This window comes from Vigna umbellata, chromosome 1, assembly GCF_029865625.1.
Source record: "Vigna umbellata cultivar VRB3 chromosome 1, Vumbellata_1.0, whole genome shotgun sequence".
In the NCBI taxonomy this organism is placed as follows: domain Eukaryota; kingdom Viridiplantae; phylum Streptophyta; class Magnoliopsida; order Fabales; family Fabaceae; genus Vigna; species Vigna umbellata.
In genome coordinates this window covers 4288471-4402705 of record NC_142165.1, presented here as the reverse complement: position 1 = coordinate 4402705, position 114235 = coordinate 4288471, and the positions used below count along the sequence as shown (strand labels likewise).

Sequence of the window (114235 nt, the reverse complement as noted above, 5' to 3'; positions counted from 1 at the left end):
TTTGAAAAAACTCTCTTGTAACATTAACAATTCTAAAATAATTAGAATATTTAAAAGGTCTTATGAAAAAGGAAGAAAAGAAATACTATTTTATTTAAAGAATTTGTTACTGTCTTATGAAAAAAAAAACTGAATTATAATTAAAATTAAATATGGAAATTTCTTACCATTTTAGTTTTGGTTTGTTTGGTGATAAGGTGATTTTGGTAAATATGAAATCTGTGTTTCATTTCTGTTTTATAGGAATTGACTTGAATTGAGCAATTGGAGAATTGAAGTCTCTGCTTCGTCTTCATCTGCTCTGCAATTTTGCAGACTGAATTGAAGAGAAGGGAACACAAATCTTCAGATAAACCCTCAAACTAAGTGTTCAGGTTCCGACAAACAGATACGTATATTTGAAGAAACAAACGACCGGCCGTTTTGTTCCTTAAAAAATTGTGGGTCTGCAACACAAACAGGGACGAGGTTGGTGTGAACCTTAGATCTTGGTTTGGGAATGGCGAGGGGTAGTAGATCAGTGACGAGTAGCAAGTGGAGGTACTGCCACCCTTCCTATTATCTGAAGCGCCCGAAGCGTCTAGCTTTGCTCTTCATCGGTTTCGTTTGCGTTTCTTTTGTTGTGTGGGACCGTCAAACCCTGGTCAGAGAGCACCAGGTACGTGCTTTCAGATTTCGATCTTGTTATTTTTCCATGATCTTTGCCAACACCTGTGTGTTGATTCTGTTTGTGTTGTTGGTTTTTCGTGATCGCCGTCTTGAACTTGTATGCAGCAAAGAAATCTGTGTGGGACAGTGTCGTTGGATGGATTGTTTTATGGGGGAGGGAAGTTCATATTTATAGAATTGAATGGTTGGGGTGGGTGTGGCGAAGATTATATTCCTTGATGAGTTCCTTTTTAATATCATTTCTGCAATATATTATGGGTATGTTTGGAAATCATTGGAAGTGTTTTTGAGAGATTCTCTTATGGAAATATTGAACTTTTTTGTAGTAGAGAAACTCCTAAAACTCTCAAATGCACTTCTGTTGTATCAAAACAGCTCTAAGTAGATGTGATGTGAGATTTCATATTTAATTCCTGCGAACTACCAGAATTAGAAGTACCGTTAGTCAGACAGAATACTGTAATGATAGATGGTGATTATCTGGTTTAACTAGGACGTGCTATTTTTTACTTGATTTACAACTTTGTTTTCAATATATCTCTGTGAAGGGAGAATGAAATGTTTTTTTGGATTTTCGGTGTATAACGCATCTGCTGAATACAGGTTGAAGTTTCTGAGCTGCGGAAAGAAGTTACTGATTTGGCACATTTGGTAAGAGAATCAAATTTTGGGTGTGTTGACTGACTCTTCTGCTACATTTAGCCCTGTCTGTTGTTCCCAAGAAGCATTTCATTTTTGTTTTGGAAAGAATAAGCGCAAGCAATGAGATGGGCTTTACATATATTGCATGTCCTGCATGAATACTGGTTTAATCTGATTTAAATCTGATAGAACCTTTGGAATACCTCACTGCAAAAGCTATCTGCTTGTAATTCGAGAGCCCAAGGCCTTGTAAACCCCACACTAGAATCCCATACTTCCTAATAAAATCCTCCTGTGTGAATTCTCATTTTTCATTCAATCTTGCATAAAACTATTATTAGCTTGTAAAATACTTTTGTTATAGCTCTTTCTACAGCCTAGGATTCTTATTTGATGAATTTGATATTCTGTTACGAAACTTTTTTTCTTTTAATCTTCTTGGGAGCTAAGCATGTAGACTTATTGCAGCTGAGTGAGTTAAATAACAAACAAGGTACTTCTGGGAAGATTGACCTGAGTACTAAAGTTACCAGGTCCAGCAAAGAGGTGCTAGATGATCCCATTGATATCCAGAGGAGGGAAAAAGTAAAAGAAGCAATGCTTCATGCTTGGGGATCTTATGAAAAGTATGCATGGGGCCAGGATGAACTTCAGGTTTGTGATTCTCTATTAGGAACTCATCAACCTTTCACTCTTTATTTAATGATAGTTTTTATAAGTATTTTCCATTTTGGGTTCTTTCAATATGCCTAAAGTTTCTGTTGCAAGACTTCAAGTTCAGTTTCTTTCCCTAGACGTAAATATTATGGAGGTCTTGCCATATGAGGCTTTAGTTCTCTTGTATTTTTGCTTCAGTTCTAAAACATGTAACAGTTTAGGATTGATGTGAAAAAAAAAAATAAGGATGATGCATTTATGCCTCAAAGCCATTAGTGAGTCAATAGATGGCTCACTTTTTCTTTCAATGCATAATCATCTAAAATATAATTATTTTATCCATTCTCTAAATTATTTTTTTTTTGTTCCACTAGCCACAATCAAAGAGTGGTGTCAATAGCTTCGGAGGTCTTGGAGCAACATTAATAGATTCTCTTGATACGCTATATATTATGGGTCTCAATGAGCAGTTTCAGAAGGCACGAGAGTGAGTGCACTTTGTGACTCTATAAGATGAACTTATAATCTTGTTATTTTTACTTCACTCATATGTCTCGCTTTATGTTTGGAATCAATAGTAGGGAGGTTTCTAAAGTTATATTTGCAATGATACTTGCATGCCGAGTAGAAAATTCAGTTTATATTATTTTCTAAGTTTCTCTTTCAATTTTTAATGCTCTGCCCATCATATAGTTCAACTCCTAAGATTTCTGATATGTATTTATTTGCCCTACTCACTCTTCACTGCTGAATTTTCTTTTTCTGAATGGAGACATAGTAGTTATCTGTATATATTTTAGTCGCTTGCTATATTCATCTGTTTAATGTTTTATTGAAATACTCTTGGTTATGCTTTGTTGCATTCTTGGTCATAATAAGAAATTGCTCTGACAGATGGGTTGCAAACACTTTGGATTTTAACAAGGATTACGAAGCAAGTGTTTTTGAGACAACCATAAGGTTACTTTATAAGGTTTACTTTGCAGTTGAAGTCCCTTCCCCATTTACAAAATTATATTTTTTAACTCAAGTGTTAGACGACTAATATTTTTTTATTACTTTACTTTGTTGGTCTATTTCCACCAAAATCCAGAGTAGTAGGTGGTCTTCTTAGTGCATATGATCTTTCGGGGGACAAAGTTTTTCTTGACAAAGCTAGAGAAATTGCAGACAGATTGCTGCCTGCATGGAATACGCCTACAGGAATTCCTTACAACATCATTAATTTGTCACATGGACGAGCACACAACCCTAGTTGGACTGGGGTAAATTTTAGAATTCTGTTTATGCATTTCAGTCTTACTGAACACCAGGAGATTTGAAATATTCTTCAATGGATTGTAGTCCTTGATTTTAACTACTTGGAATTGTTTACATTTTCATTATCCTCAGGGGGCGTTAGCTACAAGGAATTATTTTTCATCCCCAAGAATCATTCATGGGGATAATTAATTGGAAATTATGATACCTAGGAATGGCTAAATTTTGTTTGGTTGGTGAAAAATATTGCTGTAATTATTTATACAAGTTTTTTTTGAAATGAGGAGGCAGTGTGTAATTTTTATCACGATCTTTAACTTGTTACTATGTTAAATGATTTAATAAAAGTAGGGTGATTTTTTTTAGTAAATTTTTGTTTTTAATTGGGAAAGTTAATTTCTGACCTTCTCCCAAGGGAATGATTTTGTGAGAAACTTGGCTAAAACCCACTCTCAAAAAACTGTCTCCTGGGAATGTTATTTGATGAAAAATTAAACAAAATATGGGTAACATACTTTCCCAACTTCATACTCTCAGGAAACTAAATATTTCCTTTTACCAAAACACCCTCTTAGAGCCAGAGATGTGACTTTGACGGGTTATATAATCTCTGGTCTTATTTCTCAAGCTTTGCTTCAAATTGGTTTTCAAACAATTAATGAAAATACATCTCTTATTCAAGGCAGTTTTGGATGAGCTTTTAATGGAAAACAAAATTTATTTTGAATGCATCTCATATAAGCCCTTTTTCCTTTCAAGTGCTTCTTATTCAAGGCACATATTTTTTGCTTTAACACAGTGCTCAAGAAGTTCCTTTTTTGTTTTTGAGCAGCCTATCCTTTCAAAATTAGGTTTAGCTAGGTCTTTTTTCTAAGCATCATGAATTGTATATTTCCAGTCTTATAATTTGGGATTATGCCTAAATCAACCATACAAAACCTACTTCTAAGTTGAAGGTTGTCCCTACTTATACATTATATTTTGGTCATATTTTAGACAATGTGTGATCTTCAACACACCCATCTTATGCCCTTAACTGGACTCTCAGGTGTGAAGTTTATGACTTGACATCTGCTAGTGGTCCAATGATAAGAGCTCAATTATGAGAGGGTCCATAGGTCCAACGACTAAAGTTAGTGTTGACTCTAATACTATTTTTATAATTTGAGTTTTGATCTACCTTAATCATACAAAACTAGTTTCTAAGGTGACAATCATCTACCACTTATATATTTTGACCAGATCTTTAGATGTTGTGAGATATCCAACTAATATAACTTTATGTGCATAGCAAAAGCATACCTGTGGGATCTTTTTCATTGTAGAAAAACAGTATTTCATCCCTCTTTATATATTTACAGGCATGAATTTTGGCTGCTTGATACTGGAAGTATCATTGACACCCTCATCATAGTCTCTAATTCCTTTTTGTTTATATTTTGTTAAGGGTGAGAGTATCTTGGCAGATTCTGGCACTGAACAACTGGAATTCATTGTTCTATCTCAAAGGACTGGAGACCCAAAGTATCAGCAGAAGGTTTTTAGCTTTCATTCTATATGTTGTACTTTTTAAGGGACTAGATTAGAGTGATGGTTTACATTTATGTTGGTTGAAAACAGATATAGTTACGGGCAGGCATTGCACTGGTGGTAAACTTTAGTGTTAAAATGTGCTAAATTGATGCCACACTGTTTGTAGCACTACTGCCATACTTGTACTTAGTTGGAGCTATTTTAGCTAAGGGCAGTTACTTGCTTATGCCAGTATGCCTTTCATTTGTATATTGCATGTCCGAGCCATTTTTCTAGCAGTGCACTGATTGGTTTGCACCATGCTTTTTCAGGTGGAAAACGTAATTATCCAGCTAAATAAAACATTTCCTGGTGATGGATTACTTCCCATCTACATTAATCCTCATAGTGGGGCAGCAGGCTACTCTCCTATCACATTTGGGGCCATGGGTGATAGGTATTAATACAATTTTGAGCATCGATATTTTGTTGATATGATCATAACAAACTTCTGAATTTATTAATATGATCTGGATTTTGTTGAATTTTAATAATTTTATCTGTATTTTTTAATTTGGTCTATTGGTGATTGGCACAATATTGTTGCAGTTTTTATGAGTACTTGCTCAAAGTTTGGATACAAGGGAATAAGACATCGGTCGTAAAACATTATAGGTGAGAATAATGCATGAAGATATGTTAATTGATGAATTCCTAATTGAATCCATGTCATTTTAATAGACAATATTAGCTAAAATATAATTTGATTTCCTTGGACTGATGAGATAATTTATATGTTAATCTTTAGAATTTAATGGCCAAATCATTTCACTTCTTCTTTCGCATAAATATTGATTAAGTGTAAGTATTCTTTAACTCGTTTTTTTGTCCATTTCTTCCGGGAATTATGAAAGCAGAGATATGTGGGAGAAATCAATGAAAGGTCTGTTAAGTTTGATTCGGAGATCAACGCCATCTTCTTTTGCTTATATATGTGAAAAGAATGGAGGATCTCTCACAGACAAAGTATGATATCACACTTACAGTACTTACCGCATGATGTTCTGGTTTTGGTATAATTTCTCATTCAACTGAGTACCTACAGATGGATGAACTAGCATGCTTTGCTCCGGGGATGATTGCATTGGGATCATTTGGTTACAGTGCTGCTGAGGATTCACAGAAGTTTCTGTCACTAGCAGAAGAGGTATATTTTGATAGCCTATTTAATTTAATAAACCCTTATGTACTTGTTCTGTTGACTGACAGAGTTTTGGTCTTGATCTGTCAATTTACATATGGTCTTCACACCTATACAAGCTTAATTTTTTTCTGCTTAGGATTTTCTAAGCTGATATGAAAACAGCTGTTTGGAATCAAATCATGAAGTTATAATTTTCATTTATAATTATGATCTCGGGCAAATTAGCATGCATTTTCAAATCCTTTTTTAAAGGGTTGGATGTTTCTATCTATGTTTACTCTTAGGAAATCCGTTTTGCCTTTCTCTATGCACAGAGTTTATCATTGGTTTAAAACAGAAAATTGGTTGAGCTATAACTAAGAATTTTGTTGTCATTCATATAATTATAGAATGTGAGTGGAAGTAGTGGCTGTGTGTGATGTTTTAATATGAGATGACCTGTATGGAATCAGACGAGGCATTACTTCTTCAGTGCATGTGCATATTTTATTGTGCAATGGTATCGATATTATGAAGTAATCACTGATGATATGTACCTTTCTTTGCAGCTTGCTTGGACATGTTATAACTTCTACCAATCAACTCCAACGAAATTGGCTGGAGAGAACTATTTCTTTCATTCTGGGCAGGTTAGTTATTAGCTTATTTGTGCCATGAAATTTGATGTGTGTGATCTGAAATTTATTTTTGAATTTAAAGGACATGAGTGTGGGCACATCATGGAACATACTGAGGCCAGAGACAGTTGAGTCCCTCTTTTACCTTTGGCGTCTAACTGGCAACAAAACATACCAAGAATGGGGTTGGAATATATTTCAAGCTTTTGAGAAGAACTCCCGCATAGAGTCAGGCTATGTTGGACTGAAGGATGTAAGCGCACCTCTATTTGACATCTAATAATGTGTCTCTGTATTCAATACGTCCTATCAAAACTTTGAATTCTTTGGTCTGGCTCATCATTGAAAGCATTTATTGAACTAGGCACTTTGATAGATGAGATAGAGACATTCTATGTGTTTTTCTCAATTGAATGCTTAACTTATTTTCATAGGCAATAGGTGTTGAAAATTATGTTTTTAGGTTTTTGCAGTTATAGTGTTCTGTTTGGACAAATCTCTCCATAAACACTTCAAATAGAGAAAATTAGGAAGGAAAGAAAATGAAATTTTTTTCTCTATAAACTAAAATTAACTGATACATAAATTAGAAAACAATAATTTAGAAATTTTTCATGACAAGTTTTTCAAATTATGCATAAACTAAAAATAAAAAACAAATTTTAGCTTATGAACAAACTCATTTAATTTTTTCTTCTAAAGGACTGTTTAGATAATTTCTAAGACAGAAAAATAAGTAGAAAAAAAGGAAATGAGTGTCCAGAAGTTAAAATTAGTTTATGCATAAGCTAATTTGTAGAAGTTTTCTCTTTTTGACTTCCCTGAATTTTTAATTTTTAACTTTTAACTTGTACATAAGTTAATTATAACTTATAAATAATTTTATTTATGTATTTATTTATTCTTATCTTTCTGTCCTAGTAGAATTGTTGGCATGGGTCATTGCTTCTTACTCTAATGATTTCTGCTAATTTTCTTTCTTGCTTCCTTTGATGTTTGTCTAATGCTTGACAACCATTTAATATCCCTGGCAACTATTTTGCTTACTCATTTGGCATAACTTGTTCAAATTTCTCAGGTTAATAGTGGGGTCAAAGACAACATGATGCAAAGCTTCTTTCTTGCAGAGACCCTGAAATATTTTTATCTTCTCTTCTCGCCTTCTTCAGTCATCCCATTAGATGAATGGGTATTCAACACAGAAGCCCACCCTCTGAGGATTGTGACCAGAAATGAAGGGGGACTAGATAAGAATTTAAATGAGAAGCAAAAACCTTTTTCTAGAATAGGTGGCAGAAAAGAAGGTCGATCAGGTTAGATATCCATTCTTCTCTAATCATTGCTGATTGAACCCCTTTTACCAAAACTGTAGAACAGCAGTTTGTTCTATTATGGTGGCTTGAAAGATGTCAGAATTTTCTCATTGGGAGGAGGTTGAGGCTGGGAGGAGTAATAAGGGTTCATTCAGCCACAAAACACCATCTAATATAGGAAATAGTTCCTCATTGATGTTCTTAAAATGGGTTTATTCAAGGTGAAACTGAACTTTGATTGATGAATGACCCTTCTGAAATTCACTGCTAGGAGCTTGTTGCCCTTTATTTTTTATTATATTTTTCTGGAACCAAATTTTCAGGGTTCTATTGAGGCAATATATCTACGAAATACAAGATAATCCTTGCATGTTTACCATTTTCTTTATATTGCATTACTTGTTACTGAATTTTGTGAACAGCTAGTTATGGTATTATAAGTGGTTCTGTCTTCAACCATTTTCTAGGTTTTCTTTTCGACAAGAAAGAAAACCTTCATTTTTTGTTGTCTGTGAACATGGTTGATATCACTTTGATGTCTGTCCATTAATATTAATATTTGGAAGAATTAACCATACAGTTATTTCTTGGGGATCACTTTTGCCAAGAAAATTAAATATAGGAACAAAATCTCCTGCAACTGTCAAGAAAATACATTTAACTGTATAAAAAGAAAAGTAAATTACACTTTTGAATAGCTTCAATCTACTTTACTTTCAGAATTATATACCACTCCCTCCTAAGTAATTCTCAGTTCCTTTTAATCTGTTTCTGAAGAGTTCTAGGTGAAGTTAAAGAATTTAATATAGTAGTTGCGAACTTTGTTATTATTTATTTTGCTTCTACTCCATAGTAAATGCATAATATAATTAATGAAGAATTAGATTCAAATTTTAGACATCCAAAAATAACTGATAATTAAAAGTGTTTTAAAACCTTAAAAGTAGAATAAAAAAAGAGAAGTGCCATGATTTTAAATGTTTCAATACATACAAAATGGTTTATTGTCTCACTCTACTGTCTGTTGTTATTTGCTTTGTCAAATATTAGTTTTAAGTTTCTAATATAGATTTTGGAATATTACAAAATTAAATTATTTTGAGATTTATTCTCTTAAGTGTAGAAAATGAAATGCTATGAGATATATACCCATGATTTAAAACGAGTTTAGCTTATGAGGCGTTTTAATTTAAATCTAAGTATAACGTAATTTTACTTTAATTTGGTTACTTTCGAGAAGAATAATTTAAGATTTTGAGTGAAGTTTTTAAGTGAATAGAAAAATTGTTTAAAAATTGTTTAAAAATTGAGCTTAACCAAAGAGTGAAAACTTATAAAGAAATTACTTGTGTATTTTTTACATGACTGTAGTTCTCTTAATGCAAAATTTTCGATGCTGATAAAGCTACTGTTATATTGGTCTTTGGAGTTTATCGATCTCATTCTAAATTTAGCTGTTACTTTTACATTAATTCGGAAATTGATAAATATTTTTGAAGCATGCTACTTAAAATTTCAAAATAAATTTACAGTGTTTTTGTATAAGGAACTTTAAAAGGATAATTAATTTTTTAGAAGATTTTAAATGTTTAATATGAAATATATTGATTGGATAAAAATTTTAAAAAATTAAAATTCTAAAATTTCATTAGTTATGGGATTACTTTAAATAGTTTTAAGGTTTACCTAAATAATAACAATTTAAAATTTATCTTCTTTTCTAATTCATGTTCCTTTTTTCCAATTTTCTTCTTAACTCGGTTTTGTTTGGAGTATTATTGTTTTTATTATAATTGAGACATTGTCAAAATGATTATTATTTTCAATTGATCTGGATTAAGGATTTTTTAATTGGTGATAATAAAAGTTATCTTGTGATTTAAATTGTTATAATTTTTTTAATCAGTTTTATAAATCATTATTATTATTTTGTTTGTAATTAGTTAGTGTTTTCACCGTTAATATTGACGATTTTTTTTTGTAGAATTTGTTTCTTCAATTCATTTGTGTTCTCAATATTAATTTTTTCAATGTATGTAGTAATTTTTTAAAAGTTTTAATTAGTAACTTAATATCTATATTTAATTATATAATTCATTTTGATTTTATATTTTATTAATTAAGTTTTAATAGATTTAAATAAAAAGAATCTCGTTACTGATTAAATTAGCATTAATGTAATTAAAAATGTGTCATATATATATATATATATATTTGATTCTAAAATTTGATACATGTCACATTTTAAAAACACCAATTTAGCATTAAAAAGGAAAGAAAACTCAATCCACTTTATTTTAAAAGTTAGAAATTGAAAAAAAAAATCAAATTATTAATTAAACATCTTGATAAAATTAATATCATAAAATTACTTACATCAATGTCAACTTAAGTAACGTGATCAACTTTAACATGAAAGCAAGATCAATTGTGAGCATAATCCTAAAAAGTATAAATATTAATATTTTTACTTTTTAATGATTATTGAATATTTCAATTATTTGTTATATTAGTTACTGTATTTTATTCCATTAAAAACTATTAATTTTACTTTCTCCAATTCTAATAAAAATAAATAATATTGAGTAGATACGAAAATGTCATGTCAAAAGAAAAGATAAAACTAAAATAGTAATAGTAAGTAACTAAATTTAAGTACAGAAAAATTACATTGTTTTTGAATTCTCATAACCTAATGCACTACATTTTCCAAACCTTTCCCAAAAAAACTTGTTAAGAAGAAAATACTGATTTGGGTATGATGGTGTGTGCGTTTCAGAGTTGCAGCAGTAGTTGATGACAGAGAGAAGAAGAAGAGCTATTATTGGCGCATTAACGTTTTTGTTCCTTCTTCTTCTCCTTCACTTCACTGTGCTAATTCACTTCTCATTCACACGCAACGACACTGGATAATCATACAGTAGCTTAAAGCCCTAGTTTCCTTTCATTTTCATTTTCATTTTCATTTTTTCATAACTCAGTTTTGAAATTCGATCGTCGTTTACTTCCACTGCGCTGGGTTCCATCAATAATTGTGAATTAATGCGAACATCATACAATCTCCTTCGCTCCCGCTTCCGCCGCTGCCACTACCACGCCGCCGCCTACCGTTCCCTCTCCGTCGTATTCGTGAAACCGGACCACCATCCGCCGCCTGTCGTTCCCTCATTTCCGCATCCTTCGAAACCAAAACAGTTTGTTCTTCTCGCCTTCAATGATCATCGCTTCCCCTGTCATCGCAGTATGTCTACTTCTCTTGTCATTCTACTTTTCATACTTTCATTATCTTATCTTATATGGATTATTTCGTTCGTTCACTTTTTTCTGCTTTTCTAGGTTTCTTCACCAGAGCCAAGCCTGCTCAGAACATCGAATTCAACGACCGGCACAGGTTCCTTTGATTTGTTTAATTATTTTTATTTTAATTTAGTTTGTCACGATAATGCTTCCCTAATTTGGCTGCGCTTGATTCTGTTCGTTGTGTTACTGTAGTCAGCGAGCTGTTAAAACTGCATTGTGGTGTAACTTTCTTGTTTTTTCACTCAAGTTTGGAGTATGGTTAGCTTCCTCTAGTCATGTTATGTTAGCTGAAGTCGTCCACTCAGTTGCCGATTTTGCAAACCAGGTATATTTTATGTTATAAACTTAATTTTTGCTTATTTGTCTATGGATGATTATTAGAAAAACTTGTTCAATTTTTTTTCTTCATATTGAGAATTTTTTTGAAACATAGCTAAGGGAGTTCACATTGGAGTGTGATTCTTAAAAAAGCGACAATCTGATGTGTTCTTAATAACTTATTTTGTAGGCGCTACTTGCTTATGGTCTAAGTAGCTCAAGACGTGCACCAGATGCTATTCATCCGTGAGTTAAATACTGTTGATTATATTTGTCGCCAGTGGCTCCTAATTTGTTTGTTTTGTACTCAATATGGAGATTATTTCTGATATTGAGTATGCATTGCCTTCACTTGCTCTATGATTCAGGAACTATTGTGCATGTAATTGATGAAGTATATTGGTTAGGAGTTGGATATGGTTTCTGTGAACAGTCCTTCAATCACTAATTGTGCAAAAGTTAACTAGACTCAAAATATAATAGTTTACTGTGCCATTCATTTGTATTTCGTGGGCATGGATTTGGAATTTTATCGGTGTGTTAATGTTTCTCTCCTCTATTCCTGTAGTTATGGCTATTCCAAGGAAAGATTTGTTTGGTCCTTGATATCTGCTGTCGGAATATTTTGTCTTGGTTCCGGGGCTACAGTTGTTAATGGAGTTCAGAACTTGTGGATTGCACAGGTATTTAGCCAAATTGGATATTTGAAATAAAAAATTCAACTTTCATTATACGTATTTGTCAGTTTGCTTGTTTTATTCTTCTGTGAATTCTCTCTGATTTAAGTTATTGACTTTTGTGGACTTTCTTTTTCAGCCCCCTGAGAATATGCATTATGCAGCTTTGGTTATATGTGGTTCATTTGTCATTGAAGGTACTGCTGTCTGCAATTCAATCTGGGTGAAGTCTATTCTCCTTTGTCTATTTTAGTCCTTTTCTTTTTCAATGGGCATTTTCTGTTAGGTGCTTCTCTTGTTGTTGCCATACAAGCTGTTAAGAAAGGTGCAGCCTCAGAGGGAATGAAATTAAGAGACTATATTTGGCGTGGCCATGATCCTACATCTGTAGCTGTGATGACAGAGGTGATAACTTGTTGCACTTACTCAAATTTAGTTCCCAAGCATGTTCAGGTGTATTTGGTTTAACAAGAATGGTTGATGGATCTTGTTTTAAGGGAGGCAGGGCTAACTTTTAGAAATAAGATTTCGGGATAGATTGCATTGCTTTTTTCTTTACATATTTGGCTGCATTTGTGCTCAGAAACAGCTATTTTGAAACTTGGTATGTTTTTGTAGTTATTTATTAAATGGGACTTCAACTTTTATGCGCCCCAAGGGCCATGTTAAAGAGTATGTATCTTTGTTGTCTTTTTGCACCAGAAAAAGAAGCTGGAAGGAGCGACTTATATTTTGTATTCCTGAAAGGAGTTGCATATTTCTCTCTTTAATGGACTCTGGGATATGAATTTATGTTTATATTTAGTTTTTAAACCCCTCTATCAAGAAATTGAAATTTTGTCTGGTTTTTAATTCTCATATATGGTGGCAAAATATGCAGGATGGTGCAGCGGTAGCTGGCCTTTTAATTGCTGGGGCATCATTGGTTGCAGTTAATGTTACTGGAAATGCCATTTATGATCCCATAGGTTCCATTGTAGTTGGCAACTTACTTGGAATGGTAAAAGGGGCTCAGAAGTCAGCAAAAATACCCCAGGCATTTGGAGTGGTATCTGTTTTATTTTAATTCCATGCTGAATTAACCATGCAGGTAGCCATATTTCTTATCCAGAGAAACCGACATGCTTTGATTGGTAGAGCTATGGATGACCATGATATGGAGAAAGTACTTCATTTCTTGAAAAATGACCCGGTATAAGCTTTTTGCTAGTTTCTATTGGAATCACATAATAACTTCATATCATTCATTTCACTAAGTTAACTTTTGTGCTTCAGGTTGTGGATTCCCTCTATGATTGCAAAAGTGAAGTTATTGGACCTGGTTTCTTCAGATTTAAAGCAGAAATAGGTTACCTTTCTCAACTTTGTTGCTACTTTTTGTGGTTTAGGTTGTGATTATTGCATAAAAAAATAGTTGTAGGATATAATTCTAAAAATCCTATGTTTAAAATATGGCCCATTTGTTTGTGTTTTTTTGTAAAAAGCAAAAGGAACTTTTTAATTGAATGATATGTTAAAATAATTATTATATTTATTTAACTTTGCAAAGAAAATTTACCGGGCATGGTCCGACTCAACAGCTATTGACATGAAGGCTATGTTTGGGTTGATGGAAAGGAGGTTAATGAAATATAGTGGCATTATGTTCCTTTATTTGGGTTGGTAAAATGACAATGGAATACAATAGAAATTAGTGTGGACTTTATCCCGATGTTTACCTTCCTTTTTCTCCTTAATTTGGGAGGAATGAGATGCAATGGAAATTTTGTTTCATTCCATCGTAAGATATCATAAGTCCCGACAATGCAATGGATTTTTCATTCCATTATGCTCTATTCTACTCTATTTCATCTCAACTCTCTGTATCAATTCAAAGACAGCGGAAACTCCTACTTTATTTCAATAATCTCCCTTATCCTATATATATATATATATATATATATATATATATATATATATATATATATATATTTATAAATCCTACTGTCTTACGGTTTTTTATATTTTTCGTTGCAATTTTCTGGTTATTTGAATCATATGCTTATCCTTCTCGGGTTCAACGTATATATCCTGCTATTTATGTGCTCTCGATGTTTCTATTGTTGCTATCAATTTGAATTAGTGCTAAGAAGTCAAAACTGCAGGATAAGATTACACTTTGATGGGGAAAAAAGCTTTTATGGTATAGTTTTTTCGAAAGCTACTCTTTATAATTTATGACAAAGGCATTAAAACTGCCAGAGGATTTTTTTTTTCTTTACTTCCAAAACAAATTTAATCAAGTATTTATCTATTTATAATTAAAAAATGTTGTTACTTTTTAAATTAATAGCACAAACAAACAGAATTAAAATTGGAGATTTCTATATAATGAATTCAAATTTCATAAGCATGTCAATTCATTTAATAATAATAATTAAGAATGATGTTAAATCTGATCATTCTTGTTAAAACAGATTTTAATGGAGAGATGGTGGTGCAAAATTATCTTGAACGGACTGGACGTGGAGAGTGGGCAAGACAGGTAGATATGCTTTTATAATGATCATATAAAACCTCTGAGAATATACTACTATGTTCTGCTGCTTTTTATTACAAGCTAGCAAAACAGGAATGCATTTGCTCTTTAGCCTACATGGAAAGAAAACTATCCTAGGGCATTAGTTCACATTTAAACAATTATGTATTCTGGCTCTTTGGGCATGACTAGTTAGGTTACCTCCCCCTTTCAGCTGTCTGAATCTTTCAACAATAGTTCTATCGTGCGGCTTCCCTGTCGTTGTGTGGTTTATAATCTTTAGATAAGTTTCATAACAGCCAAGTTTATTGACAGTTTCGTGAAGCTGCAAAGAAGAAGGATGACACTGCCCTGATGAATATTATGTCAAATTATGGTATGCACCAGTAAACTTGATATTTATAGTCTTACTAATAAGTAATTGCATGCTTACAGTTGTAAGATGTGACAGGTGAGGAAGTAGTTACAGCTTTAGGAAGTGAAGTAGATAGGTTAGAAAAGGAGATCCAGAACCTTGTGCCTGGTATTCGGCATGTTGATATCGAGGCCCACAATCCTCCAACAGAGATTCAATAAATTCGACACCCTATTCTTATTCATCTATATCATCAAAGCATTTATGAAAAATTGTTTTTGCTCTATCAAGTCTCGTTAGTTCGGAAGGACGTTCGAAGCTGTTACATGCCTCAAGTTGGACAACTCTCGATAATTAGTGCACAAGTACTCATGTTTTCCTCTTCGCCGAGAGGTGACATCTGAGCAACCTCTGGTGTGAAAAACCATAAGGCATGTAATATATATTAAACAATGCTATGTTCAATGAGTAAGTAGAAACGACAACTTTTTTGTGTTCCGCAGTTCCTGTCACTCGCAGCAAGTATCATAGTTCATAAGTAATTGAGGTATTATATTAACGCATTCTTTAATATATTATTTTTGACCCTATATTATTAGTTAAAATTTATTCTGGCTTACAAAATCATAATTATATATGCCACTGTTTAATCAATTAGTGTTATATGGTGAGTCTTTAGTTAATTAAAATGTAGAAAGAAAGATGGTGGACAAAGTTGCTTGCATGAAATTTCATTTGAAGGTTAGCATAGCCTTTCCCTTAGACAGACAACCATGAGTTTTCCTATTACTACATCGAGGTATTGTGATGATCGTTCTGGCAGCTTGACTCTTGGCTGGCCTGGTAAGAGTAGTTTAGTATGAAATTATTATTTTGCTTGCTTAGGATAAATACAAAAGAATAGAATACAACTGTCGTCCCGATAGCACATGTTCAGGTCCAAACTGAACGGTCTTTGATGTATGTCTTGGTTATGAGATTATTAGGCAGTTCACGACCATTATCGATTTATGATCTCAATCAATCACCTTTATTATGGACTGCTGTAGTGGTGAAAGATAATAATCATGCCTGCCCCTAATGAGCATGGAATGTTTCTAAACACTACCATAACTTCATAAATTAACACACTAGAGACCTAGAGATTTGTTTTTGGTTAAACTGTTGACAATTTAGAGCGTGATTGACAAAACTAACTATAAGATAACTAGAAGTTGAAAATTGACATGTTAGTTCACAAGTAAGATTTGCTTATATAAAATGACAAGACTGAATTATTACGAGACCGGCACGATAACAATGAAATAAGTTTCTGAATAATCTATAGGTCCAACTTAAAGGTGAACCAGAGTTTTTAAAACTTCGATTAATCTTACTTGAGCTCTTACAAGGCACTTACTATCTTTACGAAAATAATGTCCCTAAAACCCTAGAATGTACACAAATTTTAGAAAGAATAAAACAGAATTTGCAAATTTGGACAATAAAGCTATTCTGTTAGTCAGATCAGACAGCCATTCTTGACATGCAAGTCACAGGAAGATCAACAAATAAACCCAACTCTACATGTTCACATCGTCACTCTCTGCATTGGACCTGAATGAGAACTTCTAACAACTCATAATTGCTCTTAACGTACGGTAGCAAAATCGCAGTTTACAACTTTTATTTTTATACTATTAACTATCAAAGCATCCTCGGGCACTTTCACTGATTTTGTTTTTTTTTTCTAGATTGCACTTGTGGATATACACTGTTATAATAACGGTAGTCATTTTCCGTTGGGCTCAGATTGTAGATATTCTAGGATTCCAAAAACATTTGAACAAGGTTTTATCAATAATTGTTAGAGTCATCATCTTAGGATACCACGATGCTTGTGATACAGATTTTGATTTTGATGTCTTCATCTTAGGCATCATAATAAAACTTACAATAATAAAAAAGAAAGTCTTCAAAATATTAATTACTAACATCAACATTAACTACAAAATATAAAAATATTAGTATGCAATTTACTACAAAGTCTAACTTGTCAATATTTGGTGATAAGTGATTTTAGGTAACATGTTAATACATTCATCGCTCAATTTACGACAAGTAGACAGATTACTTTCACCTTTTAGGTATCACACAATGGATAAAATTTAAGGGACTACTAGTTCTTATTTGACATAAACACCGCGCAATGATAAAACTAAAGTCCTTGCACCATTATTAAATTAAGTAAAATTTCCAACTCGCTGTAAATAAAATAAGAAAAACTACTCCCTAGAAGTTGTCATTCAAAATTTGAAGTTACATAATGACCGATTAAAAATCATTTCAAATTACAATAAAAAACGATAAAAAGAGAATACCAAGTAAAAACTAAAAGGTTCAGTAAAATAAAAAAACGTTGAAAAGAACTAATCATGTTTAGTTACGTATATTTCAAGGGTTGAGTAACGAGTATACACTAAAAATATACAGAATGAGGAGCTTATCTATAGTATCTCAAATTCAAACTCGTTCTTTCATAGATATCGCAGAACAGAAATCTCTAGTGAGCATGTGCATATATGAATAGCAATATTATAAATTAAAAATACCAAGCATACTTATAAAACGAAAAACATTCAAACTTATAAAAAAGGTTTTCCAAAGTCACAAATGTGCTATTCTCAAAATTTCAGATACGAAAATTGTCTTGATCTAAGCCAACAAGAAAATAGTGAATCGACTAGTCAACATTGAACGGTGCCACAGCTTAATTCATTCTCCTGATTAGCTCATTGATGTAATTCTCCCGGTTTCCAGCATCTCCTCCCTCAACATAGTGGTTTCTCTTCTTCTTCAAACCACCCAAAGGAGCCTTCAGTTTAAATGGCCACAGGAAGTTGTTAGCCTCCTTAAAGTGAGGTCCGACTGTTATGATCTCGTGGATTAGATCCTCAGCTGAAATGATTCCATATTTGCCCAGTGCCTGTCATCCGAACAAGTCAGCAGCAAGTAATTAATCAATACAAATCACTAACGACGAAAGTGTAAATTAACACACCTGCTCAATGATGGCGTTGTCAGTTAGAGCAGTCCTTCGCTTGTTGAGCTTTCCATACCCTCTCTTGTAAATAAGTTCCTTCACACTCTTAAGATTTGGGTATCTACAACAAGGGCAGAAGTCTCTTCAGTTAGTACAAAAGCAATCTTAATATTCAAAGTATAAAAAGGTAATCCACATACCCATAAGTCACATAAGGTTCAACTCTGTGAAGCATGTTCATGGTGGCTTTGTTAACCTTGAGAAATACACCATTGAAGATCTGTTCACATTAGGCTAAATATTAGTATCACCCAATTTCATTTATAACAATGAGAATGAAGATGAGGTATAAGTCATTGAGAACGCTCTATTATGGGTCATATATAATTCATGCAGCTACAGGTTTGGATTAACAAACACAAACAATAATAAAAAACACTTGACGGTCCAACAGTTTTCTGGCCCTCAAAAGAAATTCACTTCATGACAATCCAATATTAAATAAAGCAAAATCTCATACAACTACCAAATTCCAATAATCAAACATAAAACCTTTGTGTGGGGAACATAATAAATCTGCAAATTACACGATTTCCATAACTAGAACTAATTTCAATTGCTCTAGGTCATTTATTTCTCCAAGAAAACAAACATAAAACCTCTACGTAAAAATATCATACCACACGTATCAAGTTAAAGTAAGAAACCAGCAGCAGGGCATGGAAAGGAACAAAACATCAAACATACATAGATGCAATATGTAACTACAAATACACAAATAATACCTGTCTCAATCGCAACAGCTGCAGGATCTTCCTTGACTTGGGGTCCATTGCATTGATACTGAGAAAATGCAATTACATAAATTAGACCAACCTAAACATTCTAAAATATTAGATAAAAAATAAACAAAAAAAATACACACCCACGAATGCGAATGATAAACAAGAGCTTCGCCTCTGGATCCACATAAAATCCACCTTTCAGTTTTGCCTCACGCTTCAACCGAATCAAATCCTTCTCCTTTTAAAAAGGACCGCAAACACAACATGTTCAAAACCAAAGCAGAACAAAAACCAAAACGCAATAATCCAAAAAAATTAGAGCATAAGAGTCGAGAGAAGATCAGCTGAGTGTACCTGCTGATCGTACTCCTTTGCGTACTGTTGGGCTCTGTTATAGATGAGTTTGCGGCTCTCGGCTCTCTTTTTTTTCTCAGCTTCGAGCGCTTGCTTCTTTGCCAAAGCCCATTCCTCCTCCCTCTTACGCTTCTTCAGAACGGACTCTGGAACAATTGTCTTGGCTTCTTCACCCATCTCTGTTATTTACAAAGCGAAATTGAACATATGAGACTAAAATTTGTAAAACAACTAAGTCATGTATATGGAAGAATCAACAATGGAAGATCGAAAACGGAATGAGAACCAAGGTACCTCAGATTTCGCTCTGTGACTGCGAATTAGGGTTTTCTCCGAGAGGCTGAGAACTATGTGAAATGAGAAGAAGTAGGGTTTTGTAGTAGTTCAGTCCTGGGCTTCTCACATGAAAATGAGTCTACTGTTGGGTCAGGCCCGAAATCCTTTAGACACCCCAATAGGCCCAAACATCTGTTTTTAATTTTTGTCCTTGAGGCTTTTTTTTCTTATTATTTTTTTAATACATGTTCTAAATAGCTAGTTTTCTTATTTTTCAATTCCGTTATTTATTTTAAATTTTGTATTCTCCTAGTTTTAAAAATATTCAATTTATTATCTACATTTGTTTACCAATGTGTTTATTATACGAAAAATATGTATACTTCTTTATGAACTACTTTTTATATATTTGTAATCAAATAATATCATTTAGTAAACATAAATAATTTTGTTATTTTATGAAAATATAAATTGATAAAACTCCCAACGTAAAAAAAAAACTTATATTTGAAGAATTTATTTTTATTTTTATTTCTAGCAATCTAAAATAATTTTTATTTAATTCAATCTTTCCTATTTGTATGCTAAGCTAAATTTTATTAATAGGCAATAGGTAATAGGAATTTTCTTTTTGGTGTTCACATTTGTCTTCAGTTTTATTTTTTGAATAAAAGGTTTTAAATTATTTTTGTTTTATCAATTTTACCGTTTAAGTGATTGTTTATTTAAAATTTAACCGTTTTTTCTATTTTACTATTTTTTAAACTAAACTATTCTTTAATTGGACAATTACTTAGAAAATAAATAAAAAATAGTTTCAATAAAATTATAAAAATTATTTATATTTAATTTATAGTTATAATAGTAATAACAATAATAATTTATTATTTTTTATTATCATATAAAAAAAACTCACATACGCAATGTGTTTTCATTAGTCTGATTATAATAATTCTATTTCCTTTAACAACAAAATTTTTATTTTCTAAAAAGTATATTTAACCATATTTGTTGATGTACATATTTCATTTCCAATTTTATCCTTTTAAGTATTTTCTTAAATTAAAATAATTATTTTATCAGTTTTATTTTTTAAGTGACTTTTATTTTTTTTAGTTTAACGGATTTTCTTTTTAAATTTAACTGTTTTTCTTTTTAAATTTAAGTATTATTTGAAACCAAAATAACTATTTATAATAAAAGAGTAATCTACAAAAAAAATACAAATAATAAAATTGTAAAGTTTATTTAAATTTATTTCTATAATTATAATGATAATGTATATTTTTATTATCATAAAAAAATAAACACTGTCACACGTGTTTTCACAAATCTATATATAAACAAATTATATCTTTATATGTTAGTTTTTTTTAACTATTCCTTTACAATTTAAGAAGTGAATATTTAATATTTAATACAAAAAAAAATAAAATATTGGAATAAAAAAAATTAGGGTTAAATATGTTTTTAGTCCCTAAACCTGGTTTTCGTCCCTCTTCCAAAGTAAGGTACAATTTAGTCCTCAATCTTTAAAAAACGTTCGTTTTAGTCGAAAAAACGAACGTTTTGAGGACTAAAACGAGGACTAAAAACAAAATTTTGAGGACTAAAACGAACGTTTTTCTAAAGAATGAGGACCAAATTGTACCTTACTTTGGAAGAGGGACGAAAACCAAAAACGGCCAATAGTTTAGGGACTAAAAACATATTTAACCCAAAAAATTATATTCCTAAATTTTAAACCTGGAAGAGTTTCTTTTATAATTTTGACACAATAAAACTAAAATAATATATACACAGGATATTGACTGAAGATGGACTTAAAAACCCTGACTGGAAGTATTAAATTTATGGGCAAACCCAACATATAAAAAGGGTTTCATGATCATGCATTTTTTAATTCAATAAGATCATAAATAATTCAAGTACAATGAATAAAGATTTTTAAAAAAAATTAATAATTATCTTTTTTAAAATAAAAATATAAATTATTGTAGCAGAATTAATAATAGAGAACATAACAAAAACATGTTTGGTGAATATTAGTGTACCTCCACTACCACCATATGTTGGGAAGTTTCCAGGAAATTTCCAGACCTCACAAGTCTTCTGTCTATCAGGTCAATCTTCTTATCTCTCTTTTTCATTTTCATTTTCCATGAAAGCAATCTTGTCACCTTCCTCACACTTCATAAGCTGATTTAATGGGAATGGGATCTAAATCTTCTCTGCAGATTTCACATCCATTGTTGAATCTGCTTTCATGCACAACAGTACATCATCTTCTTTCTCTTCTGCATCATACACTTTCTTACTATTTTCTTTCCTGTTATCGTTTTAGATGTTCTTCAACACATTTTCCTTTACAGCAGAATCATCAGTTTCCCATGCCAAGACAGTGATAATATATACACAGAAGGTGTATATGAACTCCTTGTCTTATCCAGATTCATCATCATTCTCACTCGTCGGGTAATTAACTGTTTTAGAATTTCAACATCTATATTTGTTTTTTGCTTTGGTAGATTCTGTATATATTATAAGCAATGTTAGGTCCTAGTTTCGTAAGCCTTTCTAAAATGTGTAGGAATAGGAATACAGAACTCAGTTAGAAGATTAAAGTAGTGAATTATAGAGAGAGAAAAACAAAAATAGTTATCTGAAGTAAATAGAATTATGACTTAATATTCTTTAATTTAATTTAAATTACGAGTTTAGATTAGTTAACAATAATGGGTATATTGAATTTTTCTCTTGAGAAAATAACATTTGATTAATGTGAGAGATGAAATGTGTGTATCACTAATATTATAGAGAGAGAGGGAGAGAGATATTAATTATAATTCAATTTTCTCTTTTCTTCTCATACAAAATATATTGAAAATAAATAAATATGGAAGACATCCTAACATACAAAGTTAGGACATAAATAAGAATATCCTGCATTTATCACACTTCACATTAAAATATAATATAGCAGGGTTTGTTTTTTTGAGTGGATTTGAGAGGATTTGAAGATAAATTTTTTGGTTGTTTATTTGAGTGAATTTGGAAGTAAATGAGAGTCAATTTAGAAATAAAATTTGTGAGAATTAGTATAAAATTGTATTGACATGACAAATTAAATAAATTTATTTTCAAATTGACTCTCATTTACCTCCAAATTCACTCAAATAAACTACAAAAAAATTTATCTTCAAATTCTCTCAAATCCACTCAAAAGAACAAGGCCTAAAAGTTGAGTGTAATCTGCATTGAAACAAGTGAAGAATCACATTGAATTTTTTTAAATTTAGGTATATCACAAAGAAAAATGGAATTTAAGTTGTTATTTAAAATAAATTTTGAGTGTAAGTTATGTTAAAATGAAATTTAAGTTGTTATTTAAAATTAAAAAAAATTAAAATGATAAAATTATATTGAAATAAAATGGGTTTGGTAGAAATTAAGTTTAAATATATTGTGAGTGATTAGTTTAAATACAAATATTATTGTTATTATTATTATTATTATTATTATTAAATGTGAGTTATTATTTAAAATGATAAAATTAAAATTCACAAAATTATATTAAACATGGACCCATGAAAGTTCATCCTAAACAAACAAGTTCTCCACCTCCTTTTATTTCCTGTTACAAATACGTCATCCTAAACAAACATAACCTAAATTTGGAATATCACTTAATAAAAAAAACACGAAAAATATGTCATGAATGTGAAAAATACGGTCACAAGCATTAGTGCAGTCAAGGGAAACGGCATCAGTTATTTTCGTCCATAGGCATCGGTTTCTCAACCGAGGCATATATAGTCGAAATAAAAAGTATTTTCCTTTTTGTCTCGGTTTTGAATCGAGTTAGTATCTCGTACTCTATTACCTCGGTTGGGACCTGAACCGAGGTAGTAGAGTGATTTTTACTTTTTTTTTCTGGCCACACTTTGTTCAGCTTATTGTCATAAGAAACTAGTTCAAGGCAAATTCTTCCTACCCGGTGATCTTGAGCACAAACACGTCCAACATAGCTTACTATTTGGTCCTCTCCAAGAACCCACTTGGCAATAACTCTAATGGGTCTGCATCTTTTTCTCCACCGAGATAACCTGTGTTGGCCTCACCGCTTGGCGCTCTCACAACCCACAAGAACTTGTGCTTGCTCAATTCCAAACCATGTGTCAGCTCGTTCACTTGCTCTTGTGAGAGTGTTCCATCACTCCCAAAACAAACATACAAAATCGAACCATCTTGTTGCTTCTCCAACCATGTCAGACACTCCAACCTTGTTGTACAACCAGTTGTAGCTATCCCCTGTCCCAGTTTGAACAATTGGTCTAACAGGATACAAAGAAGGGTAACCCCTTTCCTCATCTTTGAATGCTTTGATCGGACCTGTTTTTAGTAAAAAAAATCAGAAATAGTTTGCAATTTACCATTGTGTTTCGATCTTGTGCTTGAGTATAGATATCCCTACCATGAAAGGGCACACACCTTGGTACTGTGATGGGGTGGGGCAGATCCTTGTGGAGCATGGGGAAGTATAAATGTGTGCAAAGATTGGTTACAGAGAACCTAAATCACCAAAAACCACAGCCTCTTGCGAGCACAGAGAACCTAAAAGTCCCCTAACGAAACCTTCGCTGCCAAACGCAGAAGCCCTCGCCGCGCCACCGCCACACCATCATCGCTCCCTTGTCGCTCCATCGCCGCCGCCAACGAAGGCGAGATCATGCCTGAGTCGCGCCTCCCACAGTGTCGCCAAGCCCCAAATCGAATCGCTAGAGCCGCTGCTGCCACCTCCACGAACAGGGACCGTCACGCCGCGGAGACGAAGTCGGGTCGGCCGCCCCTCCCTACGCGAAACCGCGTCCGAACCTGAAAAGAAAGAAGGGAAGAAGAGAACCCAAAGACAAACCCAAAATGGAAAAGAAGAAGAAGAAGAACGACCCATGCGCCACCGCGAGCCATCACGAACGTCGTCTGGTCGCGCCATCTCCACACTTTTGTCTCCTCCACCCCGAGTCTACTGCCCTTGCACGAGCTAAAGATAACATCCGCGAGAAGAAGAAGAACCAATAATGAAGGCCAAGGGTTTTGAAAATGAAATTTGATTACCCCTTTCGGACCGAAAGTAGACTGACACTAGAAAATTACATAACCTTTTTGGACAGGGTATACTGCCTTGGGTCCCTAGTGAACCGAGACAATGGAACAGGATTCAACAAGCTGGTCAAATAAGCAGGAATTTCTCATGGTGTTAGGCATCGGTTGGGGTTTGAACCGATGTCATATTGCGTATATGCCTCGGTTCCCCTTGAACCGAGTCAGAAAAGTTAGCTTAAACTACAAAAATGCCACCGCTTTTTTATAGGTTTCAGTTGTGCCTCAACTGAAGCCTATTGTGCGATTTCAAATCCAGTATTTTTACTAGTGAGGACTTAAAAAAATATTGTTTATATGGATAATATATAGTTTATGTATGTGATATATATAGAAAAAAATCTTAATTCAGGAAATTTGGTAAGTTTAAATGTTTGTTATATATATAAATATATATTACATGTTAGTGGAAAACGGCAAGTGCATTGATAACAAGTAATAGATGTTGTTCTATCTTAAGGGACTTGTACAATACTAAACAACTTTTACACGTTATAACTCAATTAGATCACAAAGCTTAAAAAAACACAAAAGAAACTATTTTCGTATTTTTATCAAACAGTTGTTGTGCAACAATAAATTTAACATAAAGAATTTACAATTGTCAAAACTATATTTCATTTACGTCATTCTCATGTATTACAAAATATCTTAATTTCACATTCAAATCAAAACAAACTAATTAAATTATTCAAACCATATTCGTAGTGACTTTGAGCCTATGATAACTCATCGAGTTTTAAAAAATCCAAACATCTCATAACTAAAGAAAGAGATAGAAATTTATCGAATGAATTGCACTCCTTTGTATACGTCCATTGATGAGAAGTTGGGGAAAGCTTGAACCCAATTCCAACTAGTACTATCAAAATGGGTTGTAACCCGCGAGCAAACCCGCGGGTTTGAATCGGGTTAGGTTTGAAAAAAATGTAAATTTTTTATGCAGGCTAGTTTTCAATCCGGCTCATGGGTTGAACCTATGGTGAACTGGGTTGACTCATAAACCCACATAATTTAATTTAATTATTTATTATTTTGTGTTTCAATATTATTAGTTAACATTTTTTTATTATATTGTAGATAGTGATAAAAAAGAAGATGTTTCAAGAGACAAAAATATTATAGATTTATCTATTCAAGACTCTAATATTATAAATGGACAAGTGATATAAAAATTATCAATATTTAAAACTTATTTGTTTGCCTTTTGTACATTTTTTTGGATTACGCTTAGATTGTATGATACTTTTTTTTTTATTTTGAATTGTTTTTTGAATTTAACATCATTTTAGTGTGACGTTTATTTAGATTTGAATTAAAAAAAATTATAATTTTTTTATTTAAAAACAACTTATAATTAAATGAGCTACTGAGTCAACCCGTTTAACCCACTAACCCGTGGTGGGTCGGACCAGGTTTGAATTTTTTCAGCTTGCTAATAAGTGAGTCGGGTTAGGTTGACTCACTAAGTGACCAACCCGTGGTGAGCCGGGTCGGGTCGAGCCAGGTTATCCGTTTTGATAGCTCTAATTCCAACAATGATGAATAAAAGTGCAATGAAAATTCATAGGGAGTTTATCTATTCACTATTTCTTGAAGCTCAATCTCTCTCCCTTAGATGGAACCATATAGCCAAGAGAAACCATGAACCAAAATAGAAGAGCTTTGCTCCACCTATGAGTAAATATTTCATAGTAGCATTATTAAACTGTACATCTTTCTTGATATATCCATATAGTAGATAGGAACATAAAATTAAACATTCTAGAGTACAAAGATAATTATTAAATTGTTAGTGTTGGAACAATCGGCACCGTTATAGAGTCGCGCAGCGGAATAAAATATTCGGAAAGCGTGTTACGGTCACAAATCAAGTTTAATGGTCCATTTTAGAAAAACAATTTTCTTAGAGAAAATTTATCAAACAGTTGATATGCGTAAAAGATAAAGAGTGTAGGGAATAGAAAATCACACAAGCAATTTTTATCCTGGTTCGATTCAAAAGAATCTACGTCCAGTCGTTAATCACTATAAATAGTGATTAACCTTTTTCACTAAAAAGTTATTTAACAGATTACAAGAAATAGTGAATAAAGCAGATAAATAAACCTTCCTTCGACGAACGAACCGGAAGAAGAACACTCTGCCAACTCGAAGAGAACCGCTCCGACTATCGACAAACGAAACACGAGCTTCTCCTATTCACGAGACCAGGCAGAGCACCTTGCTAACTCGAAGAGAGCTTGCTCCGACTATCAACACACGACACGCGAGCCTCTCCTGTTCACGAGACCAAGCAAGGGAACTTGAACTATAGCTTCTGAGAACTTCCTCTGACAAACAGTATTCTGCAAGAGCTTCTGTTCAACAACGTTACCTTCTGATTTCTCCAAATCAAAATATATAGCCAAGTACACTGAATGCCAAAGGACAGCTCCCAACTGCCATGAATAATCGATTATTGTAAGTGATAATCGATTATTCAAGTCCGTTACAGGTTTTCAAAAATGTGATAATCGATTATATGACGTGATAATCGATTATTCAAGTATGACTTGTGATAATCGATTATTGCTTAATCATAATCGATTATTGCAGGTTAAAAATGCAAGTTTTACAAGGTTTACAAGAATTTCCTACTACATTTAATTTCTACAACTTTTAACTAATTCTAATATCTTCTTCAACTAAAACTTCTTGTAGCATCATCAAAACAAATTTCTTCAAGATTTACCAATACTCCTTATTGGTAACAATCTCCCCCTTTTTGATGATGATCAAAAATTCAAATTTTAAAAGCAAGTTTGGCTTACCTGCGAAACATACAAGCTAACAAACAACAATAAGGTTAGCAATACCTGTAATAATTTATACTTCTCCCCTTGTATTATTCTTCTCCCCCTTTTTGATCAGAAGCAAAAAGATCTGATGTTAAAGGCTCCCCCTAAATATGATCTCCCCCTCAATTAATCAAAAGATGCAATTCAAAACATAAATAAAATTGAAATTTCATAACATGAAAGAGCATAATACCTCATATATCTTCCCCTGAATGTAATAATCCCCTTTTAGAAACAGACTCCAAATAAAAAATATAAAAAAAGTTTTTTTTTTTTTTTTTTTTTTTTTTTTTTTTTTTTTTTTTACGAAAACTTAAGATAATCGATTATTACTTTAAATAATCGATTATGTGCAAGCCAAATTGTCAAAATCCAAATTTTTGAGGACGAGATAATCGATTATTACTTTTGGTAATCGATTATTTACGTTAATTTCCGAAAAACACAAATTTGGGCCAAATTTTCAACTTTAAGACACATCTAACATTCATAAATTATTTCAAGGCTCTTAAAAAATACCAGGATACCATAGAGTCTTCTTTTCCTTTTGAAAAATTAACCTGCAAAGCAAAACAATAGAGTTTTGGTCCCCATAATCTCATTTGGGTCCTTTGAGGTTAGAGACAATTTACTTTATAACAGGAATCCAAGCATATTTTCCATTTGGAACATCAAAATGTTTAATTCTACATTTGTTAGAAGTGTGCCCCTTTTTCATACAATAAAAGCATGTGACAACATTTGGATTTCTATAAGACACAGTTCCTTTTTCAACCCATACCCTACGGGTTCTTTTAATTTGGTTCTTACTTTTAAAAACACTTTTGTTTTTATAAACCTTTCTAACAGTTATAGGCATTTCAACATTATTATTTCCAGTTGCAACTTCAAGAAGGTTTTCAAGAATATCAATATCAAGCATATGATTCTTACATGAAAGACATTCAACAGGATGTTCAACATTTGAAGACTCTTTCATTTCCAAGTTGCAAATTTTATTTCTCAAACTTACTTCCTCATCTAATGCCTTCTCATATTTAATTCGCAATTCTTTAAATTCCTTTTTCAAATTTTTATGAGCAACATTCAATTTTTCAGATTCATCAAGCAATTCAAGAAAAGCTTTTTGCAAATCAAATTCACTAGATTCAGAATTAGAACAACTTACTTGGCTTGCAGTGTCATCAACATTAGCTGTCAAACATAAGTTTACTTCTTCAACTGAATCACTTGAACTAGAGGTGGTTGATGCATTATCCTCCGACGCAATGTGAACCTTTTTCTTCTTGTGAATTTTCTTTTCTTTTCTTTCTTTACTTCTTTTGTTGCTTGAACAATAAGCTTTCACATGGCCTCTTTCACCACATCCATAACATTTGAAACTTGAAGAGGAACCTTGATAGTCCTTCTTTTCCTTCAAGATTTTGCTTTCAGATAATTTATCATTGGCCATCAAGCATAGATTTTCTTGCTCATTAGAATCGCTTGAGCTTGAGGAGTTTGATGTAGAGCATGAATTCGAACAAGTCAACTTAGCCACATTCGATACTTCATCATGAGTGACTTTTAAAAATTCCCACATTTCCTGAGCACTTTCATAAACAGAAACTTTGAAAAAATCATCAATGGTTAGTGCAGAAAAAATTATATTCCGAGCCTTAATATCAAATTGGGCTCTTCTATTTTCCTCAACAGTCCAGTTAAAGTATGGTTTTTCTACTTCTACACCATCAATAGTTCTTTTTGGAATATAGGGACCATTTAGTACAGCTTCCCAGATGCCTCTGTCAATAGACTCCAAAAATATTTGCATTCTTATTTTCCAAAACGCATAATTTTCCCCTGTAAACAAAGGAGGTCTATCAATAGAAGCACCCTCAGCATAAACTTGGTTATCACCGCCCATTTTCGAAAAATTTGAAAAACTATCAAAGCAAGCTCTGATACCAATTGTTGGAACAATCGGCACCGTTATAGAGTCGCGCAGCGGAATAAAATATTCGGAAAGCGTGTTACGGTCACAAATCAAGTTTAATGGTCCATTTTAGAAAAACAATTTTCTTAGAGAAAATTTATCAAACAGTTGATATGCGTAAAAGATAAAGAGTGTAGGGAATAGAAAATCACACAAGCAATTTTTATCCTGGTTCGATTCAAAAGAATCTACGTCCAGTCGTTAATCACTATAAATAGTGATTAACCTTTTTCACTAAAAAGTTATTTAACAGATTACAAGAAATAGTGAATAAAGCAGATAAATAAACCTTCCTTCGACGAACGAACCGGAAGAAGAACACTCTGCCAACTCGAAGAGAACCGCTCCGACTATCGACAAACGAAACACGAGCTTCTCCTATTCACGAGACCAGGCAGAGCACCTTGCTAACTCGAAGAGAGCTTGCTCCGACTATCGACACACGACACGCGAGCCTCTCCTGTTCACGAGACCAAGCAAGGGAACTTGAACTATAGCTTCTGAGAACTTCCTCTGACAAACAGTATTCTGCAAGAGCTTCTGTTCAACAACGTTACCTTCTGATTTCTCCAAATCAAAATATATAGCCAAGTACACTGAATGCCAAAGGACAGCTCCCAACTGCCATGAATAATCGATTATTGTAAGTGATAATCGATTATTCAAGTCCGTTACAGGTTTTCAAAAATGTGATAATCGATTATATGAAGTGATAATCGATTATTCAAGTATGACTTGTGATAATCGATTATTGCTTAATCATAATCGATTATTGCAGGTTAAAAATGCAAGTTTTACAAGGTTTACAAGAATTTCCTACTACATTTAATTTCTACAACTTGCTTTTAACTAATTCTAATATCTTCTTCAACTAAAACTTCTTGTAGCATCATCAAAACAAATTTCTTCAAGATTTACCAATACTCCTTATTGGTAACAGTTAGTGCCACATAAAAACATTTCTCCTATAGTAGTCGTTAATATGAAGAAGAGAAACTCTGTTATAGTCATTTTTGTACATTTAAAAGTTCTAATCCCTTGAATTCTCAATCAACAATAATGTATTAAGTTCAGGAGTCTTAAGTTACTAATGAATCATGTTTTATCCATAAATACAAACTCCATTAGGTATTCAATTTCAATGATAGGTTTAAAAGACACTTTCAAACACCTCGAAAACCAATAATTAAACTATGGATTATCAAGCCATAACAAGCATTAAGCATAAAGATCAAATACTAACTTTGAAATAGAAAAGCATATGCATTAACATAACAAAATACACAATATTGTGTTTATTACATCTAATCTAACAAATAGGGTTAGCTCTCCATGCTCGAGAACTCAGGGTTTACAAATTGAAGTGATAAGGAAGAAATTAAAAACAAAGAGAGATGCATGTCCTTCCCGAAGGTTCTTTGTTTTTACTCCATGCTCCAATCACACTTCCCAACATCCTAAACAATCTAAGGACCCCTCTCAATCGCTTTATAAATGTGGTGTTCAGCCCCATGCAGTTTGACATCACTTGCAATTAAAGCACTAAGCATGATCCTAATGGCGCCTAACAAGGATATTTGCTTCAAATAATTATTTTCTAGTCCAAAACACGCTCCCATGAGTTTTTGCTTGTTTTCCTTCACTTGAATTGCTACTTATTCATTTATTTCACACATTCAAACAAAGATATTAGAGATAAAATAAACATAAAACAAATAAAATACAAAACACAATAAACTTGAGGTTGAAACAATATTAAAACTACGAAAAAGTTGATTTAGTTATAACAATAGTCACACAAAAGTTGATAAAAATGGACGTTATTAGTTCATATGCTTGCACTGAATCCCAAATTAATGTGCACATTCTTACACAAGTATTTAAAGATAAAAAAACGACAACTTGAGAGCATAGGCATAAAGTGTTTAAGATTTTATAAATAAAATTATAGCTTGTACAAAACTCCAAAAATTATGTTTTTACATTCAAAATAAAGATAATAAGTTTAAGAATACAAAGTAAAAGGAATAAACTCAATTGAGTAACTATAGAAAAATTTATACACCAAATAAGAAACAAAAGTCAAAGTTGTCAACTACCTAACTTACAAGAACCTTACGCGATGAGAAAAGTAAAGAATTATGTATCTAGAACTAACTATTGAAGTTTAAACTCAATATGACGTTAACAAAGTAGGAATCCACTTTTCCTGAGATCAATCAAATTAGGAAAACTCAAATTTTATTAACATCATTCACTTTTCACAACATTAATATCAATATCTTAAACATGAAATAGTATTATTTTAAACTTTTATTAACTTCCATTAATTTAAATAACTTTTCCCAATGCTAAAACTCCATATCTCAACAAATTAAGTTATTCCCAACTAAAAACTTAGTACAAAATGTCCAAACAAAACAAAGTTTCACTATATAATATTAGGCTTAGAGATTTACTTCGATCATGACGACCTTTGTCAACTAGTAAAAAAGTATTTTATAAGATAAATAAATACTTATTTTAAAATTAAATTTAAGATGTTTCTTAACTCTTTAATTTCCATATAGTGATTAGATTTTGAAATACATTAAAATTGAGAAAAAGCAGTTGAAAAAAAAATAGATAAGGAGAAATGTGCTAGTGCACTTACGTTGTGTTCAGTTTGGTGGATAACACTGTTCAAGAGAAATAGTAATGACTGATTTGCGAATAAATGCGTGTTCGTTTCCCGTGATTTGAGACGATGAAATTGGAGGGATTTGTGAGATACATGGGTTTTCAAATCTTCGCTAAAGTGCTAAGATTTGTGATGATTTCAATTAAAATGTCATGTTTGTCCTCCTTCGTTTGTGGAATACCATGTATAAAATAACATGTACAAGAAGAATGATGGGTGAAGACGAAGATATCAGTGGTGAAGAGGGAAGAATGAAATTAATTTTATCATGGTGTATTTGGTTATAGAAGATGAGTATTCGGTTCCCCTTGAACAAGGAAAATTGAACGCTGGTGTATTCGATTCCAAGATTGGGTATTCGGCTCCCCTTGGTGTGCGTATCCGGTTTCGCACCTGGTGTAGCTCCCTCCCCTTCCTCGTCCTGCACCTGCTTAATGAAACATCACCACAATGCTGTCTGGTTTCAAGATCGCACTCATGGACGAGTTCCTTACGCTAGCAGTGAAACATGGCGCATATCGTGTGCAAAGAGAACTGGTAAACCCACGCAAAAAAAGACCACAACGATACACATCACACCCTTTATATCCTTTCTTTCTCTCTCAACACAATTGGTTTTTCCTCCTCACAGCCACTTTCCTAAGCACGCAGTATTTTTATTTGCTCTCTCTATCTCTATTTCCTCGGTGCAACAACAACACTATTGCTGTCATAGGGATCGAGGCGGTAGTATCTGACTGACGATCAAATTGATGAGAAGCGAAATTTGAGCTGAAGATTTTGTGTTCAAGTTTTAGATTTGTGAGGATGAAGTCTTGGTCAGTTGATAAGTGGAGGGACTCTTTGTGTCTGCGAATTCAAATATTTTTGAGATAATTGAAAACGCCATAATCGTGACAGCTACGAATTATCCGAAGGAGTTTAGACTGAGGAGGGATGCGATTACAGAGAGGTTGTTCTGTTCCAGGTTGACTCACTGTGCGGGTTGTGACCGTGTGGAGTTGGCTGCAAGGGGAGTTGGTAAAGAGAGTGACGATGAAGGCTGCAAGAATGGGGTTGAAAGAAATGGGGATGAGTTCGCAGGAGCGAACAAAGAGAGCAAGGTCAATGAAGGTGGAGATGAGGATGCAGAGATTGATAATTATATTACAAAAAAATATTAAATTTAAAAATAATTTTATTTTACTAAATTATAATTTTTTTACATTTTTAAAATTAATTTTAATAATTAATGTTAATTGTTTACTCTTTATAAACATTTTTATAATTAAATATAACATTAACAATTATCATTTTATATTACTTTAATAACTAGGGTATTTTGGTAATCTTCAATTTCTACCAATTAAATTTTTTTTATTTGTCACATCAATCATATTCTACACTAATTCTCACAAATTTTACTTCCAAATTCACTCTCATTTACCTTCAAATCCACTCAAATAAAAAAAAAAATAAGGTTTAAACCCTCGGATCGTCCTCATATTTGTTGGGAAATCTCAAGTAGGTCATCGTTTTTTAAACTGTCAAAATTGGGTCCATATACTTGTAAAATTGAGCCAATTTTGTCCTCTCCGTTAATTTTTGATAGATGTGATGACGTGGTGCACATTTAAAATGTTGATGTAGCAGTGTTATATTACGTGAATTTTTTTTGGTGAACAATTTATGAGATGTATGAGATGGCACGACATTTTATTGGAAATGTTAGGGATTCAGAGTTTTCATCATCCTACATTGTCTTCATCTTGCAGCACCGTCTCTATGAGGTCGCCGACGGTGTATTTCGGGTCGATGTGGATTCCGGCGTCATCAGCACCTGACGGGGAGAAGCTTCTCGGCACGACTACCTTCAGCAGCATCTATGGCGGCTGTCTCGAAGGACAATCTGGCATTGTTGGAAAACAGCTTCCGCTGCATCTCCGATGTCTGCCATAGAAGAAATTATTTCACTGGCCCAAGATGCATGCGTGTTGGACCAACTCTCTGTCATCAACTGTGCCGGAATCACCAACTTTATCCTCCCTTCCCACCTCGAAACCTGTTTCCTCAACCTCAAATCCTTCCCATCAACCAAAACTCGCACATTTCTCACCCCCACTTCAAGAAACGAGGCAGATCCAACGAAAGAAAATAAAGATTTAACCACATCTCCATTTTAAAATCTTGCTAAAATTTTTTTGAGATTGCAAATCCAACAAATTTAGCTAATCAGGGTACATTTCGGTAGGAAAAAAAATGGTACTTTTCGATGTTTCATAATTCAAAAAGTAAACCATCTCAAAATGCAAGTTTTAGACTTTAAGAGGGGGAAATAACAAGAATTACCATCCTTCCGTCACTGTTTCACAATCTCAAGCAGTACTTTAGTAAAAAAATCCCGAGTACATAGCCTAATCATTCGTGCAGTTATTTTATTTCCCCTAAGCATGTTCCAGACAAGGGAAAAAAAATCTGAGAAGGGGTAAATGGGAGTCAAAATACACATTGCATGGATGGCAACAGAAACTTTTGTACGAGAAAAATATAACAGAAAAATTGCTGCTAGTTTAATGAGGTGAATGGCGATAATCCTTACCAATCTCTAGCTGCCCATTTATGCTTTTATTGGTAGATTCTTGTGCTTATAGGTGATCCCTCGATCACCATTTACAACATGCCCGCTTCCTCTCAATATCGTGCATCATAGTGCATGATTTAGTCTAGCTTAATTTAATTCAGTAGAAAATTAACGAAAAAATTATCTTGAAAGAGTACAGTTTTAAAACTTAGAAATGTGTACATACAAAAAATGTTCAAGAATAATTTCTGGCAAATTCATGAATAATTGAAGATGTTTGTACAGTTGACGTGAACTCTCAGTTGCCAAACCCATTGCAAAATTTTATAAAAAAAAAAAAAACTATGGAGAGAGAAAGGAAAAACACATCGAAAGTTTATAAGGAGAAAGCCTAGGATCCAAAAAACACTCTCCTTTGTGTTCCCGCTCCCCTTCTCCTTCGTCTCTTCCTCCTCTAGGAACAGTTGTTTGTGGTGCTCTCCCAAGAAAAAGAAGAAGAAAAGTAAGGAGAATTATTCACTTAAAAAAAATTCCACGTAATATAACAGTGTTACATTTTATGGATCTAATTTTGATAATTTAAAAAACGATGACTCACTTGAGATTTTCAACAAATATGAGAATCATCCGAGAGTTTAAACCAAAAAATTATCATCAAATCTATCCAATCACTCTTTTCTAAATTATCTCCTAAAAAAAAGGAAGGATGAACTTTCCATATTTGTTTTCTAATCCTTAACACTAGTATTATTGTATTATATTATTAAAATTTTGACCATGTTACGGACAATGTCTTGTTTTACCACTACTCCAGGATGATTATTAAAAAATAAAAAATTTAAAACAGCACGAAGTTTAATAAAAAAAAAAGGAAAAATTGACAGTGAAATTTCATAATTTAATTTTTTAGGAAACTGTAAACATAATTTATTCTTTATCCCTTGTTTATTTAGGAGAAACAAACTCAGGAATTTATTGTTTTTGAATAGAAACTTAATGAAAAAAAAGTGTCTAAACTTTAATATTTGAAAATTTTTCCTCAGTTTTTATTTAACAAAAATAACACATCCTTTAATTCAAATAAAGCATAAATTCACATGTATGATAAAACAACATAAAAATATGAAATTAATATGTGTTTTTATTTTGTGAAAAAATTCAAATAAAAATAAAAACTCAAAAATTAAGTGATTAGTAGTTTATAAGCTAATTACAAATTTATTTGGCTACCTTATAAATTAGTTAGTTTGACCAACATAAAAATATTTTATATTTTAAAGTAGTTTATTTTAAAGGTTTTTAACTTGCAAACTACTTGTAATTTATTTAATTATCTTTCCTATTATTTTCTTAATATTTATAAAATTAATTTTAATTTTTATGTAATTCAAATTAAAAAAGTCATCAGTACAAATTAAAGTTAATATTTTTTATTTATTACACACAATGAAAACTATAATAAAAAAAATTAATTTGGTTTGAAAACTAAAAAATATAAATTTAAAAAACATAAATAAAAATTTAATTTGATTAATATTTTTTACATCAATTTAATTAAATAAACTTATTTGTCCAAAAAAATATAATTCCTAAAACATAACTAAAAATATTAAAAAGTTTAATAAAAATTTAACTATTTAAAAAATCTAAAACTATAATTATATAATAATAATATACTTTTGTTTATAAATATAACTTTTATTTATACTATAAAACTTATATAACTATATCTTTTATGTCCTTTCATTTATTAATTATTTTAATAACTAATTTATCAAATTATTTTAATCCAAATTTATGATCAACTGGCTAATTTTACGGAAACATATCCTTAATGTCTTTAATTGTAAGTATGAAGTTTCTGATTTTCTTAACTCATTTGTTTTATTAGTGTATTTTACATGTAGAGTTGTTATTTAAGTCCTAGTTCATGGACTTATTATTCTGATTCTCTTTAAAACTAGTTCTTATTTTTCTGATTAACCCGATAGGAAGTTTTTTAAATACTCCAACCCTTACAATCTTACGTATCGTGGGTTTGGATTAGGATTGAATTAATCTTTTAAAACTAAATTAATTTATTTTTAATATACTTTTAATTACTTTTTTTTTTATTTTTTTTAATACCTGTCTAATATTTTTTAAATTTCGAATGATATTTTTATAATATATTTTTTTAAATATCTATATATAAATTTTTGTAGTTTTATTTTATTATTTTAAACGGTTAAAAGTGTAATATAGGTTAAGTTTATTTAAGTTTAGAAATAAGATAATTTTAAAAAAGAAAAACATTTAAAATAAATCATTTTTTATAAGTTTAGAAATTATTTATATTTAGATTTGTAAAAGCACATTATTTTAATTCTTTTTTTTTGAAAACTTTTATGAATTTATTTTTATAGACTATTTAAAAAAATTATATATAAATAAGTTTGTAACTTATTTTTAATTTTGATATTTAAAATATAATAAACCTGTTTCAGTTTAAAAAAAATGAATTTTTCTAATAAAACATTTATAAAAAATATTAAATAAGTTATTATTTTTATAAAATCATGTTTATATAAGTATATTAAAATTGAATAAAATACACAAATTTTTTAAAATTAAAAAATAAAATAAAATGTTAATATAATGATATTATTTGATTCAGAAAATGATGACCACTTGTTAGGACATAGGGTATGTGGATATAATGGGAAGGGGACTAGGATAGGAGGCAAAGGAATAAATAGTTATTTGTTTAGTGGAGGGGGACTTTTGACGGTTAGATTGTTGACAGGTTTTGTCTTGTGGAGGGGTTAAGCCCTTTGTATGTGTAGTTGTAAGGACATTTTTTTTATGAATAATACTCAGTTTAATATTTGTGTGTGTATTGTGTGCTACTTGTGGTTAGGTTTCTCTTTCGGAAACCTACTGGATAGATTAAATTATAATATATATTAATACGTTAAATTAATTAGATTTTTTTTAAATATTATTAAAAATATATTATCAACAATAAAATAGATGCTTTATGAATATTTGAAAACTTTTTCAATAAATGATTTTTTTAGTTCTGTGACTTTTTTGGGATTGCGGCTAGGACCAAATTATAAGAAATGTAATTTGACAATTATTGACATCTCAGTTACAGAGTGAACATATGCCTGTGGCGATTAATCTGTTTGGAACTTGATATTTTTAGAAAAAATAACAAGAGCAAGGAAGGGTATTATTATTGTCCATAAAAAGATAACAAACTCTAGCGACACTGTAGCATGGCCACACAATAGCACTGGGCGCAGAATGCATTCATAATTTTGTTATTTTGACCAATAATATATTTTTCTTTTGAATTATTTTATTATTATTACTGATTATTATTTTCTTTTTGTTGACGTTTTGGTTGGAATTGATGCGTGTCTGTGGTCCAGCCCTTTGCATTTCCCACGCAGTGAGCATTTGAAATCGCTGTTGTGGTTTGGAGGACGCAAAGGCAGCAACCATGACCATGAACGGCCACGGCCACCATACCGTAAACATCGGTAACAGCAACAACAACCCTAACGACGACGACGACGAGACCAACGTCTTCCATCCTTCCTCCTCTTCCGCTGACGGCGACAACAACAGCAACCACCGTGAAGATGACGACGAAGAACTCGTGGATCCCGACGATCCTTTCGACATTACTCATACGAAGAACGCCTCGCACGACACGCTTCGCCGTTGGAGAGTAATCATTCTCTTTCTATATCATAATCTCTGTTATTCTGCTCTGCATTTTCACCTATGTTTTCCCACGCATCAATCAGTTCAATCGTGCGCGTTTATTCACATCATAAATCAACGCTCATTTATGTTTATATAAGTTAATATAGTAGTACGTGTAAATGTATAGATATACGTCAAGTCGAGAATGAGAAATTTGTATGATTGGCGTAGTTGAAGTGTGTTCCACACACGTTTGTGTTTGAATAGTAGGATGCACGGCTTTCGATGCATCTCAATGTGACTGAATGGAATTTGTGGATTGGTGTGGAATGTGGTTTTTAACGGGGATACAGACGGAGATTGATGTCAATTTTGAATTCAGAAAAGAAGGAAGGACATGTTCCTTTTTAGAATAAAGTACTTTCAAAGTCTTTTAACTGAAATCTAAACAGGACTCGTCGGGACTCTTCTCAAATCAAACTCAATATTGTAATGTATGTTTTGTTCAAAAATTAAAATAAGGAAAAAATCCAAACAAAATGTGTACTAATAATTATTATTTTGATTATTATTAAAATAAAAAATTGAAAGAATGAAAACTCTAGGATTCTTCTTTGGTGCAAGCTGAAGGGTTAGCTTTCAGATTTAATTGATCATATTCAAAACGGCTAATTGAGATATTCTTTAAGCAATTGTGGACAGCATCAAACTATTCTCTTGTCATATTTAAATGAACGTAGAAATTGCTGTTTTTTTTTTCCTAATCGTATTTGTGGAGAATTTACCAATTGGTGCCAGCTATGCAACTATTTTCAAATCTGGATTGTGGTTTAAGCTAGTCTAATTTTGACGAGGAGGATTAGTGTGGCAGTGTATCTACTTTTGCCAGGCATCTAACTGAAGTGTCATCCGTTTACAGCAAGCAGCGCTCGTGCTCAATGCGTCCAGGCGTTTTAGATATACTTTGGACTTGAAAAAGGAAGAAGAGAAAGAGCAAAAGAAACACTTGATTAGAGCCCATGCACAAGTCATAAGAGTAATATTCGAGACGACAAACTTGAACTAGTTAATTACTTCTATGTATCTTTTACTTTTCTAATCTGTGTTATTGTTTATTAGGCAGCTCTGCTTTTCAGATTGGCCGGGGAACGTGAACTAGGTAAACTTACTAATTCTTTCCTCTTCATTTTATAATGATTCTGATGACTGTCATCATTGCTTAACATAAACTTTAGGAAATAAAGTTTTTGATTTGACATTATCCTACCACCACTAACACAGAATTAACATATCACATATTTGTGGCAATGGTAAGTTTGTAATGTAAATGTAGATATCAATAGAAAGTAATCAGAGTGGTAAACTATTGCACAAAATCTGAAAAAGAGAAACAGTTTGGCATTGATGCTGTCGGTTTTCAGTAAGGTACTACACAAGAATCTAGTGTCAAACTATTGATAATGGTTGGAAAATCATTAAATATTTGTTTTTGTCCATTTAAATTTTCTGATGTATCTGCTAAGCTTACACAGAAAATTTAACCGGCGAAAGTAATACTTTCGGCTATAACTGTTCCAACGTGAATTGCCTTTCAATATCTAGTCCAACTTGGATTTCGTTATTCATTATTTTTAAATTAATCTGTATTTTGTAGCGTGAATCCTGATTGAAGCCTTCGATTAATAATCGGCTTTTGGAATGTTCAAGCTTTGTTTTTTGTGAACTATAATAACAAATGCGCAAACTTCACGTGCTCAAAGATGATTACATTTCGACTTGCAAACTTCATTTTTAGTTACTTATTATGGTCTTTCAATTTATATTTTGAATCATCCAGTGATAAGTACAGCAGTGTCACCCCCAACTCCAGCTGGTGATTATGATATCGGGCTCGAACAACTTGTTTCCATGTCTAAGGATCAGAATACTTCTGCTTTTCAGCAATATGGAGGGGCAAGTCAAAAACATTTTGTTTGGTTGCTTATAGAAATGTTGAAGTTATGTGCTTTGCTAACACAATCTAGTGATATCTTATCCAGATTGGAGGCTTATCAAATTTAATAAAATCTAATCCGGATAAAGGTATTAGTGGAGATGATGCTGATCTGTTAAAAAGGAAAAATGCATTTGGAACTAATACATATCCTCGAAAAAAAGGAAGAAGTTTCTGGGTATGTTCTTGATGACCTTATCACTCTACACATATTTTTCTAAAACTATAATTGATGAGTTAATTGTGATACTAGCATTAATTCTCTGTGATTGTTTCAGAGGTTTTTATGGGAAGCTTGGCAAGATCTGACTCTCATAATATTGATAATAGCTGCTGCGGTGTCATTGGTACTCGGAATAAAAACAGAGGTGCAATCATCTCTCATAATTGCTAATATATTTCATACTTATGTTTACCGAACCGCTGGGCTTTTGCCTTTCTTTGTAGAAGATATATTTCAAAAAATACTAAGATGAACCAACGGGGTTGAATTTGATTTGAATAATTTCTTTGATATGGGGAATTAAAATAAATGTGATGTTTTAATCCAAAATTAAAATAAAAGTGTAATGCTAGGTTTTTCTGGAAATATATATTTCGGAGTTATCGTTGGCCTGCATCATTAACTTTTATATTATTAATACTTGAGTACATCATACAGGATAAAATAAAATAAAATCACCATGTCCCATTTACATACAGTTAATATTCACTTCATGATGCCTTATGGTGTTTTCTGACATTGCTAAATTTTAACAGTTTACCCTTTGCGTTTTATTTTGGGACCCCTCTGTTCTATTTATATGCCTGTTGATACATGGTGCCTGGTAGTGAATCTTGTGATTATTCATGTTAGTTGAATATATTTGTTTGCTATTTTCTATGAATTGACAAAGGCACCTTTCTCGAAAGTTTATCCTTCCCATTATTTGTAATTGATAGGGTTTGGCTGAAGGATGGTATGATGGGGGAAGCATTGCTTTTGCAGTTTTGCTTGTCATTGTAGTTACAGGTATTGCATATATTATATAAGTTTTTTATATAAATAATCAGTGAAATTTCCTTCCATCAAAATATCTATCCATGTTTATAGGGGAGATATGTCGAGATTTGGCGCGTGATCAAAGTTATATGTTTCCTTTGGACTATTTATACTTTTTCTGGAATATTAGTCACTCTACTACAAGCTGTATCAATTTATTTCGAATACTGACTTTATGCTAATGCTTTTCCTTTTTGTCTATCAGCTGTCAGCGATTATAGGCAATCTCTGCAGTTTCAGAATTTGAATTCAGAAAAACAAAACATACAATTGGAGGTGTGTAACATTGTATTAGTTGAACGTAATGTGTAAGATTCTATTATTCGAACTTAACACTGGGCAACTAAATTTTATTGTTTCGAACTTGTTACAGGTTATTAGAGGTGGGAGAACAATTAAAATGTCGATATTTGATATTGTTGTTGGTGATGTCGTACCCCTTAAAATAGGAGATCAGGTGAGTTTGTATGGTAGTTGAGTTTTTCTGGACATTGAGTAGTTTTCTTTGTTCACTGATTATGCTGTATGCCATACTCAGGTTCCTGCTGATGGAGTATTAATCACGGGCCATTCACTTTCAATTGATGAATCCAGTATGACTGGTGAAAGCAAGATTGTATGTTTTATTTACTTTAATTGATCAGATTTTTGGTTATTAATTCTTATGACTTTTAATGAAATTAGTGTTGTGTAGGTTCATAAGGATCACAAATCACCATTTTTGATGTCTGGTTGCAAAGTAGCGGATGGAGTTGGTGTTATGCTGGTATGGCATGATATTTTATTATCTTATGCTTTTGTTAATATGAAAAATGCTATATGGTGAAACAACTCACAGAAAGAAAAATTAAAACAGTTAGTTGCATTTTCGAACATTTACCTTTCAATCTTGCTTCACTCTCTCTCTCTCCCCCCATGATTGGTTCACTGTTTTTCACAAGAAATTTCTTAATAAAATATATAGCATTGTTGACAAAAAATTATTTAGGGTTCTGAATTCTTTTAGTGCATAAAGCTCTCTGGCTTATGAAGTTTGTTATATCATGCTTCTAGGCACAAAATTAGATGTTCATGTACATAGGGGATCCATTCCCATGTACTATATTCTTGATTGTTTATACATTCAATCAATTAAAATATTTTGAACTGGATCACTTAATGCTATCTCTTTCATATTGGAAATGTGAAATTATTTTTTCATTTGTAATAATAAACTGTCTTTACTATACTAATTTTTTGATGAATTATTCTTTTTAATTATTAATTATAATAATAATTACACGTGTCTTTCTAATGCTATGAATTTGATTCTTTGAACCATTATTTTTGTTGAATTTTTATTATCATTCTGGTCTTCATTGCCGTGAACTGGCGTTCTTCTTCTCCATGCACAAGTGCCCAAAATACTCCTGTGTTGTTATGCTTGTTGTGATCTTTAAGGAAATAAATCAATTATACAGAATGCCACCACCAGAAGTCACATTTTAGACTGACATTCGTTGTAGGTTACTGGCGTTGGTATTAATACCGAATGGGGATTGTTGATGGCAAGTATCTCAGAGGACAATGGAGAAGAAACTCCGTTACAGGTTCCCCCTATTCCATCCAAACCAAAAAAGGAAGGCTGTTACTTTAGCTGTAGCTTAATGGAAACATAGATGTTAAAAGTGTGATTACTTTATTTGATATGTAATAGGTACGCTTGAATGGAGTAGCAACCTTTATTGGTGTAGTTGGGCTTAGTGTAGCTGTTTTAGTGCTTGCCGTCCTCTTGGGCAGGTAATCTAGAATTGCTCTATATTTTTTTTTCTTTTTTTATGTTGTAACTCATCTAACCGTTTTTATACCTTTTTGAAATGCTATATTTTGACTTTGAAATTGTAGATACTTTTCCGGCCATACCAAAGATGTAGATGGACAAGTTGAATTTGTCGCCGGAAAGACTAGTGCCAGCAATGTAGTAGATGCGGTCATCAAAATTTTTACCATTGCAGTAAGTGCGAGTTTTGAAATATTTTACATATTTTTTATTTTTTTATTTTTAGTAGTTTATCACCAAATGCATGCCGTGCAGGTCACAATTGTGGTTGTTGCAGTGCCTGAAGGTCTACCTTTGGCTGTTACCTTAACGTAAGTACAGGTGCCAAGGTTATTTCATATTTTCATTATGCAACACAGATATGGCCAAAACTGGGCCACTGATATTGTTTGCTTCTAATCTGGGTAACTCCTGTGCCACTTTCACACTAGCTTGGCATACTCAATGCGGAAAATGATGGCTGACAAGGCCTTGGTAAGTACCTTTTTCCTCATCAGTCTTTTATGTTATTTTTAGTTCTAAATAACATCTCTGACGACCAAAAATTGTGCAGGTTAGGCGGCTATCCGCCTGTGAAACTATGGGCTCTGCCACAACAATTTGCAGTGATAAGACAGGAACATTGACCTTAAATCAGGTGAGTTTCATTATGAGGCTTGGACAATCTAGAGGGAATTATGACTACAGCTTTTAATTTATGTATAATCTATAACAATAATAAAGACGATATCCCATTTTGATTTGCACATTTGTTTTAGCCTATTATTTTATGCTTTAACCGTAGAGTATAAATCCGCATTTTCTCAATTTCTGTTCAATCTCATCCCTCTTCTGTTTTATGTTGTATTGAAAAGAATGTTATTCTAAAGACCAAAAATGCTGACAAAGGTAGGTCATGACTCGTCATTTTGCTAGTTTACAATTCTGCAAATGAATAAAAGCTTATTGAGTTATCAAGCTATTTAATTTCCCTTCCCTTAATGTAGGCAGTTTTGGGCTCACACAACAAATTAGAAATTACCCTTAATTTGCTTGTCACTCTATTGTTGAATAAAATTTTGGTAGTTTTCAGTATAACTTCATAAAGATGAATACCCAATGATGCTTTCGAGTTGATGAAGCAAAATGGCTTCATTTCCATTTTCGTTCTCAAATAATCGGCTTCTGTATGGATGGGAGAAAGATACCTCGTATTTTAAGGATAATGAGGAGACGTATAGAAAATAAACTCGGAACAAATGTCGCTTAATGACTGGATTTAGTAGTTTGATAGACCCGTTGTGTATCTGTTCATATTTTTATAGTAGTCATAGACATTGTCTATTTAGTAAGTTTTACAATTTGTTAAAAACCTTCTATCTTGCCCATTATGCTATCTCCAATTCATCTTACTTTTCTTCATTTAATTTAAATACTTGAATTACTATGATGTTTACTTTATGACTTTACAGATGACTGTAGTGGAGGCATATGTTGGGAGCACAAAAGTAAATCCACCAGACGACTCATCAAAGTTGAATCCAAAAGCTTTGTCTCTGATAAATGAGGGCATTGCACAGAATACAACCGGAAATGTTTTTTTTCCCAAGGTTTTCCTTTTGTTCATGATTTTAACAATTGTAGCTAGAATCCCCTTTTATGAGTTGCTGTGCTAAATTAACTCAAGGGTTTGTTCATGGTCTTGATTGGATTTTTATTTAGGAGGAAGAGTACTTTGTTAATTGGTTTTCTATTTACGGGTATGAGATTACGTTGGTCTTGTTGTCGATGTTAGTAGCATAAAAACTAATAGAAAAATCTTTATTAACCTATTATCTTCCTCTTTAAATGTCACTACCATCGTTCTAACTTTATGAACATTTCGGATTACTATTTCTTGTGCCCAAAGAATTAAATTTGTTGCTGTATTTCATTTGGTAGGACGGTGGAGAGACAGAGGTGTCTGGATCTCCTACAGAAAAGGCAATTCTTTCATGGGCATTAAAGGTAGTGCCCGTACTGATTTTTTTTTTTGTGTATTATTTTTTTCTTGGTCACTCCCCCCACCCTCCTTCTAATCTGTTGATTTTGAAGATGATCTAATTTGAATTTGGCAGCTGGGAATGAATTTTGATGTTACCAGATCAAATTCAAAAGTTCTCCATGTGTTCCCCTTCAATTCTGAGAAAAAGCGAGGTGGTGTTGCTTTGAAGCTGGTAATCATTTGACAAAAATATTTACTGATGCACCTTCTCATTTGGAGCAATCTTTGAACTAGCTCAAGATATTTATTCATCCATGTGTTTCAATTCGTAACATGCATGGTTGCATTTTTTATTCATTTACATTAATTTTCTATCGTATTTTCTATGCCAATCAGATATACTTATGCAATTTTCTTGTTAGGGGGGTTCTGAAGTACATATACATTGGAAAGGAGCTGCAGAGATAGTTCTAGGAGCATGCACTCAATATCTTGATTCAGATGGTCAAATGCAATCCATTGAAGAGAAGAAGGTTAGTAAATGTAGTTTGAAGTCCTAGAGAGTTTACTTTTCTCCAAAAAAAAAGTCCTAGAGAGTTTTCCCGATGGAATGAACTTCATTTAGTTAAACATTTGAGATGTAATTTCTTTTGGTTTTTAAACTATCAGAAATGAAGGAAAAATGCATGGACTAAGGTTACCACCATATCTCTTTTTTCTTATCAATGTGATTATAGTGTCATTTGAAATTACTCTGATGTAGAATAAAGCAATTATATAATATGGTAATATAGCCCCTGACCATTTCTGCAAAATTATCACAACTGAGAGCAGGTGACCATTTTTTGGCAATTTCCTAACTATTTTGTATCTATTTTAAAATCCCTTTGCAGGCTTTTTTCAGGCAATCTATTGATGACATGGCTGCTCGCAGCTTGCGTTGTGTAGCTATTGCATACAGGTCATATGAACTAGACAAAGTTCCATCTAGTGAGCAGGACTTAGACCAATGGTCCTTACCGGAACATGAGCTTGTTTTGCTTGCTATTGTTGGAATAAAGGTAAACTGCAAGGGTAGATTTCTTGGTTCATTGTCGTAACTTTTGACACGTCTCATTACTGCCATTTTATGTACAATTGAGTCTTTCATTCTGGCATATTCATTCATATTCTTAAACCCCAAACCCTATTATTTGTTGCTGAGGTTAGAGATTGCTTGGTCCTTATCCCGTTCAAATTACCCTGCAATCCTTTATTCTTTATTGTTATGTTAAAACTAATCTGTATCTCCAGGATCCTTGTCGCCCTGGTGTCAAAGATGCTGTAAAACTGTGCTCTGATGCCGGTGTTAAGGTAATGAGTTTTACGTTTGTTGGTTATGGTTTAGGCGTGCTGTCATATTGTTTGTAATTTTTGGCTTTACTATGGCAAGGGTGTTACCCCAAAATGTAACATGGGAACCCAACACATTCTGTCGTTTCAAATTTACAGGTACGCATGGTTACCGGGGACAACCTCCAAACAGCTAAGGCAATAGCTTTAGAGTGTGGAATACTGGCTTCAAGTGAAGAAGCCGTTGAGCCAACTATAATTGAAGGAAAGAAATTCCGTGAACTATCTGAAAAGGAAAGAGAAGATTGTGCCAAGAAAATAACTGTATGTTTCTTTCTTTATGATTTCTACTTCTATTTTTGGTGTATTCACTTTTTTGGGTGGATGTTGTGATTTTTTTGTTATATGCATTATCTGATATTGATAGATGGATTTTTTTGTCGTCCATTTTTAATCTTGTACAAGGAAATGCTGTTCATGTTAAGAACTCTAGCCACAGATTACATCCGACTTAGTTATGTAATTTTTTTCTGACTATTAAAACGAATAATTATAGGTCATGGGGAGGTCTTCTCCTAATGACAAGCTTTTGCTTGTGCAAGCCCTACGTAAAGGAGGGGAAGTTGTTGCTGTCACAGGAGACGGCACCAATGATGCTCCTGCACTTCATGAGGTCTGTCAAATTCTTTGGATGCATCCCTTTGACTGAAAATCATATTTATTTCAATGTGAACACATTTGAACATTATGTCATGGAGCATCCGTATATGATTGGCATGACTTACATAAACTTTTCTCATTAAAATAGATAGACATGAAGTTCTGCGTACTTCGTTCTTTAGTAGGGAGTTGTTCTAATGTATTCACGTAGGATTGTAGAGGCAGTTGAATGCCAAAAGCCTGGTGAATGTCAAAAGTTTACTGCGATCAACACCATTCCGGATGTAACAATAATTACTAACTTTTGGAATACAAATGCAATCAGTGGTGATTTTAGATATTCTTTCTATGAACAAAAACCTTTTTCTATCATGATGCCAATAGCTGTTGCCTTCTAATAGTACATTCTAAAAATAAACCAGCTTAATGTGTTTGAATAACATTTGAAAAGTTGAAGTGGGGAGGAAGAAATGAAGAGAGACGGAGAAAAAGCCAGTCTCATTGTGTGCTTTTTAAGGAAATATTAAGGGCTGTTTAGTTTAATAAAATGTTTTCTTCTTTCATTTCTTGATTTCACAAATAGTTTTTTGCATATATTTGATAACAAAATTAACTACTAAGTGAAAAAGAGTTGACCTCTTCTGTAATTTTTTATGAAAAAGGAAGTAAAAACAGAAAATGTTTTCTAAAACTGAAAGAATGCCATTATTTGTCAGCAAAGTGTTTTTCTCCGCAAGACCAGTAAATTGAATGTATTTCTTTCTCTTTTTTTGGCCTTAAATTTAATGCATTTCTAGCAACAGATTTGTTGCAATTAACATAGAGATGCCTTGGGTAATTCCTGTGTAATAGTTTTCTTCGTGCTTGCTGTGCCTCCGTTTCTTATTATTAAAATAATTCCTGTTAACTAAAAAAAAACCTTTTTATAGTTAATCTCGTGCTTTACTATTTTGTATTTTTAGGCAGACATTGGTCTTTCTATGGGCATCCAAGGAACTGAAGTTGCAAAAGAAAGTTCAGATATTATAATCCTAGATGATAACTTTGCATCAGTAGTAAAGGTTGGTGTTCTCTTTAATATATTCACAGGCTTCGTTATGGTACTGTCTTATTTTTCCCGCGACTTTGCCTAGTAATTACTTAATAGATTCTAGAGAAAGTTATTTCTTTTTCGTTTGCCTTTATTTTGTTTTGTTAGGCTTTTATTTTGAAGTTTTCCTTTTTGACTCTTCCGACTTAAACCAAGTGGCTATGAATTTAGCATGGCTGAGAAGCAAGCAATTTTGTTACTTAAGGAGTGGTTTTTTTCACCATGATACTGGTGTCCAATAGATTGGTCAACCTATAATTGTGTATGAGTCTATATCATTCTTTGTGCAGGTTGTCCGCTGGGGGCGCTCTGTATATGCAAATATTCAAAAATTTATTCAGTTCCAGCTTACAGTTAATGTTGCTGCTCTTGTAATAAATGTTGTGGCAGCCATAACTTCTGGTGATGTTCCTCTAAATGCAGTACAAGTACGTATCTCCTCATCTCTCTTTTTTAGTCACCTACATTTACACCCTAATACTCTGCTTGGATGAGGTGTCAAATAGAGAGGGAAAGAAAAAGAAAATAATACAGGTGTATAAATTGAAGGAAAATCAAACAGAAAAGAGATGTTGTTTGGACAAAATAAAAATCAGAAGAAATGAAGAAAATTTTCTGTGCTTGTTTGAATGAAAGATAAAGTGTGAAAAAGTAGAGGCATGGTATAAAAAATTCTTTTACACTAATTAAAATAATTAAATATTACTTAAAAATGTAAATTTTAATTATAGAATTTTTTCTTAATATAAGATTATTCATTGCTTTTTGTCAAAAAAAAATATTTAAAAAAAAATGCGGACCTATTAAAGCGGAAAGAAGGTGAAAAATAATAGGCAATCCAATCAGATTTCGACCGCAGCCTAAATCTTGAGGCAATGAAATTGTGGGCCCTTCTTTATCTTGTCAATTATAAACAAGCTTTCCTGATTTTCTTTAATTTATTGTAATCTAATATTTGTAAGATGTACTACCAAGCGGATTGAGCTTGCTTCAAAGGTATTGTTTTGGATGGGCTGCCAAACCGCGATGATGAGTAGAAGTAGCTTATTCCTTTTTGTTTAGTTCAGCACTCACCTTTGTGAATTATATTTCTCATGGGTTTAGTGTTTGTCATTAAGAAATAAGATTGAGAATTACGTACAAAAGCAGATTAGATGCATGTTTAAATTAAACTTTGAAAATATAAGTTTGCTTTAAAGTATGTCGATAAAATATTTAATTGGATACTAACAATCGAAAATACTTTTACTTATCTTTTTTTTTTGTAAGTATACAAACTAAAAGTATTTTTACTTTAAAAAAAGCAACTCATTTGTTGTCTCTGACCGAAAGTTTTGCTCCAAATGTACGTTTGACGTTCCCTAAGCAGATCCCAAATATCCTAAAATCGTTGTCAATGAAAAATGGTGTAATTTTGGTTTTGATGTACATGCTCTTGGGTGCAGCTTTTGTGGGTCAACCTTATCATGGATACACTTGGGGCGCTTGCACTGGCTACTGAACCGCCAACAGACAGCCTAATGCGCAGATCACCAGTTGGCCGAAGGTTTGGAATGATTGGCTTTCTCATTCAGCAGTTTAATATTTTTAGTACTCTATAACTGCGCAGATCTGGCATATAAACGCCCATGCACATATACATGTCTATCACTTGATGCTGGCACGGTCTATAGGAACAGGTTGTCTGATTTTCTGATGCATAATTTCAACGAGAACGGCATAACGTACTGTTGGTTTTGAGTCACGCTCTACAATTGTTTTTACGATGATGTTTTCATTTTTCAATTTAATTTAAATTTCATGTAAAAATCTATTTTCTGCTGTAACATAAGGATACAATGGAAGAGGACAAAGTACGGCGTAGCACTTCAGAGGATAAAGTGCACTTCTAATTAATTAGAATTGCCATAAATTAAATTAAATACATAAATGACGAGAATGATATAGATTAACTCAACAGAACTGGAAAGTGTGGCAATAATTTAATAAAACTTGTGGCATTGTTGAAGTTTGAGGCCCTTGCGTGCTGTTGTAGATGGATCTATTTGGTTTGAAGTTAAAATACACGTTTTGACTATGATCTTACGTTTGGCTTTCAGAGAACCTCTTATAACAAATATCATGTGGAGAAACCTGATTGTACAGGTAAATTAGATCAGTTTATTCTATGTAGAGACTTATTAATTTAGGTCCTATTATCTAATGGCTATTATTTATTATCGTAGGCTGTCTATCAAATCACAGTTCTTCTCGTTCTTAACTTCCATGGTGAAAGTATTCTACCCAAACAAGATACTAGAGCTGATTCCTTTCAAGTAAAGAATACTTTAATTTTCAACGCGTTCGTCCTGTGCCAAGTAAGTGATTTGAAATATGTAAATTTGATATATTACGCTAGTCTTTGTCTCTGAATAATCACTGTTTTACCCCTTTCTTTTCCTTTTATATATTTTATCCTTTGCTTGTTGATTTTTTCCGTTGTTGATGGACTGAACCCCTTTATTCTCGTTAGTTAATCTGCGATCTTTTGTAATTTCACTTTCAAAGAAAAGGATTGTTTTTATTTGTGATTTTAGAATTTCAAGATGGTATTAAATACTATTTTTTCAATTATATCCTTATAGAAAAAAGAGAAAAATATTATGTAAAATTTCAAAGCTATAAACAAGAGAGATAGATAACATACCATAAGATTACAAATAATTTTAGTTAAACCGAAGAGACGAATTACTTGTTGAATTTGTTATAATCTCAAATGTCCGATAGTGAAAAGAAGGGTGTACTAGAAAACTATTGATGTTCTAGTATTTTTTTCTTTTCAAAAGATTAATGTTTTACAAAATTCAAGTTTCATAATTTTTTTTCACGCATACCCTTAATTAAAATAATTAGATTAAACTGGACTTCCAATCTTTTTGAAAAGCAATTCAATAATGATTTTAGATAAATATGTTAAACTTTCAGTTCGTTTGCAGAAAGAAACCAAGTGTCATGTTCAATTATTGAATGTGTAGAACAGTGGAGTGATGTGTTTAAATCCACTTTACCCTTCATCGCATTTTGAAAGCGAATTGCAACTATAAATGTACTATACTGATGGGAAGATTTTTTAATTTACTAATTCGGCCAATTCTTATGAAACAATTTTAATTGTTTCAAATTACAGTTATTCAATGAATTCAATGCTCGGAAACCCGAGGAAATGAATGTTTTCCGTGGGGTGACAAAGAACAAACTTTTCATGGGAATTGTTGGAGCAACCTTTATACTTCAGGTGAATAATCATCTCCGCTCTATTGTGTTCTTAATTATGATTATTATTATTTCTTAACATTTGTTTGCCTTCTCACTCTACTTCAAATTGTTAGATAATCATCATCGAGTTCCTTGGAAAGTTCACCTCAACAGTGAGGCTTGATTGGAAGCTGTGGCTTGCTTCTCTTGTTATTGGCTTTGTCAGGTTAGTTAACTCATCTGCATTGGCATTTGATAACAACGGTTCTTGGAGTGCCAATGAATCATGCATTCTCGCTCTTTGGTCATTGCTCACATCTCAAGACCTCTGTGTGCTTCATTTTACAACACTACCACTATTATTGAATTCCTTCTGTAAACATATTTTAGCTTCGCTGTATGTATGATTCAAACAGAAGCTTCTGCATTTTGCAACAAATCTTATCTCATAGTTATTGCTTTTGCCATCTTCCAGCTGGCCCCTTGCTATAGCTGGAAAATTCATTCCAGTTCCAAAAACACCATTGGCTCGTTACTTCAAGAAGCCACTAAGGAGATTAAGAAGGTCTAGATCTCGTGCTGCATAATAGGCACCGGTTCCTGCAAGGGATAACTAGCAATTCATATTAAGCTAACTTCACAACAACTACAATATACAGTATATTATAACTACATATTGCTGAATCAACCTTCTACAATTCCAATGTAATGTATATTTACTAATAAATCCCAAAGGGGTTTAAGCATAAAGCAATCATTACGTTATTCCTTTTACTTCTAACTTCATTTCACTTTTTTAAGTTTTTGGTTCAAATGTACATTGTAACATCTCTAGATACTGTTAGAGTTGCCTCTATAAACAATATCAAACTGACTTTATAGCAATGGAGACATTCGATTCCGCAGACACAAAGTAAATAATAGCTTATTTTGGGCTTTTAGCCAGTTCATATACGTTTTGTTGTTTAGATCTTCTATACAAATTTTTACAATGCGAAAAATGACTGACTAATCGAGTTAATGTTCCTCCAATTATTACCATTCCTTTACAGGACTGTCATAATATTAGTTTTTTTTTGTTTCATCTACTAGTTGTACTGTCATGCAACGGACGGGATTTAATGAAGTGCAATAGACGTGTTTTTAGAGATAAATAGTGAATAAATTTCTTTATATAAGATTTGTGACCAATTTATTGAGGAAAAGGTTAATTATTAGAAACTTATAAATGAAGACATGATATGATATAAAAATGTAAGAACTTACCGTTTCATGAAATTTAGTACACTGTCTATATATATAATATATGAAGATCATAATGAGGTCAAGCCATATGCATTTCAATATTTAAAGATTGGAATCAAATATATATGATAAATGGAAGAACAAAAGTTGAATAAATGATTATGACAAAAATATATGCACATGGTCCCTTCTAAAGGTTTTCAAATATTTCTTTATAAACAACATTTGTAGTTGTACTCTTGACCTTGTTATTATCATCCAAAATGAGTATCCTTAAATTTTTTTTCACTCTTGATACTCATACATATAATTGTCCATGTGTAAAAATTGGATGTGGAAAATAAAGTTCAACTTTACATGGAGATTATCCTTGACTCTTGTTTATTGTCATTGCAAAACAAACATATAAGGAATTGCCTTCGTTGAAACTTGAAAGGTAATATTGAATTAGAAGATATAAAATCCATTATTGAGATGAAAACTTTATCACCAATGTTTTTGCCAGTGATTACCATAACAAATATGACAATTTTATCCAAATCAGTTACTTGCAACCTTGTATCACCACACAAACAATTTCCATGGTCAATATTTCTAAAGAGTATAAGCGATACACCTACTTTCAACTTAAGTGTATGATTAGAAATTCCTGAGCATTTAATATCATTCAAGAATTATGTTGTAAATCATTTAGCCTGTACCTTTTCATTTTCATTAGATTGACAAGGTGTATCATCACTTAATAAGTTTCTTATTAATCAGGTATAAGAGATAGAATGAAATTATTGGCTTTTTCTACATACTCAACTGTAGGACATAGTATTGCAAGATCATCAAAGAAATTAGGATTGATCATATCATTCAATAACTTTGAATGAACAAAATCCACTAAAGACTGCAATCATGAACCATTATTTTTAATTAGTAAATCTTTTGGTATTTCAATATTGTCTTCACCATTTTCATTCAAATCCATCTTTTCATTATCAATTTGTAAACTCCAGTAAGCAAATTCTTTTATATCATTGACATGGCCAATTGTAATTCTAGTCCTTAATCTCATGTTTTATGAGAGCTTAAGAATTTTCCAGTGTCTCCATAATTCAAAATAGTTTATTGCACTTTTCACAATGTCATATCTTGAAGTTTTCTTAACCACAGGCGAAATTTGTCTTAAATCACCTCCCAAAACAACAACTTTTCAACCAAATGGTTTATGAGCATTTTCTTCCTTTTTGGCTCTCACAATATCTCTCAAAGTTTTATCAAATGCTTCAAAACACAATCGATTTATCATTGGGGCTTCATCCTATATAAACACATACCCACTCCCACACACACTCTCTCCCCCTCTCCCCCCCTCCTCTCCTCTCTGTCTTTCTCTCTACTTGACCTTTAACACAAATCATACATTTTCATCTCAATTTATTTTCAAATACCACCATTTATCACGTAAAAAGCATTCAATCCCAATTATTTATTGAAAAATAACAATATAGTGAAAACCAACAATTTTTAACCGCTAAAATAATTTAAAATAGAATTTTCAAAATTTTGAAACATTGCTTAGCCTAGACTTGGGTCTTGCTTGCCTAGCTAGAGGTCATGCTCCCAATGAGAAACCTCTAAAAGTCTTATCATAACAACTCGTCAAGCGAGAAAATCGTCTTGTCTAATGATCCAATCACTAGAAGAGGCTTGCCCCAAAACTTCATTCACCTAATGATCAATCCTTTCTGAGCTCTCATGATTTCCACAAAGTTAATTTTTGTGGACTGAGATATTGCTCACCTAACAAACTAAAACATTAGGAGTGTTATTTAAAGGCTCACCCAATGATTTATTTTGGTTTGTCTAGTGAGAAATGAGATATGAACTCTCGGTATTTTCAAATAATTTATTTCACTCAACAAGAGGATGGCTCGCCCAACGAGTATGCATAAATAAAAATGCTTAGCAAATATATTAGAGCTTCAAAGTGACACCAATTGAACTCTTTAAAATTTTTCCTCATCCCAAATTGGTATATTTATTAAAAAAAACTCTCAATGAACCTATTTGACTAGTTTAATATATCAATTTAGTTCACTACTCACATAAACAAATACATTTCACGAGTATCAAATCACTCTCACATTTAAAAACTCAACAACATTACCACTATTCATCACCATAAATTTCATTGTTCCAAAATAAATAAGAATACCACATCATTCTCATAACAAAATCATTTAGCCTAGTGTATTATCAACAAAAATAAGTTAGCTTCTCTTAGCTAGACTAACCCTAAGACTTAACTACGTTCTAAGAACTCTAACATTCACATAAAACTCTACCTAAACATAAAAAATTCAAATACAATCTAAACATATATTAGTAGAGATTCATTTTGAACCTCTTTCACTCATATGTCTGCAAAATTTTTAATAATTGACTAAAAAATGAGTAAAAGAACTTACTCAATAAAATTATGATGAGGTAAAATTATAGTATTTTTTATGAAATAAAACTCAATTAACTTATTTTTCTATTTACAAGTCAAGCTTTTAATAGTAAAATAATCAAACATTATATTAAGCATATTAGGAAAATTCATGGAAGAAAAGTAAAACAAAATTTCCAAAAAAAAGACCATTACAAGTATGCCCGGAAATAAAATTCTACAATCGCCGTCTGTGGGAATCGAACCCACGACCACATGGTTAAAAGCCATGCGCTCTACCAGCTGAGCTAAGACGGCCAGTTGAATAATTGCGTCACATTTTATTAATTAAACTTTAATAAGAAATAATATATGACGACAAAGGAGGAACTCTATTCCATTAAGGCTCAATCATCCCGTTAAGTTGTCACAAACCGATGTTAAAAATGTGATGAGAATATGACGAGGTAGATATTTTATTATGTGAAAATAATTAAATTATGACAAAGAATTTAATAAAGTAAAAAAAAATAAAAATAAAAAGATCATGGAAACTGCATTCTTGAGAATGTTTCCAAAAAAATTCTTATTCAAAAAAAACCCTAAAAGCTTCGTTCCTTGTTACCCACACATCTCATCCTTCTTTAACTTCATCAACCATCACTAGTAGTGATCAACCTCTCTATGCAAACAACACCGTGAACAATCTACCTATTGATATTAAAATAAAAAAAACCCAATTAAAACTCAAAAATTCACGAGATATAAAAAACATTGCTACCTTTGAAGAAAAAATTGAAATTGGAATTGAATTGTTAAAGGGACATACCTTGGTGATTGCTCCTAAGGCGAATCAAAGAGGCATAAACAAAGAAAAAAGGAAAAGACTTTTTGAAAACCCGATTATTGATTGGAAATCTATGAAAAGGGGATTTGGGGCACCGTTGTTGGAGAGAGACACCACCGTTGCGACACGAAAAGTCGCAGGCTTGTCGTGAATACCGTATGGAGCTATTGCAGAACGAAAAACAGATCCTCCACGCCGTGAGCCAGGACTGAACCAGATCGCGTGACAGAGGCCACCCATTGCAACGAGAAATCATCGCGTATCCCGCGGCCACCGCTGCGCTTGCGAGAACTTCATCACAGACGACGCTTGCAGAAAGGGGATTTCAAATCTTGAATATACTTGTTTGATCGACAATTTCGTTTCCTATAAAAACAAGCACAAGTTTCTTTTCTTTTCTGTAATTTGCTTTAGTACAAGAAGCAAACTGAAACCTTTGAAGATTCTACGAGTTCTTGGTACAATCTGTTGGCTTGAAAGAGACAACTTTTGCTTCTAGAACAAACCCAATCAGATAATTTGACTGAACAAAGTTACCATAAATTTCCCCATTACTACTGGTGTTGGTGAACCCCAAGCAGAAAACAAAATCTTTTGGTGAAACGAAGGTTTGAAATGGTTCCAGTTTTACATTTACACCTTCAAAATGAGCAGTTAGCACAGGACCAAGAAGATTATTCTTTGTTCGATAGCAAAGTTGGATACCCAAATCAGGATCGTCCCCGACAGGTTCCATGGAAACTTGGTTCTTCACTTCAGCCACCACACGATCATAAAACTGTGTCGGTAAGATAGTTGGAGGTGTTCCAGAATCAAGAAACATGTTACCTTTCTCAACATTTTCTGAAGAACCATCATAGTGTATATACTTGTTTCCGACACTGATACCTAGTAAGGTCACAAAATAAGGTGTTTTGTCTTCCTTTGTAACCAAAGGTGTCGAAACCACACCACTCCCAGATACCTTACTCCCTCTGCCAAAACTCATTCTGCTCGAAACACTCACATCAGTGTGGAAAGGGGATTTCAATTTTTTAAGGTATCTGGGTTGGCGATTGGGGTTCGAAACCCACCAAGAAAAAAAATAACAGAATTGGGGAAAGGTTCAGTGAAGAGCTGAACGTGATGATTGATTGGAGGGAAGAAGCACCGTCGCCTAATGATACGTCTTTCAAAATTACAGTTCAACATTACTTAACGTGGTATGTGACAACTTAATATATAAAAGGTAAAATTTACTCAATTTTTCAAATATTTAAATTAAATTAAGACCATTTTAAATACGAGGATCACTTAAGATTCTGAATAAATTCGCGAATCATCCCAGAATTTAAACCAAAAATCAATTAAATTCACAATCAGTTATTATATAAATATCCAAAAACGTTAAATAAGTAGGAAATAGATTTAGCATTTAACAATGACGACTGTGAAATTAAAAGAAGTTAAGAAGTGTAAGAAACATAAAGTTTTTTTTTAAAAAAAAGAACTCAAAACTTGTGGTCTTCACAACCATTTTCGTTAAATTTAAATCAATAAAAAACGATACATCTAAAGGTTGTATTTCTAGCATTATTAAGAAAGAAATGAATGCATATTAAAAAGAGTTATCATTACTTTTCTTTTTATAAAATTAAGTGATTATATATTCATGAATAACTTTAAAAGAACAAAATAGGATTTATTCTAACAAAACAGTTTAAATGTCAAATTTTGAGCATACAAGTCAAAATAACAAAACTTTGTTTGCTATAATGTTTTATAGGTGCACATTTTGGGTTATCTTGGGGAAAACTAAGTAAGAAAAAAAAAAGAATAATAGTATATTAAATTCAACAGGATTAAAATAAAGAAATAGTGATACCAGGAGAAGACCTGATTAAGGTAGATAGAAACACTTACAAGATTTTATGAAATATAAGATAAAATGATTAATAAAATCCTCCCGAAACATTTCAAATTATAAATAAACAAATAGGTTTGTTATTAATTATATATATATATATATATATATATATATATATATATATATATATAACATCTTATTTTAATAGAATATTATTATTAAAATAAATATCACAATCAATATTTAAGAACAAATAATTTAAACTGGAATGAATTATTATCATCATCCCAAAAATAATTATAACAATATGAGGTCAAAATATAAAGCTCTATGACTCGATGTATAACTTGAACTAAAATATTTATTAAAAATATTAAAAAGAATTAACTAATTGAATTAGGGATTCCATCATTACTTTCTTTAGGCATATCCACTTTTTCATATATCAGAAATGAAATTAACCTTACATACAATTTATTCATAAAAACAAACATATCACAAGTAAAAATTTAAACAAGATTTAATTATCTGGATATATGCATTGATATAAGACTTTGACAAATTATATATTTGTGGTGACTTCTATTTATTTGTAAAGTCGTTGTTAATGAATTTTACCTTATCTAATACAATGTTAATCCGTTAATATTTTTCGTCAAGCTAAAGTTTCTAGACTATGATCTATTGCTCCTCTCATCGCATACATCATCCTTCTCTACATGAGACTGATTATTATTATAATGCTAAAAAAAGTTTGGATTCTTATATTAATACATACATTAATAAACTCATTCCTAATCATCCTTGAATTAGTACCAACCATCCGTGTACAAATCACTTATACATATAGTTTCATAATGTCCTTAACAACTTATAAGATTACTTTAAACATACAAAATAGTGAATATGGAAGACTAAATAATCCTGCTAATTTCTATCAGCGAGATCATCAACTCGCTTAGCGAGTAGTGCTTGAAGGCCCACTCACCCAACAACTAGATGTATCGCCTAATGACACAAGCAGTAGAACTCACAAAGATTAAATCACTCATAATTCGCCCAACAAAGAATTGTCATGCATAATGACAACCAAGTTAGTGAACTCTCTCACTTTGAAGTCACTCAGCAAGAATATTCTCACCCAACAACTACCAAGTCAATGACTCTTTGGCCTTGGTCTCGCCCAACGACACAGTTCCTCACTCAACAAGTCTATATAATTTTTCAAAGGTTTAATTGCTTCCTTTGTCCCTAGTTTGGTTGAATTGTGTCAAATTCATCCTCATTTTTAAAAAAGTTTCATTGTCATCCTCACGTGGTGTAAAAGTTTCATTGTCGTCCTCACGTGGTGTAAAAGTGTCAATTGAATCCAAACATAGAAAAAATTTGTGTCAAAGTAGTCATTTTTCCTATATATCTGTGTCTTCCTTTCATACAATCAAGTACAGATATTCATTTTACCTTATCCAATTTAAGGCTTTTCATAGCTCTAGAGAAGTGACATATGAAAGGAAGACACAGAGATATAGGAAAAATGACTACTTTGACACAAATTTTTTCTATGTTTGGATTCAATTGACACTTTTATACCACGTGAGGACGACAATGAAACTTTTTTAAAAATGAGGATGAATTTGACACAATTCAACCAAACTGGGGACAAAGGAAGCAATTAAACCTTTTTCAAATTTATGTTAGTCTAGACTTACCAGTTCAAGTCAATACCACATACACTTCAAGACACACTAATTACGAATCAAACAACATACCTAACTCAATTCATCACCATTGCGATACAATTCATACAACATCCTCACATTTCACCATACAAATAATTCATGAAATCTAGGAACCTAACCTCAATTCAATAGGTTATACTCAGCAAATAACTCAATCATTCAGTCAAATCATACTAGAATTATACAATTAATAATTTTAACATATCTAAAATTTAGAAACAATGCAATTAACTTTTTTTATCTATGAGCTAAAACAACTCAAAAATCCTAAAATATTATCAAACGTATAAGTTTTAACCACTTCTAAAATAACAAATATAATCAAAGTACGTCATTATAACCCTTGATTAATATAAACTTTTATAAAAAAACCCAAATACCATAATACAAAAAAAACATAAAAATTAAAGAAAAAGAAATAATTAATTTATTCTAAAAAAACCTGATCCAACAATATTAAAGATTCGTCACAAAATCACTCCATTGTAATTTATTATTCAATTACTTAACTTTAAAAATGCAAATATATATAAAGTGTGTATGACAATATATTAAAGAGAGCCTCGATATTTATTTCTTCACAAGAAATCATGAAGATTCAAATTTAAAAGAGATAAATTTATGTTTTTGTAAATTATTGTTGCTGGATTTGATCGCATTTCGATAATTTGACAAAGAGTCAGTCACCTTTTTTATAACTTAAATTTATTCATATATTTTTAAATAATTTAATTTAATTTTTATATTTTGGTCTTTCAATGGAAATGCTCTCTCTCTCTCACTACCGTCTATCAAAGAAACACACCCTTTTGAATTTAAGTTTTTTTTTCTTTATCAACATACTCATCTTTAGTTTTATTTTATTGAATAATTATTTTCTATAATTCAATTTTTTTTAAAATATATATTTAAAATGTTTCTTAATCAAAACTTATATTTGAACGACTTAAAATTATATTTTGTCTTTAATATTATTTGAATACTTGTAATGTTATTTTTGAGACATTTAACAATAAAATTGAAATTAATCTTATTTTTAATCTCTAAATTAAGTAAAAATTTATGATTACTAAGCAATTATAGTTGTACATTAAATATATTTTTTCGTTGGTTTTTATATTTGTATTTATGTAAGACATAATATTGTTTTCCTTGGTGTGACCATATATTATAATTTTTTATGACATTTTAGTAATTTGTTAGGCAGCTTCTATAATATTTGTGCATTTTTTTACAGTATATTATAGTTAATTATGTCATCATTTATTCTTTCGAAATCTGTTTTATTGATATTTGAACTGATGAAAAAAAAATACTATTCTTATTTTTCAAATAGGATGTATTATATTCTGAATGTAGATCTACAGTTTTTTTGTGTCATAAATGTTATGTTACAAATAGCTTTAATTTTTGGTTGTACATATCTAGAAATAATTACATTATATAAATAAACATAATAAATAATACAAATAATTTTGTGCATGTAGCTTTAATGAAAGATTATAAACACCATAAAAACCTACCTATATCCTTTCATTTAAGAGGTCTTAAACTGATATTGTCATATTGATTGTTGACTTTATATATAAGTAATTAATGGATTCTTCACATCATGAAGACTCCAAAATTATTCGTGAAATCAAATTTCAATGACCTAAATGCTGATGCAATATGTGGTTTTGTCTTCTCTGTCATACTCTTCCTTAAAAAGGGATAGTTTAAAGTCAAAGAAATCTTGAAACTGAAAATTTTGGTTTTATTAATACAATGAATCATTTGAATTGAGTTTTATATAAAGTGAGTCTTTCTCCAACATAAACATATCTAAATTTCTCAACCTGAATTTATAGAAGGAAAACAAACTAAGAACATAAAATGTTACCCTATATCAGTTATCATTATAAAACCTATCCTTTCATATCAGTATCAGTTATAAGTAAATGGTAAAGAAATGTAGTAACTTTCAACAGAATACCACAATAGATATTTTTCTTCTATTTTTTTTACAAGAAAACAGAATGACATCTTAGCACATGCCAGAACAAAAATACTCTTGTTTCTCTCTTTTTGGTACTGAACAAGTTAATTTGCAGTGAATATCCAACAAAACAATATATTATATGCTGTGCCTAAAACATCCAATGAATGGAATACCAATTGTTTGAGCAGCTACGAAAATCAAATATGGGGGCAGCCATAATTTTACAAACTAAATACCAGTTCAGAGAAAGCCCTGTGTACATGTGAAATGAGAGTAACTCAAGTAAAAAAGCCTTAGGCCATAACACTGAAATTCCCCAAAAGGGTAAATTTTGCAAAGCATCATTCAGGACAATTGGTACACAACATTTGCTACATGATACTAAGAATGTCTTCCCTTGAAACTAACAGTAACAAGAATAGGCAAAGTGATTTTTCTTGGAGACATAATGGGACAAGAAACTGGAGGCAGAAGCAGATGAATCTGGAATATTAGCAGGAACCAGTATCTGGGATTTACCAGACCCAATTCTCTTACCAGCTACATTTGCATAAAATAGACCTGAAATTGCTGGTACAAAAACATCACTCTCAGAACTAATGTAAAAGTCAATCACTTTCTCCAACTCAGAATCTTCAGATTCTAGGAACTTTTTCTTCTTATCTGCAGGTATGATAGATTCCTGAAACAATTTGACAGAAAGTATGAAATTTATATCTGAACATTTAATAAACAAAGTTTGTGAATGTGAAGGTAAAGTAAGAACAAATATCTCACCTTTGTATATGTTTTAGGGAACAAATCCTTAAGAGAATCAAGGCTCTCGTCCCACCTTGATTGTGTCACATAGATAGTAGTATCCTTCTCAAAACCAATCTTCCTCAGAAACATTGCAACTTCTTGTGCATTGAAGCAACTCTTCTCTTTACCATCACTTCCTTGGCATCCCTTCTTATCCAACATCTCAACCCTCAAATCTACAGCTATAAATTGGCCATCTGATTTTCGGCTTAAAGTTTTAAGTCTTTCCACCATCGAGTCAACAAGGTCATGTGTTTCTTGCTGCAACTCTAAGCTTTCATACATTGCTAAGCATGCAACAGAATCGGCATCGCTTTTTTCCCCTCCCTTCTTCATGTTTATTGAAGGAAAGTAAGTGGCAAGCCTCACACTCCCCGTTGATCTATAAATAGGTTCAACATGTTTGGCAATGTAGTCTTCTGTAACCCGATTTGGAACCTTCACGGCAGCGATTTTATGCTTTGATACATGAGAAGGAAGATCCTTTACCACTCTGACCACTCCTTCCATGCTTTTCATGAACACATCGACATCATAAATGTCCTCAAAGTTCCTGAGACATCTTATATTAGTTACATGCAAATGCTTTGTAAGCACAGTTTAGACTTATTTCAAAAACAGTATGGTATTTAACAATGTTATGATTACTCTTAAAAAAGATGCAAAATTTACTCACACCCCACCACACCCCTTTCACTCACTAATTTCTCCAACAATAGTAGAAATTGAAATAGGAGAAGCAATTTGCATTAACATTTTTTCCCTCAGCACTAACCTCTTGTCACCAGGTTGGCTTCCTCTGATGTCAGGGATCACAAGTGTTGCCCCAAGACTACGAGCAACAAGCACTGCATCTGCTATCTGAACAAGGAATTACCAGAAAGTTACATATATAATGTGGGAAGAAATAATTGAAATATTGGATTAAGAGGGGGACATACATTTCTCATGATCAAACTTCATTAAGAGTTATGAGACAATAATACAGAACTAACGACTAACAATCAAAATTCTGAAAACTGACAGAGCAGCAAGCAAGACGGTTGATCGTAAGAAAATTCAAAATCAAGAATATTAGTTAGTCTGTTTTTAGTTTTAGTTAGTTTTGTTTTCTGTCATTCATTTTGTTCAGTTTCTCTTTCTGTAGCCGCTATATCATAGGCTATATAGCTCCCTGCTTCTCTGTAAAAAACAACTTTTTAGCAACTCATCTTTTCAATATAGAACCATTCACATGACTCTAATACCATATTAAAAAATGAACTTTAAACTTACCCTACCTTGTGAGATGAGGTTTGCATCCACACTTATATATTGAAAACTTATTATTAGTCAATCTGAGATTTCTAACAAATAATAGAAATCAATATTAGGCATTAAGGTAAAAGTTATAGATGAGAAGTATATTAAACAACATATTGAGAGCATTGATCAATTAAAGACAGCAAGTAGGCCAAAAGAAAAAGGAAAGGATCATCAATAGGAATGGTTTGATCCATTTTCGTAAGGAGAGGAGCTGATGTTTGAAAAATAGCTGCAACTATCTTTACATAACTTATACATACGCAACTCTTCAATGAGACGAGCAATTGTTGAATGTTACCTGAGATATATGGTACTCCGGGCCATTGGTTAATGAAAAGGTAACAAACCCATCAGTCTGCTCCACGTTGCTGTCTGAAAGTCATTGCCAAAATATTCATTAAAACCGACAAAAAAATGGAACACGGGTATCACTTTCTAGTATACGTCATAGGTTCCTCGAATATTTGCAAGGCCTTAAAATCAAATTTTACCTTCAGATGGCTTAACCCAACAAGGCTTTAACTCATCAGCATCTCCCTTCCAAATCCCTATGTTCTTTCTAACATGAGTAGTCTCAAAGTTTGTACTGTCAAAGCTGAAATCGTCTGCTCCAGGTTGTTTATCCTACAGAGGAAAAGGTCATTGAAATAAGTTCGTTATAATTATATTGACAAATCACAAGAGGAATAATTAGTCATAAGAAATATGCATTAGAAAATAACTAGAACATGTACTGAACTGAAATCGCTCTTTTTTCTTTCACACATAAACTTTGTGAGGGAAGTCTGGCATTGAGGTACAAAAAATGGGCCAGAGCCTGATTAATTTATGAATTGTGACAATTAAGGATCTATCGTCTCTACAAAACCAATCACAACATGGGTTTCACCTGATCCTTGAGTTTCATTCAGTTCATTGTGATACCAACCCAGATCCCTGGCTACTTGTTTGACAGTAACAATTGAGAGTACCCAATGAAATGAAGTGGTGTGTGTAATGCTAGAGACAGCAATGAAAAAGAAGGAGCAAGAATTTCTTACATCAACAGCATCAAAATGGTCCCTTTTGATCATGTGTATGAGCATGACGAACATTGTAAGGGTGAGCACACCCGCCACCACTTGCCTTAAATCCACTCCCATGATCTGAGCCTGCTCTTTTGCTGCAAAGGGTGTCTTTCAATGAATCTGGAAAAAATATCTAAATGGGGAAGGATCAGAATTGAGAATGAGTAGTGAACTTAAAGTAGCAGTGAAACATGAAGACCCGGAAGAAAGGAAGCAGCTTTAGCAGCACATGGAGGTGGGGAACACAGTGTATGATACTGAGACAAAAACCCAAGTTGATGCAGTAACTATATGTATTATAATAATTAGGGAGGAAAGAGAGAAAGAGTGAGAGTCTGTGTTTCCCTTACTTCATCACCGACACTATTACTGACAATGATGTTCTTCCTAAGATCTTACGTGTGTTTTCCTATATTTTTGTGTAAACTGCGATAAATGTTTTCACTTATTTTTTCACAGATTTCACAGAGAAAAAATATAATTTATAATTTAGTGTCATAAGTTAAAATATTTTAGTGTTATTTGAATAATATCAAATCGAGTTAGATTTACTCACTAATCCATCAGATCAACTTTTCAGAACATAGACATTTATGAGAAATGTCCATCAATTAATTGATGGAGAAATACTCAATAAATTCTATTAAATGCTTTTAATTATTTAGAAGTAACGTTTATTCTTAATACCATAATTAAATAATAAACTATATAGCTGTTAATTATATGTAATTAGATTTTATGCAAAAAAATATAATTATTTAGAAAATTGTGTTAAATTGTTTCAATATTTACCTATGGTATGTGGTTCAATTAATATCTTAAGACAAGTAATTACTATTCACTAAAAATCAATGGAAGCACGTTTTTACTTACCAATGTACAAAATATTGTATTTTATTATTAATTCACACCCTTTTTATGCACTGAAATATGAAATTTAGGAAAATACGATTATCTTTAAGTTTATTGTAATTTTGGTTCTCTTCATTTGGGGTATGAATTTTTGAGAATTTTACTTTTTGCTAATAATTAATTTTTAATAGGGTTTACCGTATTTAAAAAAAAAAAACTGTTGAAAAAACTTCAGCCTGAGACTTTATTTAAAAGATTGATTTTGAACTATTTGTTGTAGTTAATCAAGTTTCTCTATTTTAAAATTAAATTATTCCATTCATTTATTTATAACAAAAAAAAAAACTTAAAGTTCTTTGTTTCTATTCACAACGTTCACGAATTCAATTAATTAAATGGTTTGAAACTTTTTATTCTAAAAAATTTCCAATCAAAACATAAAAAAATTAAATAAAAAAAAAACAAATTATCTTATCTTTTAGCCTTGAATTTTGCATCATTTGAAGTTTACTGGTTTACTTCTATTTACTAAAACTTATGACCTCTAAAATTTAAAAATTAACCCATGTTATAAAGTTCACATAAGTTTACATTTTTTAGAAGAAAGAATGAGACTTTAAAATGTTTTAGATATGAAAAGATGTAATGAATTTAAAAGGTTAGGAAGAAATTAAATATAATGTTTGCTTTAATGTTTATTAGATGCAATAATTTTGATATATATAAGATGTGGGAGCATAAAAGAATATGCATTATTAAGATCCTTGGCATGGTGGTAGTTTAAGAAGATAGGTGTTTAAAAAATGACATGTATTTTAAAATGTGAATGATAATTGATGCCAACGCAGAGATGGTGAAGTAGTTTGATTGGAATCTGGTATTTGGCATAGCATGGTGAGGAAAGAGCCGTTAATAACAACAAATGAGTAATTAATTCTATATTGTTGTTCGGTCTCAGCTCCAGATCCGAAGCCATTGGCCACACATTGTAAAATATCAACTTTGAAAACTACTTATCGTTCCAATAAAAATATGTTACCCTGTCAAAATTAACTTTCTTTTTTCCTTTTCTTATAAATGTCAAACATTTTCTAAGATTAATTCTGTCAGAAAAACTTGGCTGCTCGTTTTTCTATTAAGGAATTCTTCTTATTCTATTTTTTATTCACAATGGAAATATTATATATATATATATATATATATTTATTTATTTATTTATTGTTGTTAGAAAAATATGTAATAATCTTAAAAATTAAATTTTGAGTTTATTTTTGTAACATCCTACTTTAATACAATATATCTACATGAGTAGATTCATTTACCAATTCATCTATTTCGCTCTCACCTCTTGTTAGAACAACTGAAAATACTGTATCTCTAAGCTCACATCATTTAGGTGATCATCGCAAAAGAAAAACAACACACAATAGATAACACAAAAAAGTATGGGTAAACTAGACTACAAACAATTAATGATATATATAAACATTTAAACATTATACAATGATACACATTTCACACCAAATGAACAAACATTTTATGCATAACAATACTTTCAGTGGCTGTCCAAACTCAGAATGAATGTTGAGTTATGGAAGGTTATGCATTTGTGGTGATCATTACTACTTTACAAAGTCTTGCTAATTGGGTTTCACCCTACCACACATTACAAGGTTAATTTGTATCGCGTCATAAGTCATATTGGAAGCACCTAGACTAAGACCTCTTGCTACTCTCACCACATGCGTCAAATTTATCTATAAAAAAATGTATAACAATTAGAGTGTCAGGATAATCCTTAAAACTATTATATATTTCCATATATCTCTATATGAAAATATTATATATATATATATATATATATATATATATATATATATATTATTGTTAGAAATATATGTAATAATCTTAAAAATTAAATTTTAAGTTTAGTTTCGTAATTAAATTTAAAAACTAAATATTTAACATTTAAATATATCTTATCTTCCATGTAAAATTTCTACCACATTTCATATCAAATATTTGTATATTGAATCTGTGATAGATATTTAAATTGGTCTAATAGTAAATAATACTATAGTCTCACCATATAACAAATCATTATAAGATGAGTTTTTAAATAACTATATGATATCATAGGAGTAAAGTAAGTTTTCTAATATAATATAAATTTATCTAATTCTTATTCTTATATATATATATATATATATATATATATATATATATATATATATATATATATATATATATATATATATATAATAAATTACATAATTTAAAATAAAATTTCAATTTTATTTAATTGAAAAGAAAAAAATTATTATTTTACAAACTTTAAAGAAAAATAGAAACATAAGATTAAAATATTATCTAAAACATCTAAAGATGTTGACTTTTTTAATGTTCTGCATCTTTTTCAACACATATATTATTATTTATTTTCGTATCAAACTATCATTGCATGTGAAAATTAGAATTACCAAAATAAAATGGTCAGCCAACATATCAACACCAAAACATCATAAGCAAACTAACCATCATATAAATTCATGTATTCACTTACACAAAGATCTCAGAGTGATTACTATATCAATAAAAAGAAATTTACAAATGACAAATGTATTTATCTAATATTTTATTTTATACCAATGAGTTTCATACCAAAACAATTTCTTAATTATAAAAATGTTAATGGTAGTTTCACTGTGAGGTGAATGTCACAAACTCTTTCTTTTTTACTTTTGAAAAATCAGTACCATTTCTACCACACTTGATAATTTTACATTGTTTAAAAATAAATGTTTAAGGCAATTTAAATACTCTTTTTTTTCTTTAATTTTAAAGATATCTTTTAAAAACAAAACTGTAATAGAGTATTAGGAATGATAATCATTCCCTTTAAACTATATTTATGTTTCTATCACACTAAATAATCCTAAAAAATCTTTAAAATTGACAACGTATCTGATGGAAACAAATATAAAAGCATTTTAAAATTAAATTGGAATTTACTTTAATTATATTTTGTTAAACATGTTTAATTTCAAAAATTAAATCTAAAAATATATGTATAAGCACTTAATCAGCACCCTAAATAAATAGATTCTAATGAAAATTTCTAATTTTCTTTTTCAAAAAGCCACACTGATCCTGTTCCCGAGATATACGCATAAAAAACAGTTAAACATTAACTCCCAAATTTTCAAAACGGATTCAATTAGTACAAAGAAGTTTTATACTAATCGTTTTAATCAGCGCAGTAGCCATATTATAAAATATTTATCCACCTGAACTCAATTTTATCCACTACAGTATACCATTATGCTAAAAATAAAAATAAAAAAACTAGTTCATTTCTGAAGAGAATAAATTGTAATTAAATTATCTGCGAAACATTTTAAGCATTATCTGTTAATCAAAATAAGAAAATTGTTAATTAATTATTTATTGTACAACGTAAGTAGAATTTTAGAATGGGTTATGGTTTTGAGAGGTCAACCAAAGCTGCATAGAGTATTAGTTATGTGTCTTTTTCATAAATCTTTTGAATGTGATTAAAAACGACCTCGTTTGATATGTGAAGTCAAATTAAATGAATGAGAGGAATTAGATATTCCAAATCCCTACTAATCCGCCTCAAACCATGGCTTTAAAATCTCCCGCTAAATCCTCCTTTCTGTTTCTAATTATTATTATTATTATTATTATTATTATTTCTAAAAATTAGTTTAATTTATATTTTGCATGTAGTTTTCTTAATTTTAATTCAACTCATTTTTAGAATTCAATTTATTGAAAACTAAAATAAGAGACTAAATATATATAAAGATAACAGAACAAAAAATTACTGATTCAACCTCGAATAAATTAAAAAGAAATCAAACGTGGAACTTGTCGTATAATATAAATATATCTTCTTCTTGCTCTACTTCACTCATTTAATTAATGCTATTTATTTTGTACACATGATTGTGTAAGTTGTGATGATTCTTAATGGAGAGAGCAGTTTTTATATTTATGGGAAAAGAATATAAAAGTAATGACTCGAGATTTACTGTTTTTTATTTCTAGATATCTGATTTATAGAGAAATTGCTTCTAACAACTACTCTGCTTTTTGGAAAAAATTTCTTGGCCTTTTGAATGTGGGAATACTTATAAATTTATTATAAAATTAAGAAAAAAAATAGTATATAAATGAATATTTTAAAATAAATTGTGAATTAACTGTATTAAAATACATAACTTTAAAGTAATAGTCTATAATTAAATTTACATTAAGGCTTTCAAGTTAATTTTTTTCAAGGGTTAAATATGTTTTTAGTCCCTAAACTATTCGTCGTTTCTGGTTTTCGTCCCTATTTCAAAGTAAGGTACAATTTGATCATCATTCTTTTCGAAACGTTCGTTTTAGTCCTCGAAAACTAAACACTGTTTAAAAATTTAGTCCTCATGTAGCAACAAATAAGGACTAAAACCAAAATTCGGAGGACTAAAACGAACGTTTCGAAAAGAATGATGACCAAATTGTACCTTACTTTGAAAGACGGACGAAAACTAAAAACGGCCAATAGTTTAGGGACTAACAACATATTTAACCCTTTTTTCAATGTATACTGTCAAGTAGGGATGGCAACGGATCGGGTCGGGCACGGATAGTGCCTACCCGCAACCCGACCCGACAAAAAAAAATCCACCCGCTACCCGACCCGCTACCCGCACGGATATCCGCTTAAAAAATATCCGCGGATATTTTAAAACCCGCGGATATCCGTGGATACCCGTGGATATCCCATAAATATTTAAAAAAATATATTTTTATAAAATATTATAATAAAATTTAAATAAAATTACAAAAAATATATAAAATATAATATATATTAAATTAAATATAAATTAAAATTTAATTTTAATTATATTTAACTTTATAAAATATAAATCAATGTTAATTTTAATTAAATTTAACTTAATAAAATATAAATTAAATTTTTATTTTTATTTTTTGCGGGTAGCGGATATCCGTGGATACGGATAGTATAATACCCGCACCCGACCCGTTTATAAGCGGGTATTAAAAAACCCGCTACCCGCAACCCGCGGATAGTAAATATCCGCGGGTACCAACTATCCGTCGCGGATTTTATCCGCGGATATCCGCGGGCGCGGATTTTTTTGCCATCCCTACTGTCAAGTATGTAAGGTGTAAATGAGAATAAAATAATTTTTGTAAGATAACATAAAATCTTACTTATTAAAACAAAATGGATAAAATAAATACAACAAATATCTATTAAATGTAACTAACTTACCACAATACTTTAAATCTATCTATATCTATAGATTTCAGGAACTTAAATTAACACCGACCTAATTATAACTAAATTGGTAATGATCATCCGTTTATTTAGTTTTTTCACTAATTGGTTCTTTAAATATTTATGACTGGTGGAATTATCCGATCTTAAGCTATAAAACAATTATACTATATGCAAGAAAGTTATATTTTATTTAATTATAATTAAGTACATTTATAAGTCATTTAAGTATACACATTTATTAACTTGATTGTGTGCGTTGTATTATATGGTTAAATGCTTTTCAAATTCAATGCATTAAATTAAATGCATATTTAACTGCAAACAAACAATACAAATACAAATTATTGTCTTTTCATGATTAATATAGAAATTATTCTTTCCTTACAACTAACATAGAAATCGAATTTCCTTAAAACAAACATGGAAATCAAATTTCCCAAAAGCAAACCATTACATTTAAAAAGTAATATTTTTTTTCTATGGATACATCTAATTATTTCTCTTTGCAATATTTCCATCAAAATAAGAATTTTCAACTACTAAAATTTCAAAAATCTTAAACGCATTATATTTTTTTTCCTTCTTAAGTCGTATTATTATAATACGAAGTTGTATTGTAAACACGATTTAGTTAAAAATAAATTATAATCCAATACTATTACACATGACTTCAATCTAGTTGGAAAAATAAAGTTTATCCCTGTGTTTCATCGCCTGAAAATATGGTACATATCATATTATATCATATTATATTATTCTCATCTTACACATTTTATTATTATTTCTATTAATGGTAAAAATTCTAAATTTATTTAATTTCCTATTTCTAGTACTCTCTGTTTATGTAACATTGTTACTAGAATCATCCATCAAAATTGCACTTCAATTTTTCATCCTAAATTAATATATATATAAAAGTACAACCATTATAACATAAGAACAAAAATACATAAATACCATTTAGCGAGACTGAAGAAAAGACAATTATGTTTATAGAAAATGAAATTGATGGTTAACATAAAATTATGCCAATGAAATATTATTATAAAGTGGATAGTAACAAAGGACATGTGTAGCAGTTGTCATTTGTTTGTATGTGAAGACAATATTAGGTTTTTTTTTTAAAGAAAGGAACAAAGAAGTGGAAGAGACAAGAAATATATGTTATTTGGCTATGTGTTAGAAAGTAGCAAGGCATTTAAATAGCATGAGTGCGGTTTGGTATAGATAATGGAAAGATACGAAAGATGAATATGTGAATAAAGAAAACAGGAAAAAAGAAAGAGTTTTTCAAGCTGAAATATGTTTAAATGCATCTTCAAAATTTAGTTTAAATGTTTTTTTTATAATAGTAATATTAAAAGAAGGAAGAAGACAAATTTATTAGTAATAAATAAAATTCTCTTATTTTTTCTTGATTTCTTTTTCAACCAATCAATTTTTCTCATAATTAATTTATTTTCTTCTTTTCTTTTTCTTATTTATCAAATGGAACATTTTTTTTCAGATATATGAAAAAACATTGTATAGAAAAAAAAGTGAATTCATGTCTTAACATACTTTATTAGATACTTTCTAAATAATTTTGATATTATCTTAATAAATAAATGATTATGATCAATTCAACTTTACAAATTTAACTTATTATTCTACTTCGTTTATATATTATAATCTTACATATTTTTATTTTTAATTGAAATGGAATCTCTAATATATAAATCAAAAAAATTTAAACCAAAATTAATATGAATTGTTTTTTAGTTGAGATAAATCGACACGTGTTTAATATTTGTATATCTAGTGAAAGTTAAAATACTTTATTAAAAAGTTAAAATTTAATATATTTGATTTGTTTTATATAAACAATTGAAAAATAAACAATTTAAAGTCATTGTATTGAAATTTTGGATAAATAATAAATTTTTGTAGAAATATAATATGAAGTCATTTTTAGTGTTTAAATAAAAGCAAATATAAATAACTCTTAGAATCAAGTTTTTGTTGGGACGTTGAAATTTTCTTTCTTGTTTTATATCAATAATACTTAAATAAGTAACATTAGGATTTATTAAAACTTTCTAGCAATTCATGGTTACTAAGAAATGAGTCTAAGGAATATGCATTGAATATATTAAACAAAATCTCTTTTTTCTTACAAACAATCTTGGGAATCTAATAACCAATTAGTGCGTTTAAATGAATGGTTTGAAGAGGACAATTCACTTATATGTAGAATTTAATATAATTTATAACAAATATAAAAAGTTAAGCTAAAAGTTCTTTATCTTAATTTTGGTTTCAATTGTTTAATTTGGTTTTCTTATTTTTCTTTAATTAAGTTTTAATTTTTTTAAATGATAATGAAATATTTTTGTTTATATTAACATTAATATTCTTATGTCACTTCATAATATTTTCATTTTTTTAATTTTGAATTTTGAATATTTTTTTATTTTTTTGTCATATATTAAATCATTGCAATGTCACGGGACAAAGTCAGTATATGTGTTGATAATAATGTCAGTCTTTATATTTAAAATTTTAATTGAATTTAATTATTTTTTTAAAAAATAAGCAATGTTGTCTTTTTCGGTAAATTAGTAGTTAAACTTAATTATAATATATATATATATATATATATATATATATATATATATATATATATATATATATGCAAAAATATTTTTTTATAATTTATACATAAAATCATTTCAACTAAATATTCAAATTATTTTTTTTAATTTAAATTTTAAAAATACCATTTTTAAACTTATGATGTTTTTAAAATATTAAAAATATAAATTAAAATTACACTTGTAATTCTTAAATTTTAATATTTGAAATTATTTAAAAAATTATATTTTCCTTTATTTAAAAAACTGTATTTGAAATAATTTAAAAAATGATATTTTTCTTTGTTTTAAAAATTGTATTTCAAATATTAAAAAATTAAAAATCATAAATCTCACTTTACATTTACATTTTTAATACTAAAAAATCATAAATTTAAAATAGATATTTTTAATTTCAATGAATGGAAAGTTGTGAATACACGAGGAGTATGCATAAGAGATTCATGTGAAGTTGAAGTATTGACTTGATTTTCTTGTATGAAATGGAGGTATTCAATCTTTTCATATGACTTTAACTTTAATTGATAGAAACATTTTTTTAACCTCCTTATGCCAAAGACCAAATATTTTGAAGACGAGACAAGATATTTGTAAGTAGTTTAAGAATACTCTATAGTAATTTAGGTATAATATAGGTTTTAATTCCATATTAATTAGTGGATTTATATGTAATTTAATTATATAAAATTTACATTTATTTATATATTATTATTTTATCTTATATGTGAGATTTTCAACAAATTAGTTTTGGAAAATTAATTTTAAATTAAAAAGTATATTTCTTAATAAGTAACATTACAATAATATGATAATTCATTAGTTATATTATTGGAGATATTATATTCATTAAACATAAAATCAATTTATATTATATAAGTGTGTACAAATATTATTTTATAGGTTAGATATATTTTTAGTCTCCAAACTTTAATGTAAAATTGGAATTCGTTGATGTCTGAAACTTTAATACATTTTGATTTTTAAACTTTAAAAATGAATGGACAGTTTTTTTAATCTAATTATGTTAAATTTTTTTGACATGTTAAAAGTGTTTCTCAGTTGACATTGAAGTGAGAATGTGTCAAATGGTGTAATCAATTCAAATTCTAACATGAAACACATTTGACACAAAAAAATATAATTAGATTAAAAGGACTATATCTATTCATTTTTAAAAGTTTGGAGACAAAAATATATTAAAGTTTCAGAAAAGAACGAATTCCAATTTCATGTCAAAGTTCGGAGAATAAAAACATATTTAACCCATTTTTTAAATATAGGGACTAAATTAAATACAAAACATAAATACAAAACTCTCTTATGTGGTACTAACGCTTAAGGATGATCATTGATTGGGTTGGGTTGGATTCAGATCCAACCTACCCAATCTAGTACAATCTGAATCTAACATTGTTAAATTCATATTTGATAATTTGATTATTCAATTTAGTTGAGTTCATATTATTAAATTTTTAGGTTAATCGAATTCATCTTTTGGTTTCACCTTGGGTCATGCAAAGAGGGTCTATGCTGAGGAGGTCACTAGAGTAGGATAAGAATAGGAAGGTGTTCGCTGGTAGGGGTGGAGGGCAAAAGTAGGTGGTGAGCTAGGGTTCTACCATCCCTGCTTCGAGCCTTGCCGAAAAAGGTGGATTAATGCTTCTTCTGCATGGGTGTGTGCTCTGCCCTTAGTGGATAAAAGAGAAAGTAAGACAGAAATTCGGTGATAATAAGAGATGGAAGGTGAGAAGAAGACAAGGTGGGAGGAAGATGATGTGTGGGTTGTGTGTTTGAATGCAATGTAAAACTGAGTGGTGAAGGAGTTTGACACCTGTGTTTCTCTTAGGGTGTGTTCATTTTAGAGGATGAATTTGGAGAGAGTGGATTGATTTGAGGGATTTGAGAATGAGTTGATTGTCGCTTTTTTAAGGGATTTGAAGGTGAATGAGAGTGAATTTAAAAGTAAAGTTTATGAAAATTAATATAAGATTTGACCGATTGACAAATAAAAAAATAATTTAATTGGTAGAAATTAAATATTACCAAAATACCCTTAGCAGTAAAAGTAATATAAAATCATAATTGTTAATAATATATATATATATATATATATATATATATATATATATATATATATATATATAATTGTAAAAATTATTATAAAGAAAAAAAATAATTTTTAAAATGTAAAAAAATTGTATTTAAGTAAAGTGAAATAGTAATTTTTAAAATATAATATTTTGTTAATATAATTTACTGCAAAAATGGCATGACTTTTTTGTTATTCAAGTGAAATTGAATATTCATTATAAAAAAAATAATTAATTGAAGTTACTATATTACATGACATAAAAAATGTCTGAACATAATAAGGTACAATTATATTTATCATAGTTTATGATGAAGTTTCTTTGGTTAGGTATGTAAGCAACCTATTCAAACGATTTTGTATTGACATCCTTATTAAACATTTTGCATATGATGGATGTGAAGACAAAAACTCGAAGCACCCTCTGAATAAGTTATCGTCTTGAATATAAGTTACCAATTTCTTCTAAAGATGATTAGATGAATGAGTTGTGATTGTTAATATCGCATTTCGACGCTCTATGGCTTGTAGTTGTCATTGAACAATGACACATAGTCTTTTTGTTTTAGTATTTGTCTTTTCCAATTCATCAATTATTTGAGAACCCATCTGATTTACAGTTCATTAATGTGACATTTACAATAAATAAATTATGACAACTATTGTGAAAACAAATAGAATTGAAGTTGATCTAATGTAACTAAACAAAGACATAAGTTAATTCAATATAATAAAGGAAATTCATAATCAAAGACATAAGTTAACATTATGATTGAGGTTGGCGAATTGTCGGTTCATATCTAGGGATAAGTTAGTCAGTTATCTTCAATACTTTGAACAAGCCCCTACATTTGTTTCATATCCTGCATTCTGTGTTGTAAGTCTTATATCCCCTCCCACATTCTAGTCATCATATGAGGATTTGAAGGATAGGGAGGAGGTTACACAAGGTCGTCATGTTGAGGACTTTGATGTTGTAGTTGCTCTTCATCTTCATCATCACCGATGACGTTAACAATATTCAACCTCTCAAAGAATTAGTCAAAAACTGTTGTTTGGTTCCAATCTGAGTGTTAGCGTTGACATCAAGATGTACGCCATTGTATTGCATTTAGGTGATCAAGACACCATATGGCAGAGGTATGTCACTGACCTTACATTTAAGCATGCACTACATGATTTAATGAAGTCAATTGATAAATATATTATTTTTAAGCATTCATAACATAAAGATATCTTTGTGCAACAATTTTGCGAAATTTTCAGGTTGTGGAGTCAACATATGCACAATAACATAATGCAAAAGTCTATCATTAATGTTTATATAACTAACTATTTTCACACGTTGACTCTACATTTCTAGTCTGACCATAGTGGCCAATGCCATCTTGTGGTCATAGGGAAAGTCATCTGGGGTATTTACGAAGGACAATTTATGACCCTCTTACTTGAGATGAAAAACATTAAACCATTCAGTTGGTTTCAATTTAATTCTTTTCTTGTTCACCTCACTCTGAAAATATCCATTTGCGGAGATCCTTAGATTTAAATAGAAGAATTTGATCAAATTCGGATAGAAGAGTCGCTCCAATCTCACAAAATTCGATACTCCTTGAAAGACAATGTGATGATGAAAATATAGGTCTGAGGTCGCAAATGATTCAAAAGTCATAATTTTTGGAACCACAACATTTCTTGTATAGAAAGCAGTAGCGTAGTGTTACATCTAATGACTATCACTAAATAAACAACCCTGATCTAATACTTCTTCAATAAATGGCCTCGTATATGCAGGAGCGTTTATCTTAGTTGCCGGTTCTTTTTCCTTACGACTTTTTCATGTCCTTTTTGACGACGATGATTTCATTAAGTAATAACTTGAACGAAACAAAAAAATTAACATAACAAATTTCATAAGAACAATTTAATATTAATAGTAACAATTGAAGTGACAAAGTGTCATAAACATTAACACAACATTAGACAATATTAATAGCAACAATATGATAATACAATACAAGGATGAGATAAAATGTTACAATATAAATGCACCTAAGACTATTATACAAATAAACCTTAGACTATTAAACACATAAATGGGCTCAACTACCACCCACCATCATGTTACACAACGTATTCCATCTACGATGTAAGGGCATTCTCATTAACCTTTTTATGCATCCAATATTTACACATAGAAAATCATAATATTGCTCCATAAGTGTTTCATCTTGTATGTTCATCGTGGTCAACATTTCCCATATGTCGCCCTTTGTGTATTGGAAAGTAAGGGTGCGACACAGGATTTCATTTCGCTTCTCTATGGCAATCACCTATCGCTTGACCATGTTTGATATTTTCTTAAAATGAACATTGTTGGACCCCATTACGTCCATGAAGCCCTCGACCTTGGTTGTCAACTTATCAAATGCAATTAAATGCACCCACCATTCACCCCTATCTGAAATTCTATCAAAAGCTAAAACAATTATTTAGGGTAACGAATGCCAAATTTAACGTGTTGTTTACCTTCCAATAAATTGACCAATTACCTATTTTCACCTTCCAAAAAGAGGACCAATTTAAATCAATACTCTTCACCTTTACCTTGTAAAAACATAACCAATATCAACCCAAGAATAAAAAAAAACACATTTTGTTAAACATCAACTACCTTAAACCAATTGTAGAGAATGCTTCAAGCTGAGATGAACCTCCACCACCTTGGCTCCCATTCACACGTAACATAAGCCAGAGCTAGGACACATGAAAGTAACTCTTAAGTTACTCGTGACTTCACTGTGTATCAAACAAAGGGCTTGCATCGTGATATGCATGGATTGTGTTCTTTATTTATTAGTAACCAAGATGCAAATTGGAATCGATTATCCAATATTTGGAATTGAATACGTTGCATTTGGACATGGTATTTTAGAAATAGTTGAGGGCAAAACTAAAATTTTAAAACAAATCACTCCAAATCTGAGTAGTTCCACGGGTGATAAAAAGAGGTCCATATCTCGCATATCCTCGTAAATCCATCCTCATATATCTGCTCAAACGAACAAATCACATCTTCCAAATGTAATCAGCTGATGCGAACACAACCTTAATGACATTTATCTAAATGGTAAAAGTGAATGTTTAATGGGAAAGAGAAAAAAAATGTGAAAAGGATGTGAATAAGAAGAAAAAGTTAATGTCTAGTGTTGTTTGCATGTAAAGATGGGAGAAGATGTGTAGTTCAATGGCTAGAGTTGTGTGAAGTGGTTTGAGATTCTCTATGTATTCAATGGCAAATGGTAGGATTTAGAAGTATTTTATTTTACTACGGTCGAGTCAAGTATCCGTAAACATGTAATTTATTATCCATATCCAACCATTCATATCTATTTATTTCATTTTACGTATTCAATTTTATTATTGACCATTAATCTATTTTTCGGTGTGGATTTCTCGATTTCAATCTATTCAAGTTTTATTACTTATCCTATTGTACTGTCACATGACACTATTGTACACAACTATGCCTTAACACGTGACAAAAAAAATAAAAGAAACCAACAAATTAAATAAATAAATAAAATATAATAATATTACAATTAACACGTATATAAAAATGAAATATAATGGAAATGATTTAATTGAATTGTTTTCATAAAAATTAAAATTTAATTGAAAAAAAACAAATTGAATAACAAAAATAAAAATTAAGACCAAATAAACAATTTAGAAAAAAAATGTTATACTTCTTTAGGTTTAAAAAAACACTATTATAGACATTATTATAGGTAAAAATAATTGAATATAAAAAATTTAGATTTTTACTTTTGACATGTGCCCCAAATAATACGTTTCCTTCTATTTCAACCACAGTGTGAAACAGATACGTTTGAGTTTATAAGAATGTAATATTTTCATGTTCGTATTCTAAGGTCGCTTTTAATCATTGAAATGAAACAAACAATCTCTGTCAACAGTGGGTTTGCTTTTTCAGAACTGGACCGCAATTGTACAGAATTAGTTATTGGACGGAAAAAGCTCCAAAAATAAAAAGGCTTTTGTTTCTTTTATCCATTTTTTAAATATGTTTCCCTTATTATTTTATAGCAACTGTAACAATGAAAATGTTTAAAGTTTGTTATATTACATTATTATTATTATTATTATTATTATTATTATTATTATTATTATTATTATTATTATTATTATTATTATTATTATTAGGGATTGTGGATTATAGATTCTGAAATGTTAGAAGTTAACTTCACTCACACCATTAGAACGAGAAACTTTCTCAATTTTAAATTATGTAATCTCCCACAATATTTTTATGTTGATTTTGAATAAAAAATAATTTAAAAGGTTAATACCTTATTTGGTTCCTAGGTGGACCTATCTTTTTTGGAAGTTCACTATAATCCTATATTTTGTAAAATTGATTCTTGGTCATTTTGACTTACCGTGTTAAAAATCTAACCGTGCAATTGTTTATCTGACCAAAAGTGATTGAGGTGTTTAATTTTGTAATACGAGACACACTAAAGTCAATTAAAGTATAAATTTAAAAAATTAAAGTTAATGATGTGGAAAAAAATTTAACAAATAGTTAAATGAAATACTGGTTGTACCGTTTTGTTACTACTTGTGAAACGGTTTCACCCTCGTCATCACCATAAACCTCCATTGAGTAATTCGTCCTACACCTCTCTTAATTCTTCATGCACCTCCAAATTTACTATATTACCCTTCTGAATAAAACACATTCCAATTTTCCTCGCACCGCACTCCCTCTCTTGCTCTCTGGCGGCGGTTCTATTTCCCTTCTTCTCTCGCCGCTCCTTGTCTTCCTTCTTACGTTGCTGCACCTTTCCCTCTTTCTTTCGCTGTATCTCTCTGTGGTAGACTTAGAAGTATAGTTGGAATTAAAATAAAATTAGGAGATACAGGATGAAGTTTTGAAGGTGCAGGGAGAATTGCTCACCTCCATTCTTTTAACACACTAAAAAAAGCTAAGTAATTAAACATCTTTTTAATCTTAATTTAACTATTCAAACAAAATATTGATTCAATATCATCTTATATTTTCAAAATTACCTTATATTTCATATAATATACAATTTAATATATTTTTAAACTTTTATTAATAAACCATATATATATATAATAATTTTTTATCGATTTTTCTATTAACAATAAGTGAAAAACTGATAATGACATATCTATACAATTTTATTTTTTCTGCATTTGTATACGACTAATATATTTTAATTTATCTATTAGAACATGATATTGACATATTTTTAATATCATCTTTTATTTTCAAATATAATATTTTCAAATTTACCTTATCTTTCAAATCTTTTAAAATTGTCTTATCCTATAGCACAAATATTTTAATATTAAGAAAAAAATAATATCTTTTTAAAATTATCTTATTTATTTAAAGATGAATATTTAAATATTTTAATATTGATAAATTTTAATATTTTCTCAAAATTATTATACCATATTAAGCTTAAAAAATACATTTCATTTTGATTTATTATGATTATATTATTTAAAGGTAGTTAGGATATATTTTCTAAATCTTTTATCTTTAAAAGTCTTATTTAATAAGGTATTTGGCTTAGAGAAGTTTCACTTTAATAAAAAATTCTTTCACTTCAATAAGTAGCTCTGCTTTCAATTTGTGTCCATACATTTCTTCTTGCATGGAGATGACGAATATGATTACTACGAGCAATTATGAGGTATTTTATCATTGATTTGATTTGGAATTGATTTTAGGATTAATGTTTCTTTAAAAGGTTGTTCTTATGCATTTTTGTATGTTAAATGAAATTTCTAGGGAGAACAAGAGGAAAAGGATAAAGAAATCAATGATCTTTTCCAAATAGAAAGAAAAAGGAAAAGAAACGAGAGAAACCCAACTAAAATACCTTTATCAGTCATGAATGTCATGATTGAGTTTAAAGTTGCTGCTCAGGAGGATTGTGATCTTAACAGACAGGGAAAACCTGCCATTAATAAGCTTAAGAAATTGTCTCTTTTTACCGACGTCCTTTCAGAGTATGTGGTTAATTAATCTTTAATTTTAATTTTTAATATTTAATTTATTACAGATCCTTGAGCGTGTAAGAGACTCCTCATTAAAAAAAGTTTATAATTTTTATAAATATAGTAACTATGAAAACTATAAACGTAGGTTTGAGTTCTTTCATGATAAAGAAACTTAATTTTCCAAATCAATAATGTATTTTATAATATGATTATTGAAGTGGGTAGAATAATTCTAATAATTTTTTCACCAATTATTTTGCAGGAAACAACAAGAGTTTTTAGATCATGGATTGCTAACTGTATTAAAGAATTGGCTTGAACCACTTCCCGATGGAAGCTTGCCAAATCTAACTATACGCACAAAAGTTTTGAAGATTTTGAATGATGTATATTGAATCTGTAGCAGTATAATATTTTAGGTTAATTATTATTTTTGTCAAGATTATTTAGAATCTCATTTTGTTTTTGTTTTTGTGGTTGTGCAGATGGACCTAGAGCACCATGATAAAAGGGAACATCTAAAGAATAGTGGCATTGGAAATGTATGATTTCTCTAATCTTATGACTAATTTTTTTTTCTTCATAAAACCTAAAATATTTTTTTTGTGTTGACAGGCAGTCTTGTTTTTATCACAATCCGATGAAGAAATTAATTCAAACAGAAAACTAGCCAATGAACTAATTTACAAGTGGGTAAGTAATACAATATTGAATTTTTACTTTATCGTATACTTTAGATATATGTTTATTTATTTATTTATCCTTTTATTAAAAAATGACATTCACTAACTTATTTTTTGCATAATTAATCTCTTTCCTTTTATTTAATTGTTTCTTTCTTTACAAGAAAAATTATGTTTATGTAAATTCTATCTCTTACTTGCAGTGTCGATCCTTATATCATAATAAAAATACAATTTCGTTTAAAAGATCAGAAACTAAAACACAAGTGACTAAAACACAAGTGAAGAGTCCTGTCTCAGTTCAGCAACGCATAAATAAAAAATGGCAGAAGTTGAAGACATCTAGAAATGAGCAGTTTCAACATGCAAGACCCATGATAAATAATACTTAATATTGTTATCATATTAAAAATATTTTTTATATTAATCTTTTTGTAACTGATTTTAAAAGTTAAATACATGAATGATGACAAAATATATTCAAATGATTTTTTTATTTTTAATTTTTAAATAAAGTACGTCTACTCATCAATATTAAGATTTTTGTAATTGAAACATTGGTCTTGAAAAAAGAATCATGATATATAGTGCACGAAAAATAATAATAGAAAAGATGATAAATATACGAAGACAATGAGGTTGAATTTTAATATCTAATATATAATACAAAAACATTCTTCAAAGAATATAATATTAGTTAAACCTTGAATCTAACTTTATATGAAAAATGTTGTCCCAAAAGAACACCGCTGCATACTTCGATTTAAATTCTATACTTAATTTAATACCTCGTTTGGTCCATAGTTTGGGGTGATCAATGTTTAAAGTGGTTATACCTTTTTTAGCAATTCATTATTATTTCATATTTTGTAAAAACAATTCAAGTTGGTCCTTTTGTCTTACGACGTTAAAAACATAATGATGTAATTATTTTGTGGCCAAAAGTGGATGAGGTGTACAATTTTGCAATGCATTATGTAAATTTTATCAATAAAACTGAATGACCTGGAAAATGTTTAACTAAGGGTTAAATGAAGTTACAAGTAGGTTAAAGTCCATTCATGATTTGGGATTCAAGAATTTTGTGAAAGTGGTCTTCAATCTGGGTTCGTGATTCGTTGGAGGTGAAATTGGAAATATCTTCCCAGCCAGAACTGCAACCTGTTTCAGCATTCATAATCTCCCTTTCTTCATTCGTTTTCCAATTCAACCACAACAAAAGAGAGAAGGAAACATACCGCACCCACCTCCATCTTCTTTTCGTGAGGCCACAACAACACCACCTTCATCCACGACTGCACTTTCCTCGCCTTGTCGTTAGCGTCGAGCCGGACGTGATTGTCGTGCTGCATCTTTTCCAAGGCACGTCGTTGGTCAACAGCTCCACCAACGTTACCATTGACCCTTTTTCTCAATTATTGTTCAACCTTCTTTGTCCTCTTGGAATGGGTTTTTTTTGTTGTGGGTGTGTGAGGTGAAGAAGAAGACAATGATGGGGTGATGGTTGCCAAAATGTTAAGAGAGAGTTGGGGTTTCTGATTTTTTATTAATTGAAAATTGACATTAGGGTTTCTAATTTTGCACATGATTTTGTGAATTGCGAATTGGGATTCTGGTTGTGGAAATTGCAATTGAGGCTTCTGATTTTACACATGATTTTGCACGAACCCTAACCCTTAACTTTTACCCAATAACTTCAACTTTTAACATTTTGCCAAGTCAATTCACCTAACCTTGTCACACAATCAATGAGTGCACAACTCATTCACTTTTGGCCAGGGAGACAATTAAACCGTTAGTGTTTTTAACGCCGTAAGTCAAAAGGACCAACTTGAACTGTTTTTACAAAAAATATGGGACAATAGTGAATTGTCGAAAAATAGTAGGACCACTCTGAATACATCGCCCCAAACTAGGAACCAAATGTTGTATTAAACCTTTTTTAATATGTTTCCCTTATTATTTTATAGCACCTGTAACAATGAAAATGTTCAAAGTTTGTTAAACTGTACCATTACAAAGTCTTTTCGATTTAACAATTTAGAAAATTGATTTGAGTTTCATTATTATAGATTGTGGATTACAAATTCGGGAATGTTAGAGGTTAACTTCACTCACACCATTAAAACAAGAAAATTTCTTAATTTTAAATTATGTAATCTCCAATACTACCTTTTATGTTGTTTTGAATAAAATAATTTAAAAGGTTAATCTATTTATTTGAAGAATTTATAATTTTTATACTAAAATAAATTGTTTGGACAAAGTAATTAGAAATAAATTAAAATTAAATTTTTTTGAAAGATATTTTAAATGAAGAAAATAGAAGGTTGAGTTGATTCGATTTGAGATAAAGAGTAGAGCGTTTTCGTTTTGAGAGGAAGGTCGAGCAAATTCAACTTGACTTGAAGGTCGAGATAAATTGGTTGTTGACCCGATTTGGTTTAGGTCGAATTCTGAGTTGATTCGACCTAAGATGAATGTTGAGATAAGTCACTCTGGATTGAAAGTTGAGATGTTGTTTGTTGGGTTAAAACTCATGATGAGTTAGTTTGGATCAAAAGTCGTGATGAGTTAGCTTAGATCGAATATCATGATGAGTTGGTTTGGATCGAAAGTCAAGACGAATAAGTTCGAGTTGTAAGTCTTGACAACTAGACTTGAATCTAAGGATGTGACAAGTAGGTCTGACCCAATGATTAAGATGGGTTATCCTGAGTCAAAGGTTAAGACGAGTCGCCTCAAGTTATGATTGAGACGAATCAATAGTCAAGACAATTCGTCTCGATACTACGGTTAAGATGACTCGAGATGAGTTAGCCTGAGTCGAAATTTAAGTCAACATAGATTGAATGGTAGAGTCAAATTATGAAAATATTTTTAAAATAAATTTTTGTTTTAAAAACAAAGTAAAATTACTTTATTCAAACAATAATATTAAAATCTAAGATATCTCAATTATTCAATCCAATAATTTAACTATAAATATTTCAAATTTCATATATTTCAATTTTTTAAAATGGTTAAAATTTATACAAAGTTTAAGCTAAGAAATCTATAAGTTGTTTATAGAATAATTGATAAAAAGTTATAATTCTAAATTGAGAAAATGATTTATGAATTTCTTAATTTAAGAATAAAAAATTATTATTCTAAATCATATAATTTAAAATTGATTAATTTTGGATTGTAGATTATGAAACTCATGCTTAATTAAGCATGATATAATTTAAAATTTAAATAAATATCTTTTTAATTAATAGCAATACAATTCATAATAAAACACAGATTTGGTTTCATATTTCTATTTCAATTAAAGATTATATAATTTCTTATATAAAATATTTATCCTTTCAATTGTACAATTCATAATTGAAAATATATCTCGGTTTAATTAAATATTTTATAATTTATAATATATATAACATTACATTTCAATAGTATTAAACTACTTAAGGAATCATCACACATTTAATATTAAAAAAATAATTAACTCAAGAGAACATATAAAATACTATTATAGTTATCTAAAAATTATATGTCAATGCATACACTATTTTTCATGTCAATGCATACACTGACTTTACCACTTCATAAAATATCTTCTTGAAATTCTCTCCAATAACTTTGTTCATTCATAAAAACTATATCATACCATATGAAGCCTACATTCACACTATAAAAAATCTCATTCTAAAACAAATAAGTGTATAATCCAAAGCAAACCACTTTAAACAAAGAAGAAATCAGAGAATAAAACATAAAAACCCACATTAGGGCGTAGACTAACGCATAATGCTAAACCTTCACAACAAGGAACGCTTGACGTTAGAACTTTCACAATTTTTCTTGCCCAACGAATTAACATGAATTTAGTTCCAAACTTGTAGTGATAATTGGCGCTCAGCGACATCTTATCACCACTTAACACCAAACCATTTGCAAAAATGACCACTTAACAGTATAGATTAGCATTCAACGGTCTCAAGCATATATTTTAGATAAATAGTATATTTTAGATAACAAAACTAATTAACTGAAATTCTATCTAGACTTTTAAACTTTTAATATTAAAATAGTCTTAATATTTAGAATATACTATCATTTTTAATAGACTCCTACAGTATAACATATCCGGTTTTAACTAAATATTATATATAATTATAATTAATAACAAACTCAAGTTATTATTTGAAATCGATCGGTCTAAAGATTTATTGATTTCATAATTTGAAAAAAACTTTGAAAAATCAGTACCTGACACCTCCATAATCAATGTTATTATAAAATAATAAGGGTCACTTAAAAAACAAGGAGTGCATAAAGAAATCATGGAGGTGCGGGACGCAAAAGGCCCTTCAGAAGCGGAATAGGAGCCAATAAGAATCTCTTCATTACTAGTATTCCTTTCTGTACCTCTACAGTTACTAACTGAAGAAGCGTGTGGGGTTGAGGGGGGAGGGGTAGAAGAAGAAGACAAAAATAACTTCTTCCCATAAACTGTGTTTCGAAAAGTTCGTTTTGAAATATATTTAATGTACGGGTATTATGAAAAGTTCATTTTATAACATATTATACATGTTCTGAAAATTTTATTTCGGAAATCCTATTTTGAAAAGATTATTTGAGAATGATTATTCTGAAATACATTTCACTCTGTGTTCTGAACACTCTGTTCTGAAAATCTTCTTTTGGAATTTTTTTTTTCAAAAGTTTTGTCCCGTAAATCTTGTTTCATAAATTTCAGAAAACTTTTTCCATAAAATTTTCCAAAATATGTATTTCGAAAATCACTTTTACGGAAGATAAAATGGTTATTTTAAACATTTGAGGGGTGCGTGAAAAACATTGTAAGAGTGACGGAAGTAAAAGCCTTTATTACTAAGCGGTGGCCGATCATTGGCCGCTTCTTCCTGTAGTTCCCTTTTTTTCTTTCTACAACCCCCACTGGCTTGGTGAAATTATAATTGTACCCTTTTCTTCTTCCCATTTGTCCAATTCTGTCCAATCCCTGCACTTCTTCTAGTCCCTACACCTCTAATAGAAGCGGAGCACCTCCAACAGTGGAGGAGCTCCTTCAACAGTGGCGGAGCGCCTCTACGAGAACTGGAATCTCGCAGCTAGCGAAGATATATTTCAAAATTCAAAAATACTTTTCAGTGTATATATATATATATATATATATATATTTTTTTTTTTTTTTGAAATATAATTTTTTTAAATGTATTTCTAGATTTACAATACCTTTTTTAAATCATTCTGAAATATGCATTTGCAATTTTAAGTTTGAAATAATTATACATAACTAAAAAAAATTACAGGATTACTTTTTATCTTTTTATTACAATTTTAATAAGAAATAATTTGAGATTTATGAGTTTTATGAAGGTGCAGTAAGATAAAAGGAGGGTGCAGGAACAAAGAGCCCGAGACAGAAACTGAGTTTAGGCCCACTGAAGGAATGGAAGCCCAAGTAGCGGGCGATAGTTAATTGGATGGTGTTAAAAACTGAAAACGAGCAACGACATTGAAGAGCGTGTTTTTTTCGCGTGTTCGTTCTTTCTTACACTCACTCAGATCCCACAGATCTGCTTGCGCTTGGTCTTCTTGGTGTTGTTCATCTTGGTAATTGCGAAGTTTCTGAGTGATTTGGAATTTGCGAAATCAGATCTGGTCTCAGACAATTGCATTTCATTTCAGAGCAATGGAGAAGTCCTGCACTCTGATTGTCCACTTCGACAAGGGCACGCCGGCGCTGGCCAACGAGATCAAGGAGGCGCTCGAGGCAAACGACGTGGCGGCGAAGATCGATGCGCTGAAGAAGGCGATCATGCTCCTCCTCAACGGCGAAACCATTCCACAGCTCTTCATCACCATCATTCGCTACGTCCTCCCCTCCGAGGACCACACCATCCAAAAGCTCCTCCTCCTCTACCTCGAGATCATCGACAAGACCGATTCCAGAGGCAAAGTTCTCCCTGAGATGATCCTAATCTGCCAGAACCTCCGCAACAACCTTCAACACCCCAACGAGTACATCCGCGGTGTCACCCTCCGCTTCCTCTGCCGCCTCAATGAGTCTGAGATCATCGAGCCTCTCATCCCATCCATCCTCTCCAACCTTGAGCACCGCCACCCCTTCGTCCGCCGCAACGCCGTTCTCGCTATCATGTCCGTCTACAAGCTTCCCCAGGGGGAGCAGCTGCTCGACAGCGCACCGGAGATCGTCGACAAATTCCTCTCCTCCGAACAGGATCCTTCCAGTAAGCGAAACGCGTTTCTTATGCTTTTCTCTTGCGCTCAGGACCGTGCTATCAATTATCTGTTTGCAAACATAGATAGAATTATTGACTGGGGGGAGCAGCTCCAGATGGTGGTGCTGGAGCTGATTAGAAAGGTTTGTCGGAGCAACAAGGGGGAGAAGGGGAAGTATATTAAGATTATTATTGCCCTTTTGAATGCTTCCTCAACTGCTGTTATCTATGAATGTGCTAGCACCCTTGTTTCGCTCTCTTCTGCTCCCACTGCCATTAGGGCTGCTGCTAGCACTTACTGTCAGCTATTGCTTTCTCAGAGTGACAACAATGTTAAGCTCATTGTGCTTGATCGTTTGAACGAGCTCAAGAGTTCCAACAGGGAGATCATGGTGGAGATGGTCATGGATGTCCTTCGGGCTCTTTCCACTCCCAATCATGATATTAGGAGGAAGACCCTCGATATTGCCCTCGAGCTGATAACCCCCAGGAACATTGATGAGGTTGTTATGATGCTTAAAAAAGAGGTAGTTAAGACTCAGAGTGGGGAGCACGAGAAGAACGGGGAATATAGGCAGATGCTGGTCCAGGCTATACATACTTGTGCCATTAAGTTCCCGGAGGTGGCCAGCACTGTTGTGCATCTCTTGATGGACTTCTTGGGGGATACCAATGTCGCTTCTGCCATGGATGTGGTTGTTTTTGTGCGCGAGATCATCGAGACCAACCCCAAGTTGAGGATTTCTATAATCACCAGGCTTTTGGACACTTTCTACCAAATCCGTGCTGCCAGGGTGTGTTCATGTGCGCTCTGGATAATTGGGGAATATTGCCTGTCACTTTCGGAGGTTGAGAGTGGAATTGCAACCATTAAGCAGTGTCTTGGTGATCTTCCGTTTTATACTATTACTGATGAAGGAGATGGTCAGGATTCATCAAAACCCATACAGCAGGTAAACTCCACCACTGTATCTTCTAGGAGGCCTGCCATCCTTGCGGATGGGACCTATGCCACCCAGAGTGCTGCTCTGGAAACAGCCATGTCACCACCTACCCTAGTACAGGGGTCTCTGTCTTCTGTTGGAAACTTGAGATCACTCATTCTCTCGGGTGATTTCTTTCTTGGGGCAGTAGTTGCGTGTACACTCACAAAACTTGTCTTAAGGCTGGAAGAGGTCCAGACTTCAAAAGTTGAAGTTAACAAGGCAACCACACAGGCCTTGTTGATCATTGTTTCAATGCTGCAACTGGGCCAGTCTTCAGCTCTTCCGCATCCAATTGATAATGATTCTTATGACAGGATTGTTCTCTGCATTAGGTTGCTGTGCAATACGGGTGATGAGATAAGGAAGATATGGCTGCAATCTTGCAGACAGAGCTTTGTGAAAATGCTTGCAGATAAGCAGCGTCGTGAGACTGAGGAGATTAAGGCGAAGGCTCAAATCTCTAATGCACAGCCTGATGATCTTATTGATTTTTACCATCTGAAGAGCAGAAAGGTATGGTAGCTGCCTTTATTTTCTCTTCTTTTAAGAAGGTTATAGCTGAATTACTTTTTTATATTATAATCCCTGAGTTCTTCATTTTTCATGATGTTATCATTGTTACATTTATGCAAATATTAAGTTGTGATAAAATGCATTGCAACATTGCAACGTCATTGCAACGTTTGTTACTAGTCAACGTCATTGCAACATTTTTTTAATGTGCGGATATACTAGCTCTTCTGATGTTTCTTCTAATGTACATTCTTTGTATCCTTTTGTTCTAAATTCTTCAGGGTATGAGCCAACTTGAGCTGGAAGATGAAGTTCAAGATGATCTCAAACGTGCTACTGGAGAGTTTACAAAGGATGGAGATGACGCAAATAAGCTCAATCGCATTCTTCAGCTGACTGGATTCAGTGATCCTGTTTATGCTGAAGCATATGTAACAGTGCATCACTATGACATCGTACTTGATGTTACTGTCATCAACCGAACCAAGGAAACTCTTCAGAATCTCTGTTTGGAGTTGGCAACCATGGGTGATCTCAAACTTGTTGAGCGTCCACAAAACTATACTCTGGCTCCAGAATCAAGCAAACAGATTAAGGCCAACATTAAGGTTTCATCAACTGAAACAGGAGTTATATTTGGTAACATAGTTTATGAGACATCTTCTAATGTTCTGGAGAGAACAGTTATTGTTCTAAATGATATCCACATTGATATCATGGATTACATTTCTCCTGCATCTTGTGCTGATGTGGCATTCAGAACTATGTGGGCTGAGTTTGAATGGGAAAACAAGGTACGTATCTTTTCTCTTTCTCTCATATCAAATTCTTTTAACCAAATGGTAAAAAAGCATGGGGCTACTTTTTTTGCCCATAGCAACCCCATTTCCATTATAACAGGTTGTAAGAGAGTTACCTTTCTGGTACTTCTGAGGTTATAGTCATATAATACTCTTTTAACTAGTCATGGAATATTCTTTTAATTAGTTTTGAATGTGTCTTGTCTACAGAATTTTCATTCATGGTTAGCATCTTGACTGTTTAGATAATGATATTTTGATGAAGTTCATTTATTTATATTAATACTTTTCATGGTTATTGTCAATGGTAGTTAGGTTGAAAGTTTGATAAGAACTTTTCTTTGCTGGTTACATTTGGTAATAATAAGATGATACTTTATAAGGAAACACACCATTTGATTAAGCTCCTAGACGTAGGTTACTTGTGAAGGATTTGGATACTTTATTAGAATTTCTATGTTTGATTCTGCATCCTCTCATTGTGCTTAAATGTAACATGCTGAATAATTATATTAATTTCTCTAATGAGTGTGTTACCCTTCCATTATATTCCATTTTAGTATGATTTAGCATGATAATGACACGTGATAACAAATGAGTAGTTTATACTGTTGCTTCTGTAGTTCGGCTCTTGTAGGTGATCTGGGGTGGGGGTTTTGTACTTTCCATTTCATTTTAGTGAGGCGCCATTTTTGAATTTTCTTTAGTTTCTTAGCTTGGGTGGCAACTATAACCTATGATTCTGCTATGTCGAGTATCCCACTGTGAAATGTAATTTAGGATAATTTATACAATTTAGTATAAATTGATATGGATAGGACGGGTATAATATTAAAATATCAAAGAAATTCTTTTAAAAAATATATTCATTCATGGAAAAAGTGTAGTAATATGTATTCACTCTCTAAGTCACAATTAATAAATAGATTGGGGTTAAGTAATTTTTTAACCCTGTAAAATTTCTAGTCCCTAAAAATTGTTTTGTCCATGTTTATTTTTATTTATGGCTATATGGTTATTAGTCCCTGGTAGTGGCTAAAAGTTGGCAACAAAATAGCAAACATCTAAGGACACAGGGAAAATAATTGATGGATAAAATAAATCGTGAGACTAAAATTGAGCAAAATGAAAAGAAGGGCTGAAACTAAAAATCTAAATTTTTATAGGGATCTAAAATTGTTTAACCTTGTAAAATATAACAACTTCAAGCTTAGTGAAACATATCTCTATCCAACACAGCAATATGACACTATAATAAAGCTGTTTTCTTTAAGCCGGACTTACTGAAATGTAACCATACACGATGCAGAAGTTAGACAAAGAAACATTATGTCTAAAAAATGTATGTAAAAGACTTAATATTAAGTAAACATAAACATGAAATATTAAAGGAAATACAATAAGTCAGGTTAACAAAGTGCTATGATGCTTAACACTGTAAACATTGAACGAAAGGAGATGGAGAACGAAGTTTCAGAAGCTGCTTCCTAAAATTTGTAAAGAAGTTAGAATTAGGCGAGTTTCTTTCCAATTTGGATCTGCCTTACCTGATTGGAGGGCGGTCATTGTGTGTCCTATTGGGATAACAGTCATGCAATTCATCCTGAAATGTATAAATCACAGATTTGAGCAATGCTACAGTAATTTTTGGAATCTTCTACATAAGCTGTTATCGTGTGTGAAGGAAGGATGGCTTTGGATTATCTCGTGTCGCCATATGCAGCCAAACTGCTTGAAAGAAAAAAAAACCATAATCACGAGTTCATACTGCACCCACCTCATTCATGTTTCTAAATATACTTATTTATTATACAGATATGATGCCAAAACTGCCATATCTGTGGGTGGTAAGCACAAATGTGATAGGGATTCATGTACTCAGGCAATGTATTTCTGTATTAACTGGATGATATTTATGATTCGCTGTTAATGAATTTTGCGTTTTAGGTTGCTGTAAATACAGTATTACAAGATGAGAGGGAGTTCCTGACCCACATTATCAAGTCTACAAATATGAAGTGCCTGACTCCACCGTAAGTTCTCTGACTCTGTTGAGGCCCTTTTGTAGACATAATTTTACGCACACAATATTATCTCTACCTTAACATACCCGAAGAGGTAAAACTTCTGACAATTTTGCTTTTCCTACGAAGAATGTTTTCAAATTAAATAAATAAGCATGTCTAAAAATTTTGAAATATTTTTCTTGAAAAATTTGCTAATTAATATTTTTTTCAGTCTCTAAACCTTTTAGGATTTCTATTTTTGCTCCTGAACATTTTTTAAACGCATCTAATGCCCTTGTCCTTTTCCATCCTTACTATTAGTCCTTCAACATTTTTCTAAGAACGAAAAGGAAGATACATGACTAAATTAGTCCAAATAAATTCGAACATTGAAAGGATCAGAAGCTTGACTGTTATATCAAACTATCAGTTGCCATAGAGGCCTTTTGAATAAGAAATAATTAATCGTCTTTTGAATCCCGAATTCTTTTATAATTTCTACAAATCCAATTAAAAATTTCTTATTAAGTGTTTGTGTAAGTTGATAGTTTGATTGTGTAAACAGTCAAGCTTGACAGATTTTTTTTTTTTTCAAATGCTGATTTTTTGTGCATCTTCGTTTTGTTGCGCTACTTCTAATCTATATCTTCATATCTGAAACATCAATAATTGTGAGACAGTATTAGGTTCAGCGATTGATGTTACTTACCAGTCGACGTTGCTATTTATATGTTGATTAGATGGGAGGTTCCATATAATAATTTGATCATCATCTCCTGTTATTTAGATCTGCTTTGGAAGGGGAGTGTGGTTTCCTTGCTGCAAACCTTTATGCTAAGAGTGTTTTTGGGGAAGATGCTTTGGTGAATGTGAGCATTGAGAAGCAAGCAGATGGCAAGTTGAGTGGATACATCAGAATAAGAAGTAAAACTCAGGGAATTGCCCTCAGTCTTGGAGATAAGATAACTTTGAAACAGAAGGGAACCGCTTAATAGGAGCAAATGTCCCCTTTTCTATTCTATGCTGTTTCCCAGCTTGTATGTCCATCAACATTGTGTAGCTTCCGGTGGCAGCTCTCACTTCAAGCCAAATTATTGCTTCAAATTATGTACCTTTTGGTGGCTGCCCTCTTTGTTAGTATTAATTTTTTTCCCTTTGAATTTCCAATTTTGTTTGTATTCTTTCTTTGGATCCCATATTTTATTTTTCTACACATGGGGACGGACACCGTATATTGATATGAGAATCATTCTAGTAACTGTTTGTTCTGGTTGACCTTACATACATATGTGCTTATGTCTTAGAATAATAATCATTACTCATAAATTGTAGTTTCTGTCCTTTGTTGATCTTTTTGATACTTTTAGATTCTAGGTTTCCCTTCTTCCCCGGTTTCCTTTCTTTTCTGTTTCATAAATTTTCTTCCTATGTCATGGTTATTTTGTCATTGCCCTCCTTCTGTTTAGAAACTGTAAGTGTATAACATTACGAATGAGTTAAAACTACCTGCTAACCAAGAGTTCGGAGATATATGCCCGTTTGACTCAGTCTCTGTAGAGTTTACTGTAGCACAAATCTGCAACTGCTCAATTCCTTTTTATTTATTTATTTATTATGTTTTGTTTCGTTGTGTCGGAAGATGAAGATATTGACCGGGCCTTGTTACTTTTGGGTACAGGACAACTCAGTAGGATATGCAGACGTTGATTTTCTGTGCTTGAAAAAATAAAAAATGAAAATATGAAAAATCACTAATATACTTTGTATTATTAAAATTGAACCATCATTATCTTGTCGGTTTCTAGGTAACTTGTGGAACTGAAGAATCTCTCTATTTGACCTTCATGATCCCTCTATATTATTATCATTGATTTAATTAATTCTCTTTTTCTCAATAAATTTTAAACAACATTTCTATGACCTTTAAAACTTGCGAGAATAAAAGCCATAAAGTAATGTATCTAGAAAGAGTAAATCAAAGTGACATTTGTAAGTGTAAGCAAGGATAGATAACTTGAAAAAGATTAATTTTGATTAACATTAATAATTTTTCATGCAACAATTATTCATTACTCTCTTTAGGAAATTCATGACAATTTAACTTAAATTGTATCCCATGCTCGAACTTTTTTTATTTAATTTTTTTTCTAGATTATGGTTGTTGATACTTGAAGGTATTCGTGTTAATTACAATCTCTAGTTTAAACAATTATTAAAACAATGGTATTTATCTCAGTAAAATGTAATAATAATAATTATTTTACTATTGAAAACTCGCAATAGTTAATTAAACCTAGTTTTTCTTTCACTTAAAAATCATTGGTGATTCTTATTCTTTACTATATTTTATGTTATTTATCATTAGTGTTTAATTTAAGTCGGGGATACTTGTTAAACAAATATTATTAACTTTTTAATAAATATGTTTACTTTTTACTTTAGTCCAATAAATATTTTTTTTACTTTTTTTGTCGATCCTCCTTATGTTATGTTATTTTATTATTATTATTATTATTATTATTATTATTATTATTATTGCAAAAATGTTATTTTTTTCATTTTAGTCCCTTTAAAAATCTAGAGTAATCAATTAATGTTAGTGGTCAATTTAAAATAAAATGAAAGATTAAGATCAATAGTAAGTTAAACAATGAATCAAACTTTTGACCTGGACCGAGTTGTCTTTGGTAATCAAACTAGTGTACGTGTAAAATAAGAACAACTTGGTCACATGTTTGCTTTATCACTGCGAGATCTGCTTCAAGATTATTACAAGAGAAATTAAACTCGACGATAGCAATTGAGTGCAGAAAAAATAAGAATTCGGTTTTAAGTTTTAGGCTGATCGTTGAGGCAGTTGAAGGAAGAGTTAGAGTAGCTGGTATTGCGTCAAATGAAACATGAAAGCTAGGATTGACTAACACAAAACAAGATGAGGAATGAATAATAAACAATGGCTTGAGAAATTAGTTGTGCATATGGTGCCCTAATTCAAGGAAGTTCTACCACCTGGTGGTTGACATTACAGAGATTTTTTGTATTGTAAGTGAAGTTAGCCTTAACTCCCTTTTACTTTGTTTGTTGAGTTTGGTGAAGAGATGTGAGTGGGACGATGAACAAGAAACCAACAAATATTATCTTTTTCATTGGACCAAACTTTTATGTTTAGTTGTAAATCTAAAAGCCAAACTAGTAATCATTTCGAGTCAGCACTTGATTTGCCATTGATATGGAGAACACGGAGAATCTTGAAGCAGCCAGAAAGTGTTTGACAACTAGTTTGGAAACATCAAGCGCCATTGCCTCTGCACTAGATGAATCTGGGTCGAGATTGGAGCTACTTAACCAGAGATATCTGGCTTTGCAAGCTTCCCTTAGACCCATCTCAATGCAAAAGTGCTCATTTGTCAACATTGAGCACGGTATAGACAGTGTTCTATGTTCTGCTGCTGCACTCCTTAAGGTTCTTGACTCTGTTCATCGGTTGGAGCAATCTCTCTTAACAGATCCCTCTTCTGATCTACACACATATGTCTCAGATACAAAGAAGCTTGAGGAAGCACTGAAGCTTCTTAGTGACAATTGCAGGTTGACAGTTGGCTGGCTGAAAGACATTTATGAGCTCTTTCAAGACAAAGCAATAACCAATGAGCTTTGCTTGTTGAAGGTGAAGACATATCTCAGAATATTGCAAGAATTGCAGGTCAAGGAGGAAGGTGCTCGTCTTGATGAAGGCCTTCTTAGTACTGCTTTTGACAAACTAGAGCTCGAGTTCCACAGGCTTCTGACAGCAAACTCCGTGCCTCTTCCTTTGGTTTCATTGGCATCACCACACACTGGCCAGAAAACCAGTATTGCCAAACATATTTTGCCATTGACAAGTTCTTTGGCAGGGAAGTTGCATTCCATCACACAGAGATTAAATGCTAATGGCAGGCTACACAAGTGTCAATCCATATATGTTGAAGTTCGAGGCATGAATGCTCGGAGAAGTTTGAAGACTTTAGATTTGAGTTACTTGGATATTCCAACAACTGAAATTGAGGCTGTCCAGTCTATAGAGAGTTACATAGACCAATGGGGCTACCATTTGGAGTTGTTTGCTAAGCAACTGCTTGAGATTGAGTGGAGGTTTTCTGCTATTGTCTTTGAGAAAATTGGTCCAGAAGCATGCATGGGGTGTTTTGCAAAGATTGCCATTGAATCAGGAATTTTTTCTTTTATTCGATTTGGAAGGATGGTTACTGAGAGGAAAAATGACCCCTTCAAATTGTTGAACCTGCTGTCGATATTCAGGGTCTTAAATGATCTGAGGCTAAAATTCAACCAACTTTTCAGTGCGAAAGCATGTAAAGAAATTAGAACTGTGATAGAGGATCTTATAAAAAAAGTTGTCAATGGTGCCAATGAGATATTCTGGCAACTTCCAGCACAAGTGAAGTTGCAAAGGCCAACTTCTCCTCCCCCAGATGGCAGCGTTCCCAGGCTGGTGAGCTTTGTGACGGATTACTGCAATCAACTGCTTGGGGATGCTTATAGGCCACATTTGACACATGTTGTGAGATTACATCTTAGTTGGAGAAAGGAAGCCTACGAAGAGGGTATCGTTTTGTGCCAAATGTATAACGCAATTAAGGAGGTTGCGGTTAATTTGGATGCTTGGTCGAAGACCTATGAAGATATCACCCTGTCCTACCTTTTTATGATGAATAATCACTGTCATTTCTGCAATTTGAGGGGTACTGTACTTGGAAATATGATGGGGGATTCTTGGTTAAGAGCACACGAACAATATAGGGACTATTATGCAGCACTTTATTTGAGGAACAGTTGGGGAAAGCTTCTGTCTATTCTTGTAGTACAAAAGGACATACTTTCACCCTCCAGTGCAAGTGTGACATGCCAAGACTTGGCAAAGAGACTAACTGCTTTTAATCTAGCTTTTGAGGAAGGATACAAGAAGCAATCTGATTGGGTAATCTCCGATGAGATCCTACGGGAAAATGTATGCAAGCATTTGACCAAAGGTATTATACCAATCTACAGGGCCTATGTCAAAAACTATTGTTTGACAACTGAAAATGATGCTAAGGTTGACAAACTTATGAAATACTCAGCAGAGAGTTTGGAGAACAAGATTACGTCTCTGTTTCAGACCAAGCAGAGGAAGGGTAGTAGCATTAAACAGGCAGACTTAATTAGTAAAATAAAATATCTCAGTCATCAATTTCGCTCAACTCTAGCAGCTATATGATTTCTTTTCCTTGTACTTGCCAGAATGAATGTTAATGTACTCTATGGTAATGTGTATGTACAAAGTTCCAAACCGTTTGCAAGTAGACCTTCACTGTTACTTGTATGTTATCACTGTTACAGCTTAATTAATTACTTTCAATAAAAATGACTGACTTTGGTAACTATGTTATCTTTTGGCTTTGCAAATTTGGCTGTTCCATCTTTTTCAAAAAAAAGGGTAGACATAGACAAGACTTATTTACTTATTTACATGAATAAATGCTTCTCAAGAAATTAGATATATAAATTTATTTAGCCAGCAAATGTCTGTATACTGCTGGTAAAATAAATGTAACGATTATAGATATATGAGTTTATTAATGAATACGCAAACGCCTATTTTAGTCCATTCGACCTAGATTTGGTCTCAAAATCATGGCCTATTGAGGATATTCAACCTGAGTTTTGAAACACAATGGTAGATGCAATGGAGCAGGCTATTGAATGAAGGTGCGACAAACATTGTCATATTATTCTTTGAAAAACAAGCTAGGATGGATGATGTTTGACAAAGATTGAAGAATTGGTACGTGGGTTACAGCAAAGAGGACCTGACTGGCTTCAACTCTTGAACCTTTGGAAAGTGTGGATGTTGGAAGTTTCTTTCAACCTCCCAAGCGAGTTGTGACATACAATTAAACGTAGACTTGGCACCTTTTTCATCCGTGACTTCTCTAGGGAAGGGAATGCGGACCTCAAACACGCCTCTGTGAGGGGACGACAACCGCATGTCAAAACCCAAGCGATCAACCCATATCATCTTTGCCTCCGAAACCTTCCAAATCCATTCAAAGTCAACACAAGCAATGCGTTTTGGTTTTGGATGACAATATTTAAAAGACAAATAAACATAGATAGAGGAGTGTTGGTGACAAACCAGGAAATCCAAATCAACGTAGACATTGCAGAAGCGAGTAATGTCTTCCATGTTGTTGGTGTTGATCTCAGTTACTAAGTTGTGTGCAGAGTCTCGAAGAGGATCCGGTTGAGCATTGCTGTAATCTGAAGAGGTTACCCAAACACCATCCTACAGTTGCAATGCAAATCATCATTCGCGAGCATAAGAGTCTAAAGGGCTGATGGGAAGATTTCTTCCCAATAGTTAGAATTAAACTATGCAAAGGTTAATTAGTAAAAACTATATCATAACTTCTGTAGAAGATGATTTTAACTTATGGAGAAGTTTATTTGATCTTTCTTCTTATTTTCTTCTGAGAAGTGTTCACGAAGAGAATCACCCAAGCAGGTCTAATTAAGTTCCATTTCAAGGTTAGATCAAGGTTAGGTAATGAGTTCTACCTCCTGAATGTCTTCCAATTGCAGTACCCGATCCACAGCAATAATGTAAATAGAATCTTGATCCACTTCTTCTCCAAACCTCTTCCTCCACACAGAAACAAAACGCTGCATATACACATGCACACAAAGTGATGAACTTTTATTCATGATCATGATCCTGATTTAATTTGACAGGGAACTTAACTAAAACTAGCGAGTTACACTTACCTTTGGATCCTGTGGTTTGGTAAGAGTTCCTTGAACAGTGCATTGAGGAGTGCGCAATCCGAATTGTTCAAACTGATAAACAAACACAGACATGAAAAAAACTTATCGAATAGATAAATTAGCAGTGGGACAGATAGAGAAAGAGATGGAAAATGAGGTACCTGAACATGAAGAGAAGAGGGGATGTTAGTGTTATCACTGGAATTGAAGCAGAACAAGGGAGTACCATGTTCGGGTTCCACCGCGAATCGAACCCCAGTGCCCAGAGGCAAACCCTCTTCGGTCAACGTACATAGCGTCCCCACCTTAGCCAACTCCATCAGGGTTCTCGACACCTCCGCCGGAAACGGCTTCGTTTGGCTCTCACTCTTCACTTCCAATTGGGCCGTCGACGCCGCCGCCACCGAGCATTTTGGGCCTCCATTCCTCCTTCTCAACCAAACAGAGCCACTTCTCTTGGTTGCGCTTGCGGGTGCAAGTTTCACCCGTGGACACGCTGCACCGAATTGCCTCGTTTGAATTTGAAGCAGCATTTCTTCAGATAGATCGCAGACACTCTCAGTGCTAAAGTAGAAAAGCACGTAAAAAGGATAAGAAGAAAGGACCTCAATATGTCGTTTTTCTAGCACAGTAACTAAACGACACTTCGTTTTGGTGCGTTTTTATTTATCCACAAACCCCTGACGCAGCGTGCTGGCGTTTAGATTTTGATGGCAGGAACAGCGGCGACACTCACGTTGACACCACCGAGATGGTGGCGGCAGCATCATCACCCTCCGATTCCTTGTTCCTTTTCCTGCCGAATGCTTCCACGGTCGAGAGGTGCGTTGGTGCATCACTTGACAGTTTTACCTTAAACCCTAAACTGAACTGAAATTAATTGTGTTGAATTAATTTGTATTGCATTTTGTAGGTTTGCGATTGTACAGAAATGGGGTTTTAGGTGCTACTTGTGGGGTTGGTTCTCGAAGCAATCAATTGAATGTGTCACCTTGGGATGATAAACCCTTTCGAATTCTTCCAAGTGGTAAAAAGACTTACTTGGATGAACAAGACGTTGTGACATTCATTGATCCTCCTAAGGGCTTGATTCCTTTGGACCCATCTTCCTATAATCCCTCTGCATACCTATGGTAACTCATACATGCATGCTACAGCTTTAATTCTTATTCTCTCTCAGTTACAGTTACACACCCACTCTGTATGTTCAGGAAAAAGATTGAAGATATTCCTGAGGAAAGGCGACATCGACTACTGCGATTGTTAAAACCTAGGTATTTTCACTCCTTATTTTTCTTTCCTTCTAATGCTTTTGTTCTGCATTTACAGTGCCTAACACTGGAAATTTTTGCGCAGGCTTGTGTCAATGGCTTGGCAGATAGCTGGTACACGGTATGAGGATCCCAAGTTGGTGAAGAAAAGTGCATCTACACTGTTGTCCAGCTCTAACAGTGATGATGTTGTGGTTGAATATTATAACTGCAGAACAAGTGGAGGTTAGTGAACTGATTTGATCATCGTTGTTGTTTGGGAGTTGTCTAGGTTAGATTAAATATCACACAATGAATGAATGCATTTTGTTTCCTATTGCCCCATTCTTTTCTCACGTCCACATGTAGGGATGGACTACTTTGCTTCCTAATACTATGCACAGTTCAATCCTAGTGCTCAAAATCTCTTCCCTCTTCGTATATGTATATGATTTTTCCTACTTCAGTTTACTGGATTCTTAAATACATTTCATTTGAATTAGGAAATGTTTATTTTCCTGTAAATTTGACCTACTTTCTTTCGTGTTCCAATACTAATGCTGCCCTCAACGTGTCTTTTTGTGTTGAAAGTATTTGTCATGGTTTCGTGTGTATTAGTTTTTGAATTTTAGCATCTTGAAGTTTGAAAACTAATGTCAATGTTAAACTTTTGTTACATAGGACCAACGATAATTTCCTGGATAAATTCCTTTACAAAGGTAAATTTATCATCTCCTTATTACCTTTTTGCTCTTGTACACGAAGTAGTTACTGCTTTCATTTGAAGAATTGGCTCTTTTGACACTTTTGAAGGCCATATTTACCTGCAAGGATGGAGAGGCCTACGGGCGAATCATAAGTAAGTTTCTCTGTTTTTGGCATAGAATGGCATGGATACCTTTACACAATTAATAATTTTAGTGAAATATATGCTCGTCAATCTTAAATGTAGTGGCACTTTGTGAAATATGCACATCAAGGTTGTATTGTTAGTCTAATTGTGAATGCACAGTGAAGTCCAACTACATAACATGTGGGTAAAAGAATAATTCAACTATATACTTATATGTTTTACCTGAATACTAGCACATAATCCAAATTTCTGAATCATTGGAAGATGGGCATTTCGTTTTTGTTGTTAGAAAAATTGAAAAAATAAATAGTGACAACATAAGTCTATAATCACTAGTCTGGCCACACTTCGGGCTCATTGGCTAATGTAATAAAATGGGGAAATTTGGAAGAAGAAAGAGAGGAGAACATAGAAGTATAACCATAAATATGACCAAAAGCACCTAAATCAAGAATCCATGAATTTTTGACTTTTCATGGTTTGAGAAATGCAAGTTAATGATAGGACGGACTGGGTAGAAGATTGTGCTTGGTTGCTGGATTGTAATTTAGATATGTATAACCTTATTTTATAATTAAAAATGTTTAACATAACATTATTTGGATAATGTGAATTTAAATTAATTGTAGGTGGAGGTTTGACCTTGGGTTTTTAAATTAGTAAAATTTGAACTAGACGGAATAATCTTGTATTCATTGGTAAATCTCATTTATCTCTACTAGCTACTACAAAAATAATTTAAACTTTTAAAACAAAATAATTACATGAAAACCAAAGGGTACATGAGATATGTTTGTGTATTTATTTATCTTTTGTATTATTCAATTTATTTATATGATATGCGTTCTCTCTTCATTTCATGTTTATTGTTTCTCTTAATAAAAATGATAATTTTTTTCAGAAACATATATAGATAATTTCTCCATGTGGATAGTTCTGTGCTTTGATATAAGTCACGTTCCCTGTTCTATAATGGATCATAAATGTCCAAAATAATATTGTGAGCTTTAGAGGGCAAGGTTCATCACACCTAATACTTCCAGAACAACGACAATATCTCTAAGGAGCCCTGAACCATTATGTTCACAATTTCTGTAACTACTGCTCATTGTAACCCACTATGTTCTATGTTACTTGATTAGTCCCTTTTTGGCAATATTGTAATTGAGATGTGTATTAATAGCAATTTATAATATATATATATATATATATATATATATTGGTGCATATTATTATGACTGTTATTGAATTGTACAACATTCATAAAGCTGCTTTTTGGGTGTATTGAGTGTTATAGGATATAACTTTTCCTTGTAATGCACTATTCCCTTTTTCATATGTATAAAACATAGATCAGTTGAGCATGTAACAGTAACTCAATGATTTTTTATCATATCCAAATTCAAATATTATGTTTATATAGTTTCTTGATTGTTCATATTGTTTAGATAGACTACACTTAGTCACCCACATTTCGCATGCAACAGGTTAGTGATAGAAGTAATTTATTCTTCTTCTCGTACACAATACTTCAAATTGATCCATAATATTGAATTTATACGCTTTTTCTTTTCACCAAGGTTGAAACCGTGAAAATAAGTTTATATATGGATGTCCATCAGTAGATCGAAAAATACTGTACATGTCCATTTTCATAGTTTGTTTACATCTTTACCTGTTTAGTGGTCACTCTGTTGGTTGTTAAATCATGGTTTCTGAGCCTTAATCCTTCAATAATCTGTAATAGACATATACAAGAAGAATGAATTGGTTGTATAATCTTGCTGTTTTTCTTTAAGATGTTGATATAATTGTGATTTAATCAAGGACTCTTGATGAATTCATTTCTGGGGCCTGGTTTTGTTTTTTTCTTTTATGTTTTTGTGATTCATTGTTTTAAGCTTAAATCTTGGTTGTCCTTAATATTAACTTAGATATTTTTAATTCCTCAACTTCACAGGTGGATCACTTTTGGCTGCAGTTGCAGACTCCTTCTCCCCTTTGTATTTTGCGGTGAGACAACTTAAGGAAGTGATGTCAACTGAACAGCCTTGCGATTTAGCATATGAATTTGGGGATGGACTATATGATATCAAAGAGCTCCCATCAGGTTTTCCAAGACCAGGTAGCAACTTATATCTTTGTAAAGAGATAGTCTCAGTTCTGAAAGTACACGTTACATTTTTTAAAGAATTTGTATTGCTTCTATATGTTAAAATTTAAGTTTTTGCGATAGATGTCTGCATGGTGTATTCTTGTTGCATTATTTTCTATATACCTACCTCTTCATTGGTTTGCCCTGTAATACACTAGAAGCAAGCTGGGTGATCATGTCATTTTTCAAAGTCCTCTTATGCCCCAATTTTATTGGCTTTTGTTTATGCAGCTAAGCATCCCTATCCTCTCAACGATCAAATTGTTATGTATGTTCGCCATCTAGGACCTGGGGTCTCAGTTGGGCAAGCATGGCAAGAGGGTACTAAACTGGAGCAAGTCCCACGAAAGCTATGCGGGGAGATTTTAATGGTGAAGAATTACACATCATTACAAGAAAACCAATGAAGATAGTGGTTATGCTCCCTTGGAGTTAAAACGACTCTTCGGTTAACAGTTATTTACATATCAATGATGTGCAAACAGACAAGTTTCTAAGGCATATATGACGGAAGTATGACTCATGTCCACGTTTGCAGTTTTTGTACAGAACTCATTGCAGAAGTAGTCAAGAGAATAGTACGTTAGATGCAATGTCACATGTTTGGCTGAGACAAGGTGAAATGAGAAGTTACTGCTACATTCTCAGCAGAGCAATGTTTAATATCCTCATTCAAACTCAAGATAGCTTGGACTTCATACACATTAAATATTTCGGTTGAAATACTGTTTTCTTTTGTAACATCCAAGCATAGTACGTCCTCACATGTGATGTCGCGTAGAAGAAAAATTGCATTTCCCTTTCCTCAACTAAAAAGTTTTAATTACGGGGTACAACACAATTTTTTTATGTCTGCCTTGAGTTGAATGAGCTATCATATGAATTAAAAACTGTTGATAGATGACTTTTGACTGCTTTATAAATTGTTTCAAGAAACCTCGAGCGAACGTGATTCACACGAACCAGTAACACAAACATACGGTGTAAAATTTAAATGCCTAAATGGTGAAATGTCTTTTCTCCTTGTTTTTTTCAAGGTCGTAATTGTCGGTGGAGAATGAGTGCACAGGACACTTGGAGATAGAGGGAGAGGGACACTGCTTTTGGCAATACGGGCCAAGCTTGGTGTCACCTTTAATGAAGGGTCCAAAGATTGTACGGTTATGGCAGCATTACAGTAACGTCCAGGGATCGTTCAGTATGGCGCCATGGCCGTCTATTCCACTCAATCCTATATCATAAAAAGACAACTTTCTTAAAACATATTCTTACAAGACTCAAGCTTTTTCCATAACCAATTCTCTGTCAACCTTACTCTGGTATTATTATATGCCGCTAGAGTCTTGTGGGTCCAATGTTAAGCACTGCATAAACCAAAAATCTTGTAATTTTCACTCTTTCTTTTAATACGATGAAGAAATATCGAGGAATGTTTTATATGACTGTTGTTGGAAGATTCATGTCAACCACGTATAAAACTAAATTATAATATATAATTAAATACAGACTTCAATTTACACTGATTTTGATAAGATTGGATTAGATTTAAAATCTATTTTTTAATAACTAGTATTTGTGTTAAACATTAAATATAGAAAAAAATAATAATTTAGTAACAAAATTACTGATTTTTTGTTCATCCTTCTTAGTTTTATATATATATATATATATATATATATATATATGGGGTTTACTAACGCGCGTACGCCTGTTTTTCAGTTGGTACATTTTAGCAATGTCTACCGGGTTTTAGTAATAAAACTAAAAAAAAGGAAACCCCCAAACTTTACTCACCTCTCTCATTCCTCTCAACCCTTTCTCTTTCATCTCTCTCACTCCAATCTTTTCTCTGTCATCCCTACTGTAGTCCCAATTGAAAAAAATCAGAAACACCCTACTGTAACCCCAATTGAAAAAATAGAAATACTTGCCGTTAAACAATCTTACAAAAAAATGATTTTATAATGAGTTTTGATCTTATAATTTTTGTCTTATCTAATTTTATCCAATTTTTACAAGCATAAAGGAATTAGTAATTGATTTGGAAAAAATCAGAAATACTTGTTGTTAAACAAACTTTTACAAAAAATGATTTTATAATGAGTTTTTATTTTATAATTTTTGTCTTATCTAATTTTATCTATTTTTCATAAGCATAATGACATCAAAGGGTAATTGACCTGGAAAATATATATATATATATATATTGTTTATTTTTCAAGTCCATTTTATAAAGTTAATTTTGATTTAAAGTTTTAGTACTTAACAATTAGATTTGTGTTAGATATTAAATATATATAAAAAGTAATAATTTGGTAATGAAAGTTACTGGTTTTTGTTCATCCTTCTTAGTTAGATATGCTATCTTCTTTGTTCCTCCTCTGCATATCAGAAAATTGAGGTTTGCACTTTACTACAATTAGGTTGAGGAAAGCACACGAGCACTGATTCTCCCTTATCTATTACTGTATGCTTTGAGCGTTGATTATGAATCAGGTGAGATAGATGAACACGGTCAACAGCACAGAACCAAAAGATGGTAAGTAGCTTTTTGTCGAATGTCCTGTCAATAAACATCTCGCACTCCTTTCCTACGACCTATATGGAATGAAAGAAATGTTTGCCCAAACAAATCTTTCTTACAAAAAAGAAAGATTTATGACAGCTGAAAACTCACTTCGGTCTAATGCACCAAAAGAAAACTGAAAATCTTAAAAAACATTAGACTGAGACCAAGAAAAAGGATTCTTTACTTGAAAAAAGTATGATGGTTTTATTTTTCCTGTCATAAAAATCTCAGAAGAAGATAGGTGGGGGTGTCTTTATTATCTTTTGCATCCCAAAAAACAGCAGTAAGATCAAAGATCGAATGACATAAAAACAAATATGAAATGTACTTCTTATGTCAGAGATGGAAAGGTGAAAGTAAAAGTACACTGAGTGTTAGTTGGTGAAGTGGCCAGATCATGTAAACCAGTAGTCCTATTCAAAATTTTATTGAGAGGAAAGATTTTCTCTTTTAAATTCGTTTAGAATCTTGGCTACAATCTCATAGTAAAGTGCTGAAGAAAGAGCATGTTTGTTATGATGGATTCAGGACTTAAGTATTTCAAAAGCATAAAAAAAATGCTTTGTTGAGACAGCAGGGTCCACCAGCCTTCCCGAGAGGTATGTGCACATGTGCCCTACAATTATTGAAATGGCGATTGACATGGTCGAATTTGGGAGTTAAGTATGACCTAAATTATCTTTTTGGTTATGTTAAAGCTTCGATTAAAACAAATGGGTCCATGTGGGACACTCACACGATTCTCATCCCTGTCCAAATCCAAGCTCCAAAATCCTCACTAATTAAAACATTCCCCTGCCGACACTATTTTCTTTTTTTTTTACCATTCTAAAACTACTTTCAGCATTTAACTCAAAAACAATCATTATATACATACTAAATAGTCACCATAGCATGAATAAACAAGGTGCATATTGGTGTTAAGGTAAGTTGAACTCCCTGATGTTTTTGAAGCATAAAATGTGTACTTTTGTGGTGATTTCACCGTGGTTTTGTATTCAACATGGTTTTCTACCGCCAGACCAAATACACTGATGTCATGTAGTGAAATTTGGATCCAGACACATATAAACCTTCGCATTAAAGGGAGCAGGTGTTTGTTGGGAGTTGTAACATATCAGTGTCATTCAACAGATACATACATACATATGAACCAAAAGTGATGTAAGCAACAGGGTTATCCTGACAATGAATCAGCTCAACGTCACAGAAAACATAAAAGGGAAAGAAAAATGAATGTATTGTGATAGATAACAATAGACAGACAAGTAAAACCAGGAAGAAAAAAAAAATGAAAAAAAAAATCTATAAATGCCTTGAAGAATAACACTTATTTATGATATGTCCCACGGTGGCTTTCAGCATGTTACCTGAGCCTTATTCAGGCACCACGAATATAACTGCGAAAACCAACTTGTCTTGTAGCAATCCACATTGGTTGGCTTCTGTAATTATTGAAGTTTGTAACAATCAATTTTGTATTTTACACATCCTTTCTGATCCTCTAGTTCATCTGTTCTCCAATTAAATCCAGGCCTACAAGGAGGAATGAAACACCTTGAAATAGTAAATAGTAGAAGTGCATGCCTTGTGCTGATAACAAGCTCCTAAATGCAGCAGTCAGCAGCAAGAATGCAAGGGCAAGCTCTTTCTTATATATCTTGTTCATTTTCTTCACAGGGGGTCTAGGAACTGTTTCTTGGCTTTCCTTTATTTTGTTAAGCTCAGAAAGTCCACTGTCAGAAGTTCCTCTGTGAAGTTGGAGACTCATGGCCTTTGACTCTCTTTCTTCAGCTGCTAATAGATCAGCCTCTGATGACCGACCGGCTTTTTTTGTAACAATCCATTCGTATGAACTTCCCAACTGGAACAAACCGGACACCATGGCATTGAATTTGGTTACTGACATTGTGTTCTCAAAGAGGAGGTAAGGAACAATGAAGGGAAAGGATTTTGGGGCAGGAAGAATGTTCAAGAAGGACAAGAATACAGGAATGTAACAAATAACCCAGATAGGAAGCTCGGCTTCTGGGACAAACATTGTCAAAGGAAGAATGATGCAGAACAATGTGAAAGAATAGAATGGGAGGATTAGCTTTCTAAGAAGAAAGAACAGAAAAATTAGGTTGGTTTTCTTCCAGAACGCAATCTGCAATATTAAGAAATCGGAACATGTTTAGATTGTATTTTACTACCAAACAGTGCACAGACAGTAACATAAAATGCATCATCACCTTTGAGGTTATAATCGCTGGAAGGCACAAACGAAAGAGTTGCATAGGACCAGAATGCCATCGATGTTGTTGTTTCCTATAAGCTTCATATGATTCAGGAAGCTCACAAAGCACCTGAAAGAAGTTTTTTAGACTAACTGCAGCTGAATTGTTCACATAAACAGTTTTTCACTGTTGTTTCACCCCAAAATTTAGTGTAACACGTCTATGAATTACTGCAGATAATTATTTCATCCGATTCAAGTTCATACCACATTTGCATATCAATAAATACAAAAGGTGTTATTGTCAGCTATAGGCAAATAGAAATCGATACAGACTGAGAACATCAGCTTGATTAAAACCCAAAAGACAACTAAATAAAACAAAGCAGAACATGTACCTTAACATCATTGAGAAAGATAAATTTCCAACCATTCAGATGGGCTCGGACTGCTATATCCATGTCTTCTACAGTTGTTCGCTCAAGCCAGCCACCAGATTCTTCAAGTGCTTTTATTCTCCAAACACCAGCAGTGCCATTAAAACCAAAGAAATTAAGGAAGACCCCATTCACCTGTTGTTCAACCTCAAAGTGAAAGCACAGATTAACATTTTGGAGTCGTGTCAGTAAGTTCTCGTCCTTGTTTACAAAAGCCCACCGAGCCTGCACCAAAGCCAGCTCAGGATTACCCTGCAGAGCACACACACACTCACGAATCAAAAATGGGAACTAAAGCATAGATAGATCATTCGGAATAACAAGAAAGGAAGAAGGGAAAAGATTTAGCCACCTTAAAATGTGGAACAGTTTGCTTGAGGAAATCTGGATTTGGTTGGAAATCAGCATCAAAAATAGCAACGAACTCGTAATCCTTGATGTAATCACAGCTCATTGCAGACTTTAGATTACCGGCTTTGTAACCAGTTCTGAACTTCCTATGACGGTAGATTATATTCACACCTCTTTGGCTCCACTTAGAGACTTCTCCCTTGATTAACCACTGTATGCTCTCATCATCAGAGTCATCCAGAACTTGAATAAGCAACCGATCTTTTGGCCAATCAAGTTGGCTCGCTGCTGAAATCGATACTTCATACACCTACATGCACTTAATGTCAAACTCATCAACATCATTATCAGGAAGAGTTGCAATCCTTAAAATCAACTCACTAATCTACCTTCCAGATAAATAATCAGAACGGGACAATAACATCATCGTCATTAGTACTATAACTCAACATGATGAGAATAAAAGAAAAATTAAGGTGGGACGAATAATCATATCATCATAATGATGATGATAGTATGTTCAAAGGAACCACTTCATGATTGATTTGTTTTGGCACCGACAACTTTTTTTTTTTTTTTTGCTTGAAAGCACCAAACTTTAATGGGGTAGGATTAAGAAGAGTGAGTCACCTCTTTCTCATTGCACATGGGAATTTGAACGAGCACCATAGGATATCCCTGGTTGGATCCTTCCAAATCATGTGAACTGCGGGGGTCTCCATCAATGACGGGCTTAATCTTCCTGAATTTGATCCAGAAACAACCAAGGCAGAGAAGTATTCGATCCACAGACTGAATTAAGAAGAGAACAATGCAGAAGGTTGAGAGAGATTGAATTGGGGGAGCAACATAGTCTGCTCGAAACTCCAACCACCTAACATAGGCAGTGTGAAACCATCCTGTGATCTCTGAAGCTTCTGGAAGATGCAAGTTATGGTTGTGAAAGTAGTGCCACCCTTTGAAGTGAGCAACCAGCTCAAAGGACAAGAATGCCAAAGCCATCACCAGGAAAGTGAGAATCACCCGAAACAAAATCTTCGCCTTTGCAGACATCTCAGTCTCCACGTGCCCCAAGAACAATCTTTTTTTAACAGAATGGAGCAACGAACAAAGGGAATTCCCAAGCCAAGCAAGGCCACCGACAACTCTATGCGCCTTCAGAAGAAGAAGCCATGTGAACTGCTTTGCATTCTTTCCTCTCTCTTTGTCAACTGGCTGAAATGCTGAGTCCGGTGCATCTATTTCCACCACTGAGTAATTGGGGTTCTCCATGGTCACCACAACCGGGTTCCCTTTCCTTGAACTTGAATCCTTAACCCACCACTTTGAAAAATCTATGGTTCCACTTGGACCCATTTGCTTCCTCAATACCAAAAACAACAAGAACCAACTTTCCACAAACAGTAACACTCACACAAGCTTTCACAACTCACGAGACTGAAGTGTTACCACAAAGCACCACACCCGAGTAACCCGAAAAATCCATTGTGTTTCAAGTTTCAGAAAACACAGTCAAAGGAAGGACAGAGCCAGAAACTCGTATGAGTATTGTTGTGTCAGATCCACGAGGTTAGAATCCTTTGGGTTGAGTTGTTTGGTCTGAATGCATGAGGAAAGGAGGGGAAAAAAGTTGTAGAGAAGCACAAGAGAGTGTGCTTGGTTGGTTTCTTTATTGGAGTTTGAAATTACCAAGATGGGTTAGTCTAAGGCTTCTACTACACTTCCAATGTTGAAGACAAACGTAATCCATGTGGGTATGATTAGTTTAATCAACGAGTTACTGCAACTATAAAACCATACAAACAAACAAAAAACTTGACTAACTCTACCATGGGTCAGAGGCAAGTCATCGCTCTCTCCATTGGTCAAGTAAGAACACGACCATATGACTCAATCACCCATGTTCTTCCTTATTAATATATGGGTCAAGATCTTTAACCAAGTTCTTCTCATTTATGGAAATTAATTATTAATTACAATATCAAATATAATATTTTTAACAATGTCGATTCCAACATCTTAGTGTAGCCGTGTCTCAAAAAAAACATGATAGAAATAAATAGAAAAGAATGATAAAGATATATATATATGTATATAATTTTTCTTTTGTTTGTCCTTCTAAAATCAAATGTTACTATAAATGTAGTTTCCAATAACTAAATTATTCCATTATATTTAAAATTATATATAATGTGTTTGAGTGGTTATTTAATTAAAAAGAAAATGTAACGTATTTAATGATTAATAGTAATAAATGATCTTAATAACTTATTTTTATATTCTTTTTACCTTTTTCAAAACTCTTTGTACTATTATCTTTGTTGATCAATTTGTTAGTTTCCATTATTTATATGAAAAATTATTCCTACACAGATTTAATTATAACCATTAATAAAATAAAATATTTTATAATTTTGTTACATATTTTATTATAATTTTATTCTTTATGTTTTGATTGTTGTTTTCTAATATCAAATATTACAATGTAGTTTCTAAAAACTAAATCAATCCATTATAGTTAAAAAAACATAATATATTTGAGTGGTATTTAATGAAAAGAAAATATAACATCTTTAACGATTAATAATAATAAATGGTTTTAATAACTTATTTTTATATGTATATTTTTTTACCTTTTAAAAAACATTGAACTATTATTTGTTAACGAATTTGTTAGTTTCGATTATTTAAATAAAAAAACCACTCGTAGACAGATTTAATTATAACCATATACAGAAGTAAAATATTTTATAATTTTGTTACATATTTCATTATAAGTTTATTCTTTGTTTTGATTGTTGTTTCTAATATCAAAATGTTACATAGTTTCTATCAACTAAATCAATCCATTATATTTAAAAGAAAACATAACATATTTGAGTGGTATTTAATGAAAAAGAAAATGTAACGTCTTTTAATGATTAATTGTATAAATGATTTTAGGGTTAAATATGTTTTTAGTCCCTAAACTATTCGTCGTTTCTGGTTTTCGTCCCTCTTTTAAAGTAAAGTCCTCATTCTTTTCGAAATTTAAAAATTTGGTCCTCATTTAGCAACAAATGAGGACTAAAACCAAAATTCCGAGGACTAAAACGAACGTTTCGAAAAGAATGAGGACCAAATTGTACCTTACTTTGAAAGAGGGACGAAAACCAGAAACGGCCAATAGTTTAGGGACTAAAAACATATTTAACCCATGATTTTAATAACTTATTTTTATATTTTTCTTTTACCTTTTTGAAAATTGTTTGTACTATTATATTTGTTAACTACTTTGTTAGTTTCGATTATTATATAATTAGAGAGATTTAATTATAATAATAAAAAATAACATATTTTATAATTTTGTTACATATTTTATCATAATTTTATTTTTATAATTTTATTTTTTATGTTTTGATTGTTGTTCTAATATCAAATGTTGTAGTTTCTATCAAGTAAATCAATCCATTATAAAATATAATGTATTTGTGCTGTGTTTTGAAATAAGGTAATGTATGAACTTTGATATCATTCTAAGATCATTCATCATTTATCATTATATATATGAAAATTTATTAAAAAGAAAAAAATAAGATAAAACAGTAAAAAATATTGGTATTACATTAAACCTAGGGTAAAAATATAAATAAATATATGAAGGTAAAAACATTAAATCACTTATATTATTATATATAAATCAAAGTTAAATTAATTAACTTATCAACACAATCATTTTCTTTCCAAAAAAATGAGATACTTTGAATAATATATATTTACAAATATAAAAATACTAATATCATCTCTTTTTAAAATTCTAAAGAATCACTAGTTGATTTAAAAAATCATAACAAGATAGATTAATGAAGAATTATTCTCTAATGATACTCTCTTAAATCTTTTTTCGAAATATACTAAAAAACATAAATAACTTTATAAACTCAACATAAATAAAAATATGTATATAAAAACTTAAAAAATTACTCACCTATTTATCTTTACTTTCTCTACAAAATACTAATAAAAATACTAACACATGAAACAAAATCAAAACAATCTCTAAATATTCAATTTAAATAAATTAAAAAATAAAATTTATTATATTACATCGATTTATAAAATCACGTTCTCTAAAATTTAAATATTGATAAATTTTAGTATAAAAAATAAGATATGTTGGATCTTAGATGTATTATTAGCTATACACACTAAATGAGTGGTCTTCGATAAAAAGAAAATATAACGTCTTTAATGATTAATAATAATAAGTAATTTTAATAACTTATTTTTATTTTTACTTTTACCTCTTTTTCAAAACTCTTTGTACTGTTATCTTTGTTAACCAATTTGTTAGTTTCAAATATTTATATAAAAAACCACTCTTAGACCTATTTAATTATAACCCTCAACAGAAGTAAAATATTTAATAATTTTATTACATATTTTATTATAATTTTATTCTTTATGTTTTGATTTCTTTATCGTATTAATAGTAATAGCAAACTTGTTAACTATGTTTCCTTGTATTTTTAGTGTCATACAAAACAATAAGTATTGTGTATCATTATATTTCAATGACATACCGTGTTTGCACATGTAAAAATCAAACTTTAAATCGTAAGGCTTTGTTCTTTTCTAGGGATCTGG

The 114235-nt window shown here is 31.8% G+C and overlaps 11 protein-coding genes, 1 non-coding gene and 1 pseudogene across 14 annotated transcripts; 7 read left to right on the top strand and 6 right to left on the bottom strand.

Annotated features, from left to right (window-relative positions):
* Window positions 1-238: 238 nt before the first annotated feature.
* Window positions 239-8330, top strand: LOC124837071 (mannosyl-oligosaccharide 1,2-alpha-mannosidase MNS1). Its single transcript, XM_047312356.2, has 14 exons — window positions 239-658; window positions 1273-1320; window positions 1780-1965; window positions 2343-2455; window positions 2863-2928; window positions 3062-3233; window positions 4676-4765; window positions 5073-5197; window positions 5350-5415; window positions 5658-5766; window positions 5846-5947; window positions 6493-6573; window positions 6644-6814; window positions 7640-8330. Exons 1-14 carry the CDS (start codon window positions 500-502, stop codon window positions 7877-7879), a joined length of 1728 nt encoding a protein of 575 aa, XP_047168312.1. The 5' UTR covers window positions 239-499; the 3' UTR covers window positions 7880-8330.
* Window positions 8331-10584: 2254 nt separating this feature from the next.
* Window positions 10585-15632, top strand: LOC124837076 (Cation efflux family protein). Its single transcript, XM_047312361.2, has 13 exons — window positions 10585-11115; window positions 11211-11265; window positions 11367-11499; window positions 11683-11738; window positions 12061-12175; window positions 12309-12366; window positions 12456-12574; window positions 13050-13169; window positions 13260-13361; window positions 13445-13517; window positions 14626-14693; window positions 15003-15063; window positions 15139-15632. Exons 1-13 carry the CDS (start codon window positions 10917-10919, stop codon window positions 15261-15263), a joined length of 1284 nt encoding a protein of 427 aa, XP_047168317.1. The 5' UTR covers window positions 10585-10916; the 3' UTR covers window positions 15264-15632.
* Window positions 15633-17600: 1968 nt separating this feature from the next.
* On the bottom strand, window positions 17601-19530 carry LOC124837075 (large ribosomal subunit protein uL30w-like). Its single transcript, XM_088091965.1, has 7 exons — window positions 19498-19530; window positions 19204-19380; window positions 18990-19087; window positions 18850-18907; window positions 18265-18344; window positions 18083-18185; window positions 17601-18007 (listed from the first exon to the last, which is right to left on the bottom strand). Exons 2-7 carry the CDS (start codon window positions 19378-19380, stop codon window positions 17792-17794), a joined length of 732 nt encoding a protein of 243 aa, XP_087948091.1. The 5' UTR covers window positions 19498-19530; the 3' UTR covers window positions 17601-17791.
* A 2010-nt stretch (window positions 19531-21540) lies between these two features.
* Window positions 21541-52300, top strand: ACA9 (autoinhibited Ca(2+)-ATPase 9). Of its 3 annotated transcripts, none has more exons than XM_088091962.1 (35): window positions 21541-21602; window positions 21824-21954; window positions 38114-38415; window positions 39313-39429; window positions 39513-39552; window positions 40231-40346; window positions 40433-40564; window positions 40665-40754; window positions 41329-41398; window positions 41634-41704; window positions 41802-41885; window positions 41967-42044; window positions 42123-42194; window positions 42934-43017; window positions 43125-43207; window positions 43313-43421; window positions 43503-43558; window positions 43679-43721; window positions 43801-43884; window positions 44699-44836; window positions 45168-45233; window positions 45344-45442; window positions 45633-45743; window positions 46104-46271; window positions 46504-46563; window positions 46702-46866; window positions 47099-47215; window positions 48165-48263; window positions 48583-48720; window positions 49738-49838; window positions 50392-50437; window positions 50518-50649; window positions 51459-51566; window positions 51661-51752; window positions 52002-52300. In XM_088091962.1, exons 3-35 carry the CDS (start codon window positions 38185-38187, stop codon window positions 52111-52113), a joined length of 3312 nt encoding a protein of 1103 aa, XP_087948088.1. In that variant the 5' UTR covers window positions 21541-21602; window positions 21824-21954; window positions 38114-38184; the 3' UTR covers window positions 52114-52300. The 3 variants fall into 3 exon arrangements, with proteins under 3 accessions (XP_087948088.1, XP_087948081.1, XP_087948084.1); XM_088091955.1 differs by lacking the exon at window positions 21541-21602 and adding an exon at window positions 21611-21755 and having other exon boundaries at window positions 21852-21954; XM_088091958.1 differs by lacking the exon at window positions 21541-21602 and adding an exon at window positions 21619-21755 and having other exon boundaries at window positions 21855-21954.
* A 3138-nt stretch (window positions 52301-55438) lies between these two features.
* On the bottom strand, window positions 55439-55511 carry TRNAK-UUU (transfer RNA lysine (anticodon UUU)). Its single transcript has one exon. It is a non-coding gene; the product is annotated as a tRNA-Lys (tRNA).
* Window positions 55512-55652: 141 nt separating this feature from the next.
* LOC124846656 (aspartic proteinase CDR1 pseudogene) lies at window positions 55653-57133 on the bottom strand (annotated as a pseudogene).
* Window positions 57134-61724: 4591 nt separating this feature from the next.
* Window positions 61725-65073, bottom strand: LOC124846658 (protein MANNAN SYNTHESIS-RELATED 1-like). Its single transcript, XM_088091947.1, has 6 exons — window positions 64753-65073; window positions 64204-64336; window positions 64011-64084; window positions 63183-63268; window positions 62384-62960; window positions 61725-62288 (listed from the first exon to the last, which is right to left on the bottom strand). The coding sequence occupies exons 1-6, from the start codon at window positions 64852-64854 to the stop codon at window positions 62010-62012; spliced, it is 1251 nt and encodes a 416-aa protein (XP_087948073.1). The 5' UTR covers window positions 64855-65073; the 3' UTR covers window positions 61725-62009.
* Window positions 65074-81390: 16317 nt separating this feature from the next.
* LOC148204439 (protein IWS1 homolog 1-like) lies at window positions 81391-82808 on the top strand. The gene is made up of 6 exons (XM_088107313.1): window positions 81391-81423; window positions 81522-81742; window positions 81996-82119; window positions 82219-82275; window positions 82349-82426; window positions 82620-82808. The coding sequence occupies exons 1-6, from the start codon at window positions 81391-81393 to the stop codon at window positions 82806-82808; spliced, it is 702 nt and encodes a 233-aa protein (XP_087963439.1).
* Window positions 82809-87937: 5129 nt separating this feature from the next.
* LOC124820820 (coatomer subunit beta-1-like) lies at window positions 87938-94324 on the top strand. The gene is made up of 4 exons (XM_047292594.2): window positions 87938-90169; window positions 90451-90963; window positions 92917-93002; window positions 93763-94324. Exons 1-4 carry the CDS (start codon window positions 88121-88123, stop codon window positions 93965-93967), a joined length of 2853 nt encoding a protein of 950 aa, XP_047148550.1. The 5' UTR covers window positions 87938-88120; the 3' UTR covers window positions 93968-94324.
* Window positions 94325-95721: 1397 nt separating this feature from the next.
* On the top strand, window positions 95722-98343 carry EXO70G2 (exocyst subunit exo70 family protein G2). Its single transcript, XM_047292592.2, has one exon. It carries the CDS (start codon window positions 96205-96207, stop codon window positions 98227-98229), a length of 2025 nt encoding a protein of 674 aa, XP_047148548.2. The 5' UTR covers window positions 95722-96204; the 3' UTR covers window positions 98230-98343.
* A 346-nt stretch (window positions 98344-98689) lies between these two features.
* PGR7 (proton gradient regulation 7) lies at window positions 98690-100375 on the bottom strand. The gene is made up of 5 exons (XM_047292596.2): window positions 99938-100375; window positions 99777-99848; window positions 99570-99674; window positions 99148-99297; window positions 98690-99045 (listed from the first exon to the last, which is right to left on the bottom strand). The coding sequence occupies exons 1-5, from the start codon at window positions 100307-100309 to the stop codon at window positions 98806-98808; spliced, it is 939 nt and encodes a 312-aa protein (XP_047148552.1). The 5' UTR covers window positions 100310-100375; the 3' UTR covers window positions 98690-98805.
* Window positions 100367-104777, top strand: LOC124820821 (WD repeat protein). The gene is made up of 8 exons (XM_047292595.2): window positions 100367-100598; window positions 100690-100909; window positions 100988-101050; window positions 101133-101272; window positions 101708-101745; window positions 101840-101885; window positions 103840-104004; window positions 104266-104777. Exons 1-8 carry the CDS (start codon window positions 100487-100489, stop codon window positions 104439-104441), a joined length of 960 nt encoding a protein of 319 aa, XP_047148551.1. The 5' UTR covers window positions 100367-100486; the 3' UTR covers window positions 104442-104777.
* A 2922-nt stretch (window positions 104778-107699) lies between these two features.
* LOC124820819 (putative xyloglucan glycosyltransferase 5) lies at window positions 107700-111462 on the bottom strand. Its single transcript, XM_047292593.2, has 5 exons — window positions 110240-111462; window positions 109611-109919; window positions 109220-109510; window positions 108838-108951; window positions 107700-108752 (listed from the first exon to the last, which is right to left on the bottom strand). The coding sequence occupies exons 1-5, from the start codon at window positions 110963-110965 to the stop codon at window positions 108108-108110; spliced, it is 2085 nt and encodes a 694-aa protein (XP_047148549.1). The 5' UTR covers window positions 110966-111462; the 3' UTR covers window positions 107700-108107.
* Window positions 111463-114235: the final 2773 nt, after the last annotated feature.

Coding starts and splice junctions, on each gene's coding strand:
- LOC124837071 (XM_047312356.2), top strand. CDS start 500: ATGGCGAGGGGTAGTAGATCAGTGACGAGTAGCAAGTGGAGGTACTGC. Junction 4,766..5,072: donor ACCCAAAGTATCAGCAGAAG/GTTTTTAGCTTT, acceptor ATGCTTTTTCAG/GTGGAAAACGTAATTATCCA. Junction 5,948..6,492: donor TTCTGTCACTAGCAGAAGAG/GTATATTTTGAT, acceptor CTTTCTTTGCAG/CTTGCTTGGACATGTTATAA.
- LOC124837076 (XM_047312361.2), top strand. CDS start 10,917: ATGCGAACATCATACAATCTCCTTCGCTCCCGCTTCCGCCGCTGCCAC. Junction 12,575..13,049: donor CTGTAGCTGTGATGACAGAG/GTGATAACTTGT, acceptor CAAAATATGCAG/GATGGTGCAGCGGTAGCTGG. Junction 13,518..14,625: donor CAGATTTAAAGCAGAAATAG/GTTACCTTTCTC, acceptor TTGTTAAAACAG/ATTTTAATGGAGAGATGGTG.
- LOC124837075 (XM_088091965.1), bottom strand. CDS start 19,380: ATGGGTGAAGAAGCCAAGACAATTGTTCCAGAGTCCGTTCTGAAGAAG. Junction 18,345..18,849: donor AGCTGTTGCGATTGAGACAG/GTATTATTTGTG, acceptor TAATGTGAACAG/ATCTTCAATGGTGTATTTCT. Junction 18,186..18,264: donor GAACCTTATGTGACTTATGG/GTATGTGGATTA, acceptor CCCTTGTTGTAG/ATACCCAAATCTTAAGAGTG.
- ACA9 (XM_088091962.1), top strand. CDS start 38,185: ATGACCATGAACGGCCACGGCCACCATACCGTAAACATCGGTAACAGC. Junction 40,347..40,432: donor CTTTTCAGCAATATGGAGGG/GCAAGTCAAAAA, acceptor TATCTTATCCAG/ATTGGAGGCTTATCAAATTT. Junction 45,443..45,632: donor GTGGTGTTGCTTTGAAGCTG/GTAATCATTTGA, acceptor TTTTCTTGTTAG/GGGGGTTCTGAAGTACATAT.
- LOC124846658 (XM_088091947.1), bottom strand. CDS start 64,854: ATGGGAGTGGATTTAAGGCAAGTGGTGGCGGGTGTGCTCACCCTTACA. Junction 63,269..64,010: donor CGGAGTACCATATATCTCAG/GTAACATTCAAC, acceptor TTCCTTGTTCAG/ATAGCAGATGCAGTGCTTGT. Junction 62,961..63,182: donor AGCCAACCTGGTGACAAGAG/GTTAGTGCTGAG, acceptor AAGATGTCTCAG/GAACTTTGAGGACATTTATG.
- LOC148204439 (XM_088107313.1), top strand. CDS start 81,391: ATGACGAATATGATTACTACGAGCAATTATGAG. Junction 81,743..81,995: donor TTTACCGACGTCCTTTCAGA/GTATGTGGTTAA, acceptor ATTATTTTGCAG/GAAACAACAAGAGTTTTTAG. Junction 82,120..82,218: donor TTTTGAAGATTTTGAATGAT/GTATATTGAATC, acceptor GTGGTTGTGCAG/ATGGACCTAGAGCACCATGA.
- LOC124820820 (XM_047292594.2), top strand. CDS start 88,121: ATGGAGAAGTCCTGCACTCTGATTGTCCACTTCGACAAGGGCACGCCG. Junction 90,170..90,450: donor ACCATCTGAAGAGCAGAAAG/GTATGGTAGCTG, acceptor TAAATTCTTCAG/GGTATGAGCCAACTTGAGCT. Junction 93,003..93,762: donor ATGAAGTGCCTGACTCCACC/GTAAGTTCTCTG, acceptor CCTGTTATTTAG/ATCTGCTTTGGAAGGGGAGT.
- EXO70G2 (XM_047292592.2), top strand. CDS start 96,205: ATGGAGAACACGGAGAATCTTGAAGCAGCCAGAAAGTGTTTGACAACT.
- PGR7 (XM_047292596.2), bottom strand. CDS start 100,309: ATGCTGCTTCAAATTCAAACGAGGCAATTCGGTGCAGCGTGTCCACGG. Junction 99,675..99,776: donor CCAAACCACAGGATCCAAAG/GTAAGTGTAACT, acceptor GTGTATATGCAG/CGTTTTGTTTCTGTGTGGAG. Junction 99,298..99,569: donor AATTGGAAGACATTCAGGAG/GTAGAACTCATT, acceptor TTGCAACTGTAG/GATGGTGTTTGGGTAACCTC.
- LOC124820821 (XM_047292595.2), top strand. CDS start 100,487: ATGGCAGGAACAGCGGCGACACTCACGTTGACACCACCGAGATGGTGG. Junction 101,051..101,132: donor CTGCGATTGTTAAAACCTAG/GTATTTTCACTC, acceptor ATTTTTGCGCAG/GCTTGTGTCAATGGCTTGGC. Junction 101,886..103,839: donor GGCCTACGGGCGAATCATAA/GTAAGTTTCTCT, acceptor TCAACTTCACAG/GTGGATCACTTTTGGCTGCA.
- LOC124820819 (XM_047292593.2), bottom strand. CDS start 110,965: ATGGGTCCAAGTGGAACCATAGATTTTTCAAAGTGGTGGGTTAAGGAT. Junction 109,511..109,610: donor AAACTGTTCCACATTTTAAG/GTGGCTAAATCT, acceptor TGTGCTCTGCAG/GGTAATCCTGAGCTGGCTTT. Junction 108,753..108,837: donor CAGCGATTATAACCTCAAAG/GTGATGATGCAT, acceptor TTAATATTGCAG/ATTGCGTTCTGGAAGAAAAC.